Source organism: Pelobates fuscus, chromosome 8 (genome assembly GCF_036172605.1).
Source record: "Pelobates fuscus isolate aPelFus1 chromosome 8, aPelFus1.pri, whole genome shotgun sequence".
NCBI classification, from domain to species: Eukaryota; Metazoa; Chordata; class Amphibia; order Anura; family Pelobatidae; genus Pelobates; species Pelobates fuscus.
Window position 1 is genome coordinate 148,773,802 of NC_086324.1, and position 144,179 is coordinate 148,917,980.

General features: G+C 41.6%; 3 protein-coding genes across 5 annotated transcripts; all 3 read right to left on the reverse strand.

Annotated features, from left to right (window-relative positions):
* Positions 1-10,634: 10,634 nt before the first annotated feature.
* Positions 10,635-73,285, reverse strand: TMEM184A (transmembrane protein 184A). 2 transcript variants are annotated; one of them, XM_063428919.1, is made up of 9 exons: positions 73,094-73,285; positions 35,544-35,798; positions 29,789-29,954; positions 28,474-28,564; positions 27,026-27,101; positions 23,537-23,628; positions 22,519-22,688; positions 17,178-17,375; positions 10,635-11,619 (listed from the first exon to the last, which is right to left on the reverse strand). In XM_063428919.1, exons 2-9 carry the CDS (start codon positions 35,796-35,798, stop codon positions 11,366-11,368), a joined length of 1,302 nt encoding a protein of 433 aa, XP_063284989.1. In that variant the 5' UTR covers positions 73,094-73,285; the 3' UTR covers positions 10,635-11,365. The 2 variants fall into 2 exon arrangements, with proteins under 2 accessions (XP_063284989.1, XP_063284988.1); XM_063428918.1 differs by having other exon boundaries at positions 10,635-11,622.
* A 4,487-nt stretch (positions 73,286-77,772) lies between these two features.
* Positions 77,773-80,628, reverse strand: LOC134571320 (small ribosomal subunit protein eS6-like). Its single transcript, XM_063429494.1, has 2 exons — positions 80,553-80,628; positions 77,773-78,275 (listed from the first exon to the last, which is right to left on the reverse strand). Exons 1-2 carry the CDS (start codon positions 80,626-80,628, stop codon positions 77,815-77,817), a joined length of 537 nt encoding a protein of 178 aa, XP_063285564.1. The 3' UTR covers positions 77,773-77,814.
* PSMG3 (proteasome assembly chaperone 3) lies at positions 80,363-87,486 on the reverse strand. 2 transcript variants are annotated; one of them, XM_063428921.1, is made up of 3 exons: positions 87,404-87,486; positions 82,204-82,435; positions 80,363-81,271 (listed from the first exon to the last, which is right to left on the reverse strand). In XM_063428921.1, exons 2-3 carry the CDS (start codon positions 82,417-82,419, stop codon positions 81,119-81,121), a joined length of 369 nt encoding a protein of 122 aa, XP_063284991.1. In that variant the 5' UTR covers positions 82,420-82,435; positions 87,404-87,486; the 3' UTR covers positions 80,363-81,118. The 2 variants fall into 2 exon arrangements, with proteins under 2 accessions (XP_063284991.1, XP_063284992.1); XM_063428922.1 differs by lacking the exon at positions 87,404-87,486 and adding an exon at positions 87,308-87,396.
* Between the last annotated feature and the right edge of the window lie 56,693 nt (positions 87,487-144,179).

Genomic DNA, 144,179 nt, shown 5'->3' on the forward strand with positions numbered 1-144,179 from the left:
TTTTCTAGAATATTGTGTCCAGTTCTGACAATGTTATTCTTAGAAAAGAAAATGTACAACATTGAAAATTCAAAGAAAAAAAAAATGTATAGCTCGGAGCAGAGATGGGATAGAAATGACAAGACGGAAACCCATCTCAAGGGACTTGCAAAAAACAAGAAGGTGAAATTTTCTGAAGAAATTTGCTTAAATAAACTCCCACCTTCCAGTGCTGGTAGAGGCTTCAAACCTCTCTTATGCCCAGATCCCCCATGCTGGAGCACCAGTATATCTATTAATTACTGAGCAACCATCTCTAACTTTAGTGACTGGTCATCTATTGTTGCCCAGTCGTTCAGAAAGAGGATGTTGTCTGCAAAATATCAAGGAATGGGAGATCTGGTCAGGGCAGAAATCCAATAATGAGGGCATATTCATTAACAGGGGGCAATAAGGAAGGATTGAAACTTGACCTCATGTGATTTTAATTTATTTTCTTTCTTTTATAACCTTTAAATGTGGTGGCTGCCTAACAAGCGGTGGCCAGTTGCCACATGGTTGCAATGGGTAAATTACATTGTTTGCACGTGAACAATAAATTGGGAATGTGCGTCCTCCGCGACGCAATCGGCTCTGGTTTTGTTTATAATCCGTTGTTTATACTTATTCTGTATCCTGTACTTTGCATACGGGTTGGAAGTGAAAAGCCCTGATTTTTTAAACCAGACACTGAATGCATCCTCCTTACTGTTGCAGAGTCGGTCGGGTTGACTGAATTCTGACTGGAATTGGCTATAATATGAACATTGCCATTTTGGTTGTTTCATGCCAGACAAAATCTAGTGTTTAGTGAAGAACTATGTTGGCCATTCAATGTGAAGCTGCCCATTGAATGTATAGTTTTTCTGCTTCTGCAGTGCTGTGTTCCAGGGCAACAAGATTAGAGCCCACTGGTACACCCAGGCAGCATGAGGATATCTGGAGCTTAGTGAGTTCCTCTTTCTAGAACACAGAATGTAACGGCAGATAAGAACCATTCGGCCCATCTAGTCTGCCCAATTTTGTAAATTCTCTCATTAGTCCCTGGCCTTATCTTATAGTTAGGATAGCCTTATGCCTATCCCACGCATGCTTAAACTCCTTTACTGTGTTAACCTCTACCACTTCAGCTGGAAGGCTATTCCATGCATCCACTACCCTCTCAGTAAAGTAATACTTCCTGATATTATTTTTAAACCTTTGTACCTAATTTAAGACTAGGTCCTCTTGTTGTGGTAGTTTTTCTTAAATATAGTCTCCTCCTTTACTGTGTTGATTTCCTTTATGTATTTAAATGTTTCTATCATATCCCCCCTGTCTCGTCTTTTCTCCAAGCCATACATGTTAAGATTCTTTAACCTTTCCTTGTAAGTTTTATCCTGCAATTCATGAACCAGTTTAGTAGCCATTCTCTTAACTCTCTCTTAACTCTCTCTAAAGTATCAATATCCTTCTGGAGATACGGTCTGCAGTACTGCGTACAATACTCCAAGTGAGGTCTCACCAGTGATCTGTACAATGACATGAGCACTTCCCTCTTTTTACTGCTAATACCGCTCACATTTTGGATCACAGCCTGTGATTTGGTTTAAAATAGTGCTCGATTGCTAAGACTGACTGCAGAAAAGTGGGCTGAAGTTGGAATGTGATTCCTGTTTGTAGTAATTTGCATATCCAGCATGGGATTCTGGGTAAACTGTATGTAACGGCACCCCAGGCATAAAAGGGGTTAAAAAACATTTAGAGGATATTCCCTTCCAGATATACAGGCAGCTACTGCAGAATACCAATCTCCCGAACTGGAAACACACGAATGCTTCAAACTCCCCAACCGAAACCATACGAATGCTTTAAACTCCCGAATTGGAACCATACGAATACTGCAAACAGGCAAACAGGAAAAACCATACGGACAGTTTACACTCCTGGCAATCAGTCTGAAGCAGCATACAGTAAATCCCCCCCCCCCCCCCAAGAACAAGACAAGGCTCCGTGTTGTGGGTCAAGCAGTAGTCTGGTTTACTTGGGGCTACCTGCCTGGTATTTATGCAGGTCTTCCACCTGGTGGACACTCCCCTAGGGGACCAGATGGAATACTGGGACACAAATAGTAAAATGACCAATCAAGGGCATACTGGGTTAAAACACTCCCACAGTACATTACAATCCCACCCCTCTATCCTGGAGATAATTGGGAAGTAATCCAATTATCTCCAAGAACACAGGCAGAACGCCATTAACTACATTAAAAGTAAAAAGACATAAAAATATATAACTGTGCAGCCATTGCATAAAACAGGTACATTCTAGGCATGTGCATGGGGAAAATTTTCGGTTCGGTTCGGCATTCCGTAATTCGGGACTTTCGCAATTCGGCTTTTTGGAAATTCTGCAACTTCGACACTTTGGAATTTAGGAACTTTGGTATTTCGGGACTTCTATTGCAGCCGCTTAGTAGATAACTCCCTAATTTCCACGGTATTAGGGAGTTATTTACCAAAAGGCTGAAAGACCTGAATTGGTCTTTCAGCCAAATTTACTAATACTAAGTAAAAATTACTGTCTAGTAAACAGTGTGGCCTGTGGCTGCTCACTGTTTTTTTTTTTTTTAAATAGGACCTATTGCCCACCCGGCCCCCACCCCTCAGCGGCGAGTGGGTGCCCTAAAGTAAAATGATGGGGGGGGGACCTAATGTCCTCCCACCTGGCCCCCACTTCTGAGCGGCGGGTGGGGGCCCTACAGTAAAATAAAGGAGGTAAATCACTGGCACACTCCTTACCCAGGTGGTCCGTTCATTCGTGAGTTGGTTCGGTAGATTCAATCTACTGAACACCCAGGCAGAAAGGCACGAACAAGCCTTTCTGCAGGGGAAAATACAAGCTTTTAACATGGGCAGAAGTCCACAGGTTTGGAGCTGAACACCGCTGGCCATTTGGGAGTTTAAGATGGCCGCTGCCACGTGTTCGGCTGTACGAACAGCGGCCACCCAGCGTTCATCCATTAAGCTGCGGTTAACCGCAGCTTCTGGGAGGTAAATCACTGGCACACTCCTTACCCAGGTGGTCTGTTCATTCGTGAGATTGAATCTACCGAACACCCAGGCAGAAAGGCATGAACAAGCCTTTCTGCAGGGGAAAATACAAGCTTTTAACATGGGCAGCAGTCCAGAGGCAGCAGGCGAGCAACCAGGCTTCTCCAGAACATAGTGGCGAGGTTGGTTCCGCCACACTGTACAAACATGGTTTCTCTGAAATGCTGTGCCCAAGTGAGTCTCCTGTCACCGCCTTGTCTAGCTTTCATAGCATTTAATTCTCTTATTCTGGTAAATCTGGTATATCTACCTTCCTTCAAAAAAATACATTACCACCACCTCATATTCATAGTCGTTTGGTCCGTTCTGCATTGAAGAGTCCACTCATCACCACTCATTATTCCTGCGCAGTGTCTAGATATTCCCTCTATCTCATTACCCCCTCATTTACCCCTACTGCTGTTCAGTAAATAATAATCTCCTCTTTGTGTTGGCATTTGTTGCTACGTGTTGCCATCTGCCCCAGTATCTTACATTCCACCAGACAAATTGCTAACACAGCAATGCCACAGTAACAGAGTGGCATTTTCCAATAAACTCTTGTTGATTTTATATGTCAAAAACAATATTTCTAAACCAAGTTCAACATACATGGATTGCACTTTCCTGTCTTTTGACCTCACCCTGTCTATTTACAGGGAACATGTCACTTCCAAATATTTTTTAATACTATGTTTACTTATGCTTTATACGTAACCTATATATGAGGTGCAAATATTTAATAAAATGTTGAGATTCAGATCGGGGCAGACCTACCAGCTGAGCACTCTGCTTTCCTGACACCTGGAGAGGGACTGGGAGCTTGCCCTGTGTGCCACTGGTTGCCAGGCCTCTGTAAGCAGTCTGTCCACACTTGGGCAGAGTTTGTACCTGCACCCCGCAAGGAACGTGCATACTCAGCCCAAATTTGCAGGACGGGGGGGAGACAGGCAGCTGTGTGCTAAGTATGCTCTGCCTGCACACCTCCTTGGCATGCCCTGTACAGGTGCTGAATCAGGGAAGTTCACTAGCAAATAACAAGGGTTATTGTCCCTTGAGAAAGGCACTAGTAACTGTGCCGAAACATTGGGGAATGTTTTGTACACGTTTCCACCAGCCCCTTGGGGTAATATGCTAGTGAGCTCATATACCTTTGTGATTTATGTGTATGCTTGATAGCCTCTATCACTGTTTCATAATTCCACTATATTGTTAAACCTGACATTAACCTTATTTTCACTAAAAAATATATTACAAATCATATAAACATACTGGTCTGTATACTCACAGCAGTGTAAGGGCTTTAATCTGTATACTGAATAGCAAATCCTCCGTTAAAGTCTATAGGAAAATTGATATTCTATAAAAGACGAATGTAAACTCTTGCTCTGCTCAGATAATCCAATCATTGTATCTACAGCAAATATTTAAAATGTGTTCAGTGAACACACTGCTTATATTTCTATTCGTTCTCATATACAGTTACAGATGTCCTATGTTAAAAAAGGAAAAATGAACATACATTTTATTCCAATATAACTTTATTTATTAAATATTAAAAAAATAATACATCACAATAGGTTGCGAAGAATAAATTAATTAATTCTTTATTTTTCGTGTGCAATGAAGAGTACATGTGCAAGGCCACAATAGCCTCCATACGTCCATACATTATCATAAGCATGTTGCAAGATTTTAGTCACACATTTTTTCTAAGTACATTTGGTCTCAATGTCATAACGAGTGAATTAAGGTGTAGAACTGTTTGGGTGAAAGGCACCCATCTAAAGAGATCACCCAGAGTACTGCGGGGACGTAGGTGGAGGGGGATGGGCGGTATCGGCTGTTCCTGAGAGCTGTTCTGTTCCCCAGTCGTGGCTCACTAGCTTATGGGTGCAGGGCCGTCTTTAACGCGGGGCAAACGGGGCAGTTGCCCCGGGCCCTGTCCCTGCTGGGGGGCCCAAGACAGCTGCTCCGTTTGCCCTCTGCCCGCAAACTATGGGGGCCCATCGGGTGGCCCATGCACTTAGGGCCACCCAGTGGGCCTGTGTCAGTAGGGGCCTGGTCGGGCGCTGTGGCGCTTTAACAGCGCGACCATGCCCTTGCTTTCCGGCAGCCGACTGGGAGGAAGTGACAGCCGCGCGTCATTTCCTCCCACAGAAACAGGAGCCGCGCGGGAGGAAGAAGCTGTTCCGGAGGGGGCCAGGCCAGGAGAGCTTAACTCCCAGCCACCCCAGCCAGCCCACTGGACCCCAGGGAAGCCACCCTCCAGGAAAAGGTAGGAAACTGGAGGGTGGTTCTGAAACTTTGCATGAGTGCCTGAGTGTGCCAGTATGTCTGTCAGTGTATCTGTATGTCTGTGTGTGTGTGAGTCTCAGTGTCTGTGTGCTTCAGTATGTATGTATGTATGTGTGCATGTCTGTCAGTGTATGTGTGTATGTCTGTCAGTGTGTCAGTATGTCTGTGTGTCTGTCAGTATGTGTGTGTGTGTGTGAGAGTCTGTCAGTGTGTCAGTATGCCTGTGTGTGTGTGTGAGAGAGTCTGTCAGTGTGTCAGTATGCCTGTGTGTGTGAGAGAGTCTGTCAGTGTGTCAGTATGTCTGTGTGTGTGTGTGTGAGAGAGTCTGTCAGTGTGTCAGTATGTCTGTCTGTGTGTGTGTCTGTCAGTGTGTCAGTATGTCTCTGTGTGTGTGTGTGTGTGTGTGTCAGTATGTCTGTATGTGTGCCAGAATGTCTGTATGTCTATGTGTGTTTCAGTATGTCCATCTGTCTGTGTGTATATGTGCCAGTATGTCTGTCAGTGTATCTGTATGTCTGTGTGTGTGTGTGTGTGTCAGTCAGTGTCTGTGTGTTTCAGTATGGCTGTATGTGTCAGTACGTCTGTCAGAATGTGTCTCTGTATCTGTATGTTGTCCATTTGTGTTTGTGTGTGTATCTGTATGTCAGTGTTTGTATCTGTATATCTGCATGTGTGTCAGGTTGTGTATCTGTGTGTCTATATGTGTGTCAGTGTATCTATATGAGGTCAGTGTGTGTACCTTTGTATCTGCATGTATGCCAGTGTTTGTATCTGTGTGTGTCTATGTGTGTGTTAGTGTACCTATATGTAGTCTGTGTGTATCTGTATGTTCTTGTGTGTATCTATATGCGGTCAGTGTGTATCTGCGTGTGTGTGTCAGGTAGTGTATTTGTGCGTATCTATATGTAGTCAGGGGGGCCCAAGTAAATGCTTGCCCAGGGTCCAATCAAAATTAAAGACGGCCCTGTATGGGTGTGCGATGTATCTCGTGGACGGAGATTGTGTGGTGGTAGTTGCGGGATAACTTTGTGTTGCCCCCTATCGTGCCTAGGTCTCGTCTCCTGTCGCTTCTGATTGTGGTTGTTGGTGTACTCCAGTGTGAGTGGTGGTAAGTATTTTTTTAGCTACACTGACAAAGACGCATATTTCTTTGAAATTGTATTACTTTGAAGCTCTGGGTTATTATCATTTACATTGTTTGAAACTACAGGATGAGCCTCAACCTTGGAATTCGAACTCAAAGTATTGTGCAGTTTGTATTAGTCTTAGAACTCTACACCAAAAAGAAAAAAAAAACAGACTCACAGTAAGGTGTGGTGTGTACCAATTAATCAAAGAACTTTACAACAATTAAAACTTGCAGTAATATGCAGTGTGTATGAGTGTATCACAGAGCTTCTCCACAACATACCTCACAGTAATGTCATGGCTGATCCTACGGTCATTGACGCCTGGGTGCAATAATATTTTTGGCGCCCCACAGGCGGGTGTGGCTATATAGCTAACTCCTCCCCTTCGCAAACATAACACTTCTAACCACACCCATTTTCTATGGAAACCACTCCAACTCTTTGTCCCCCCTCACTTCACCAGGTAACATGTTCCTATAGTGCCTGCTTTGCCCCCCAAAATACTTATCAGTGCCATCTCTGTTCCCATACAGTTTCCCAGTGCCACTTTTGTCCTAAAATAGCTAATCAGTGCCATCTTTGTGCCCACATAGCTTATCAGTGCCAAGGGCAGATCCAGAAACTAATCTTGGGATTAGTGGGCTGTAGTAAGGTCAGTAAAGGCTGCTTAAAAAGGTTTAAAAAAAAAAATTCATGAAAATTAAATCTTCCAAAAAACTAATTAATCAAAACAGGGTGTGGGTGGAAAATTAAGATGAGCTGAATAAAATATCTTAAGTGAGGTAATGTAAAACACTTCTGATAATGCTGAGCAGTGTAGGGGTTGCTTACTTAACTAATCTATTTAATCCAATTTCATACACCTGTACATCTACCATTGGAGTGAAAACATTTTACTAAATATGTGCTCTTTGAATTCTATATGGATGGAATTCGGTAGGGCATGTATGTGCACACAGAGGGCTAGGGGGAAGAGGCATGCAGAGGGCTGAGGAGGGAGGGGGGAAGAGACAAATAGAGGACTGGGGAGTGGGGGGAGGCACACAGAGGGCTGAAGGGAAAGCCACACAGTGGACTGGGGTACACACACACACACACACACACAGAGGGATGAGATGACACACAGATGACTGAGGGTGGAGAATAGCCACACAAAGGGCTGGGTGAGGCAAACAGATGAACAGAAGGGTTGGGGGACAAAGCTGTATAGGGGGGCAAAGGAGGACAAAGACACAGAGGGGCTGAGGAGAAATGAGACACACAAAGGAACGGGGGGGAGAAAGACAAAGGGGCTTGGGGAAGAGACACACAGAGGGGCTGGAGAAAGGGAAAAAGTGACCCAGAAAGGGGTTAGGGAAAAAAAGAGACACACACAGAGGTGATGAGGGGACAAATAGACACAGAGAGGGGAAGACACACCAAATGATTTGAGTAGGAAAAAGACACACAAAGGGGGTGGGGATAAAAAAGACACACATAGGGTTTGGGGGAACAAAGAGACACACAGAGGGACTGATAGGAGAAGAGAGGCACACAAGGGGCTGGGATGGGATGCAAGAGAAACACAGAGGTGCTAGGGTGAAAAAGAGACCCAAAGCCCACAGAGGGGCTGAGGAAGAGGAAAAAGACACACAAAGAAGTTGGGGGAGAAAGAGAGACACACAACACAAAGGGACTGGGAGAGGAAAGAGACACAGAGTTGGCAATTATAGTTTTTATAGTGATGGTGGGATGCAAGCATCTGGTCTTACGTAGGGCGCAAAATTGTTTTGCAACAGCCCTGCCTCTGCCTCCCCAAATTAGTCTTGTGTGTGCATATGAGAGTATGTGTATGAAAATATGTATGCATGTGTGGGAGTGCTGTACAATCAATAGGGAGATGTTGTTTGTGAGGTGGAGTATGGCAGAGGGAGAGCAAAAGGCATCCGGTTTGTATGTGGGTTGTGTTTGTATGTGGGCGAGGCACGGGGGCTTTTGATATCCTTTTTCTTGGGGCCCACTGAGTCGTCAGTCTGCCCGTCCTAGGCTGTGCCGGGAATGAACTGGATTGTGATATAATTTGCTTAATATTAACAGCATTATTTGCCAAATTGAGTGAACTCAAATTAATAGAGAAAATAACCAAACTAGAAAAATTCTCTGTACTCTCACTTCAGCTACTCTGGACATAAGTTTGAATTCTCTCTTTAACCCCTTAAGGACCAAACTTCTGGAATAAAAGGGAATCATGACATGTTACGTGTCCTTAAGGGGTTAATAGATAATTCCGTAATATAAATGTAAAAGATATCCAAGCATCATCAGGAAAATGTGAAGTTCTAGGTGATTTTCAGCGTCTTCTTTAAAATATCCCCTTTAACTCCACACCTGTTTGCTTTTTACTTGCAAGCTGCAAATTGGACAATTAGTCAAGGCTCAGGAATTTACATCCACTGGGCGGTTTAAATGCATTTGCCTCCACTATACCACCAGCCATATAACTAGCAAATATTTAGACATATCAATTCTGGATTAGAACAAAATCTGTTTTGTTTTTATTGTGTTTAAAACAATTATTCTCCTAATTCAGTCATTTAAAAAAAAAAATCTTGTTTTTTTCTCACTATATTGTCTTTCAGTTATTGTTTTATATTTGTAGTGATTTGTTCTAATTTTATCAATATGTCTTCCTGGCAACACATTCAGAATTAGAATTTGCCATAAATTCCCACAAAACTCCCTAAATTTACACAATATCTTAAAGATGATACACACATTCAGATGATTTACTGTAAATTTACTTAAGCTTTACAAATGAATAAGCCAACTACAATAAGCTTATTGCTTCTAAAACTGGTGCCACAAGGTCTGGAATCCTTAGTGGAAGAGATGTCCACTCTGGTCAAGTGGAGACCACATACATTTTTCTTTCCCCTTCCTACATGGTCACTGAAGGCAGGGGAAAGAAAAATCTATGTGGTCTCCACTTGACCTGAGTGGACATCTCTTCCACCAAGGATCCCAAGGACTAAAGTGACCCAGCATAAACCCAACAGTCACATTTCTATCTTTCTTCACTATACAGAGAGAACTTAGTCGAGGACATATTAACCGTTCAACAGGTTCCCTCTCCTTTACTCAATTTCACAATGTGCAGCAATAATAAAGTGCTCTATTTTCCTTCCTGTCCCCTTACTGGACCTTCAGTGGTGGTCAAGTCTCTTGATTGGAAATATAAACGACTCTTTATTCAGGTTTTAGTCATTAACACGTGCAACCTGATAAAAAGTTACCATTTGACAATGGATTGTCATGTAGATGGACATGGCTGTAAATATTGTACATTAGAAATTTGAAAAACAAATTGTAGACAGAATTAGGAGAATTTTATTATGCAAAATGGAATAGACTACAAGAATGCCGCGTTGCCTACTCTGGTTGGCTGCACGGTCGGCATTGTACTATGCTAAGCTTAGCTTTGTGTACGAATAAGATTTTAAAAACTAACCTGAAAAATATATCTACTCATTTAGTTTTGGGGTGCACTTTAAAAGGAAATCGGTCATAAAAATTCACTTTAACCTGCAACAACTCCTAAAGAAAAATTCTAATATTTTATAGGGATAGATTGTATATTTCTGTACTTTGGTAACATTATATTCATATTTAAAGGTTTCCCCTCACGTCAGCCAATGTCACATTTTCAAAAGTTCTATGGGTGGTTACGGGCAATCTTGACGCCGACAGGTTCCCTTCACTGGCAGCCAATTGGCATCAGCGCATCCTATATTCACTTGCCCTCCCAATCTTTCAGTCCTCTTCTTAGACTTACAGCTTATGCAGCCAGCATACAGTTCTAATGGCTAGAACTGAGTTACAGGTGGGGATGGGCCAGAATTTCAAAAAACATCAAAAACACATTTAAAAAAACTATAATATTCATTAGCCCTTGTGGAATGTATGTACCATGACTGGTACACGTTAAAGCAATGATATTACATACTATGTTGTTAAATTAGATGATATGGACTATCTTTTAGTCATGATCTGATATTCAATTGAAAGACAACCATTTTTACTGTATTTCTGTATTGGAGAGATCAGAGCAACTCCAATATAAAATAAAAAAAATAAAAAAATAAATCACATTCCTTTTATTTCTCATTAAGACATCCTTTGAGAAGTCCACAGGACCAATTTTTTTTAAACATTCCTTGTAAATAGATTTGTGAGTTCAGCATGAAATCTTCCTTTCAATCCTCCATTTAATAAGAAGATGCATAATCCACGGTAATGTAGAGGAGATGAAATGACTTTGACACGGATACATTATTACGCAACTTGTGCTACTGAAGAATGTGAGACAAATCACTGTAAACGGTCAATGACAAAGATCTCAGGAACCATATTGACCTTGGATGCAAATTGGTTGGTGATCCCAAATATCATCATTTTGGAAATTGAGAATTACCATTATTATAAAAAAAAAAAAAAAAAAAGGAGCGAGGAATATTTTTTAAAAGATCTTTGGCATAAAAGTAAAAAAGAAAACAAATTACATATAATATATAGCAGATGCAATTAAGACGAACATGAAAATGAAAACAAAAAGTCATGGTGACGATTATGTATAACGTTCCACGAAGTTGCCTTAAACATAATTGGATCGCCAATCTTTGAAAGTTCACTGATAAATTATTCAATAGTTTCTCAAAAACTATCGACCACCGGATTTGGAGAGAAGTTTTGTGTCACATATGCCGGTCTTGTTCAGAATCCATGTGTCACTCTCCATTGTTGGTAAACTTTTCCAGTTTAAAATGAAACTATCCATACACGGTCCATATTCCATGTGTGTCTCTTTATCTTCTAGAGCTCATCATCTGAAATAATCAGCATCATTTTCTCATTCTGTTTCCGTTTCTTGCCGGAATGACCGTTGGTCGAGCTGGCACTACTGTGTCCATTTTGGTCTTGTGCTTTTCGCTCAGACTCCTGCATAGATTGTTGAGTGTACTGTTGGTAAGCTGGTGAGAAGTTGTGAATAGCATCCTGGACAATGTCATGAGGACTGATGGTCTCCTTTAAGCCACTGGAGATGCTTTGCATTGGAGGCACACTCGCTGCTGATGAAAGAAGGCAAATACAATCAATTTAACAGCCAAAACCAAGACCATACATCTAATTATTTTCACAATACTACTAGTAACCCCTAGTAACAGATTTGTCAAGCCAGGTAACCCTGGTAAACTTGACATCTGACAATCATCACTAGTATTACCAGTTCTCATTAGATATCTTTAGCATCTCAAATTTAGTCATGGACTTCCACCAAGTAACTCTTGGGTCACTGTTTGATTAAGAATAAAACAAAAAAAGCATCAGGGTTTAGTGCATTCTTGGAAAAATGACAAGTGGATTCACAATCCCCTTCAGACTGGATATCTATTTACATGCAATATTAGCAGATATCTAAATATACATAAATACATACACACACACACACACAATGATGGCTATTTGCTAGTGCCCAAGGCGATTTTGTCTGGTGAATGTATACCCACACTTTTGTAGGGTGGTTGTACGCCTTTGCCTTTGTGTGTACATATAGTACCCATTTGGCTTTTTATGTAAATGTATACACGATTGTTTGCATAAACTCTTTGTCTATTAGGGTAAGGAGCAAGATCATGGTTGCATAAAACAACCGAGAAGCCCAACAAAGCATGCGTAATAAAGTACAAAGTAACTTTAGTGCCACGGCAGACAACAGGATTCCCCATCTCCCTTTGCATCCAGTAGATAACGCTTTCCAAATTTCTAGACACCAACCTATCTCAATGCTCCTCTCCTCCTCTAAGAGCAATATACCCTATCTACCTCTCTTCATCTGGTAAGTAAAATATGTTATTCAGAGTGAATTAAAGTTCTTGAAGTGAAGTTTCACAAACTTACCTTAACCCAGCGCCCGCCCCGCTCCTCTCCTCCAGCCACGCGGGCAGAACACTCCACGTGGCTGCGCGGCCTGAATATAATATTTACCCCAGGTCCCGCGAACGGCTCCTTAAAGGGAGCACGTCATCTAGGCGAGACAATGCTGTTTGGGCTTGCAGAGATGACGTGGACCAATGGGAACTCTTTTGAGCCTATTTAAGGCTTGTTCTAGCTTCCATTCTCTGCCCTATCGTGGTTTCTGTTTGGATCCTCGTTTAGTGCTCCTGGTGATTTTCTTGTTATTTCTGATGTTTGACCTCGGCTTCGTATTTGACTCGTGATTTCTGGTATCCTGATCCCGGCTTTGTCTTGACTCTTGAGTATTTTGTCTTTAGTATTTCTGTTATTCTTGTCCTTGATTTATCTTGACCCAGTTTCTTGTTGTATTTATACGTTAAGTCTGGCAATTCTAAGGCTCGGTAATACGCCTTTTGGATCCACCTTTTGTGGGTTTCCTATTTCCTGTGTGTTGGGGTACGACTCCCGTGAAACAGAGAGGCTTTTATATTGTACATGTATTTAGCACTTTTAAACCAGAGCACTGGACACACAATGTCCTATTCAGAGAGGTTTGTGGGGATATCATTAGGGACACACTGATTAGGCACTCTTTATAATTTGTATATACCGTATATACTCGAGTATAATCAGAGTTTTTCAGCACATTTTTTGTGCTGAAAAAACGGAACTCGGCTTATACTCGAGTCAATAGTCTGTATTATGGCAATTTGCATTGCCATAATACAGACTGAGGGAGAGGGGGCTGGCAGAAATCTTACTTACCAGTCCTGCAGCTCCTGTCAGCCCTCTCCTCCTCCGCGCCGTCCGTTCAGCACCTCGGTCAGCTCCCAGTGTAAATCTCGCGAGAGCCGCGGCTCTCGCGAGACTTACAGTGTGAGCTGACAGAGGGAGCTGCACAGACCGCGCGGAGGAGGAGAGAGCTGACAGGAGCTGCAGGAAAGGTAAGTAACATCTCTGCAGCCCCCACAGCCCCCCCACTGAACTACCAACCCCACTGGACCACCAGGGAAGGAGCCCCCCTCCCTGGCCAGCTAGCAAGCAGGGAGGGGGGACGAAACAAAAATAAATTAATAATAAAATAATAATTAAAAAAAAAAAAAATAACATTACAAATAATAAATAATAATAAAAAAATATGAAAATAATTACAAAAAAATATTAAGTAAATAAAAAAAAATTACTGAAAAAAAATATTAAAATAATGTAAAAATTATAATAAAATTGCCCCCCCCCCCCCCAAGGCTCGCAAACACACACACACTGCACTCATACACACACACACACACACTGCACTCATATATACACACACACACACACACACACACACTGCACTTATATACAGGGAGTGCAGAATTATTAGGCAAGTTGTATTTTTGAGGATTAATTTTATTATTGAACAACCATGTTCTCAATGAACCCAAAAAACTCATTAATATCAAAGCTGAATATTTTTGGAAGTAGTTTTTAGTTTGTTTTTAGTTATAGCTATTTTAGGGGGATATCTGTGTGTGCAGGTGACTATTACTGTGCATAATTATTAGGCAACTTAACAAAAAACAAATATATACCCATTTCAATTATTTATTTTTACCAGTGAAACCAATATAACATCTCAACATTCACAAATATACATTTCTGACATTCAAAAACATAACAAAAACAAATCAGTGACCAATATAGCCACCTTTCTTTGCAAAGACACTCAAAAGCTGCCATCCATGGATTCTGTCAGTGTTTTGATCTGTTCACCATCAACATTGCGTGCAGCAGCAACCACAGCCTCCCAGACACTGTTCAGAGAGGTGTACTGTTTTCCCTCCTTGTAAATCTCACATTTGATGATGGACCACAGGTTCTCAATGGGGTTCAGATCAGGTGAACAAGGAGGCCATGTCATTAGATTTTCTTCTTTTATACCCTTTCTTGCCAGCCACGCTGTGGAGTACTTGGACACGTGTGATGGAGCATTGTCCTGCATGAAAATCATGTTTTTCTTGAAGGATGCAGACTTCTTCCTGTACCACTGCTTGAAGAAGGTGTCTTCCAGAAACTGGGAGTTGAGCTTGACTCCATCCTCAACCCGAAAAGGCCCCACAAGCTCATCTTTGATGATACCAGCCCAAACCAGTACTCCACCTCCACCTTGCTGGCGTCTGAGTCGGACTGGAGCTCTCTGCCCTTTACCAATCCATCCATCTGGCCCATCAAGACTCACTCTCATTTCATCAGTCCATAAAACCTTAGAAAAATCAGTCTTGAGATATTTCTTGGCCCAGTCTTGACGTTTCAGCTTGTGTGTCTTGTTCAGTGGTGGTCGTCTTTCAGCCTTTCTTACCTTGGCCATGTCTCTGAGTATTGCACACCTTGTGCTTTTGGGCACTCCAGTGATGTTGCAGCTCTGAAATATGGCCAAACTGGTGGCAAGTGGCATCTTGGCAGCTGCACGCTTGACTTTTCTCAGTTCATGGGCAGTTATTTTGCGCCTTGGTTTCTCCACACGCTTCTTGCGACCCTGTTGACTATTTTGAATGAAACGCTTGATTGTTCGATGATCACGCTTCAGAAGCTTTGCAATTTTAAGAGTGCTGCATCCCTCTGCAAGATATCTCACTATTTTTGACTTTTCTGAGCCTGTCAAGTCCTTCTTTTGACCCATTTTGCCAAAGGAAAGGAAGTTGCCTAATAATTATGCACACCTGAAATAGGGTGTTGATGTCATTAGACCACACCCCTTCTCATTACAGAGATGCACATCACCTAATATGCTTAATTGGTAGTAGGCTTTCGAGCCTATACAGCTTGGAGTAAGACAACATGCATAAAGAGGATGATGTGGTCAAAATACTCATTTGCCTAATAATTCTGCACACAGTGTACACACACACACACTGCACTCATATACACACACACTGCACTCATATACACACACACTGCACTCATATACACACACGCTGCACTCATACACACACGCTGCACTCATACACACACGCTGCACTCATACACACACGCTGCACTCATACACACACGCTGCACTCATACACACACGCTGCACTCATACACACACGCTGCACTCATACACACGCTGCATTCATTATACACATGCTGCATTCATTATACACACACTGCATTCATTATACACACACTGTAAATAAATATTCAATTAATATATTTTTTTTAGGATCTAATTTTATTTAGAAATTTACCAGTAGCTGCTGCATTTCCCACCCTAGTCTTATACTCGAGTCAATAAGTTTTCCCAGTTTTTTGGGGTAAAATTAGGGGCCTCGGCTTATATTCGGGTCGGCTTCTACTCGAGTATATACGGTAATCCACAGGGGATCGGCACCCTCTTTATATTATGTATATAATCCACAGGGATTAAGCACCCTTTTTCTATTATGTATATAATCCACAGGGGTTCGGCACCCTCTTTATATTATGTTTATAATCTACAGAGGTTAATCTGCTATTTTTGAAAAATTATGATTGATGTCTACTGCAAAATGTGACTCCTTTTTATAAACTATTTCCCCTAGCTCACCATTGCAGAGACTTGAGATTTACCTACCTAGTATAATTATACTGCTGAGCAATAGAAGGATGATGTGACCATTATGAAAGAAAAATAGTAAGTCTTAAAATAATAAAATTCATCCATCTTTGGATGTGATATTTGCATTTACGGTAAGTTTTTTTAGGCTAGTAACAGCACCCTCTGCTGGCAAGTATAATGTATTGACCTCCAGAAAGACGTTTTACAATGAAGCTATACAGTTGGCATGTGCATGAGGAATATACGTATGCTTTTGCCTACTGCAGTGCCAGTGATCACAAGCAAATCTTGTAATTTTTTCACAAGTCTTTGAATCCTGATGAAACCGTTTCATAGTTTGGGATGTGTCGAGAGTGTCGCTCGGCGCTGGAATGAAGATAAGTAAAAGCTTCATTTAAAATGCTTTTCAAGCATTCGTAGGGGGGACCCTGATGAATGATGACAGGAGGGCATTTTTCACAGGTTAAAAAAAAAAAAAAAAAAAAAAAAAATTTGGAGAAACCCTTTAAGGCAAATGTTAATCCACTGAAGAAAAACGACACATGTTAAAACTTAAAAGTGTGAAATGTTGAGAATTCAAAGTAAAATTCAGATTATAGGCCAACGTAGTTGAAGACTTCTTCAAATTCAGCTATTTGTCTAAATGTTGAAACCGAGTTTGTATTCCAAACAATTCACACTCATTTATTGTGATTAATCCTGGCAATATTCCAATTTCTATAATCTACTAGAAGGGTGCCCACTATTTATTTATATACACAGTCTTAGTCTAGGTGTCACACATGGCGTCTCCATTTTGGCTTTATTTTTGTTGAAGAAATCATGACACATAATCTGTTGTATTTACCTAATTTTAAGACCTGCTAAGGATCAGATGATGGTTATTACGTCTGGATACCATATAGTTCAAACCATAGAACCATAGAGTTCAAAGAGGGTGTACTCTTTCCCCCCTCGCCCATTAATGTATATACATATTTTTGGTGTATTTACCAAATCATTGTTACAAAAAATAAAAATACAAATAAAATCATTTTGCTAAATAAAAAAATAGAAAAACAAATAAGCATTCTGTTCCTATTGCATTTTTCCTTTCTATATATTTGCAGTTACCTGTTGAATTTTCCTTCTTTTCCCGGTAAACCTGGCACGTGAAGGCGTAACGCAAAGCAATGGCAGCAAATAGCATTTCAATACAGATGATAAAGTTCTGGCAGCCGGCTGCCACCGTGCCCGCGCCAACTGTTTTGTTGTTAATGATTTGGACTTCTGGGATGACGCCACACCGTTCCAAAATAGCCAGGAGCATTCCTGTAGAAGATGGGAAGGTTAGGAGCACTGTCATATGACCATGTATGGTGGTTGTCTTCTTCATTCTACGTAAGAGGTCGCCCAAATGTAGCTTGCAAAGCATCATGAAAGTTAATATTCTATGAACACTTTTTGGACACTCCCTGATGCACAAAAAGGTATATGGCAGGCCCCAAAGAGTAACTTTATAGCAACTTTAACGTTAAGCTTATTAAAATGTTTAAAACACTATTATTATATTACTAGACCAAAAGAGGACATGATCGATAGAAGATTAAAAGGGCCTCTGCATTGTATTGGCTTTTTTTAAAAACAAAAAGGTCTAAATTATGTTACTTCTTTAACTTCTCTATATGCAATTTGTAATAATGTGTGCAAATTAGTGTTTTTCATTTGAGAAAATCCTACTTTGCAGAAAGGGTAGTATATATATCCAAGAAACTCCTACCGGTGGACCGGTGGACACAGTGGGGGTTATCACCAAGTTTAATTAATTGAAACTAACTTGCTAAATTTAGTCTCCAACAGTCAAGCCATGACGATAGCTCAACTGGGGATCTTTCCCAAATCAGCATGTTTTTTGCAATTCACCGCAATTTGGTAGATGGTGCGTAAATATCACTAAAATAATTGAATAATACTCAGGATGTGCATAAAGCTATCCTGAAGACTAAACATTAAACTATGTTTCATAATGGGCAGATTAGATAAGCCAAGCACTTGTTACCTGGCTGTGCAATCTCTGTTTTGAGAATTTTATTTATACTTGGCTGTTAATGGTGCCTCTCTACATTATATTAAAATAAAATAAAAATTTTTTTTTAAAAAATCTAAAATAAATTTTAGTTTGACCTCTTTCACTACTCTCTGACTTGTGATAATGTATGCAAATTATTTTTTCGTCCTTTGTAGTACTTAATTTGCATATGGTGAACATGTTGATGTCACAGGTGGGAAAGGAACCAATTCAACAAAAAATAAAACACCTTTCTCTTAAACTATGTATTTAATAAATAAAGATAATAGGAGATGAAGATAATTTATCAAGGCACTTTGCATTTTGGGAGCAAAGGGCTAAATATTGAGACAGGGGCGGACTGACCAATCGGGCAGATCGGTCATGGACCGAGGGCCCGAGGCAGTCAGGGGCCCGGCAGGCTGCACTAACATGCTCTGGCTGGGGAGATCAGATCACAGATCTCCCCAGCCAGAAACAAACAGAATTACACATATTCTAGGGATAGGTTTCCCCCCTCCACTCCCACCTTCTGAGAGCTGGCAGTGATCCTGCTGCTCCTGCCAGGTCTCCTCCATTCAATGACTGCGGAGCTCGTGTGAGGGGGAAGAGGCGGGGCCGAAAGAGGGGAAGTTACATCACTTCCTGTCCTGCAGAATCTGCTGAACCCAGGCAGACAGCAGGTAAGTAAATATTACTTTTTTTAAAGCTAATATCCCCCTTCACCCATCCCAGCCCTGTGCCCCCCTTCACCCATCCCAGCCCTGTGCCCCCCTTCACCCATCCCAGCCCTGTGCCCCCCTTCACCCATCCCAGCCCTGTGCCCCCTTCACCCATCCCAGCCCTGTGCCCCCTTCACCCATCCCAGCCCCTGTGCCCCCTTCACCCATCTCAGCCCCAGTGCCCCCTTTTTACAATCCCAGCCCTGTGCCCCCCTTTATCCATCTCAGCCCCTGTACCCACCTTTTCCTATCCCAGCCCCTGTGCCCCCTTCACCCATCCCAGGCCTGTGCCCCCCTTCACCCATCCCAGCCCTGTGACCCCCTTCACCCATCCCAGCCCTGTGCCCCCCTTCACCCATCCCAGCCCTGTGCCCCCTTCACCCATCCCAGCCCTGTGCCCCCTTCACCCATCCCAGCCCCTGTGCCCCCTTCACCCATCCCAGCCCCTGTGCCCCCTTCACCCATCTCAGCCCCAGTGCCCCCTTTTTACAATCCCAGCCCTGTGCCCCCCTTTATCCATCTCAGCCCCTGTACCCACCTTTTCCTATCCCAGCCCCTGTGCCCCCTTTACCCATCCCAGGCCCTGTGCCCCCTTCACCCATAACACCACCTGTGCCCCCTTCACCCATTCCAGTCACTATGCCCCTTTATCCATCTGAGCCCCCTTTCACAGCCCCTCTGCCCTCTTTATCCATCTGAGCCCATATCCCCCTTCACCCATCCCAGCCCTGTGCCCCCCTTCACCCATCCCAGCCCCTGTGCCCCCCTTCACCCATCCCAGCCCCTGTGCCCCCCTTCACCCATCCCAGCCCCTTTGCCCCCTTCACCCATCCCAGCCCTGTGCCCCCCTTCACTCATCCCAGCCCTGTGCCCCCTTCACCCATCCCAGCCCCTGTGCCCCCTTCACCCATCTCAGCCCCTGTGCCCCCTTCACCCATCTCAGCCCCAGTGCCCCCTTTTTACAATCCCAGCCCTGTGCCCCCTTTTTACAATCCCAGCCCTGTGCCCCCTTTATCCATCCCAGCCCCTGTACTCCTTTATCCATCCCAGTCCCTGTACCCACCTTTTCCTATCCCAGCCCCTGTGCCCCCTTTACCCATCCCAGGCCCTGTGCCCCCTTTATCCATCCCAGGCCCTGTGCCCCCTTCACCCATCCCAGGCCCTGTGCCCCCTTCACCCATAACACCACCTGTGCCCCCTTCACCCATTCCAGTCACTATGCCCCTTTATCCATCTGAGCCCCCTTTCACAGCCCCTCTGCCCTCTTTATCCATCTGAGCCCCTATGCCCCTTCACCCACCACAGCCCCTATGCCCCTTTACCATCCCAGATCCCACTCCCCCTTCACCCACTACAGCCCTATCACTCTCATTCCTATCCTTTCCTGTACCCACCACAGCCTCTTTGCCTTCTTGTACTCTCCTCAGCCTCTCTCTCTCCCTGTGCCCAGCTCACCCCTATGCCTTCCTGCACCCACTACAGTCGTCATCACTCTCATCCCTATCCCTCCCTGCACTTACTACAGCCCCTATCCCTCACTGCTCCCACTGCAGCCGCTATCCCCCCACCGTCCGTATGCCCCCTGCACCTACTATAGCCCATATCCCCCTTCATGCACTGCAGTCACTATCCACACACATACTGCAGCCTCTGTATCTCCCCCACACAGTAGAGCCTCTAGTATCATACAAACATACACTACAGTCCCAGTATCCGCTAGCTGCCTACTAAACCCCCTATCCCACACACACACACACAACAGCCCCTATCCAGACACTCTCTGCAACACAACCAGCCCTCTCCACTAACATACGACACTGCAAACAGCTCCATACACACACACAAACCCACAAGGAACCTCACTGTATGCACGTAATCCCACAAACAGCATTCCCACACATTCAATACCACATGCAGCCTCCCTACACAAACATTACAACAGGCATCCTCAGCATGGCAATACTGCATACAGCCTCCTTATACACACACACACACACACACACACATATCACAAGAGGCATCCCTAGCATGGCAATACTGCATACAGCCTCCTTATACATACAAACGCAATTATTACAATTACTTATATAGCACCAATATATTCTGCAGCGCAGTACAATAGGTAAAACAAGTCAAACAATTAATTCTAATTCAACATGTTGACATACAGGAACACAAGCAGCATCCCACACATGCAACCACACAAGTAGCCTCCAAACACATGTGTTTGGAGGCTGCTTGTATAGTTGAACATGTGGGGGATGCTGCTTGTGATGTCACCAACAAACACAGAGGAAGTGTTTAATTAAATTTGCTTTATGTCTTTATTTTAATGGGGGGGGGGGGGGGGGAGCGTAAGGCAAGCTATTAAGGGGTACTCCACTCAAAAACAATGTTTTATGAAAACACTGTTTTTGGTTGGATTAACCCTTTAAAGTATATCTGACCCTGTTTGGGGGACGCCATGACTCACACAGCCATGCTGGGTAGCGCGCACATATCTGTATGACAGCTGCACAAAGACCTTGCACCGGGAGGGGGGCCCCTTGATCTCCTATTGACCGAGGGCCCTATAAGTTGTCAGTCCGCCCCTGTATTGAGACATGTTCTATTGGTTTCCATGGTAATTGTTCCTTTTTTAGTATTTTGTGGATCCTTTATCATAGAGTTGTGTTTTAAAACTGGTCTATGTTCTAAAAGTGGTCAGTCACCATGGAAACCAATGGAACCAGCACACACATTCCATTTAGGACACCGCCCCTTTTTCCATTTTTGCACCACTATTTAGAATAGAACACTTTTGTACATATCCCTCGCTGTCTTGATAATCTTCTCAATGGCTTCTGTAGTTTCACTTTTAAGCCAACGCACATCTTGTGGAATATGGAGTCACACATATTAATGAGAATTAAAAAAAGAAACAAACAAAAAAATCACATACAGTCATATATGTGTGAACCCCCTTTCTGATGAAAAAGACATGGCATAAAAAAATAAAAAATAAAAATCTAAAAGATCCTACAAGAAGTTATTTAAGTCCATGGATATTGAAACAATTCCTGTCTATGCTCATTAGCATGTCAAACTGGAAAAACTAATAGCTTAGCTGTGGAGTTTCTATGCTGAAATATCTTTTTTTTTTGTATTTGCACTAAAAGGCGTTGTATCATGCCTGGTCTCCTTACAATCTTTTTGGTACCTAGCAAACCTAGCTATATGCTCTTAGTGATACTTTAACTTCCAAAACAGGACACATGCCATGCTGACGGGTCCCACAAGGTTGAAACTGCAGTCCATGGATGGTTTGTGGTCACTGATACTTTTGCTTTGACTTAAATGTAAACTGTGCTTAAAACTGTGTTTATTATTAAGGATATCTAAAAAAAACGTATTATGAAGTCCGAGACACAATGTCTGCTCATTTGCATGTCAAGCTGGGAACTCTGCTATAGTTGTGGATACATAATTTCTATAAAGTTTTTATACCCAAGAAAGGCTTTACAATTAAGTCCATCTTAAAATATGCAGGTGATGTAAAACAGTATTGTTTCGCATCATGGTAGTCAGATGTTAAAACTTCCTTTTCCTCTACAGATTTTCCTCCATGAACACCCTAGAACCATATCTAAAAAAAAAAAGGACCTGCTTAACATAAATTATCTATCCACAGACCGCTTTTACCAACCTTGCCAAAATGATAGGAAGATGACTGCTTTGATGGTGAGAAACTTGAGAACCGGCTCAAAGGGACGCAGTAGGTCTTTAGTGGCAAAATAGAAGAGAAATAGGGCATAAAGTGCCAAGCTAACCGAGAAATTGTAGATGATGGTAATGTAGAGATAACCAGTCTGAACACTGCAATAAAGAGGGAGATGATGTCACATACGAACTAAAATTTGATGCAAAAAAAATTATATTTTTTACTTTCCTTGCTGTCTAATCACTCAAGCAGTTGACCCAAATGCACCACTGGTGATAATGATCAGGTAATAACAGAAGATCTGTCACCTAGAATATGTGGAACTCAATGTCTACTGCAATAAAACCTCATCTTATATCCGAGGTACTCCAAGAGGTGAATACCGATTTCCCCTAAATATTCCTTTATTCAGGAATTCAGAGTGAATTTAAATATTTTGCTAACAAATATCAAAACAGCCGAAATGCGTAGAGATATAGAATAGCTGAATAACCCCCTGTTATCAGAATATTGGATACGGTATTATAGTATTGGATATCTTGGCATGAAATTAGAAATTAACTTTGAATTTAATAAAAAAAAAAAAAAGTGAATAACCATGCATCATTTTTATTTTTAGAGAAACAAAAATGAGATCAAAGAACAAAGGTGAGGGAAATGTTATAGGAGATCAGAGTAGGGTTGCGTTTATTCAATAAATGCTAAATGCTAATTTGAGCTAACATTTATTATCATTTATGATACACCTCTCAAGGTGCTGAGGCCATTAACTATTGAACAAAAAGGGCAAACTAGAAAAGGTGCACAGTAAGATTGTTTCATTTGTTCTGTTTTTGGCCTAAAAATGTGCCATCTGCAATTTAGTGAACAAGTCAATTGGGATCGAGAGACAATTAATATTTACAGCAACTAATTATATTCATATCCCTCCAAAAAAAACAAAAAACCCACAAAACCATCCCTCAAATCCAAATCCTATAAAACTGAAAGCACCGTTACTTACTTAAAGTCCCCATCTCTGTATTTCCCGAACGCTTGCAGGATAATTGTTACAACCGCCATGATGGGTTTCACTATACAGAACTGCAAAGTGGCCTGTAAAAAAGAAATAAATGAGATGGATGTGTTGGGTCCTTTTAGAGACATATAGTAGTTAGTGCATGCATGCACACATGTTTACTATAGATAGGGTGGGTTCACAATTCAGTAAAATAGCACAGTTTGAAAAGATGTATCCTGCTTAGGAAGGGTTCTAAACTTAATGACTTAAACGGTCCCCATACCAGCTGCATTATACATGGTCTTTTGGTTTTAAACCTAGATGGAATTATTAGAAGATGTGGACAGGTGTTGATGCGATATTCTGTTCCATAAATGTTGCTATTATTTTTTATTTACCAAGTACATACAATACAAGGCTCATTGAAGAGAGATTGATGGTGATTTTGTTTTAAGAGCAGTTCTTACAGCAACATTCTATAGTGGAGCAATCAAGAGTGCTCTTCCTAAAGGGTAATCTAGACGTGGACCCTTTGCTCACACTGTCTAGAGGAATATTCGCTATACCTCAATGACAAGACTAACAGGGAAGGGAAGGGAAGGGAAAGAAAAAGAGTCTGCCTGAATTTCATATCTCGACCGCCATTTTGTGTGGAATAAGACCGATATACAAATGGTCCTGGTTCTTTTTGTAATGTCACAAGATGAGCTAAAACTAGCTTGAGATCTGAGAGGGGACCCACCGAAGGGCAAACTACTTGAGCCATCGTCTGTTCTCAGTGGCGGCTCTAGACTTTATGCATAGGCGTGCGCACGGGGTGTGCCGGGTGTGCCTGGGCACACCCTAATCCCCGCGGCACGCGCTATGTATTGAGACCGGCAGGGGAGATCTCAGGATCTCCCCTGCCGGCTCATGCAGAGCCGGCGCTCGGATAGCGCCGGCTCTGCTCTCAGCCTCCCCTCCCCGGCTCACATGCAGGGAGGGAGGCAGGAGAGGACCGGCGGAGCTCTTGCCAGCAGCTCCGCCGGGTTCCTCTCGCGAGATCTGAGCGTTGCCGCGGCAACGCTCAGATCTCGCGTGAGTGAACTCTAGCCCTGCGGGGCTAGAGTTCACTCTCCACTGGACCACCAGGGATGGATGGCAGCAGCAGGATCCCCCCTCCAAGGCATAAGGTAAGAAGGGAGGGGGGATAACTGATCTGCCCCCACCTCCACTGGACCACCAGGGAAAGCAGCAAGGAAAGATCCCCCCTCCCTACATAAAGTAAGAAGGGAGGGGGGATATTAAGTAATGTACCCCCATCTCCACCCCCCACAATCACCCACACACACATATACACAGCACCCACAGACATACACAGCACCCACAGACATACACAGCACCCACAGACATACACAGCACCCACACAGCACCCACACACATACAGCACCCACACACATACAGCACCCACACACATACAGCACCCACACACATACAGCACCCACACACATACAGCACCCACACACATACACAGCACCTACACACATACAGCACCTACACACATACAGCACCTACACACATACAGCACCCACACACATAAAGCACCCACACACATACACAGCACCAACACACACAGCAGCCTCACAAACACAAAGCACTCTCACACTCATTACACAAACAGCACCCTCACAAACAAAAACAGGACCCTAACAAACACACACAGCACACTACCAGTACCCTCACACACAAACAGCACCCTCACACACAGTACATTTACAGCACCCTCACAAGTGCACACACACACACACAAACAGCACCCTGACACAAAGTACATTCACAGCACCCTCACAAGCACGCACACACAAACACCCTCACCCACATAGTACACTACCAGCACCCTCACACACACATCGCACTAACAGCACCCTCACACAGCTTTGTGTGTGTATATATATATATATATATATATATATATATACACACACACGCCGCGTGTGCTTGTGCTTTAGGGTGCACACCCTAATGCAATGGGCTGCGCACGCCTATGACTTTATGAGGCTTTAGGCGAAACTCAAACAACAGGCCCTCACTAACACTCATAGTAAAAAAAAAAAAGATATAGGGGTTGCATCGTGTGTATAATGAGCTGTAGTTATATTGTATGACAGGCTTGCAGCGCTGGATAGAGAGAGCTAGTCTCTGTATTCACTGTTGGGGTGAGTGTGGCACGGTTGAAGGAGAAAGTGTGACAGGGCGAGGGGAGGTGAGAGTGACAGGAGAGTGGGGGGTGGCTGTATGTGTGTGGAATTGTGACGGTGGCTAGGTGAGAGTGTGGGAGGCAGTGTTGGAAAAGGTGACAGAGTGTGCAGGGGCAGTGTGTGGGAGAGGTAACTGTATGTATTGGTGACATAGTGTTGGGGGCTGACAATATGCGGTGCAAGTGTGTGAAAGGGTAACAGTGTGGAGGAATGTGACAGTTTAGGGGACAGGGTGTGAGTGGATGACAGTGAAGAGAAAGATGACAATGTGGGTGCACTGTATGTGGTGGGCAGGGCAGTGTGGGGGCAGGGCATGTGGGAGGCTGGGCAGTGTGGGTGGCAGGGTATGTGGGAAGCAGGGCAGTGTTGGGGCAGTGCAGTGTGGGTGGGAGGGTATGTGGGAAGCAGGGCAGTGTTGGGGCAGTGCAGTGTGGGTGGGAGGGTATGTGGGAGGCAGGGCAGTGTATGTGGGTGGCAGGGCAGTATTGGTGGGCATGGTATGTGAGTGGCAAGTCAGTGTGTGGGACAGGGTATGTGGGTAGCAGGGTATGTAGGTGGCATGGCAGTGTGGGGGGCAGGGCAATGTGGGTGGGAGGGCAGTGTGGGTGGCAGGGCAGTGTTGGGGGCAGGGCATGTGGTGGACAGTGTGTGTGGAGGCTGTGACAAGCCTCCACACACGGAAATACCTTATTTTTAAATACAATTCCTGGTGGTCCGGTGGGATGACTTCCGTCTGCAGCTCCGCGAGAGCTGCAGACCTCGTTCTCGCGAGCGCCTGTCAGAGCGTTGCCATGGTAACCCGCGGCAACACTCTGTGAGCTTGCGAGAACCACATTACGTGATCTGCAGCTCTGCATCAGTGGAGCTGCAGATCAGAGGCTGGCTCTCTCTGTGGGCAGACCATGTGGAGGGGCCACCCGGCAGCATACTGGGCAAGCCGCCGGGCCGCCTTTCACTGTAGGGTCCTCGGTCATGGACCGAAGATCTGACAGTTCAGTCTGCCCTAAGGCGATTTAGGCTGCCGCGAGGCCTTAGGTGGCCGCCTAAATTGCTTAATTAGAGAACCGCCTCTGTCTGTTATCAATATTATCTTGCACCTTCTTTTTGCCATCAATCAGAAGGAGCATTCCATTGGTTTTCATGGTGATTACTTTACTTATCAATCTTTGTTCCACAATTGCGTGCTACATAAAGCCATCAAGGTTTCTTGTGGTTCTGGTTAAGTTTCTGCAATTACCACCCATGTGTGACCCACCTGTTTGCAGAACCGTAGAAAGCCTATGGAGTAGGACATTCCTTGCAGACAACAAGTACCATAATAACAGCTGGACCTGGGTGGAAGAAACAGACCAGAATTATGAACTGTACATAAGAAACCATTTCTTTCTAGTTGTTAATTTGCAGTAACCCAACTTGCCTTCTGTACAGGACAATGCAGACCAAATGATACAAGTGAGTGGGTCAATGACAAACCTCATACATAAGGTTCATAAATCACACAGTTTAATTGTGATAGATCAGATCATTGAAGCTAATGGTGAAATCCAGAATGGTACTTATTTGGTGATCATTTCTGGATTTCCAACAGGATTATTTACTAAAGTGAGTTTTCAAAATTTAGGCTAAAAGGACTAAATTTGGGGGGGGAAAAAAATCTACAAATCACTGGTTTTCAGTTTGGCAATTTTAGCCTTAAATTTGAAATGCACCTTGAATTCTCACTTTAGTGAATAATCACAGGTGTATTGAGGTTTGTTAAACGGGACCCAGTCACTTCTAGGTTACTAAATAACCCTATAGCTGCCAACATTGCAGGCTCTCCAGTGGTCAAGGAGATGCCAATATCCAGCAGTCCATAAAATGTGTGAAAATGTGAGAGGTACTTGTGCTACTGCAGCCTGGCTTAGCTACACAGGGCAATGTAAAAGCACACACAGATACTGTATGGAACAAGACGTAGGGTCTGCAAGCATCAGATATATTTACTCATTGCTTCCTATTGTCCTGGCTACATTTGATGGTCATTCCTATTATCCTGGCTACATTTAAATGGTCAGCCTTCCGTTTCCTATAAAAACTGGGCACATTAAATGCCAGGCACTGCTTAAACAACACTGAAACTATAATTTTATTCAAAAGAGCGCTGCATTAAAAAATATATTACTAGGCTACATCTTTACTCAGAAACTCCACCTAACCCTAAAAAAATGTCAAACATCTCAAGTTTACTATAGCAACGTTACAAACATCATTAAAAAGTGCTGGTAAGAATAACGAATGCTATTAAAGTGTTGGGTACACAGCTATCCGTGCGGTAGGATTTTGGGGTTCAAGGTCACGGGGTACCGGTCTTCAAAATGGGCAGCACTCAAAAGTTCTATTTAACCCCAAGCCCACCCTAACCGTAAATCCGTTCTAATACAAAATCCTTTTAAAAAGCAGTATTTCATATATGACATTTTTACGGTTTATCAGAACCTCCTACTTCATAGGGTAAACTCCTTTAACCTGCGTCATTACAGCACTGGGTGAAGCAGTGAGTCCTGCATTACAAAGGACATTCCCGAAATATACATAATTTTCAATGCAGTGACAACATGGTGCCGTTCTAATGAGACTGCCCTTTGAATGGGAATCTGGCCCTGCTGACAGCAAATATGAATAAATACTCTATACATAAAGTAACGAGGAGGAGAACCTCACCTTACTGGCTTCCCCCGAATCTCTGTCATGATGGCACTTTCTCCTCCCAGATATTCGAAGCAGAGGCTGAGGAAGCTGTAGATGACAAACGCTGTGAAAATAAGAGAGTGAGACATCAGACAACTTGAAACATTTTACAACAAGTAACATTTTCTGCTAGTTTCCGATACTACCTTACAAAATCAGATAAGACAACATGTTTTACCCAAAACAAATGCTGTGTTAGTAAATTAACGGTTACCATAAACACATTTGTGAATTGACACGGCCCTTCCATTGTTCCATTTGAGAACATTGCAGAAATAGATCTCGTTTAACATGTGTTGCCAAGTGACAAAGAAACGTGTGCATTTCACTCCACGTTGGGGCCTATAGGTTATTAAAATATCTTTAATACATTTGTGGATAAACAAATGTTAGCACAGTATTCCGATAGTCTTTCTGCTTAAGTGCTTCAGCTATACTTACCATTGGCATGTCACATGTGATGTGAACTACACGTCCAACAATGCATAGAATGACGTTTGCACAGTGACAGAGTTAGCCATAAAAGGATTGTTCTGGTCACCAGTAAGCTGTAACACACGTGGAACTAGAATTATCATCAGGTCCGGCACAACCACTAGGCGAACTTGGCAGCCGCCAAGGATGCACGGGCATGAGGGGAGCAGTCTTCGGGTGTCCGTCAGAAGGAGAGCGTGCTACACAGGGCTCCCCTCCTGCCGGTCACTGCATGTAGTGTGGCCCAGTCTTGGATCGCGTTAGAGGGGCTTCTATATCCCCTACCTGGTCTGACAGGAAATAGGAGCAGGGAACGCCGCATGCTTCCTATCAGACCGGGTAGAGGTTACAGGTGTTCCTCTACTGTGGCCTGCATCTTGGCCTCGCTACACAGGAGGCAACAGACTTGGGAGGGTGGGGGTGGGGGACCACAAAGTGACAGGGGGGCAAAAAGACACACAGAGGAGCTGGGGTAGACAAAGAAACACACAGAGGGCTGAGAGGGACAAAAGAGACACACAGAGGGACTAAGGATGAAGAGACACAGAATGGTCCAGGGGGAAGAAAGAAAAAAAAAAAAGAGACAGACACACAAAGGAGTTGGGGGAGAAAAAGACACACAAAGTAGGCAATTTCTTCAAAAAATTTTGAGGTGGGAAGGGGTGCAAGTTGCTGGTCTTTCCTAGCGTGCAAAATAGTCTTGCACCCACCCTGATAATCATGTAGTGGTGGATCTGAAGCAGAGGAAGGAATAATGTCATGATAAATCAATTCCACATTGCATACAGATGTCAAATGTGCACCACGACTTTACCTTCATAGCAATCTCTGACTGAATCAAAATATACATAGTATTGATCATTGCCAATGAACAACAGGCTGAGCCAAGAATCAAACGAGTAAATTGGAACAATGAACAAGATCCGGATGATGTAGCGTTGCTCGTTGGGGATGGTGTAATTCCTTAGATGAACATAGATCTGCCAAGAGAATGAGAAACATTTTTAATTTGTTTTGATAACCATTAACCATGTCGCAGTGATCTACATATTATCATGTTATTAATGTATATTAAGTTGTTTTATATATTATGTCCCAATATGTTTTTATTATTGACCATATGGTTGTTGTTTTTTATTGTTTTATTACATTACATTAAGCATATGCACTTATTTTGTGATTACAATGTAATGAGTTGTTTTTTTAATTAGAAGAAAGTTTACAATGCAATGAGTTGCTTTTTAATTAGAAGAACGTTCTCTTGCCCTTCTGCAAAATGGGACTTTCTCCTTCACTTCCTGATTATGTCACGGACACATGAGGAATGATGCAATGACGGTCCGTGCGTCATGGCGTAATGACGGAACGTGCGTCATGACGTCATACCGGAAGTGAAACTCGGCGGGAGATTCGATTTCCGGAAATATGGATTTAAAAGAACGCCGAAAGGAGAAGATTTTATACACTTGAAAAAGACGAACTGTCGAAACGCGTTGTGTTTTTTATGGTATTACCTTTTATTTATGTTATTTTAAGCAAGTAAATACTTTTTTAAAGTTCTATTTCTGGTCTACCATTCATCTTTCCTGCATCTGGAACCAACTACCAGTATCCATAGGAAGATCGTGGGCACAGTCTGAAAAGCTTGGAAAAGCTGATTTTCCACAGGCAATCAAGCTAGAGCTTGCTATTTTAGGCTCTATATATTGTGAGTGACCCGTTACCTTTTTTTACATCTCTTATATTATCCACAGTTTTACACTATGTATGGACTTTTATATTTTGCAGATTAAGCCTAAGGAACAGCTACTACTAAGTATATATTCTGCATTTCTTATCTTTATGTTGCACCCCCCACGTTGTTATACATTAGAGAATGTGATCTGTTATAATGATCTAGCAAATACTTTTCCATTATCAGTGTTTGGAGCAATCAATACGCGTAGCTGGACTGAGCAGAGAGAGAGACATAAGGCGGTTAGAACAGAGGACAAGGGTCATTTCCCTGATCAAACATAATTTGGGTATGTGACAGATGGAGATATCTCTTGGAACATGACAACGCTGATCACTCATGAGTAATGGACAATAAATCCCGTGCTCTCAGCCTTTTCCGCCCAATCGCATAAGCCCTGGAACGATAACCATCTAATCTACCTGTAGCATAAGGTTTTTCTTCGTTTAGATAACAAAGCAACCTTGTTACAGCAACATTATTATGGGAAAAAAATAAAAATAAAAATCACACAGGAATATTAGGCAAATTGCAATACTTAACCAGCATTGGATGATGACTTCTAAGCAAACGGCTTAAGTTATTTCTGTTCGGTGTTTCATTCACTAAACCAGGAATTACCGATAATCGACGAGGGAATTATGCATTATAAGCAAGATAGGCAACCTGGTAATGTAGCGGGGCAAGATAACTTTTCATAAGTTGTAATTCACAAAAAATATATACGGTATATATATTTTTTTAACCATAAGATTGCAGAGCCAACATTGCACTGTAGATGGTAGTCTGGTATTTTTAAACGATTTGAAGTACCTTCCTCTAACATAAAGTGCTCAGGTGCACGGATATGAAAAGACCCACATAAACTGCTGTCACAGGCTCGCAAGGTACAATAAGGTGGGTTTCCTTGCAGTCACAGTAGGACATCCACACTTAGAATTTGAAGAAAAGAAGCAAAGGAAAATCACTGGTAGTGTTATTGCAAATCTACATAAAACATAGTTTAAAGGAACCTTTAGTTAAAACAGAACTGTTGGACAATCCCAAAAAACACTTCAGCTTAACTAAAGGTCTAATTTTTCTAATATTATATAAAGTTCTTATTTCAAGAGAAGTTGACACTTTCATGAAAAATCGTCTATTACACTCTCCGTCTGTCAGATAATTGAGAGGGTTTCCTGCCTCATTCTTTAAATATCTTTTCATAGAAGGAAATATAGATAAGAATTATAATCAAGGCTTCTCTGTATATTTAATTGGTAGAACCAATTGCAATGAACAAACCCTAGTTGCCGAATGCTTCTTTATGGGAATGATTGGATTGAACTGGAGATCACTCAATCATGATGATCTCAGTAGAGGAAAATGAAGCTGCATCGAGCAGCCCGTCTCCGTAATGGTTTAAAAAAAAAAAAAAAAGGTGGTAAGAGTGTAGCACTATTTAAATACAATACCACTACATAATTTAACTTGTGTTATATTATTAGGATAATTGAACTTCAGGTCTGTATTTTAAACATTCCGATTGGCTAATTCTGGACATGTCCAGACTCTTTACTTACTCCAATGAGGACATCTCTCTTCTAAAGCGTTACTACAGGCACCATGGCCACTTCACAATGAAACGTTGCACGTAGAGATCTAAAGTTGTAACTCCACATCCGTCAGCGTCAACGGCCTGGAATGAAAGCTCTGGGCCAGCTAATGTTATTTCTGTTCATATTGGACATCTGTCATCAGCACACATAGCATGCCGTTTCAGATGACCAATGGTGGCATAGCCCCCAATGTTATCCACATCTTCTCCTCAGCTCATCCCCCAGGACGCCTCTCCCTCTGCAGCAAAAGTAAGAGGCATCATTGGAGGAGTATGGATCTGCAGGGAGAAATTGGCCCCAACGTGGAATACAAGTTTATCTTTAAGTTAAATGTTTTAAAAGAAATTTCTTTTAAATGGAGTTGGGGGTGGGAAACCACACAACAAGGATTACTACAACCAAAAACTGTGTTTTAATAAGACATTGTTTTAATTGTAATAACTCTTTAAAGTAATATAGAATTTGCCAAGACTCATTTTTGTCAAGCACAATAAAATTATTTTACAGGACAAAAGAGTAATAATAAGATGAATTGATTCATGCTATTGTCAGTTGTTATCTTTGTTCCCGTTTCAAAACTTCGATTTAAAAAAATAAATAAAAAAATACACCTTGTGGGAGCAGTAGGAACATGAGATCAGGTTATAGAGGGACAAATAGGCATGGTTATGACAGAGTTGCATATTGGGGTTTCCATTACTCACACACATTTAAAACATCACCACAGAATTTCCTTAACATTTATAAAAATGTAGTTTCTGCAATTTAAAGGGCCACTAAAGACACCCAGGCCACGTCATCTCAATGCACTGGTCTGGGTGCAGTGGCCCCGTCATTTTAACCCTGTAATGTGTAATACTGCAGATTTTTTTTTGGGGGGGGGGGTTTACTGCAATGTTTACATTGTAGGGTTAAGTCCACCTTTAGTGGCTGTCAGTATGAGGGCGCTTCCGTGGCATAGCCCGTTTAAGCTTGGAAAGCTTGGACACAGTCACGGCTTTCGCAACGCATACGCATCAGATCCCTGATGCTCCTTTATGAGAATTGATGTAGTGAACTATCGTAGAGAAGGTGATGCCTCCTCCATGTACTTTCAGGAGGTGGAGAGGTCGGCAATGCCGAGGAAGTCTTGGCGCTGGAAAAGGGGTAAGGAAAATCTATTTTTAATTTTTTTTATCCCAAACTGGGGATAATAATAAGAATATAATACTAGAGTATAGTATTATAATGAGTAAAACTGCACTTTATTAGTTTTAAGTATGTCAGTTTACTTTTCTCCATGATCCTTTGCTAAAATTAAATTGCATCCATATTTTGCTATCAAGATCCTTTGACATGAGTGAAGACTTAACTTGTCAGCAAAACTCACAAAATGTTGTGAGAAAAAGGGGAGGCAGGAAAGGGACTCCCCAGACTGGAATCAATTCATCGTTGCCCTTATCCACTAAGAAGGTGTCCGGTGTGTTATTTGGGGTCAACGGTGGGGACACGGATGATGGGTCAGCAGTCATGAATTCTTCTTTTTTTTTTTTTTTTTTTTTTTTTTAAAGAGGAACGATCACTTTCCTGAGGTGAACAGAACAGTGGAGGGAAGATAGAAAGATCAATTCTGTAGGTGAACATACACACTCAGAATTGTCTCTTGCAGTGCCCTATGTGCCGCTGTCGGAGTTAAAATGTTACTCAAAGCACCATAACCACTACAGCCTGCTGTCGTGTTTTTGATACTAGTAGGATCTTGTCCCATTTCCCTTTAATGGGGGCAAACGGTCCCCACCGGGCGCCAAAGGTCCTCTATTTCATGTGACACGCAGAGCTGCAGAAGCCTCATGCCCATCTTGTCAGCCATTCACTGGCTGAGAGTGTCAGCTGACCGCTCTCAGCCAATGAATGCAACTCAGGGCATAGACATACAGCTAATAATGCCCCAGTGATGCTGCTGAAGGTGGAGATACAACTTCACCAGCAAATGATTTAAATTCCATATGTGCAGCATTTCATATCGAAATGCTGCCCAACAAACTTCAGGCACCATCATCACTTGGTTTTCAGTGCCTAAATTTGCGGTAAAACACAATTCATTGCAGCTTTTGTATTGAGCTCTCTACAAACCAGGAAGTGACTCAGACAATCATGATACTCACTTAGTATAGCATGGCTAAGTTTATCCCATAAGCAATTTTTTATGGGCGCAGTATGGATTTTTGGGAGTTATAACTCTTGTCAGTTTTATGCCGACAAAGTTTACACTTTTAACAAAGTAACCTCTTTTGCAACATGTGTAAGGGCTAATAAAGTACAAGATACATTGATTTTATCTTTGCAGTGGTGTGCTGTGTGTGGGTAACACCATGCTGCCTTCAAAATAAAATGCTCAGCAATGTGCATTGCGTCTGAGTTTATCACAGAGCTCCAGTAATAAAACCGTGTAATACTTGGTGTTTATGAATGAATCACAGAGCTCCCTAGCAATAGAACCTACAGGAATAACTGTAGTGTATGAATGTTACATAGTTACATAGCTGAAACGAGACTTGCGTCTATAAAGTTCAGCCTTCCTCACATTTGTTTTTTGCGATTAATTCAAAAAGGAGGCAAAAAAAAACAAAAAAACCCCAGATTGAATCACTCCCAATTTTGCAACAAACTAGGGTGGGGGGAGGGGGGGGAGGGGAATCCTTCTTGACCCCAGAATGGCAGTCAGATTAATCCTTGGATCAAGCAGTTATTACCCTACATTGAAAAATTAGATCCTTGAATATTCTGTTTTTGCAAATATAACGTAACAGAGCTCACTGGTGTCTGAGGTGTATCAATTTATCACAGAGTTCCACAGCAATAAAAGTCACAGTAAAAAAGGATTGAACTTTTTTCTTTGGATTCACTGAAAAAAGAACCACAAGCATATCATTTTTATTTTTCTGTTTGCGCATGTCTGACTCAAATTCTTAAAACCAAATTCTATCTTTTAATGAGATTACACAGTTTTGGAGGTTTAGTGATGCCTGGAAGACAATATAAGACACTGTAATGGAGATTTAACAAGGCAAAACAGGAAACGTTCTGGGGCATCACATTTAGAACAAAACATTGATAAATCTCTCCCAATGTCGGTCTACTTTTAGCATTTTGCACCCCAAATTACACTTGCTTTGCCTTAATAAATCTGCCCCCCACATATTTAGTTATCTTACATATTACATAGATCCCCGTAGTCCAGATAAAGATGATCTTACCTGGTGACATGTCAGGAGCAGAGCGGTCCAAACGAACACTCCCGAAATCCCTTTAGCAGCGGCTGTAGTCAGGAATAATTGGTCACCAGATACCGTGTTGTTAGCAGAATCCCTGAGCTGGGAGGAACCGTCTGTCTCTAGACTGTACACGTTTATAAGGGTGGGTAGAGTGGACAGTGTCAATGTTTCGTTCATCGTAGGGAACGTTCCGTTTGTGACTGGGGATGAAGACATGCTTCCTGTGATATTATTCATCTGTGTAAAGTCAGAGGGCAAAGGTAAGTTCCAGGTATCATGAGACACAGGACAAGCCCAGAAAGGATAAGAAAGAAAAAAAATGTGCAACCAAGAAGTGGGAAGAGCTTACTGAAATATACAGAAGAACAGCATAAAAAAACGAAAAAAAACTAAACACTAGTTCTACTCCAGAAAAACAAAATATTATTTTAAATGCTAAAGACTAAAAGCTAGTTTTACTAAAGAAAGAAGATGAATTTCCGAAGGAATGCAATAAAAAAAAGGATGATTTGTTTGTTTAAAAAGTATTTTTAGAATTAAAAGGAGTTTTCTAAAATAATTTATATGCAAGAACCTAATTTAATATCTTAATATTAAAGTTAGATTCTGAATTGTATCCCCCCCCCCCCCATTTGCATTTTTAAGGAATAATAAAAAAAGGTAAAAAAATCCCACAAAATTATTGGATGACCGTGTCAGCTTCATATAAGTAGCCGAGGATAAAAATATATTCTTGACGAACACTCTTTCACCTCCGAGATGGCCAGGCCTATAGATACAAGTTCAACCACCAACTACTGTTAAACATCATGCAAGTCTGTATTTAATTTTTAAATCATTCTACATATGTAGATTTGCTAGCCAAATGGCTGGCACACTCCATTGGTAAAATGATTGACAATAAAGTGGGCAATATTTTCCACGACAAAATCACTAACTGTTGGTGCATAAGTAACATTTCCTAATAAAAAATATTTTTTTGTGCGAGATGTAGTGGTTATGGTGCTTTAAGTGTTCACTGCTGAAATCTTCCTTTTAGACCTCTAAATATCATCTCATGCCAACTGTGTGTAGTTTAGCCAAATACGTAAACACAATGGTAAGAATTATTGAAATGGTTCTTATTTTTAGATTATTTAAGTTCCGTGTGTTTTGGGGTGTGTGTCTGTGTGTGTGTCTGCGTCTGCGTCTGTGTCTGCATAGCTGCCCCTTTTATTACAAAAACCCCTGCTGGCTCGCCAGACACTGCCAATCCCTGTTTGTGAGTGCTAAACTAAAACAGGTGCCAGAAGGTATCTCAAAATCATGTCCAAAGGCTGTAAATATTTAACTTGCATTAAGAAACCTGCCCTGGTGTTAACTTGTTTTATGCCTCTGGCATCCCATTAGATACTAACCAGGAAATCACAAAGAAATTAAAGGTCACAAGTAAAAAGTAAATATCCAAAGCAAGTTCAAGACTAAATAAATAAAAACACCATACACAAAGAATTTGGGGATTCAGATACCTCTCAAGTGTCCCGATTTAGTAGGGACAGTCCCTATTTTGCACTAAATCCCTCTGTCCCTCTCCCAATGTCCCTCGTTTCTAGGAACTCCATATTGTTGGTGTGCCCGAGTGTATAACAGAGCTGCACAGTAATAATATGCACAGTAATGGGTCTTTTAACTACAATAAATGTGTTTAGAACTCAGTCTGTGTAAATAAGATACATTGTTCTTGTTCTAAATAGTTCCAATAAATTGTTATTAGTAAGTCACCTATAATTTCTCAGAAACAGCCCTGGTCACAACCCGTCTTGCACTCCTAAAATTAAAGTGCCCCCCTTTGTCCATATGGAACGTTGGGAGATATTAGAACAGAGGAAAAGAGTGTATCTGGTGACGAGCCCATGGACAGCTCTGAAGCACACTCGTCTTCCTTGAAAACTGCATGCCAAGCCGAGAGCCTGTCAAATCCCATAATCTTCATGTACTTTTGAGAATGGTCCCTGAGATGCAGATGATGACAGCACTATAACCTGGAATGGATGGCAGGACACGTGTAGTGCTGTGTGTTACTTACCTTCAGTCACTGTTCAAACTGTAAGCATTATCAATGTTGTAGTTCAGTTGGAAGCCAGAGCTCGGATTGCCTAAGGCATATAACATAAAATAAAAAAATAAAATACCATTTATAAATTGCACACAGAGTTCCATAAATGGAGCAGTTGCCTTGGAGACCACCCATGGTGTTCTCATCCTAATAAACTCCCCCTACTACCAATAAAGTAACCTTTATAGTTTATCTGGAGCCATAAGGTTTCAAATTTCTAGAAGCCCTCTCTAATTTTATTGAAGACAAATAAGCATAAAGAAGATTGGAAAACCTACGCTAAAGTTACTCTTCGAGGGATGTAGGTATCTGCTGCTTACAGGTATTGCAAAATGAAAGGGGAGAGACAAGGCACTCAGACCACTTCTGCCCATTGGAGTGGTCTGGGTGACAACTCCCATTATCCTTAACCCTGCAAGTGTAATTATTGCTGTTTTATAAACTGCAATATTTACATTGCAAGATTAAGTCCTCCTCTAGTGGCTGTCTCAGACAGTCTCAGACAGCCACTAGAGGGAATTCTGGGTTCTTAAAACTCGAAAAGGGTTTTAAATGACACTGGATGTCCTCAAACTATGCATGAGGACCTCCAGCATCACCAGAATCCCCATAGGAAAGCATTGAGTAATGCTTTCCTATATGGAGGTCTAATGCCCATGCACCACAATGGCCGTGCGCACACGCATTAGGTCTCCCCCGCCTGCAGGGGAGGAGCGTGGGTGGGCCTACCCAGTGCCGAGGGACATTGCCGCTGGATTCAGGTAAGTGTCTGAAGGGGTTTTAACCCCTTCAGCAAAATGGGATAGGGGCACTGCAGGATTATGCAGTACCAGGAAAATGGATATGTTTTCCTGGCACTGGAGAGTCCCTTTAATTTAAATACAGGATCCAATAAAATGCTCCTACTTCCTACCTGTAGCACAGCCTGAATAAAAAAAATAAGAGGACCAACAGGTCTTGGCTCTATCTACATGATACTTAACCCTTGAATTCCATTTGATAAGGATAAACGGTCTAAATGCTCTATGTTTGGGTAAAGTTGGGCATTGACTGCCCAGGGTCATACTTGGGCATCTGAGGTGGAATATGGAATGCTAGATACATGAGGTGTATAAGCACGGTCATCATGAACTCCCGAATTATAAAGCTGGATTGTTGTGAGCTTCTCAAAGCTCCATGTACGAGTCCCGCCCGTGTTCGACAGCATTTTAGGGAGTTCATACCCATGAGGAACATATGTTCTTGGGGTAGTGGCATTATCTTATCTCCGAACAAACCTATCCCATCTGTCCCATGCCAATCTCCATAATTTTCAATGTGAGTGATATGTTATGGTTGCCCTCTCCATATTACCAGTTTGTGTTATTAAGCTAAGCAGCTCTGTTTGGGAAGATTCGGATATGGAGTGTGGACTAAAAAGATATATATCTGTTTTTTTTCCTTTTTGTTTTTTACAGTTTTGTGTAAGACACCGACATGGCACCACTCTATGTATATATTTATATATTTGTTTTAACAGTCTTAAAACATGAAGCACTGGTCATTGAGCTGCATTTGGAAGTCTGTGATTGGACAGCCACAAAAAGTCTGGGCGGGGTTAGAAGGGGAGGACTTGCAGAGGCTGCAGACAAGAAATCTGCAGGTTTTGCAAGCGGATTCTAGATATACCCCCAATAAAAAAAAAATGCATAATTAAATGGATGCATCTATGCTTTCGAGGTACGTCTACTAAACAGTGATTTTTTTTTATTTGAACGGTGGAGTTCACCTTTAAAAGTAATTTTAAGAATGCTGCTAGTCTGGGGACAGTGGGATTCCAATCATGTCATTTTAATGCATTTTTCCTGAGTAAACACTGGACCCATCCAGTCCAGGGAACCGTGTTTTGTGTGGAGGAAATTTTTCAGGTACGAATATATTTTTATCCACATACTTGCTGGTAACTTTCACCAAGAAATTGTACCTACGTCATTGTGAGCTTATCATCTACATGTGTCTGCGTCATATTATAGAATGGAAAAATATTCCACAATATAAAACTGATCTCTATGGTACCGGGTTGGAAATGTCTTTGTTGATCACACTGATTAACACAGGTTTCCTTCAAGAGGTTTACTCTTTCTCTGGATTTGGAAAAACATAAATAAAATGAAATAAAAGTTTAGTTAACGAAAACTGAGCTCTAGATTTTTTATGTACGGACTTGAATATGAGCAATGGAGGGTCCGAAGCAAACAGAATATACATTATACAGCTCTGAGCTATGCTATAGTGATGTGATAACCATTTCCGTTTAAAGAAAATGCAGCATTTTGACGGCCAAGCTTTTCAGGTTTGGCATGTAATTGGATACTCCTGAAAACCCTTTAATGAACTCTTAATTATTGTAAATCCTGTAATTTGCCTCTCCTAAAACCTCTGGAAACACATTCGCTATATAAACAGCCTTAAAGGAATACGCTCTAAAGAGTTACACATTAATTGACAAACACTGTCGCTTACTTAATGATACGTTTATTGAAATATTCTAAATAAAAATGTGAAGATTTTTTTTCAGTAATAGATGAGGAGCCTGACACTGATACAGAATGGCAGACAGGAGTGGGAGCACTAGGTCCGAAAACACAGGCAGAAAAATAGCAAAAGGTAAAAAGGGCAATAGGGGATAGGGAAATGATCAGGGCTGGAAGCAGGTGTCAAACAAGAAGCACACAGTGAGATAACCAAGCCATTGCGAAAGAGAAAAAACAGGAGACTGGGGTCTAGAGCCGGACAATACAGGACAATCGGGTGTGATAGAATGAAAGAAGTCGGGAACAAAGCTTCAAAGCAAGCAACGTCTAATACTTAGTACTTCTGCTTCAGGTTATCTAATGTGCAAATCAATGTGTCCACCATCAGTGTTCCAAGGCTCTCATTGATGCCTAAATGTGTATGTCTAATGCTTTTCCTTTATCCAAGGGGCACAGCCAGGCTAGTCACCAGGAGGGACACTCATTTTAGGGGAGTGAGTGCAGAGTAGCCATGGATGGGATGTTCTGAGATATTTTAGGTGACATTCTAATAATTTATGCAACTAAAATGTAATTTAAAACAAGTACAATGTATTTTATTTACACAGGCGGATTTATTAAACACACTGTAGTTTAAAGACACATTAGTGGGAGTATTATTGCTGTGGAGCTCTGTTATACACTCAGACACACCAACAGAGCTCCTAGAAGAAGAGGGACAGAGGGATTTGGGCCCAAAATAGGGACTGTCCTTCCTAAACAGGGACACTTGGAAGGTATGGCAGGTATTGACACAAGACCCAAAGATTCTTAGCAATAAGCTAATTTTAGAGCGAAGAGTGACCTATGAAATAAATATTATAGTCTAGAAAAAGGGACACTTTATAAAGAAATTTAGGATGTAAAACAAAAACAAAAACAAAAACAAAACACTTAAGGAGATATGCAGGTTAGGACATGTGTAATATATTATTATACATTTGGCACAGACATTTAAAGTATGACTCAGCTAAGCATTGGAGTCAGGTAGCCATGGCTCTTAAAATGTATGAAGGCAACAGGAACAAAAGATGGGATCAGTATTCTCCATTTCACTATACATAATTAAATAAAAATAACCGGATGGCATTGGCAGTCACTGGGAAAACAGGCCAACTGATTATCAGCCCCTGATTTAACCCTTGAGCTATACAGTTCCAGCAATACTGATAAGTTTATGCAAAGATAGCTAGCCGCTTTTAAAAAATGGAAACCCTCAAATATTTGCATATCAGGAGAACATGTAGACAATCTGTCACCATGAACTTGTTTGAAAGAGTATAAAAAAAATAAAATTAAAAAAAAAGGTACTCTCTCTCTCTCTCTCTCTCTCTCTCTGTCACAATTTCAGATCAATATATGGCAGACAGCCGGACAGAGAGTGTATATTTCTCAACTTTTCCGACTACAATGTTTAAATCAGGTTTTTTTTTTGTTTTTTTTTACTTAAGTGAGAGTTGTCAGAGATTTCACAGTGAAGTTCAAATTTTAAGACAAAAATAGATTTGCTAGAAAAACATAGCGGACTTTGAGAATTATTACCAGTTCCACTATTGCAGTCGAGAATATAAATTTCATTTACAGGGTTATTTAAATACCAATGGCAAAACTAAGCCATAAAACGGGCAAGTTGTGACTATAGCTAAACTGTAGAATTTTTTTTTCCCATTCGGATTTAATTAGCAAAACTTCAGAGATTTAATCCAAAATCCCGGTTTAGTTTTTTCATATTCACTACGAGTGAAGTGTTAGTGAATTCACCCCACTGAAGGTTATAAAAAACAAAAATACAAGACATGCGCACATCTTTGGCAGGTGAATGGTTAAGTGAAGACTAAAGAAGTTCAGAATTGTCTGTGTGCTTTTTTTAGTTTCGCCTCCACCCCAAAGCTCTCTTACCACACTCAGTTCTGCGTAACTACGACCTGATGCGCTCGCTTTCCAATAAAACACCTGAATAGCCATAACAATGGGCAACAGTGTCACCTTTCAACACTAGCCAACACCTGTCAGTAAAGCAGTCTGTCAGAGGGGATTCTGGGTAATTTAAATATAGTGGATTAACTCGTGTGTCCCTGAATAAACACAATACATTATTTTGTCATTTTAGGCTACTACAGGAGGTAGAAACATGCAATGTTGAACTAAATATTAACAGAGTTAGAGCTTGAAGCGTAAAGGTTCAACGCTTATGCTAAAACAAATATCACAGTCACAGTACCAACATATTCGGCAGCGCAGTTGAAAAAAACAAACAAGTATACAGTGACAAAGTTTAGCAGAACACGAAAACCAATCCATGTATGATATTACTTTTATATATCTTTTCAGTATTCAGCAATATTAATTTTTACTTTCTTTAAGGCATATGCAGAACAAATCCAAATTAACTACTTATTTAAATATTTGAATGTATTATACACGAAAGTGAGATTTGTAAAAAAAAATTGTAACGTGTAAGGCCATGGTAGTTAAGCTGGAGTTCTAAAAGTTAAGCACGAGAATTTTTCCAATTTTTCTCATATACAGGGCCAGATTAAGAGCCCAGTGGGCCTGGTGCTGATAATTATGATGGGCCTAATTACAAAATCGTATTGACCAAAAACACTAAAACAGTCCTACCTCCTAAGCGTCATGTATCTGATGGAGATGATGCTGTAGGGAAACTCATAGGATGCAACTATGAGAAAACACATACCCTTTGCTAATCTCATGCTTTCATCTTTCAAGTAAACCCATACCCCCTAACAGCAGTGTCCAGTAAAGCAGGTTTAATGCAAGTCTATGTATGCGGTAAAAGGGTGGGCTACTGACACAAATCACATAACCAGAATGGCCGAAAGGGGAACATACACTAAAAGGGGGAATGTCTGTGTCCCTATGTCTCCCAGTCCCTTAGTGTTTGTGTCCTCATGTCTCCCAGTGTCCCCATGTCCCTAGGGGACATTGAGAGACATTGGGACACTGGGAGACATGGGACACAGATGCTAGGGAACACTGGGAGACCTGGGAAATCTGAGACTCTTGGGGACACTGGGTGACAGACACGAGGGCACATGGGGAAACATGGGGCACTGAGACACTGTGATATATAGGGGACACTGGAGACTTGATAAAAACCTGGGTACAGGTCAAAATGTTGCGGTGTCCAATAAACCTGCTTAAAGCTATCACAGTGAGTGCCTGAGATTTTTTTCTTTTATACTAGGGGACACTGAGACACTACGGGCACAAAGACACTATGGGCACTGAGAGACATAGGGCACTGAGACACTGATACATAGGGGACACTGATACATAGGGGACACTGATACATAGGGGACACTGATACACAGGGGACATTGGAGACTTGATAAAGACCTGGGTACAGGTCGAAACGTTGCGGTGTCCAATAAACCTGCCTAAATCTATCACAGTGAGTGCCTGAGATTTTTTCTTTCATACTAGGGGACACTGAGACACTAGGAGACATGGGGACACAGAGACATTGGGAGACTAGGGGACTTTGGGAGTCTAGGGAACACTGAGACACTAGGGACACTGGCACACTACAGACACTGAGAGACACCAGGGACACATGGGGATACTGAGATACTAGGGACACTGGCTGGGAGACATGGGGACACTGCCATGTCTCCTATGTCTCAAAGTCGCCCAGTGTCCCCATGTCTCCCTGTGTCTCCATGCCTCTCAGTGTCCCCATGTCGCCCAGTGTCCCCTAGTGTTTGTATCCCCATGTCTCCCAGTGTCCCTTAGAGTCTGTGCCCTCATGTCTCCCAGTGTCCTGATGTCACTAGGACACTAGGGGACACTAAGAGACATGGGGACACTGAGACACTAGGGACAGTGGCTGGGAGACATGGGGACACAGACTAGGGGCCACTGGGAGACATGGGGCTACTGTGTCCCTAGTGTCTCAGTGTCATGGGCGTCCGAATGGGGGGGTAAAGGGGGGTACTTGGCCCCCCTCCCCCCGGATTTTTCAGCTTGTGCTGCTATTTTTCGTTTTAGTGTGAGAATACAGTGCAATACCAGTGCTGGCCAGTAGTTGGCGCTGTGAATGGAGAAAGGCAGGAAGCTACAGCTTATCCCTGCCTCTCTCTCATGACTGAAACCGCAGGGGAGCAGCACAGAGGCAGCCTACAGAGCAGGTAAGTGAGGGATTGGGGGTGGGGGAGACCGCATAGAGGAAGGTAAAGTAGAAGGAGCAGAAAGGTTCTGCAAGGGGCAGGAGGGGTCAGCAAGGAATAGAAAGGGGCAGCAAGAAGCAGGAAGGGGTCGAAAGGTTTTCAAGGAGCAGGAGGGTAAAGTAGAAGGAGCAGCAAGGAGCAGGAGGGGTCAGCAAGGAGTAGAAAGGGTCTGCAAGAGGCAGGAGGGGTCAGGAAGGAATAGGAAGGGGCAGCAGGAAGGGGTAGGGATGGTCTGCAAGGAGCAGGAGGGGTCACCAAGGAGTAGGAAGGGTCTGCAAGGAGCAAGAGGGGCCAGCAAGGAGTAGGAAGAGGCAGCAAGGAGTAGGAAGAGGCAGCAAGGAGCAGGAAGGGGCAGCAAGGAGCAGGAAGGGGCAGCAAGGAGCAGGAAGGGGCAGCAAGGAGCAGGAAGGGGCAGCAAGGAGCAGGAAGGGGCAGCAAGGAGCAGGAAGGGGCAGCAAGGAGCAGGAAGAGGCAGCAAGGAGTAGGAAGAGGGAGCAGGAAGGGTCTGCAAGGAGCAGGAAGGGACTGCAAGGAGCAGGAAGGGGCAGCATGGAGAAGGAAGGGGCAGCATGGAGTAGGAAGAGGCAGCAAGGAGCAGGAGGGGTCAGCAAGGAGCAGGAGGGGTCAGCAAGGAGCAGGAGGGGTCAGCAAGGAGCAGGAGGGGTCAGCAAGGCGTAGAAAGGGTCTGCAAGGGGCAGGAGGGGTCAGCAAGGAGTAGTAAGGGTCTGCTAGGAGTAGGAAGGGGCAGCAAGGAGAAAGAAGGGGCAGAACGGAGTAGGAAGGGTCTGCAAGGAGCAGGAAGGGTCTGCAAGGAGCAGGAAGGGTCTGCAAGGAGCAGGAAGAATCAGAAGGAACAGAAAGGATCAGCAAGGGGCTGCAAGAAGCTGGAAGGGGCAGAAAGAAGCAGGAAGAGCTATCAAGGAGCAGAAAGGGATCAGAAAGAGAAAGGAGCAGAAGGGCGCAAAATAAGCAGAAAGTAGCAGAAAGGTAAAGGAGCAGAAGGAGCCTCAGAAGACAAAGAAGACTGTGTCAAATGAAGGAGAAGAAAATGAGATTGGAGCACTTCATTCTGGACACCACATCATAAGGCGTTGGTGCCTGGCAGGGAAACTTTGGACCTTCTCATCTCCCCAGGTAAAAACAAACAATAGCAGTGTTAATGTGTTCACTTTTATTTACTGAGTGTCAGGAAGCACAGAGGGCCGCTGGGTAGGGGTGCCGCTGATTGGCTAGATGGGTCAGCTAGCACTCTAAGCCAATCAGTAGCTCCCCATTCATAAAAACGTAAAACATTTTTATGAATTGGGAACTAGCGATTGGCTTAGAGTGTCAGCTGACCACTCTAGCCAATCAGCGGCACCCAATGCGCAACGTCAATCTGCACTTCCTGACACTCTGTTTCAGAAGTCGAATACCACTGAGCGACCTGGAGATCTGGAGCTAAAGGAAGCCTTTGGGGGTAAACCATTTGAGAGCGGTTTCACCCCTTCAAAGAAAGAGCACCCAGGGGCCTCCTTGCATCAAAGCATTTTCATTTAGATAAAAGTGTTATGGTGACCAGAATGTTCCTGTAATTTGATGAAAGGAACACTATAGTGTCAGGAATACAAACATATAATAATAATTATGCCCCCCTGGAAAAATTCCTGCGGATGTCCATGCTCAGGGTCCCCATGTTCCCCAGTGTCGCAATGTCTCAGCGTCCCCATGTCTCGGAGCTGCTGTCTGGACTCTCTGTGTAGAGCTGCTCCCCCTGCGGATCAGTGAGTAGAGAGAGGCAGGGAGGGAGATGCCGTAACTTCTTATCACTGCCTCTCTCCACACAAACAGCGACCCCTACTGGCCGGCGCTGGTATTGCAGAATAATCTATGTTTATACTGAGACAGACATTTGTATTGCCGGTATTACTGCAATACCGGCACCGGCTAGGCAGCTTCAAATACCTGAGAAATACTTCTGAGAAATACCTGGCAACCCTAAGAAATACATGAGAAATACCTGGCAACCCTAAGAGTAGTGTGTAAAAAAAAAAAAAAGTAATTTTTTTTTTTTTTTTTTAAACCAATGGGCCTATTCCATGGGCCTGGAGCTGCAGCTCCATCAGCCCCTATGTTAATCCGGCCCTGCTCATATAGGCAAAAATTTGTCTTTTCAACAGTCCCTGGACATTTAGCAACAAGTTCTATGTGTCGAACAGGTGGCTTACAACAGCCACCAACACGTTACATGCATAATGATTCGATTATATAAAATAGTTTTTTCTCCTTCAACAGAGCCCTTGGTTATATGATCACCTGCAATGTACTTCTCTCTTAAATACTTTTATATTGGAGAATCGCATCTAGAGGAGTTGGAATTATAACCTTTCTGTAGCCATTTTTTATTCACAAAAACAAACATTGCGGATACAACAGAACAACAGCTGGAGAGTTTTTGATACCGGAGAAACTGACGGAAGCGAAGCACAGAGAGATGGACACAGGTTTCTTCAGGAAGGAAGAGATTCTTTATTGGATCACCGATCGGGACTCAGAGGGACTAGCGTCACCAAAATACCACAAGTTCTGAGCCCCGGACAATAGTGCAGGCTCCTTATATAGGCACATAACTCCTCCCATATTAAGCTCCACCCGCACATTCTCTTGACCAATCAATACAAATAAGAATTAACTTCCTGCTTGACCGCATGGCCTGTCCAGCACAATGGAGGAGGGGGAATACTACATCCTGTATTCTTGCACATGCTCCGTACACTACTGATCGTATCTTGCCTCGTGCAACCAACTGATCGATACGTCAGCATATGCACGTACACATGCCACGTGGTAATCTCGGCCTACTAAATTTATTTTTACCGAGATTCCACCACATTCCCCCCTTTGATGCCTCTTGATATTTTACAATTACTTGAGGCATCACTTAACCTTGGTTTGCATACACCGCAAGTTACCTTGAACCAGACCAGACCTATCTATGATGTGAATCTTCAACACTCCTCTTCCTGCATTGGTTCTCCCTGATTCTAGAGCCTTATACTTATAAATCGCCATTATCTGTGCAGCAGCCTTCCTCTCTGCTATATTTTCTATCAGGCTTTGCACAGACCTAACTACTAAGGGTATAAGACACGGCAGGAGTAGACACAACATTAAAATCAGTAGGACTCCACCTACCACTGCCTTAAGCCCTCCAAACCACTCATACCAGCTACCAAACCAACTACTTGGATTATACCCTTTCCATACCTGAGTAGGCACATGCGCTAGTTTAACCATATGGCTAGTAAGCTCAGCTATTGCTTGCCCTTCGTCATCTATTTGAAGACAGCAATTGCTCAGGTTAAACTTCCCACATACACCTCCCTCTACTGCCAAAAGGTAATCCAGGGCTAATCTATTTTGGTAGACTGCCGTCCTCATCCTAGTGTTATGCTTCGCTAGAAGATTGAGCGCTTGTGATGTTTCGTTAGTAATAATCTCAACCACCGCCTGTAATCTTATAATACGGTTGAGCATATAAATAGGGGTTCTGTAACCAAAGGTACCATCCTCTGCCCACGTGGCTGGTCCATAATAATCTATGATACGCTGGGGAGGCCATTCATCATCTTCCCAGGCGCCTATCTCTATGGGTCCCCTTTTCTTCCTATGATTCACATCATACACTTTAACACCTAAAGTCTCACCTGTTTCAATCGGTAACAAGAAGAAGGATGGTTTGAGCATACCCAACACACATGCCCCTTCCCAGTCCTGTGGCAACTCCGAATAGGCTTTCTTACCACAGATCCAGTACAAATTTGCTGGGGCTCTCCAGGTAGATGTGATGGATAAATCAAACCACACATCCTTTAAATTGGCGTATCTAGCAAACGGGTTAGGTGGTTCTGAGACATGTGAAGCCGACCACCAAGTTGTATTCTTTGTATCATCATCATAAGCTTTTTGCCCTAGACAAGTTAATTCTCCTACAGAAGTATTATACATTATTCCTTTCCTTGCTATGCAAACATAACCTATGATGGAGGTCTTTAATCTCCACTCAGATTTACCTCTAACACTCATATGATAATCGGCTTGTGTAGATATTAATTGGTCAACTGCCTCAGAACCGGACATTACCTCCTTTGCTTCCCAAGGCCATTGGTCTCCCATGTTAGTACCTCCACACACATAGCAGTTGGTAACATTAAGACTACCGGCAATACTTTCGGCTAAATCAATAAACAGGTTTTTAGCATTATGGGGGATCTTATTATCTATACTCATCTCTTCATAAAAGGAATGGTATACTTGATGAGTTTGGGAGGATACCGTATCAGTCTCTATTCCTATAAACAATACTGTCCCAGGATCTAAACCCGTCCCGTATATCTGAAACCCAAATAAATTGCCATATTTGTCTAAGAACTTATCGGGGTTATTTATAAGTATATGGATGGGATTACATTCCATAGACTTACAATATGGGCTGGTAGGCAACTTAGTCACTATCATGTCTTTGTCTACTGTCTGTCCCCAAGTCGCCCACCCCACACAAGACCAATATGGGCAAAAGTTATAGTCTTTATTTGGGCATCTAGGACTCACATATTTATTTTTACTACTGGGACAAATATATTTATCATTAGACCCATACGTCCTCTCCCATCTAAGATCCCCACATACATTCCACGGCTTTCTACCACTCGATATCGCTTTACACGCATCAAATAGCAGAACACCCGAAGAATGTACGGATTCTAACACCGTCTTATTAATTAGGGTCCCCTGAGGATCTCCATTCCTGAGAGTCAACCAAATTGTACGGGGTTGGTACTCTGGACTGAAGCACTTAGGTTCTCCTACTCCTAAATGGCACACACTATAGTCTATATTTAGGTATCTACATCTCGATACATCTCCTTTACACTCGTATTGTGAATGCCAAATTAGGGTTTGGGAAATATGGTTACCTGTTCTCGTAGTCTTAATGCATACCTCACAGCTAGGAGTGTCGGTACCTCTACCTTCCTGAATATAAAAACCACACATAAATAAACATTATCAAAAACACATCTTTCGCCGTCATCCTCAGTCTTCGTCCGTGCGAAGGCACCTCAGCTTCCAGGATGTAAGGGCTGCAAGGAATGGAGTTCTGCTCGTCTTCACAGGAGTCCCTTCGAGACTTTCCCTGGCTTATAAACTATATGTCGGTAAGCGGACAGGCTTTATTATGGCCGTCTAAAAACACTCACTTCACCAAATCCCTGTAACAATAAAATTTGTAATCCACAATAGTTCCTCGTTACTCCGACTGAGTAGTGCGTTTTAACCGGATCTTGCAGGGATTCTCTGGATCTGCTGTAACTTGCCAAGAATCGACTGCTGCTGGTTTAACCCTGGAGTGATGTATCCACGGAGTCACTTCGGCTACTTTTATCGCAGAACTCTGGGGTCTATATGCTGTATGAAGCCTCCACTTTATACCAAGCATATGAGTCAGTTGTTGTAGGCACTGATGAACAAAAGCTGGACCATTGTCCGATCCTATAGAACAGGGTAGTCCATATCGGGGTATTATTTCTCGTAGCAGGAATCTCACAACTTCTCCTGCCTTCTCTGTACGAGTAGGACATGCTTCTACCCAGCCTGAATAGGTGCACACAATTACCAGCAGGTAACGATGTCCACCCGATTTAGGCATCACTGTAAAGTCAATTTGTAAATCGGACATGGGGAGTCCCCCCATAAACTGGACTCCTGGTGGCTTTACTGGTCCTTGTCTTGCATTATTTTTAGCACACGTTACACATCTTCGTGCAATGGCCTGAGTCAAGTTGGACAATCTTGGTATGTAGAAATGTTTTCTGAGAGATTCTTCAGTACTGTCTCTCCCAGAATGTGTCCCGTTATGATAATTTTGGACAATTTCTACCGCTAGTGATGCTGGTATGACTATTCTTCCATCTTCTAGCTGATACCACTTGTTCTCCAAATACTTTCCTGGTTCAGTCTTTAACCACTCCTCTTCTTGAGCTGTATAAACTGGAGTCCATTGAGACAGTGGAGTTGGTATAAGAGCAGCTATATGCCCCACATACTCCTGTCTTCCTGATTCAGCAGCACTATCTGCCATCCGATTTCCCTTGGTTACATCACCATCTCCTCTCAGATGCGCTCGACAATGTATGATACCGACTTCTTTCGGCTCCCACACTGCTTCCAATAGTTGTAGGATTTCAGCTGCGTATTTGATTTCTTTGCCTTCTGAATTCAATAGTCCTCTTTCTTTATACAAAGCTCCGTGGGCATGAGTGGTTAAAAACGCATATTTGGAGTCCGTGTAGATGTTCACTCTTAAACCTTCAGCCAATTGTAACGCTTGTGTCAGTGCTATCAATTCTGCCTTTTGTGCTGATGTTCCTTTCGCCAGTGGCCGAGCTTCTATCACCTTGTCTATTGTTGTTACTGCATATCCTGCATAGCGGATCCCTTCTTTCACATAACTACTGCCGTCGGTATAATATTGAACATCGGGGTTCTGGATGGGAAAATCACGAAGATCTGGTCTACTTGAGAATACTTCATCCATTACTTCCAAACAATCATGTTGACTTTCAGTAGGTTGTGGCAAAAGGGTAGCTGGATTTAAGGTGTTTACAGTCTCTAAATGCACTCTTGGGTTTTGGCTAGTCAACGCTGTATAAAGTCGCCACTCTTCTTCCTTTGGTACGGATAATGTCATGATACCTGAAGGTCCATTAAACTTTAAGGATGTTGTTCCATTTGGTAGGAACGTAATCTGCGCTTGTAATTTTGATAGCATATCACGTCCCAGCAATTGGACTGGACATTCAGGCATATAAAGGAATTGATGTTTTACTACGTGGCCTCCCAATGTACAGAGTCGACTTTTAAGAACCGGTTTTTCAGCACTTCTTCCAGTTGCTCCTATCACAGTAATAGTCCTTCCAGATGGAGGAGCAACTAGATTAGTCACCACTGAATGTTCAGCACCAGTGTCGATCATGAACGCACTCCTTTTTCCCCCTATTGATACATCGACCATAGGCTCCGCTCGACCAAGGGGGATGGAGCCCGGTCGGTATCAATAGTCCTCCATGACCGTGTCAGCCAATCCTACAAAGTCCCTACCTTCTCTATCGCGGGACCTTTGCGCTGCTGGAAAATACCTGTCTTCCCTAACACTTCCTCTGTTCCCATTACTCCCTCTATTACCATTACTCCCTCCGGGGCCTCCTCTACCTCTCGCTCTGCCTCTAAAGTTTCCATAACCTATCCTAGGTCTGTCTTTCTCACACTGTTCTCTTCGAGGACACTCATTTCTCCATTGCCCTTCTTCCCTACAGTATGCGCACTGATTTCTACTTAGAGGTTCCTCATTCCATCTACTATCGCCTCTATCTGGGCCCCGTCTATCTACGCCTGCGATCGCTACCGCTAGCATGTCTGCCTTTCTACGCATCTTGCGCTCTTCCTCTTTCTTACTTTCTGTTTCCCTATTCATGTATACCTTATTCGCTACCTCCATTAGTTGGGTGATGGACATACCTGCAAACCCGTCTAACTTTTGTAGCTTGCGCTTAATATCTCCATAAGCTTGGCTGACAAAGGCGGAGTTCACCATTCGGGAATTGTCTGCGTCTTCCTGATTAAAGGGGGTATACAAGCGGTATGCCTCCAATAATCGGTCATAAAAGACACTGGGCGCTTCATCACTTTTCTGAATCACCTCAACTGTCTTCGACATGTTAATGGCTTTCTTTCCTCCGGCTTTCATGCCAGCAATTATAGCGTCTCTATAGGCTCTGAGTTGAACCATATCAGCACCATTTACATTCCAATCGGGATCGGTGTTGGGATAATGTGTTGCGGCCCATGCTGATGGATTGGCTTGGTTTAAAGTACGGGCTTTATCCTCTAGTGCTTTAATGGCCGCTTGATTAATTCTTGTCCTTTCCTCATTGTTGAATAAAGTCATTAATAACTGCTGGCAATCAGCCCATGTCGGGTTATGTGTCTGTACTATTGAGGTGAACAGATCAGTCATAGCTTGTGGTTTCTCAGTATACGAGGAATTGTGGGTCTTCCAATTTAAGAGATCGGTTGTCGTGAATGGGACATATACAAAGACTGGGTCAGCATGTGCCATTTGGCCTGCGGCATCGATATAGGCTGGCCCAGGATTCAGACGAAGAGGCATCTGATAGTGTTTTAATTGTTGGGCACCGGTCAACTGTCGGGTCTGTATGGGGCGTCAGTCATAGGTTCCAGTCGGGGAGAAATAGGGTATGGGGATGTGGGAGCTTGGTTTTGGGAAAAGGTTGTAAATAAAACACTTCGAGCCGAGCTAGATGAAGCTTGACCGGAAGTCTGAAGTGGCGCCAAATCAGGATATTCGTTTTTAATGGGGGTAGGTTCTGATTCCGGAAGGGGAGATTTAGTACGAGGGGGGGTGGATCCTGTACTGGAGGAGGAAGCGGAAGTGGATGAGGGCAATGAGGGGAGGGGTGCAGGACTTCCTGCATTTGCGTCACTTCCTCTTAACGGAAAGTAAGGGGGCGGCAAAGGGATCTCGGACTCAGGGGGCGTGTCCAAAATGGGCCTAACACCAGTCCTAGTGGACAAACAAGTCCTAGCTACCATGAGGCGACACTGCTCCTCGTGGCATGTCTGGAGCCATTTTGGCGAGTCATTTACAGCCTGTCTCCAACAATCAATATAAGGAAACTGGCCGTAAAGTTCAGGCCTACCCGATACAGCCACGTGTAAGCGCTGTACCAGAGTTGGATCCAAACTGCCACGTGGCGGCCATGCCGCAACCAAAGTAGGCCACTCCCTAGTACACAAAGTGACCAAACGTACAGGAGACATTTTAACCCCAAAATCACAAGTTTTGAATCCCTTTTTAAAATTCTTCACCATACAACCTAAGGGATCCGGAATCGTTGACTGCGACGCACCCATACTTAACAATGGAACGTCGTCGACAACGAATACTATACACTCGTACTATTCAACAGTCACACCCGTTTCCTCTGGCAACAGCACCACGTGGTACGGTTACCAAGTGAAACGTACACAATAACAATAAACACTCAGGGAATTCCCGTACACACACAGCTGTTACACCAGTCACTAAATAATCAATATTATGCCCTTTGGCGTAACTATACAGTCACCCACGCTATAATTCTTTATATACGAATTACCCGTCTATAACACACCCCAGTAACATCGTCTTTTACAAATAGCGGTTACAGTACGGTTAGCATAGGTCAAAGCACAAGTTAAGGTCACAATACAATTATTAGTGGTTATGGTGTTAAACATGCAATGGACGACAATGATTAGTACTTATATACAGTGTCAGTAAATATACAGGGTTATGGTACCGTGCACTATGATACAGCAACACACTATTAACACTCTCGCTAGACGGCTGAGCTCGCGCTATCTAACAAGATATACACTTTACTAAACAATCTTTATCACATTTACAATTCCCAACTAAACTATTGGCCAGTACCTTGAATGGACTACCTAAAAACAATCTACATACGTTTTGGTTAGCCACACTGCCCAATCACCATATATAGCGAGCTAGAGGACCGAATTTACACAGACGCCTCTTAGTCGCACTATCAAAAGTCTAGTGGGTTCCAAATTTACACGCCTTCCCACTTAGCCCAGATAGGTTGAGAGCTAGCGAACCGAATTTACACAGACGCCGCTTAGTCTCCCGGTCCCTCCGACCTAGCGAACAAAATATACACCCTAGAACGCTAGTCTAGACAAGACACCGGTGTCCGGCTAGGGCTATTTACACCAGAGCCCCGCCTGACTAACAGAATCAAACGGTCTGACTAAAGAGCGTTCGATCGAGCGGTGCGCCTTCGCTCCTTCCCTCCGACAGAGGGGGCAGATACACAGATTCAAACCCCTTTGGGCCTACCGCACAATCGCTATACCCCTAGTGGGTTCTGCCGTCTAAAACAGCAGTTGTCTTACCTCCTCGTTCCTGAACCTGAGTTCACACTCATCGACGGGGACACCCCAGCACTTCTCACGTAGAGGCCGATGATCTCCTGGACAACAGACCAGTGGCGCCGAGACGAAGGGAGGTCCACGCAGAAGTTCAGGGGTGCAGCCGTAGAGAACGTGGGCAAAGATAGACCGTCTCACGCCTCTGCCTCTCAGCTACCGTTGAACGATGAGCTTCCCGGCCAATGCACCAAATGATACCGGAGAAACTGACGGAAGCGAAGCACAGAGAGATGGACACAGGTTTCTTCAGGAAGGAAGAGATTCTTTATTGGATCACCGATCGGGACTCAGAGGGACTAGCGTCACCAAAATACCACAAGTTCTGAGCCCCGGACAATAGTGCAGGCTCCTTATATAGGCACATAACTCCTCCCATATTAAGCTCCACCCGCACATTCTCTTGACCAATCAATACAAATAAGAATTAACTTCCTGCTTGACCGCATGGCCTGTCCAGCACAATGGAGGAGGGGGAATACTACATCCTGTATTCTTGCACATGCTCCGTACACTACTGATCGTATCTTGCCTCGTGCAACCAACTGATCGATACGTCAGCATATGCACATACACATGCCACGTGGTAATCTCGGCCTACTAAATTTATTTTTACCGAGATTCCACCACATTTTCAGAAATATTAGCTTAAAATTTGCCAATTCTCTATAGATTATAATTTTTGTAAATTGCTCGTCTATTTTTCTTACTTAACGCTGATGTATGTCTAACACAGACCAGTATGCAACAAGAAACGACAGACATTGATTCTGACATTCCTACATTTGAAATTACAGTCTTGCTTTGCCACTTCTTCAGTCCAATTGTCCTGTGTTTTTTTTTTTTTAAACTTCTTTGAGACAATGTAGAAAATGACAGAGAACAGTAAGGAAGGGATTTATGAACCTCTCTTAGATTTAGATCATGTGCTCAATGGGTTATAGAGAGCCTGTGCTTATGCAAGAATTAAGTTACGCCACTCACCACTAAGTGGCATGGTCCCTTTAAAGCTGATGGAGGCCCACCGCCATGTTGGAGAGAGATGTTGTTTATTGCCCTGTTGAGTGGCAGAAAAACAGAAGTTGATGGACAGGCAAACCAATTAATCTGGATTCCAAGCTTAAAATAAATTGAAAGGCAAGTGGTTGCCTTAATTAGTAAAAGCGGAATTGGTCAAAAACCATAGGTCATTTATAAATTGTAGATATGCCATTACTAAAACAAGAAATCATGACTCAAAATGCCCTCCTATTCAGAGTCCAGACTCTAGAGTATAAACAGGTTGACTGTTAGTCTCTGTAAGATAAGCTTCATTAATGTTTGAAAGAGAGGTCCCTTTAAGTCAGACTCCTAAATATTTTAATACCCACCGTCTGCAACTCACCAGCTATTATTGTGCAAGAAGTTAAGTAATTGCTTTATTCTTCCTCTATTATTGCTGGGTTGAAGATTTAGTCCGCCAGGTAAATTTAAACATCCACAAACATTAACAACCTTCCCCCCCCCAAAAAAAAAACCAAAAAAAAACAAACAGTTTGTTATGCCTTTCACAGAAGGAATCACTTTGTTTGGTTTGTTATTTTCCCAGTGGTCTTAGAATATTGAGATAGCAGTGTCGTATTTTGTGTAGAGCTCCTGACCCCTTTATTGAATGTCCGTCACTATTCCTTAAGGGAGGCACCTATGCTTTCCTTCTTAACCCACAGAAGAAGTAACTAAAGTTCTTATATTAGGTTTTTGTGTAAAAACATGTTTCATACAAATCGGTGCATTGGGCAAAGCTGCTCACTAAAGCACTACCTGATTAGCCTAAATCTCTGTACACTACTAACTCGCACTGCTCCGGAGACTCTCAGGGTTACATACTAAATTGAGAATTTAAAGCGAATTTCAGATTTCAAGCCAAAATAGTGGAACTGAAAGGATAGCTGACGTACAGGGTTATTCAATAAACTAGGAAGTGAATTTCAAAATTTAGGTCAAAATATCCAAATTGGAAACAAATTCTCCAAGTCACTTCTGTTGCCATTTTGACCATTTTGGTTTTAGCTTGTAGAGAATTTCTCCAGATCTCAGTAGAATTAAGCTTACATCCCTGCAGCACCAAAAAAATCCACAGGGGCATTGTTGTCCCAAATTTCAGGAAATACTACTTTGCTACTAATGTTGCATTGGTTGTAAGCTTTAATAGCCAAAAAAAAAAACAGGCAGAGATGGATGGAGATGGAGGAATCCAGCATTCTCCCCTATCAACTCGGGGAACTACCCTGGCTAAGCCCTGTAAGGAGACCTGGCGTATCAAAAATGTTTCTGACTACTAAGACCACACTCAAAGCCTGGGATATAGTATTCAAAAACAATTGTCACTAGATAAAACTATATAGAGCCATGCCAATTGAATCTTTAAAATATAACATCCCAACCTTAGACTTAGCACTGCTTAAAGGACACCAACTGCATCATATAGACAACTTTTTCCATGGAAACTCTATTCTGTCTTATGAAAGACTAAAATTTAAGCATAGTCTGCCGATCGAATGCGAGTTAGTGATTGAGAAATTGAAAGAAATATACAAAATTCCAGAATTCGATAAAAGTTACGAAGCACTGGCTATATCTCCATTAGAAAAGTTATTTTTAAATTACCCAAATAGGAAAGGCATTATATCTGTCTGCTATTTGTTACACAACGATAAACCAACAACCAAACTGAAACATATGTTATCTTGGGAGACGGAGCTGGGTACCCAATATAAGTTGGAAGTATGGTTCATTTTTTTTTTCAGCACTGAAGGGTTTATCTTTCTGCTCCAATCATCACGAAAATCATTTTAAAATTCTGTATAGATGGTATCTAGCTTTGTCCAGACTGCACAATATAAATAATAATAGGTATAGCGATAGGTGTTGGAGAGACTGCGGAGGATTGGGCAATATGGCCCACATATGGTGGTATTGCCCAAGACTGACTAAATACACGACTTAATTGTTAAAGTTAACAGGAACATAGACAATTTCACATCTGAACTAGCTCCATTTAAAAAATTCCCTGAAACCATCAGCAGAATCGATAGGATTATCGCAGGCCACATTCTGATAGCCGCCACCACATGGCTACCTAGATATTGGAAGTCTAAACATACACCCTCTATCAAGGAAGTACTAACACCAACACTAGAAAACAAAGCATACGAACTATCACATAGAAATAACACACACATATTTGCACAATTAAAAATACCACTGGGATCCATCCATTTTGGTCTATATTCAAACAGCCTTGTCCATGTCTAAACACACCCTCTACACCAGGTGGGGTAGTATCTACCCCTCCCACATTTCACTTTTGACCCATGTCCCAATTCCCTCCCCCCCAGGATATCCCACTTCTTTTCCTTGGACATTTCTGTGGAACTCGAAATTTGGCAGCAAATCCCATCTCTTCTAAATAATACACAGAGTTTTCTAAAAATCCCATGTTTTGTTTGACAGTAAAGTACTGCTCTGGACTGAAAGGAAGGGCAGACATGACTGCTGCCCAGTAGTAAGGGGGATGGCACAAAAGTACAAACATTGCTGCAACTTGGAGGGCAATAAAAAGGAGAACCAGGGGAGGGGACTCACCAGTCACCTAGAAGGAGTGTAGGGCACCCTGACTCTTTCTCGACCACCCTTCCTGTGTTTCTTGGTACAGTGTTGCTGGTTTCTAGTGTCTGTTCGTGGTTCTGGTTTTGTTTTCTCGTTGTCTCAGCTCGGCGGTGCTCCTGGCCAGCGAAATGGAAAGTAATGGGAAACAATGAGTCGGCTTGGTAAGTCGCAGCCTGCCAAGGGCTGATGGCGGTAGGCAGGCAAATACGAACTCTGGACAAGGAAGTGGGATCTGTCTGTTGGGGGAAGTTACCCAACAGCTGACAGTTGGATAGAATGCTGGTCCGTTAAAAAGCTGTAATATTTATAATGCTGTGGCCGTTGCCCTTACTCATATTTCTGGTCTCATGTGTTTTTGTTGGGGGAACGGGGGGAGAAGATTGGTCAGCAGTCAAGTAGGTAAACTGTGTTTCCAGGACATAGACAGGGTTTTTCCACTAAAGATTTATAGTGAATTCAACGAAAATGTCAAATTTAAGGCCAGAGTTACTGAACCGAACAGGGTGCATGACTTACTTAGAGAATGTTTCCAGTTTAGCTATTTTGACCTTAAATTTTGTGCTACCCTGATGCCTTAACCCCTTAAGGACCAAACTTCTGGAATAAAAGGGAATCATGACATGTCACACGTGTCATGTGTCCTTAAGGGGTTAAAGGGACACTAGGCATGTAAACACTTCATCTCACTGAAGTGGTTACAGTGTCTGGAGTCCTCTGTCATTGTCTTTCCATTCAGTACTAAATTATTTTTAATAGCTTAATGCTAAACAAGCATCTGCTACAGTGGGCTAATGAGGAAGCATTAGCCCGAGCACCAATGGCTGTGATTGGCTGAGAGTGTCAGCCATTAATTGCACTCTTCCTTATCCATACTAAATGATATTAGCAATCTCTGCTTTAGCCATACCTCCAGTTGGGGCTATGCAGTGGTTAGTGTTAAACTGATCAACAATGTTTAACATTTAATGGTGTGACAGAGCTAGGGGGCACTAGGCAATGCGATACTTGTTATAGTGCCTACCTAGAGTATCTCTTTAAGATGCAGGAATGCTGCCTATCATATAGCTTTCAATCAGAGAGGACCAGGAACACTTTCAGAAGTCATTACAACCTGGTTTCCATGGTTTCACAGGGCTTGATTTAAAGGACAAACGGTACAATGCAATATAAACACTACTACAGATAGTGATTGTAGTGAAATATATATACAATACTTAGCTTGATTGCTACAATACAGCCTCCCAAGATCGTTACCCAGAGAAGACGACCTTTTCATATAATCACAAACACTACAACAGAACTGCGGGATACGGCTGAGAGTAATTCTAAAAGGAACATACAAAATACATAGACATAGTGAAGTACAATTTAACACATATCATGCGCTGTATAAGAATGCACTCACAAGATAACGGAGAGTAAATCGCTCATAGGGTGCCTCCCCCGGTAGATAGGGGGGGCTGGTGATCCCTTGATTCCTCGTTGGATTCATTAATAATACTCAGGACTTCAAATGGGTAGTAGTAGAAAAAAATATGTTTTATTGATAAAAGGTGAATAATCACCATCAATAAAATATTAAAATAAATAAATATAACAACGGTATGGTCCTACGCGTTTCGTTCTATAAAGAACTTCCTCAGGGACCGTGTATAAAAATAAAACAATATACAATTATGACAGGTCAGAAATACATCCTATTCCCACCCTACCCAAGTCCTCTTTAAATAGGGCTACTCCCTAAGTCCATTGGTGGTTCCCGAGGTCCATCGCTTGATTGGTCCTGTAGATGGATAGTGCAGCTGTTTACCATTCTCCTTCTGTTGCTGGCAATCAAATTTGGCGCGTTCGGCTGACCAGAACCGGAAGTATAGATCGCATTGCACTTCCGCGTTCCGTATGCGTTCCACGTGCGTTCCACCTACGGTTAGTGTGCGTTCCACCTTTATTCTGTTGATTTCTCATAGTATGATCAAAGAAATCAACAGACAACAACATATTCTATCTACTGAAAGGAAAAAAGATGTTAATAACTTAATTTACAGTATATTTATTTTCTAATTCGGATCATAATAAATTTCCATCCTTGGACTGTCTATAAACAGTGAAATAGAATATTTAAAAAATGAAATGTGTATAACAGACACATTAATGTATATAATACATTCTTACAAAGATATGTATCATATTAGTTCAATGTGTGATGTGCACAGTGTAATAAATATTATCACTAATACCTATAAATTTAAACTCCTTAAAAGAAAAAAATGGACAATTAGAACAGTGGGCTGGAACTGAATGGGTTATTAGTTTTTTCTTAATGTTATTTAGGTGTTCTAATATTCTAACCTACAGAATCCTTTTTGTGCGTCCCACATACTGTTTTCCACACGGACATTGCAGCAGATAAACTACAAAGTCCGTGTGGCAACTAATTTCAGATTTCACCTTAAAGACCTCCCCCGAGACATTACTATGGAAGACCTTAGTTTTGAACAATGATGTGGTAAAGCAAGCCTTACAGATTCCACATCCCTTAAAAAAAACAGAACTTGAAGAAGAATTGATATTCCTGTGTTTAATGGCATAACTAGGGGCCAGTAGATTCTTGAGATTGTTATTCTTTTTATAGATCACCAGTGGGCGGTCAGATATAGAACCTCCCAAAACTGGGTCCTGCAGCAAAATGGGCCAGAATTCTTGTAGGCTCTTTTTAATTTTATGGTGGTCAGTATTGTACTGGGTTATAAATGACGATTTAAAATTTGCATTCTTATTTTTGGTCGAATTATATCGGTCCTCTAACAGGGAGTTACGTTGTAATGAGCCAATGGAACTAATTTCTTTTTAATTTCTTTATTGTAACCCCTATCAATGAGTTTTTTCTTTATATGTAGTGATTGGGCCTTAAAATCCCCAAAATTAGAGCAATTTCGTCTCACCCGTGTGAACTGACTTCTAGCTATGCCCCGTAGCCATGGTTTATGGTGGCAGCTTTGTTGATGTACAAAGCCATTACCATCCGTCGGTTTGAAAAAACACCTTGTTTGTATTTGATCTTGGTCACAAAAGAGGACAAGGTCCAAAAAATGAATTTCGTATTTGTTCCATTCTGGGGTGAAAACCAGATTGTACTGGTTCTCATTAAGGTAACAAACAAAATTCTGAAAATCAACCGAAGACCCCTTCCACATAATAATAACATCATTGATGTATCGCCGCCATAGGACCAGGCTCTCCCTCCAGCCATGCCCAGACCACACGAAGAGCTCCTCCCATCTTCTCATGTAGGTGTTGGCATAGCTGGGGGCGAACCTGGTACCCATGGCGGTCCCCGTGATCTGTAAATGATAACATCATTAAAGAAAAAATAATTGTGATCCAAAATAAATTGTACTGAAGAAAAAATAAACTCCCTGTGGTCTACCGATAGTGTGCTATCTTGGGACATGTAATAATCAACTGATTCCAGGCCCAAGGAATGGCTAATTACGGTATACAGAGAGGTCAGATCTAGTGTGGCCCAACTGTATTCCGACTTCCATTCAATACTTTCGAGTTCCTGTAAGAAAGATTTTGTATCGCGCATGGCGCATAAACCATGGCTACGGGGCATAGCTAGAAGTCAGTTCACACGGGTGAGACGAAATTGCTCTAATTTTGGGGATTTTAAGGCCCAATCACTACATATAAAGAAAAAACTAATTGATAGGGGTTACAATAAAAATTCATTGGATAAAGAAATTCGTTCCATTGGCTCATTACAACGTAACTCCCTGTTAGAGGACCGATATAATTCGACCAAAAATAAGAATGCAAATTTTAAATCGTCATTTATAACCCAGTACAATACTGACCACCATAAAATTAAAAAGAGCCTACAAGAATTCTGGCCCATTTTGCTGCAGGACCCAGTTTTGGGAGGTTCTATATCTGACCGCCCACTGGTGATCCATAAAAAGAATAACAATCTCAAGAATCTACTGGCCCCTAGTTATGCCATTAAACACAGGAATATCAATTCTTCTTCAAGTTCTGTTTTTTTTAAGGGATGTGGAATCTGTAAGGCTTGCTTTACCACATAATTGTTCAAAACTAAGGTCTTCCATAGTAATGTCTCAGGGGAGGTCTTTAAGGTGAAATCTTAAATTAGTTGCCACACGGACTTTGTAGTTTATCTGCTGCAATGTCCGTGTGGAAAACAGTATGTGGGACGCACAAAAAGGATTCTGAAGGTTAGAATATTAGAACACCTAAATAACATGAAGAAAAAACTAATAACCCATTCAGTTCCAGCCCACTGTTCTAATTGTCCATTTTTTTCTTTTAAGGAGTTTAAATTTATAGGTATTGAAAGAGTGTCTCCATTCTGGCGAGGAGGTGATAGGGTTCAAAAATTATCACAGAGGGAAACCTTCTGGATACATAAGTTGAATACCCTAGAGCCACAAGGCCTTAATATAGGGATTGATTTAGTATGTTTTCTGGATTAGGATTTATATGGTTTATATAATTTTTTGTTTTCACATTATTATGCTCATTTATATATATATTTCTTGTATCAGTGTGATTTTATGTAATCATATATAGTTGACATATTCATTATATCGAGTAAGTACAACTGTCGGACCTCCCTGGACCTTGGAGGCTCAACTGTATATATACACACACATTTGGGAATATTTTGATTCCCTCTTAATATCTAGTAACCACTAATGAAAAAAGGTTTAATATGTTTATATCATAATCAATTAAAATAATAGGTATATGTGTTATTACATTTAATATTGGAAATCACTTATAGGAACATTGCATATTTATTTATGTTCATTTTTTCAATACACATCACATTAGTGATAATATTTATTACACTGTGCACATCACACATTGAACTAATATGATACATATCTTTGTAAGAATGTATTATATACATTAATGTGTCTGTTATACACATTTCATTTTTTAAATATTCTATTTCACTGTTTATAGACAGTCCAAGGATGGAAATTTATTATGATCCGAATTAGAAAATAAATATACTGTAAATTAAGTTATTAACATCTTTTTTCCTTTCAGTAGATAGAATATGTTGTTGTCTGTTGATTTCTTTGATCATACTATGAGAAATCAACAGAATAAAGGTGGAACGCACACTAACCGTAGGTGGAACGCACGTGGAACGCATACGGAACGCGGAAGTGCAATGCGATCTATACTTCCGGTTCCGGTCAGCCGAACGCGCCAAATTTGATTGCCAGCAACAGAAGGAGAATGGTAAACAGCTGCACTATCCATCTACAGGACCAATCAAGCGATGGACCTCGGGAACCACCCCTGGAACCACCAATGGACTTAGGGAGTAGCCCTATTTAACCTCTTAAGGACACATGACGTGTGTGACACGTCATGATTCCATTTTATTCCAGAAGTTTGGTCCTTAAGGGGTTAAAGAGGACTTGGGTAGGGTGGGAATAGGATGTATTTCTGACCTGTCATAATTGTATATTGTTTTATTTTTATACACGGTCCCTGAGGAAGTTCTTTATAGAACGAAACGCGTAGGACCATACCGTTGTTATATTTATTTATTTTAATATTTTATTGATGGTGATTATTCACCTTTTATCAATAAAACATATTTTTTTCTACTACTACCCATTTGAAGTCCTGAGTATTATTAAAGAATCCAACGAGGAATCAAGGGATCACCAGCCCCCCCTATCTACCGGGGGAGGCACCCTATGAGCGATTTACTCTCCGTTATCTTGTGAGTGCATTCTTATACAGCGCATGATATGTGTTAAATTGTACTTCACTATGTCTATGTATTTTGTATGTTCCTTTTAGAATTACTCTCAGCCGTATCCCGCAGTTCTGTTGTAGTGTTTGTTGATTTAAAGGAACACTAAGTAGCAAGCAGTTTTGGTGTATTGATCAATCTCACTGCTTAACTCTCTGTCATTTAAGAGTTAAATTACTTTTGTTTCTGTAGCCCTAACAATACCTCTCCTGTCTGTAACTCACACAGCCTATTAAAAAAAAGTTTATTTTCATCAGATCTTACAGGACAGAGGGTTTAATTTGGATGTTTTAATGCTTACAGTGTCCCTTTAACATACCTCCAAGTGCCCCTATTTAAGAAGGACAGTCCATATTTTAGACCCAAATCCATCTATCCCTCTTTTCAAGGAGCTACATATTGTTGCTGTGTCTGAGTGTATAACAGAGCTCCACGTCAATAATACTCACAGTAATGTGTCTTTAAACTACAATAAATGTGTGTAGACATCAGTCTGTTTAAATAAGATACATCGCTCTTGTTGTAAATTACATTTAAATTGCAAAAACTTTTATTAGTAAGTCACCTAAGAGTTCTTCAACTGGTCTCACCCCCACTCACACCCCTAAAATAAAAAATAAAGTGTTACTCTTTGTCCATTTGAGATCTTGGAAAGTATGCTTTAAGATAACACGAATTTAAATGCAATGTTGAAAATCCATTTTTACTCCATGATCATAGCAGACCTGTTTAGGCAGTTACATAACCATATTGGCCCCGTGGGCTCATCATGTGATGTGGCATAATGTGTTTATTTGTATATTAATGACTTCAAAGTACACAGACGTTTGTCGCTGTTAAAGAGGCCATATAATAGATTTTTGAGTAAGTGTGCCAAACAATGCGGACAGCACGGAGAGGATTTTCTATTCTGTAAAGATTAAACATCAACTGGTATTAGAATTAAAGGGTTCTCCAGTAGAAACTCATGCAAATCTACATGTTATGATAAGTCAGCCACTACATTTTGCAATACAACATTTCACAGAGCAAAGACTGCTTTTGTCAAATTATGAATGTAAGTTTGGACTACAGAAATCTTAATGCAGGGAAAAAAAATAAATTTTTTTGGCTTGTTTCCCTCCCCCCTCCCCCCACACATAAAAGGTTATATATATTTATGGTCGGAAACACGATAGTAGTATGTATCAATTAGTGGTGGTGATAAGACGGTAGGCCTGTAAAGGGGCGAGGTGGGTGGGATGACCTGAAATAGAATGGCCAAAGTAAGAGGGGGGAAATTTTTATAGGACAAACCCCTCCCACTAATATAGGCCTTTGGCCTTGAGCAGCATTCTGCTTATATTACGGTATATTATTATATATATGGTTATGTAAAATGCCCCTTGGTTGAATGTTCTTAGTATACACAATGCCAATGAAAATTATTTAAAACTATACAAATACTTAAATGTTACATTAAAAATACGAAGGAGAGAGAGAGAGAGAGAGAGAGAGAGAGAGAGAGAGAGAGAGAGAGAGAGAGAGAGAGAGAGAGAGATTCAGTCAGAGGGTAAGACATGAACAACAATGACAGAGAAATCAAAGAAATCAAGAAGGAATGAAAAAAGAAAATTTAGAGCCCTAAATACTTACAACCCTTGGCTGCCATTTGAAAATGTAAGCTAATTTATAAACCCTTACGCACTTTGCATTCAGGGAATGCAATTTATATTCCAAACAGCCTTATTTTGTAATGCCAGCAGATATGCTTCCAATTGTATTAGTAGATCGGTTCTTTTGAATATTGATGATAACCAAAAAAATAAAAAGAAATAAAGAAATAACTGCACCCGTGGTAAACCTATAATCTACAGATTTATCATCTCACTTTGTTGTCTCAGACACACAATCAACCTAACATGCATTGAACAAAATGTATTAACTGCACTTACACGTCCTTTTAATTGTTAACTATTGTATTTTGTATCCTTGAAGGCATTTAAAGATTGGTTTGGGTTCGACATTAAATTAGAACATATCGGACCTTTAATAAGAGCGGATGGCATTTTACACTGTCTATAGCTAGAGGCCGAAACTATAGATTTTACCTTCATCGATAAGTTTGTCGACTCACAGCATGACTCCTCTTCTCCAACACCTCCACCTGAGTCACAGGAATTCCTCTGTTTCTAGAATTTTACCCTTTCGCACCCAGCGTTAAATGCATGAATCAAACAGCCAAGAATACAACTGTGAGGTTCTTAGCCATGAATCGAGAACAAGCAGAAAACAAAAGATTGTTGACATTGCACCGCTCCAACAAGCATGGCAAACACACACTTACATAGATCCTTCTCCAACAAAATGTGTTAAAAGGAGAGCGTGACTTGTAAACAGAAATGTTACATTAGTAGGGGATCAAACTATATGGTCATGGACTGACCTGGGAACTTGTGTTAACCGACTGAGTGCTGATTAAAGAATTAATTACACCCTGGCATTTAAATAAGTGAACACAAGAAGATATATATCACTCACTATCTATCAACAAAGCAAGAATATTTACCACTTCTTAATGCAAGCCCTCCCCCGCCCCAACATTCTCAATTTCAGCAGGACAGTCCAGATTTCAGTGTCCTGTCCCACCATCCCGATTTTGTACCCTGGTGTCCTGCACTCAGTGACACCAGATTATTGTCATCAGGGCAGCACATAATTAGACATGCTCGCACTGTAAATAGCACTAGGATCCTGCAGAGAACCCTTCAGCAGCACACTCTGTGTGGTCATGTAGGTTGGGGGCCAGACAGACCCCTCCAGTAAGCGGCCTGCCCCTTTATGTAGGTGGGCCCATCCATTATGGGCGTCACCAGTAAAGTCCCGATCTCATACCCCCTTAATGTTATAAGACATGCCTAAATACATGATTATTGATATTATTCACTAAATAAAAAAGTTTTGGGAAAATTGTAGGACAAAATACACAAATTATATATGATTACCGTGTGGTAAATACCATCAATCATGCTCAACGGAAGATAATCAACACTTACATTTAGTCTGCAAAAGTGTGAACTGGTGAAATTTTTAAGTGAATTTTAAATGTTAGGCCAGAACAGAAAAACGAAAAACAGCTGATTTGGAAGTTTGGCCTAAAAGTCAAATTCCTGAAAACTCTTATCTAAGTGAATATGCCTCAAAGTAGCTTTCTATCCAAATATCCATCCATTTTCTGAAGAAAAACAAACAGTCATTGTGATCTCGCTTGTGCTTTTCAGAGTATTAATATTGTATACAACAGACCATCCTGTCTGCAATGACAACCTCGGTTCATAGTTTTATGAAATTCTACTCTTAACTAAAGACACAGTAAATCCCAGATGAGCAGTTCAGCCTCTGTGGGCCTCGTCAGCAAGAGGTATCTGACAGGTCTCCAAACACGGTGAGCTCAAGCTCATCACCTGGAATTCTGCTTTGGCCCTTAGGGAGGCAACACTAAGGTCATTTCAATGCAGCTAAAAAAATGTAAACACACTCAAATAAAAGTATCCAACAATCAATTGTCTGCTCTACGGGTTACGAGGCATTTAGGGTGCCATTTCAATTTAGCACTTTTGTGGCCTACACCGACCTTATTCTTAAAATCTCCTTTATTTTCATCCCATGGGACTGGCATGGCAGACTAACTGTATTTATTGAACGTATAACATCGAAGCCCGCGGAAACCAATTTGATTTATGTCTTGTTTGTGGCAGTTTTGTTCTCTGTCTACAAGAACGCGCCTGAAGAAGACAAATTGTCAGGAGCAAGGTGTGCAAGTGTGTATCTAATTGAGAGTACTGGGGATTCATTATCTCACTGTATTCCCTGCGATTTACTGTAGCTTATTTATCCTCGTGTATGATTGGCAGGAACCTGTCAGAACATCGTTGCTTGGAAGCTAGAGACAGGTGAATGTGACCCAGGTTACACGTTCTAACAATATCATTATAGTTTGTTCCCGTTCACAGGACAAGTAACGGCAGACATATAGACAGTTCTCAGAATAGAATGGAGCTAGATAAAACAGAAACTCTACATGGTAGTCGTGTTATCGGCTCACCAGATGTTTGTTAACTGCATGTGCCGTGATCCTCAGTCAGCCTTTTACCAGTTTCTTAAATAAACTGGAAATGTAACCATCCTAGGCAGCTGCCCAATGAGGTATCAACCCTGCCACATATACTGTAACTTATAGTACATTAAAAAATACATTAAAAAAAGTATTTATAAAAAAAAAAAAAAAAAAAAAAAAAAAAATTATTTTATTTAGCTATTGGGTTCTTTGAAAACATCGCAAGTAACATTATTTTTAATGCTGTTGAAGTGTTTGGCCTCAGGACCCACATGAAGAACTGCAAATATGTTACTAGCAACAGTTGCCTTTTAGTGTGCTTACAAAAGAACACAGAAAAATAAAATAAAAATCAATAACTGAATGGAAAACATGATAATAATATGAAGGTACAGGATGGATACAATGACATTTTCCTTTTGTCTTCATGTCCTGGGGTATTACCCAACTCAATATTATGCAATGTATTGATCTTTTTTCATAACCATAAAATTTAAAGTGATCCTGTCATATCAGGTTCACGGTCATTAAGTGATACATTTCTATGCTTTGAGAGCTCTTGCAGTCGTACTTACATGTTACCCTTGCCCCAGCACCACCGTTTGTCTGTAGTGGTTAAATTATTTTAACACTCATCCTACCTGTCGCCAGCTCTCTGAAACAGTTAGCGATGCTTGAGGATACTTCCCGAAGCATGGCAACCCTCTCTGATCATGCCAAATTATTGACTTCACTGCCAATACACTGGCATTAGAACGTCATATACTCTGGTTCCCCTACAAAATAAATACTTGGCTGAGAGTAACCTAGCGCCACGGTCAGAGCACCGCCTTTAGGGGGCTCTATTGTTCGCCCTGTCACTCAGCCCTGTAGAATGCCAGAAAGCAACAGAAAAGTCACAAAAATAATATATAATGGAAGAGACTTTCACAAATGATACTCCACAGGAGGAAAAAAAAAAAAATATACAAAAAAGGATGGGAAGCTCAAAATGAAACAAATAATAATAATAATAATAATAATAGTAAAAAAATATATATATAGATCACTTTAATTGATAAACTTTTTGATAGCCCCCAATAGCCATGCACACCATAATAAAGGGCCAAACTGTTCTCCCTATCTCCTCTTTCGGTCTCTTTGGGCAATTGTCTGTGTTTGAATTAGTTTGTTTTTTTAATGAGTATAATAAACAAAAGCCCCCCGACTCCCCCCCCCCCAAAAAAACGCTAATATATATATATATATATATATATATATATATATATATATATATATACACACACACACACACACACACACACACACACACACATATATATATATTCTCAGATTAAGTATTCTTAGTAGAACTTAGATGATATATATGTTAGGGTGTCTGGGAGAGTAATATTTCCTTGTATGTGGTTACAGTTGGCCAAGCATCATGGCAGTTATAAGTTTATGAGAGCAGGGGGTCTATATTCTAATCTAAATGGTTCAACAGCCATCCTTAGGAATCCCAATCAGTGAAGGTTCTCTTGATCTGCCCAGACACACGGGAGTATTTTAAAATTAAATGAGACGGACAGCACTAGCCACACCTTCCTTGCAAATAATCCTAAAATTATCGCACACAGTGCAAAGAAAATCTTCTAAATCTGTCTGAACAATACACACGCCAACTTCAAAGCTGAACTGCTCCTCCAAAAACATCAACATGCAATACATGCCAACTGCTTCATATTTCCAAAAGACAGTTCCTAATTTTCATTCCTTATCCAAAATTACCCATCCTGTCCAGCACTGGCACCAGGTTTTAACGTTGTGGATGTCTTTACAGCATTGTAGTCGAGTAATTTTTCAGTAGCATTTAACCAAGCCTATTTTTAATGGGGGTATATCCAAGAACGTCAGGTCTCTTGTCTCCAGCCTTTGCAAGCCCTTCCTATTCTATCCCATACCAGATGTTCTGTCGCTGTCCAATCACAGACTTCCCAATGTAGCTAAATAAGACGTCTTTCTAAGGCAGGTGGAAATTGAGTAATGACCTGCCTCTTCACTGAGCTAACCAAACTAGGAAGTAACAGGACGGTCGTCTGATTGACAGCCAGGAGGGTGTAACCAGGTTAATATATAAAAGTGCCAATTTCTATTGCAATCTGCACTTTTTTTTCCCCTTCTTCATTTTACAAAGAGGACACACTCTTCACACATAAAGCACTTCAGCAAGCTAACATGCTTTAGGGGTCTGGAGTGTTCCTTTAATTGTTAATGGTGCCATACATGTATGGGTGCCATCCCATTTTGGAGCGGTTTAATGTAAAGCGAGGCTCTCCCTGACACTTGGAGACCGCCCCTTCTGCAGGCGTACCAACTATGAGGATATTACACATGTGTGAAATTGTCCATCCTTTGACTGTAACACTAGACTGGGAGTGCAATGAGCCGATTTGTCCAGCACCTTCAGCCAATCAAACACATCCAAGTTGACACAGATAATGCAAAAGTAAATTTAACATTATCAGTGTGTCAGTGTGACAAATTGTGGTGAGCAGACAGTGGGATTACAAACATTTACCTAAACAGAGTTTGTTTTATAAACCAGGAAATGTGTAGAATCGACAACACAGCCAAATTGAAAAAAATAAAATAAAATAAATCAGAGCTGGAAAAGGTTTCTGATTAAGCTATATTCACCTAAAATGTGCAAAAATCAGTTTTGAGGAAAAGAAACAAAACAAAGCTGCAACAAAATTTCAACAAGGCTATTCATCAACTTAACTTTTTCAGGAATTGATGGATGGATTTTACATTTTAATCATAAGAACGAGCTGACCATATTTTTATATGTTAGCAAGTTTAGTTTTTTTTTTTTTTTAATTGTAGAGAAGAGTCACCTGCAGGCCTTAGGACATTTTATTATTATTATTATTGCGATTTATATAGCGCCAACAGATTCCGTAGCGCTTTACAATATTATAAGAGGGGGGATTTAACTATAAATAGGACAATTACAAGAAAACTTACAGGAACGATAGGTTGAAGAGGACCCTGCTCAAACGAGCTTACAGTCTATAGGAGGTGGGGTGTAAAACACATAAGGACAGGGAATAGAAGTCAAATAAGGTGGGAGTGAAGCAGAGCTGGAGGAGAGAGTAGAGTGCTGCCCTATAGGAGAGAGCAAGAGACAGGTATGTGAGGTAGAGGTTAGTCTGGGAGGCCATAAGCTTTCCTAAAGGGATGGGTTTTAAGGCACTTAAAGGGACACTCCAGGCACCCAGACCACTTCTGCTCATTGGAGTGGTCTAAGTGCCAACTCCCACTACTCCTAACCCTGCAAGTGTAATTATTGCAGTTTTTGTATAAACTGCAATAATTACCTTGCAGGGTTAACTCCACCTATAGTGGCTGTCTACTAGACAGCCACTAGAGGTCACTTCCTGATTTGTAGCAAGGATTTTCCTTGCTAGAGCGTCGCTGGACGTCCTCACGCTGTGTGAGGACCTCCAGCGTCGCTCATTTCCCCATAGGAAAGCATTGAAAATCTTTTTCAATGCTTTCCTATGGGGAGCGCTAATGCGCATGTGCATTAGGTCTCCTCGGCCGGTGGGCGGGATCAGTCTCGCCCACCGGAATCACAGGGAGGAGCGGCGCGGAGGAGGAGGCAGCGACAAGGGACATCGACGCTGCCTCAGGTAAGTGACTGAAGGGGTTTTCACCCCTTCAGTAACTGGGGATTGGTGGGTGGGAGGGAGAGGGACCCTCCAGTGCGAGGAAAACCGATTGTTTTCCTGGCACTGGAGTTTCCCTTTTAATGATTGAAGACTAGGGGAGAGTCTGATGGCAGTAGGCAGGCTACTCCATAGGAAGGGAGCCGCCCGTGCGAAGTCCTGCACGCATGAGTTGGCTGTACGGGTGCGAGCAGCGGACAGGAGGTGGTCACGGGCAGAGCGGAGAGACCGAGAAGGGGCATACCTATGGATCTTTGAAGAGATATTAGAGGGGCTAGAATTGTTTAGTGCTTTATAGGTATGGGTTAGCACTTTGAATTGACTCCTATAGGATACAGGAAGCCAATGTAAGGACTGACAGAGGGGTGAGGTGTGAGAGGACCGACTAGAGAGGAAAATCAGTCTGGTGGCAGCATTCATTACAGACTGTAGCGGGGCAATACGGCTATTGGAAAGACCAATTAGGAGAGAGTTACAATAGTCCATGCGAGAGATTACTAGAGCATGGACAAGCTCTTTAGTAGCATCTTATGTAAGAGAAGGGCGGATGCGGGCAACATTCTATATATATTACATTCTATTAGATTAAAGAGAGTTCTCTCTTGTGATTTATAGCATTTTCCCCACTGACTTCTCTGATGAAGTGTGAAAATACAATAGATAAGCAATGTAATAGAATCCAGCCCAAAATCATTAACAGATCATAAAATGAATATCCAATTCAATAAAAGCAATCTTCACTCCTGCATAATGTGTTCTCTTTGGGCTTTCAAACCTACCATGTTTAATACAACACATCACTTCATGCTGAAGGCAAACACATGAAAAGTTCTGCCCTGCTGTATGTAGCATTCATAAACTGCAGGAGAGAACTCTGTTAACTAAAGCAGAGCCTCTATGGGATTCCTCCTTTATTAAACATTAATCTATTTATCTCCAGCAGTATTTAATTCCTAGATACTAAAGGGCAGGACTTTTCATGTGCTGTCCAACCCCATTAGTCACATGAGTCCAGGAAAAATAACCATGGTTGATTTAGCACTCCTACTTCCACCTGTCCAAACCACACACTGAAGGCTACAAAGTATCTTATTAGAATGCTCATCAAACACAGTACAATCATGGTATTTGAACAGCTTTTAATTCAAAGTGAAACTTTATCATCAAGTTAATATGCTGTCACACTGTTACCATGTTTACCAAAAACAAAGTTCTCTGAGAAATAAGGGGGAGGGGGTGATGTGTGATAAACATGATTCTAACATGCAGTAACACCGTGAACACAGGGTACAGTGACCCAGTTAGGCAGAGGAGCTTATTTAAGGTAAGGGGGGGATGGTGTGGGTAAGGTGGGATCTCTATGAGATATAGAAGGATAAAGTTTGTCTTACCTGGTGATGTCACTTTGTGGCCCCTTGTCCCGCTGCAGGTGCTCTGTCATAGGTTTCAGTTCAGTTACAATTAAACGAATACAATTGTATCTCTCGCTCTGATCTGTGATTGGATCTAGGGACAGACGGCCACATCTCCCATGATATTCATTTAGGGAAGTCAACACCTGTCTTTCTTCCTGAATGTGTGTTCCCCGCCCTCTTGGCTGATTCCCTCCCATGTTTTCTGCATTACCTGCTCCACAGGACTTTAAACCTTTATTAAGTCAGATATTCCTCTCCCCCTCTCTCCCCCTCTCTCCCCCTCTCTCCCCCTCTCTCCCCCTCTCTCCCCCCTCTCTCCCCCCTCTCTCCCCCCTCTCTCCCCCCTCTCTCTCCCCTCTCTCTCCCCTCTCTCTCCCCTCTCTCTCCCCTCTCTCCCCTTCTAGGCAGCACTCACCCCAGTATCTAGCTATAACGTATTCATTCACAGAGGGGGGAAGGGTCTAGCACACTCACTAAAACAAGCACATGATGTTTCATTATTGTTTGCTGAATTGCAATCATTCTACTTTAATTCTCACATGGAAAAAAAAACAAAACTTAAAAACTATTAAAAATAATTCATTTGAAAAACATAAAAAAATTCCAAAACATTAAAGGGCCACTATAGGCACCCAGACCACTTCAGCTTATTGAGGAGGTCTGGGTGCACTGTTCAAGATCCCTGCAATTGTAATTATAGCAGTTTTTGATCAACTGTAATATTACCTTTGAGGGTTAACTCCAGCTCCAGTGACTGTCTACCAGACAACCACTAGAGGCGATTCTGATTGTTAGGTGACTTTTTGTCGCCTAACACACGCTGGATGTCCTCACACTATGCATGAGGACAGTCAGCATCACCCAAAGCCCCTCATAAAAGCAATATGCAATGCTTTTTTACTATGGGGGAAGTCCTAATGCGAGCGTGGTGCTATTAGGCACCACCCACTGGCTCATGTCGGTGGCTCCTGAACTTGTTATAAGGTGACAGAAGGGGTTTTTAAGTTCACCCACTGTTTTACCTCCTTTTACGGACAACTAAGAGAGCACTATTTGGAGGGGAGGTATAGGGGGACGTTTCCAACAATCGCTACCTAAGTGCCAAGTTGGGCCTCTCTTTTCCAGCCCACAAGGATACCCATTTAAAGACCGGCACTTGGCCGCGAACAGCCCGGATCTCCACGCCAGATCGAGATGTGAACAGTGCCCAGTGAAAACTTTATTTAATGATCTCTCAGGCTTGGCACTTCCATTCTGGCTAATCTTTGGACAATATCCTCGGGGGGAATCAAGATCTGCCGGGGGATGTGTGATTCATGTTGTGAATGGGCATATTTGACAGTTTTAGATGAATCACCCTGTAAGCGCCCTGACCAGCGCTACTTCCACATGGAACTCTTTTTCTTTTTCAATTCTTTATTTTCTGTGCAAAATGTATTGATTTTACAACTGTTTGCCGCAATGGCCATATAAAAAAATCAACGGTATAACATGTTACAGGTGAAGCATATTGAAGGTACATTTTGGCACATGTTTTTTGTTATAGCAGGGCTATTGGGTTTTAACGGTGTGTAGTCGCTACCTAAAAGTAGTGTGTGAGACACTCAGTAGACGTTGTCACCACTATCTTGGCCTGGTCGTATTGGTGTGCCTCAAGCACCGAGTCTATTGAGACTGGTGTTCGTCGGTGCCCTCTACCAGGCGATATTCCTGGGGTATTTCCCCGTGTGCGGAACAGGGCTTATTGTGTGTACCTATGAGATAGTCGAGTAGGCTTCCGTCATGTAGTGACTCGCTTGGTTAGGTCTATACGTGGGTGGTCTAGTTGTGTATGTTAGGTCCGAGCTAATAAGGGTTTCCACATGGAACTCTTATCAGCGTTTCTTCTACAAACCAGGGATCAAGGCGCTATATTCCCAGATTGGGCGCTCAACCATGGACTATCCAGGGGTATATAATGTGTGGGGGTTTGTTTATGATTGTGTTCTGTGGTTCCTTTACATCATGACATGACAAATCCCAGATGTTTGTCCTGGTGCCTGGGTGTTTGTCAGCCTGTTCAGTGGCTGCGTACTCATTCCCCCCCCCCCCCCCACGTATCACTGCGATGTCCGTAGGAGGTGACGAGGGAGCTACAATCTTGCTGCCCTGCTTCCTCGTGCGCGCTGCGTAAATCTGGCGCTGGCATCACTAAACAGTGCATGAGGGAGCAGAGCAGGAAGATCACAGCAGCCACACTGAACCCCAGCTCTCCCAAAAGTAGGGAGTGTGGGTGGACTTAAATAAAAAAAAAATTATAATATTTTCTGAGTATGTGAAAGAATGTGTGTCTGTATGTCAGTGTGTTAAATCAGTTTGTGTGTGTATGTCTGTCACTGAGTGTCATGTGCTGCGGCCCTTTAACAACATTCCCATCAGATGGCCGTAAGTGTACGAGCCACCAGCTGGCCACACCGGCTGTAGTTTTGTCAGTGTCATACAGGGTCAATTTTATTCTCATTTATAGAGATAAGGATTTAGAGGGACAAATCCACTTGTACCAAGAAATTTCCATTTTAATTGCCCAGGAGTGCCGCTAAAATGCATTTCTAAGTATTGGTACTGCCGTAAAGACCAAAATATATACAAAATGCAGATTAAGGAACAACACACTCCAAAAAATAGAACTTTTAATTTTACAAGGCTACTTAACATAACCTGCCTTGTCAAACAAATATGGGGATTCCATTGCACCATATGGCCATATTGTGTCCCCAATTCCCCTTTTTTTCTGTGTAGATTTGGAATCCAGACCAGATTCCTAGTGGGCTAAGCACAACACCCATCCACTATAGTCTGTGGTCCCAAATCCAGTGGTTTCGAAAACAAAGATTAGAATGTAAGCTTATAAGGATTAGAAAAAGGCTAGGCCAAAAATACTGGCCAGATTAAGCGTTAAAATTAAATTATTTGTTTTTTCTTCAAACTTTTTTTTCCTCTGGAACAAAAATTGCTTTGCAAACAATTGCTCATAAAATGTGCCTTGGTGCTAGATTAGCTCACTCATCATCTGCTGGTGTTGATGCAATTTAGTCCTGAAAAGCCATATCATGTTATTTATAGAAGAAATTTGCCTTCACCGTATTTTCATTTTTCCTACTGATATCATTCCAATTGATTATTTAGGATGTTTATTATCTTCACTCTGTAAAAGAAAGTAAGCTTTTCTCTTCCCTCGGGGACATACGTTGAGATATATTTATAGTCCCTCACAGTACTTTACAGTATTATTTGAAAAGAAAAACATTCTAATAGGATTAACGTAACGAAAAGAAAGGGGAAAAACCTTGGAGAGAGAGAGAATGAAAAGACAGCGAGAAATTAGAGAGAGAGAGACATATAATTAGGATCGGACGGAATTCCTGATTAGAACGCTTTATGATGCCCTGGTGCCAAAACTGAGAAGGCTGGATATGTAATAATGATTTATTTAAAGTGGTTACAAAAGTATTTTTTGGGAAAAATTTGAATTTCATTACAAAAAAAATGAAATTTTTTAAAATCTTAGTAATTTTTCAGAAAATAAGGAAAGGGAACAGAAAAGATAAAAAGATAGTAAATCACAAGTCCACACAGTGGCACACGTTACAAATTGACAGTCTTTGTTTACGAGGATTTATTACATTTCCTTGCTAAACAATATGATAAGATCACTTATTGACAATACAATGTTGTAACAATTAAAGGCTTGTAGTCCCACCTATTCCAAAGCCCCACACACGGTCTTCATGTGAAAATACAACCAGTAAGGAAATCGATTGTTGTGAAGTTTCGTTCGTAAATACTTTGACGATCAATAGATGTAATTATCATTGGTATTGTAGTAATGGGAGATTTCTACGCACTAGCTATACATTGCTATACTGGGAAACCTGGAGTAAAATTTTCAGCATTCTCAAAGGTGATCAGTGGTAAAACAAAGTAGAAAATAAGTGCGGGGCAAGAGAAAGGGTGGTTCCAATTACTTTGCAATTCCAGAACCATTGGATTCATGACTAGATCCACCATATGATTATCACAGTTCCCTCCGACAGCAAAGCAAAGATGCATTGGGGAAAATTTGTGTAGCCTAGTTGGAACCATAAACCATTCATATAACATTTTTCTGTGTTGTTTGAAATGCTTAATCGGATTAAACCATTGTGGAAGAGATTCTCCCAATTTAATACATTATCTGCTTGATAATTCGGACACCTGCGATCAACAAGAATTACTGGTTCCTCTTTACGGCAAGTTTTATGATCTGTTCATGTACACATCATATTATATACATGTACATCCATGGTAACGCTACTCCCATAGTCTTTCAGAAAATCTTTACAAGACTTCTGAAAATCTGTCAATATTGGTTTTATTCTTGGTTTGCATAAGCTGAGAAACTGTTTGTTTTACACTGACCCAAACAGAACTGTTACAATCATTATTTGCTATATTCGACGCAATGTTTGGCAAGTGTCTTTCAGAAAGAGCCCATTTCATACGTTTAATCAGTATATTTTTCCCCACTTACACTGTATCCTGAAAGATGTTGATAAATGTGTGTGTTCTGTATTAGAATGCAGCACGTCCAATAGAAAACAAGACAAGCAAAGTAACCTTGTCCTATTGGATGAAAGTTTTAATAGTTTACAAGATTTATCTTTTTACACCATGTGGCTTTACTTCTGGCTGGATTCAGATTTGGATGTGGAGGCTCTAAGTGAAGACAGTCTACGTCTCTTGGCAATCTGCTCCTGGCGTTTCTCCTTAGCTTCCTTTGTTCTTTTAGCCAAGAGTTTGGCATAGTCAGATGCTTCCTCCTTGTTCTTCTGTGTACGCTGCTTCTTCAGAGCAATGCGTCTGCGCTTGTGCTGCAGCACTCTAGGGGTTACAAGACGCTGGATCTTGGGGGCCTTGGTCCTGGGCTTCTTCCCATCCTTTTTCAGTGGTTTTCTAACCACATACTGACGAACATCATCTTCTTTTGAGAGATTGAAGAGCTTGCGGATCCTGCTGGCCCTTTTGGGACCTAGACGACGGGGAACTGTTTTGTCTGTAAGGCCAGGGATGTCTTTCTCACCTTTTCTGACAATAACCAAGTTCAACACACTCAAGTTTGCATCAACAATGCAGCCATGCACTGGATGAAAGTTTTATCATTATATCTAACTCACCTAACATGAGCTAGGTATCAAAAAGACTGTAGTGAGGCCTAACACGAAACAACTCTCCACAGTGCAAATACAAGGACTTTAACTCCCAGAGCAGAAAAGGTGCCATGCTGATGAGACTCACAAGGTTGAAACTGCAGTTACGGCTGGCTTCTGGCCACTGATGCTTTTTTGTGTATTCACCTAACAGGAGATATAGAAAACTGGCAAGACATTCTGTTACATAGTGTAAAACATAGGGATGGAATGGGGGGCACAATTATACGTGCCAAAATATGTCTTAATGTATAATTTAATTTTCCTGTTCTTTTGTTTGGTTTACAAATGTGTGGCTTCCAATAAGAAAAAAGTGCAGAATTTCGTTCTAAACAAAATTTCTATTACTCGATCATCAGACTGACAGGTTTTCTATGACAGGTTAGCAGCTTTCTTGTTCTTTTTGTTTAGTTTATTGCGGTATGGTCGCCTTGTGGGGACTTTGCATGATTTGCAAAGACCCCCAGCAGGACATAGCCGATGGGGGGTTTGGTGGCATCTTCTTTCGCCCAGTCCTCTTCTGTGCGCCAGGAGCCGACGTCACAGCTGTACTCTCACTCATTCCCAAGAGTTCAGCAATGAGGTTTATGGAGAATCCCGTGAGAACCCCCTTAGAGAGAACCAATTCCATTCAGCCATCACTGGTGACTGCTGGGGTATTGACACTTCTAGAAGGCGGTAACTCTGCCCAGTGTCTATAACGGTCAGGTGTAGGAAAAATACTTGTGGATACAGACATGGAGACACTGGGAGACATGGGGACACTGAGACATTTGGGGACACTAGGAGAAATAGGGTCACAGACACTAGGGACACAGACATGGGGACACAAACATTTGGGGAAACTAAGCTACAAGGGACACAGAGACGTGGGAACACAGACACAGGGAGACTAGGGGACACAGACCCTAGCTGGGAAGCATGGGGACACAGACACTTGGGGACACTGGGAGACATGGGGGCACTTGTGGACATACATGGGGACACAGACATGAGGACACTGGCTGGGAGACATGGGGACACGGACATTTGGGGACACTGGGCGCCATGGGGACACTGAGAAACATGGGGACACGGACACAGAGACTAGTGGACACAGACACTAGGGACACTGGCTGGGAGGCATGGGGATACTGGGGGACATGGAGAGACTGTGTCCCTGGTGTCTTCGTGTCCCCATGTTTCCAAGTGTCCCTACGTCTTCCTGCTGCCTTTCCCCCCCACCCTTCACATACCTGAGCTGTAGGCGGTCTCTACAGGCTGGGTGCTGCTGTGTGGACTCTCTGTGCTGTGTAGTTGCTACCCAACGGAGCAGTGAGTAGAGAGAGGCAGGGAGATGCTGTAATTTCTTATCCATGCCTCTCTCCATACACAGTGACCTCTACTGGCCGGTGCTGGTATTGCAGAGTAATCTCCATTTATACAGAGAAAAAATATTTGTATTGCAGGTATTACTGCAATACCGTCACGGCCAGGCAGCCTCAAATACCAGCTGTGCCTCAAAATACCAATCAGGTGGCAAACCTAAGAGTAGTGTGTAAAAAGAAAAATGGGCCTATTCCATGGGCTTGGGCCTGGAGCTGCAGCTCCATCAGCCCCAATATTAATCCTGCCCTGACCCTTGTAGTATCTGACAGCATGCTGTTTAAATAAAACTTTATTCTGTGCGGTGGCATTAGATTTTTTTAAATATGGAACCCACGTGCTGTCTGATGCCCTACGTTATATATGGAGTAACCTGATGTCTCTGTTTTAAAGACAGAGGATATCCCTGTTGTTGGGCACTGCCTCTAATCTGGAGGGAAAAATAAAAATGTATTAATAACATACCTGTAACTGGTTTTGCGCATGTTTGAGCAGTTTTCTGGATAAATTAACATTATTATTGTTATTATTCAGTGTGAGGACTGAAAAATGTAGCATTCAAACCTCTGCATTCCACAGGCAGGTACTTTAAAATAAAGTCACTAAAACATAAAGCAGAATTTTCCAGTGTCCAATAATGAAACAATGCAAAATATCCTTTTACATACATTTTATAAATTTTTTCAGATGTGTTTATATCACTGAATGAAAACAACAGCATAAGATAGGGGATACAAATGCTAAAACAGTGCACAATTTTACAGGTAATCTATTATCTAAATGGTGTTTAAAGGAACACTCCAAGAACCATAACCACCACTGCCCTGGCACTGTCCCAGTAAAACCTGTCTGTTTTAGAGGTTCTGATGCTTCAGGTCCTGCTTCCAGATTCTTCTTAAAGGAGAATCCTTTTCGCTCCATTGACCTTAGCAGGGCCATTCACATTAGCTGTGAGCGCTCTTGGCCACAAAGTGCGGCCCGATACCAGCTGTGCTTGGGCTGCAAAGAGACATCTGACTTCTCTTGCAGGAGAGGACAGTAAATGTTGTGTCCCTCCTGGTAAGCTGTGAGACATTGCCAGGGCACTCATAGTACCATAAACACTACAGCGAGCATCTTGCTTGGAGTGTTCATTTAATGGCTGAATTACTGAAAACTAATAAAACATGGTGTTTACAGTATTCTACCAGAATTCCAACTGACGCCCCTTTTAAGATCTCATTATGCAGCATCAAATGATATGTTTTGAGGAAAATTCACTTTAACAAAACGACCAGAGGTTATAATAGGAACCAGTTATTTCTTCATTCTATACATCTTCTATCAACTCATCAAGTATAATCCTTTGATGTGCACTGTGTCAAACCGTCAGTTAGATGGTAGATTCCCTTAAATGCAATCTCACTCTCCATTACCAGACCTGGCAACTTCTGATAACATCTCTCAGTGCTTTAATACTGTCCACGCTTTTATCCTTTAATGCCATGGATAGAAGGACTGGTTTGTTCTTTGATTCTTGCGACACAAAAGTTACCAAGTTTTTTGCAAAAACGTGGATTAGAGGCTGTGGAGGAAAACAAAACCTTGATTAATCTGGAGGTAAATGGAAACATTTTCTTTGATATTCCGTAAACTTGTGGCTGGGCAATTTCTTCCATCAAAACAACTTGGGCTGCCAACTACCAAATACCCAGGCAATACCTATGACAAATATACATAGATCCAGAACAAGCAGTAATCAATAAAAAAAAAAAAAAAAAATACCCCTTATTTTTTATAAATTATAAAGAGTTTGGTATTTAAGAAAAAAATAATGGACTCCAGAAATGGGAATAAATAGGTAAAAGGGATACATACCGTACTTTTAACGTGTCCTTTAATGCACAGTTTAGTGGAACTACCCCTAACTCATGCTCTCAGCCAATGTGCTAAGCTTTGCTTGCAGGGCTTAGTGCAAAGGAGCTAACGAAAGTTATATCTATATTGAGGTACTTTGACAAAGTGGGTGGCTTAACACTGTACAGTGTTATGAAACCTTTTTAATTGATGACTTAAAGGAACAATACAGCCCCCATTGTCCCAATTAATAAATGTGCTGATTTCAGGAGAAATCAGCACGTTTACGAATTAATTTGACAACACCCTCTTAGCAGTTGAGCTGACAACCAAGACAGCTACCTGATTCACACTGCTTGAATGAACGTTTACAAGGAGGTGGGAGCTTCCATAGGTGGGCATTAGTCTAATACAGGGATAGGCAACCTTCAACCCTCCAGATGCTGATGCTTTGCCAGCATTATGGCGGTAAGAGCATTATGGGAAATGTAGTCCATAATGTCTGGGGTGCAGAAGGTTGCGTACCCCAATTTAATTCTTCACTATGAGAAACAAACATTCTATTGCGAGTCTGCAGCATTTAAGGCAATGGTAGCCCAATGTATATGTGAAATAAAATGCCTTGTGATGTAACACCATAGAATTTTAGAAAATACTGACCTCATCTTTTCCTAAAAGCACTTTTGTAGTTAGTGATGGTGTACCGAGATCACCTGACATGGCATTAGGCGAGACAGACACCAGAGTTCCCATTTTTCCATACTGTGTCACCACAACTAAAATGTGATCACTGAATGCAGAGCAAACAACTTGAGTGGCAACACCGTTAACCATTTCCTCCGCTTTTTTGGAAACCACTGCAGGCTTCCCATCCATTTCTGATGTACGTACCCTGATTTGTAGAAAAATAAATATAAAATAAAATGATTATTTTTAAAACAAAAATTACAATTAAAACAAAAATATAAGCAGCTATGAACACACTGGCATGTATGCAAATTTACTTAATTATAAGTTGCCATTTATTTGCACCACAGGGGTTACTGTATGGCAGGTGATAGATATCAGAGACAAGGCTGCCAGTCACCATATTTTCCACCCCAAAATAAGGAAATAAACCACACATATTTATCAGTGGTATGACACAAAAACTCACCTAATGTATCTACCCGTGTAAGTCATATAACAACATTTCATAACCTGCAGCATCGGGGTGTTTAGGAGAACGGACTTTAAAAACTTTAACCCCCCCGGGGGCGGGGCCGGACCGCCGAGCTGGACGGTCGCAGGCAGACGGAGCTCCTGCTGACTTATGATCAAAATGCCGAAATACCTCAAATTTAAGCCCAGAACTGACCGACCACTATAGTGCCCTAGGCAGAGGGCCTGCTGGAGCCAGGGAGAGGCTGGCTTCCCAAGCTACAGTCCCCTGGAGGAGAGGTCTGCGATACCCGGCCTTCTCCCGCGGTGAGTGGAGCGGACGGCCGACGCACCACTATCCTGCCACACAGCACCCAGCCTGGGGCTCGAATCTGAGTGGACCCGGCCCTGTTCCCCCCCCTATGGACCGGGGGGGGTGATCCCGGTCCCCGCCCGGGGGCATAGCAGCTCAAGCACACGGGTGCCAGAAATGCACTTGAGGGCCCGACCGCATCGCTCAAGATGGCGACTGCCACGTGCACGGCAGGTAACGCACAAGCATGGGCTCAAGAAACCTGAGCAGACGGCAGCCCCACTCTCTCGCAGCTCGCCAAGCGACCTCCCACCTGCCAGAGCAACACACTAACGGAAAAACAGACGGCAGCGGAGGATTACCGGACATGGAGCGGCAGAGACACCAACCTGCAGAGACTCAGCTGTGTGCTTGCGACGCTGCCGCCAACCGAAGGGAGCCACGCATCGGAACAGGCAACCCACAATGCCGACCTCGGAGATTGCTCCTCTCGACGTCTAACAGAGGCAAGATTCCGCGTCACATCTGAAGAGGTACCGCAGCCTACAGGGATACTACTACCACGACGGGCTGAAGTCCGCATGGGCTAACCATAGATCTACTGCCACCCTGGAAGCACCGGACCCATTATGCCAGCGATCCCTGAAGCACTTGTTGCTATACGAACTTTTGAACGGACTGGGTGATTTTCTGTTATACTATGTCTATACACAATAACACACACCATGACCATTGCAGAACCATCACTCAGCCTGCACTCATGCCTAGCTTACAACAAACATGATTTAGGCCATAATGTCTGTAATTAAACGCTGCCTGTAATTAAAACATGTACCCTGCCTCCCCGGGTGCGACATTTAGAAGCAATCCTGAACAAGCAATATTTGTCTTAGCAAACTAACTAAATAACGAGGTATATCTTTTTGTCAGCACGCAACCTTAACATAAAATTGTGCAAGTCAAACGTATACCCCAATGTAATTATTGTATGATTAACGCGAGGAATGCCTTTGGGGTACCCCGGGTTACGCTGTAACGTTTTATGCACTGCAAAAATAAAAATTTACAAAAAAAAAAAAAAAAAAAACTTTAACCCCTTAAGGACCGGCCTGTTTTTGCGATGTTTGTACGGGACCAGAGCAGTTTTAACACTTTTGTGGTGTTTGTGTTTAGCTGTAATTTTCCGCTCTCTCATTTACGGTTCCCATACAAGTTATATATTGTTTTTTTCACGACGAGAAGGGCTTTCTTTACATACCATTATTTGTATTATGTCATATATTGTATTCAAAAAAAATAAAAAAATATGGTGAAAAATGTAAAAAAAAAACATGTTTTTGGACTTTTACTTGAAAAATCTTTTACTTATCTACAAAAGCTAATGAAAAAAACTACTAAATTGATTCAAAATTTTGTCCCGAGTTTAAAAACACCCAGTGTTTACATGCTTTATTGCTTTTTTTTGCAAGTTATAGGCCTATAAATACAAGTAGGAAATTGCTGTTTCAATATATATATATTTTAAATGTATCAATAGTGACATTGTAACACCGTTATCTGTCATAAATGCCCGAAACACACCTAACATGTACATATTTTTTTAAAGTAGACAACCCAGGGTATTCAAAATGGGGTATGTCCAGTCTTTTTTAGTAGCCACCTAGTCACAAACACTGGCCAAAGTTAGCATTTATATTTGTTTGTGTGTTAAAAATGCAAAAAACGCTAACTTTGGCCAGTGTTTGTGACTAGGTGGCTACTAAAAAAGGCTGAACATACCCCATTTGCAATACCTTGGGTTGTCTTCTTTTGCAAATGGTATGCCATCATGGGGCTAATTCTCATTCCTTGGCTACCATACGCTCTCAAAGGCAACCTAACCAATCTGACAAATTTCAATAAAAAAAAAAAAAGTAAAATCAAGCCTTATATTTGACCCTGTAACTTTCACAAACACTATAAAACATCTACATGTGGGGTACTGTTATACTCAGGAGACTTCGCTGAACACAAATATGAGTGTATCAGAACAGTAAAATATATCACAGCAATAATATCCTCAGTGAAAGAGCTGTTTGTGTGTGAAAAATGCAAAAAACTTCACTTTCACTGACAATATCATCGCTGTGATATGTTTTACTGTTTTGAAACACTAATATTTGTGTTCAGCGAAGTCTCCCGAGTAAAACAGTACCCCCATGTACAGGATTTAGGGTGTCATAGAAAGTTACAGGGTTAAACACAGTGCTAGCAAATTAAATTATCTGGACTTTCGGCCTGGGTTGGCAGGCAGGTCCCTCGAATTGCAATCATTAAAATTACTTAATTAGGTAAAAATATTACATAAATATGCACGTATAATTTTAATATATATGCATATTTATATATTTGACGTCTACGTGTATATTTATGAAATTATTTATGTAATTATGTATGTGGACATATGTATATTTCGTATTATTTTTATTTATTTATTTATACATAGATATATATATCATTACATTCTAAGTGTATTTTGATATAAATATATATATATCAATATATAAAATTGCATATATATATATAATTTTTTTTAATTATTAAAAATTATTTTTATTTTTTGTTATTTATTTTTATTAACATATTATTTGTATTTTATAATAATATATATATACCATATATAGTTATTATATATATTGTATATATTCGTGTGTAATTTAAATATAAGTGTATTTTTATATTAATATACGTATATATAAATAAAAAAATACACTTAGTATGACATTATATATATGATATATATACATATATTATATATAGGTATATATAGATATAATACATGTATATATATATATATATATATATATATATATATATATATATATACACATATTATATTTTTTTTACACTGATTGTTTTTTTTTTTAACTTTATTTTATGATTTTACACTTGCAGGGAGACTGCCTGTCAGCACAGACAGTCCCCCTGCAGGCAGATACACAGACACCTATTGCGGTCATGTGATCGAGTGATCACATGGCCGTGGGGTCCTGATCTGCCGAGGGGGCACTGCCCGGGCAGACAGGCAGTCCCCCTGGACCGGGAGGAGAGCTGATCGCCGCCGTGGGACCGACGGCGATCAGGTAAGTTGCCCAAAACCGTTATGACGGTTCAGGACCGTCAGCGGTCCAAGCGCACGTTTTACAGCTGACGGTCCTGAACCGTCAGCGGTCCTTAAAGGGTTAAAGGACCACTATAGTGCCAGGAAAAACATACTCGTTTTCCAGGCACTATAGTGCCCTGAGGGTGCCCCCACTCTCAGGGTCCCACTCCCGTGGCGCTGAAGTTGGAGGAAGGGGTTAATCCCTTACCTTTTTTCCAGCGCCGTGCTCCCTAGGCGTTGGGACTCTCCTCCCTTTTCTGACGACCCTGGCTAAATGCACATGCGCGGCAAGAGCTGCGCGCGCAGCCAGTCCATAGGAAAGCATTATCAATGCTTTCCTATGGACGCTGGCGTCATCTCACTGTGAAAATCACAGTGAGAAGCGCCTCTAGTGTCTGTCATTAACCCTAAAGTGAACATAGCAGTTTACAGCAAAAAGGGTTAAACCTAGCTGGACCTGGCGCCCAGACCACTTCATTAAGCTGAAGTGGTCTGGGTGCCTATAGTGGTCCTTTAACCCCTTAAGGACACATGACATGTGTGACATGTCATGATTCCCTTTTATTCCAGAAGTTTGGTCCTTAAGGGGTTAATTGACAGAGACACAATCAGCAACATAATCTGCAAGCCATTATGAAATAATAAAATAACCCATTGTACAGCGCTACGGAATTTTGCTGGCGCTATATAAATTGCTAGAAACACCCTCACAGTTCATGTACAGGGCAGGGGTGCTGAATCAAATCACTGTTGCCACAGAGTTAAATGTCCCTAAATCATTGGTACCCAAAAAGATAAATCCCTAGACATTTTAAAACTACAACTTCCATGATGCTTTGGCATTTTAAAGGAATACACAGCCTAATGGGAGTTGCAGTTCTACAAAACATCTGGAGATCTACCTTTTGGGCACCTCTGCTTTAAATGATACAGCACTGTGACTATTCCATCATTATTTACCAATGTGCTGCAGGGGCTTTAATTTAGGGAAAATAGCACATTTTTAAAAAATGTAAATAATATATTGAGTAGGTGTAAATCCTAACCCCAGTGAGTGACCAGTGACCCACCTTCCCTGGCACTCAGGTAGTTAATTCAATAACAGGCAGCCCTTTACAGTAAACACAGCCACGTGGGTGTGACTAGGCCCAAAGCCTGCCCTATCGTACCCAGAGCTGGCCAAGCACTAGGGAAGTGCAGGGGTAGACTAGACGGGGCTCGGTGACCCGGCGGCCATATCAATGAAAGGTTAGCTCCCTCCTGACCTGTCAGCTCGCACTGAGAGCACTGGTAAGGCACAAACTAGCAGGCTCCACGGCAATGGCGGAAGAAAGCACAGAACTACAATTCCCGGGAACACTTGCGAGACGTTTTGCGCTCAACTTTATTGACAACTTTCAAAGACAACAACAAAACTAAAAAAACTTCAGCTGAGCTTGTGGGAGATAGATAAACTATGGATATAAATGTGTTGCTCTCCAGCTGAATATTCATGGTGTTTTGAACATTCTTTAGTCTTTTTTTATAACTGCAGGTTCAGGCATAAAGAGGAAGCAGTGGCTATATATCTGCTTTTTGCTCTGAGTGTGATGGGAGTAATGGGGGTTCAATTGCTTCACTGCATATAATGGCTTCTTGGTTTTATATCATCTTGGCTATGCAGCAAGAAACACAACACCAGCACCATAAGGCAGCAATACCACTGTTGTTTTGATTGTTATTAAGACTGACCTGTTATAATTGTTAATTATTTCTGCTGTATCTCCTATAGCTGTATCTCCTATAGCTATATCAGCTGGCCATTAGAACTTATTATGTCAATCTAGTGCTTTCACCATCATTTTCTTTGCTGGCTAAGTAATATGGGAGTCACAATCCGTAGCTGCGTGGATAATGCACCGGTTTCCTATCCTTGCTTCTATTCTGCAGTCTTCAGTCCACACACAGGGCCAGTGGATTTCTTTTTTTGGCTACACAGTTGAAGATGTATTTTGCCCCCCACTGACACTTTTTTCCCCTTAACTGGGCATCTCTAACACAGACATCATGAGTGCAGACCTCCCAATAGTCCAAATTTCAGGACAGTCCCTATTTAAGGAGGGCATTGCCGTCCCAGACTTTGTTAACTGGTGTCCTGGTTTTGGGGACACCAGGGAACTGTTTTCAGAAAGCGGAGCCCAAGTGCATCGTTGGACACGCTCACGCTATGCTCATGGCACTAGGACAAAGCAGAGAGCTGAAACACACACACAATATTTTATTGTTTTGGGGCTTTTTGAAGAGATCCACCCAACCTCCCTTCCTTTGCATGGGAGAGCCGGAGTGGACCACCTCCCAGGGGTTAGTGGAGCTGCTAGGATCAGCTTGCAGAGCTTCCTTGCGCTCCCATTATTGATGCCAGGACCGGAGTGGCATTACATCTCATCAGATGTAGCTCTCTAAATGCAAATACAGATTACTCCTATAGGAACACTATAGCATTAGGAATACAAAGCTGTATTCTTAACACTATAGTGTCCCGCTGCCCCTGTGCCTCCCCCCGCCTCCTGGTACCCAAAGGGTTAGAAACTACTGATACCGGAGAAACTGACGGAAGCCAAGCACAGAGAGATGGACACAGGTTTCTTCAGGAAGGAAGAGATTCTTTATTGGATCACCGATCGGGACTCAGAGGGACTAGCGTCACCAAAATACAGCAAAGTCTGAGTACTGAATACATAGAGTACATTCCTTATATAGCACTGTAGCTCCTCCCACAATTAACTACACCCACACATACCCTTAACCTATTTAATAAATAGAGTCTAAACTCATCCATCCGGTCTAACCACGTGGCTCATCTGATACAAAGGAGAGGGACGCGTAATTCCAGTTCTTACATTCCTGCACCTGGTCAGTACAGTGATAACAGTATCTTAGCTACGTGTACTACAAACACATATACATACATATGCCTTGTGGCAATCTTAGCCTGCTAAACTTGTATTTTACTGGAATTACATCACATTCCCCCCTTTGATGCCTCTGATATTTCACAATTACTTGAGGCATCACTTAACCTTGGTTTGCATATACCTCAGGTTACCATGAACCAGACCAGACTTATCTTATGATGTGAATCTTTTAACACTCATCTTCCTGCATTGGTTCTCCTTGATCTAGAGCCTTATACTTATATATCGCCATTATCTGTGCAGCAGCCTTCCTCTCTGCTATACTTCCTATCAGGCTTTGCACAGACCTAACTACTAAGGGTATAAGACACGGTAGGAGTAGACACAACAGTAAAATCAGTAGGACTCCACCTACCACTGCCTTAAGCCCTCCAAACCACTCATACCAGCTACCAAACCAACTACTTGGATTGTACCCTTTCCATACCTGAGTAGGCACATGCACTAGTTTAACCATATGGCTAGTAAGCTCAGCTATTGCTTGCCCTTCGTCATCTATTTGAAGACAGCAATTGCTCAGGTTAAACTTCCCACATACACCTCCCTCTACTGCCAAAAGGTAATCCAAGGCTAATCTATTTTGGTACACTGCTGTCCTCATCCTGGTATTATGCTTCGCTAGAAGATTGAGTGCTTGTGAGGTCTCATTAGTAATAATCTCAACCACCGCCTGTAATCTTATAATACGGTTGAGCATATAAATAGGGGTTCTATAACCAAAAGTACCATCCTCAGCCCACGTGGCTGGCCCATAATAATCTATGATACGCTGGGGAGGCCATTCATTATCTTCCCAGGTGCCTATCTCTAAGGGTCCCCTTTTCTTCCTATGATTCACATCATACACTTTAACACCTAAAGTCTCACCTGTTTCAATCGGTAACAAGAAGAAGGATGGTTTGAGCATACCCAACACACATGCCCCTTCCCAGTCCTGTGGCAACTCCGAATAGGCTTTCTTACCACAGATCCAGTACAAATTTGCTGGGGCTCTCCAGGTAGATGTGATGGATAAATCAAACCACACATCCTTTAAACTGGCATATCTAGCAAACGGGTTAGATGGTTCTGAGACATTTGAAGCCGACCACCAAGTTGTATTTTTAGTATCATCATCATAAGCTTTTTGCCCTAGACAAGTTAATTCTCCTACAGAAGTATTATACATTATTCCTTTCCTTGCTATGCAAACATAACCTATGATGGAGGTCTTTAATCTCCACTCAGATTTACCTCTAACACTCAAATGATAATCGGCTTGTGTAGATATTAGTTGGTCAACTGCCTCAGAACCGGACATTACCTCCTTTGCTTCCCAAGGCCATTGGTCTCCCATGTTAGTACCTCCACACACATAGCAGTTGGTAACATTAAGACTACCGGCAATACTTTCAGCTAGGTCAATGAACAGGTTTTTAGCGTTATGGGGGATCTTATTATCTATACTCATCTCTTCATAAAAGGAATGGTATACTTGATGAGTCTGGGAGGATACCGTATCAGTCTCTATTCCTATAAACAATAATGTCCCAGGATCTAAACCCGTCCCGTATATCTGAAACCCAAATAAATTTCCATACTTATCTAGGAACTTGTCTGGGTTATTAATAAGTATATGGACTGGGTTGCATTCCATAGACTTACAATATGGGCTAGTCGGCAACTTAGTCACTATCATGTCTTTATCTACTGTCTGTCCCCAAGTCGCCCACCCCACACAAGACCAATATGGACAGAAGTTATAGTCTTTATTTGGGCATCTAGGACTCACATATTTATTTTTGCTACTGGGACAAATGTATTTATCGTTAGACCCATACGTCCTCTCCCATCTAAGATCCCCACATACATTCCACGGCTTTCTACCACTCGATATCGCTTTACACGCATCAAATAGCAGAACACCCGAAGAATGTACGGATTCTAACACCGTCTTATTAATTAGGGTCCCCTGAGGATCTCCATTCCTGAGAGTCAACCAAATTGTACGAGGCTGATACTCCGGACTGAAGCACCTAGGTTCTCCTACTCCTAAATGGCACACACTATAATCTATATTTAAGTATCTACATCTCGATACATCTCCTTTACACTCGTATTGTGAATGCCAGATTAGGGTTTGGGAAATATGGTTACCTGTTCTCGTAGTCTTAATGCATACCTCACAGCTAGGAGTGTCGGTACCTCTACCTTCCTGAATATAAAAACACATGTAAATAAACACAATCAAAAGCACATCTTTCGCCGTCATCCTCAGTCTTCGTCCGTGCGATGGAACCTCAGCTTCCAGGATGTGAGGGCTGCAGGGAATGGAGTTCTGCTCGTCTTCACAGGTGTCCCTTCGAGACTTTCCTGGCTTATACACTATGTGATGGTAAGCGGACAGGCTTTATTATGGCCTTCTCACTCACACCTGTAACAATAAAATTTGTAATCCACAATAATTCCTCGTTACTCCGACTGAGTAGTGCGTTTCAACCGGATCTTGCAGGGATTCTCTGGATCTGCTGTAACTTGCCAAGAATCGACTGCTGCTGGTTTAACCCTGGAGTGATGTATCCACGGAGTTACTTCGGCTACTTTTATCGCTGTAGGGGTAGACAAAAGAACAACATAAGGACCTCTCCACTTGGGCCCTAACGGTACATTATTCCACTCTTTAATCCACACTTGGTCTCCTGGATGATAACTATGAACAGGGGGATAAATATTCACAGGTAATCTATCTTGTACCCATTTCTGTACCTCCTCCATAGTCTTACCCAACTCTACAACCTGCTGCCGGGTAATTCCTTCTCCCAACTGACTCAAGTCCCCCCTTAAGTTACCAAGTACGGGAGGTGGTCGCCCATACATGATTTCAAAAGGAGAGAGGCCCATCCTTCTGGTAGGGGTACTGCGGATTCGCAATAAAGCTATGGGTAAGAGAACGTTCCACTTAAGTTGGGTTTCCTGACACATTTTAGCCAACTGGTTCTTTATAGTTCTATTCATTCTCTCTACCTTACCAGAACTCTGGGGTCTATATGCAGTATGAAGCCTCCACTTTATACCAAGCATATGAGTCAGTTGTTGTAGGCACTGATGAACAAAAGCTGGACCATTGTCCGATCCTATAGAACAGGGTAGTCCATATCGGGGTATTATTTCTCGTAGCAGGAATCTCACAACTTCTCCTGCTTTCTCTGTACGAGTAGGACATGCTTCTACCCAGCCTGAATAGGTGCACACAATTACCAGCAGGTAACGATGTCCACCCGATTTAGGCATTACTGTAAAGTCTATTTGTAGATCGGACATGGGGAGTCCCCCCATAAACTGGACTCCTGGTGGCTTTACTGGTCCTTGTCTTGCATTATTCTTAGCACACGTTACACATCTGCGTACAATGGCCTGAGTCAAGTTGGACAATCTTGGTATGTAGAAATGTTTCCTGAGAGATTCTTCAGTACTGTCTCTCCCAGAATGTGTCCCGTTGTGATAATTTTGGACAATTTCTACCGCTAGCGATGCTGGTATAACTATTCTTCCATCTTCTAGCTGATACCACTTGTTCTCCAGATACTTTCCCGGTTCAGTCTTTAACCACTCCTCTTCTTGAGCTGTATAAACTGGAGTCCATTGAGACAGTGGGGTTGGTATTAGAGCAGCTATATGCCCCACATACTCCTGTCTTCCTGATTCAGCAGCACGCTTAGCTGCACTATCTGCCATTCGATTTCCCTTGGTTACATCACCATCTCCTCTCAGATGCGCTCGACAATGTATGATACCGACTTCTTTCGGCTCCCACACTGCTTCCAATAGTTGTAGGATTTCAGCTGCGTACTTGATTTCTTTGCCTTCTGAATTCAGTAGTCCTCTTTCTTTATACAAAGCTCCGTGGGCATGAGTGGTTAAGAACGCATACTTAGAGTCCGTATAGATATTCACTCTTAAACCTTCAGCCAATTGTAACGCTCGTGTTAGTGCTATTAATTCTGCCTTTTGTGCTGATGTTCCTTTCGCCAGTGGCCGAGCTTCTATCACCTTGTCTATTGTTGTCACTGCATATCCTGCATAGCGGATCCCTTCTTTCACATAACTACTGCCGTCGGTATAATATTGAACATCGGGGTTCTGGATGGGAAAATCACGAAGATCTGGTCTACTTGAGAATACTTCATCCATTACTTCCAAACAATCATGTTGACTTTCAGTAGGTTGTGGCAAAAGGGTAGCTGGATTTAAGGTGTTTACAGTCTCTAAATGCACTCTTGGGTTTTCACACAACATTGCTTGATACTTGGTCATACGGCTGTTACTAAACCAATGATTTCCTTTGTAATCAAACAACGTCTGTACTGCATGTGGGACTCGTACATAAAGTTCTTGACCCAGAGTGAGTTTATCGGCTTCAGCTACTAGCAGGGCGGCTGCAGCTACGGCTCTTAGACAAGGTGGAAGTCCGCTGGCCACTGCATCCAGTTGCTTAGACATGTAGGCAACAGGTCTTTGCCATGATCCCAAGTACTGTGTCAATACTCCCACAGCCATTCTTCTTTGCTCGTGTACATATAAGTAGAATGGTCGTGTGTGATCAGGTAGACCTAATGCTGGGGCACTCATCAAAGCCTTCTTCACATCTTCAAATGCCGTTTGCTGTTCTTGGGTCCATAAGAAGGGGTCGTGCTCTGTACCTTTGATGGCTGCGTACAGAGGTTTTGCCAGTATCGCATAGCTGGGAATCCATATCCTACAGAAGCCTGCTGCCCCCAAGAATTCTCGCACTTGTCTTCTATTCTTGGGTATTGGTATTTGGCAGACAGCTTCTTTTCTCTCTGGCCCCATAATCCTTTGACCTTCAGAGATATGGAATCCCAGATACTTGACAGTTGGCAAACACAACTGAGCCTTCTTCCTGGACACCTTGTATCCTGCCTTCCAGAGAATATGTAGTAGATCGTGCGTTGCTTGCTGACATTTTTCTTTTGTAACTGCTGCTATCAACAAGTCATCTACATATTGTAACAATACACATTCTCCTGGGATAGACTCGAAATCCAGTAGATCTTGACTTAGAGCTGAACCAAATAGGGTAGGTGAATTTTTAAACCCTTGGGGCAGTCTTGTCCAAGTCATTTGGCGTTTTGAGCCCGTTACAGCGTTCTCCCATTGGAAAGCGAAAATACATTGGCTTTCTGCGGCAATTCGGAGGCAAAAGAAGGCATCTTTGAGATCTAAGACTGTGAAGTAAGTAGCCCCGCCCGGAATTAAAGCAAGCAGGTTATATGGATTGGGTACGACTGGATGTATACTAACAACCGCATCATTGACTGCTCTTAAGTCCTGCACAGGTCGATACTCATCTGTACCGGGCTTTTGAACAGGCAGCAATGGGGTGTTCCAGGGGGAAGTACAGAATTTTAGGATACCATACCGTATGAACTTATCCAGATAGGATTGGATGTTCTTCTTAGCCTTCTGTGGGATGTGGTATTGTCTTAGGCTCACTGGATAAACCCCAAGTTTCAGTTCAATTTTTATTGGTGGAATATTGCGGGCCAGTCCTGGTGGGTTGTTCTCTGCCCAAACTCCTGGTATGTTAAACAATGTCTCATCACTCCTAGGGTTTTGGCTAGTCAACACTGTATAAAGTCGCCACTCTTCTTCCTTTGGTACGGATAAAGTCATAATACCTGAAGGTCCATTAAACTTTAAGGATGTTGTTCCATTTGGTAGGAACGTAATCTGCGCTTGTAGTTTTGATAGCATATCACGTCCCAGCAATTGGACTGGACATTCAGGCATATAAAGGAATTGGTGTTTTACTACGTGGCCTCCCAATGTACAGAGTCGACTTTTAAGAACCGGTCTTTCAGCACTTCTTCCAGTTTAAAAGATCGGTTGTGGTAAATGGGACATATACGAAGACTGGGTCAGCGTGTGCCATTTGACCTGCGGCATCGATATAAGCTGACCCGGGATTCAGACGAAGAGGCATCTGATAGTGCTTTAATTGTTGGGCATCAGTCAACTGTCGGGTTTGGATGGGGCTACGTAGAGAGGCGTCAGTCATGGGTTCCGGTCGGGGAGAGATAGGGTATGGGGATGTGGGAGGTCGGTTTTGGGAAAAGGTCGTAAATAAAACACTTCGAGCCGAGCTAGATGAAGCTTGACCGGAAGTCTGAAGTGGCGCCAAATCAGGATATTCGTTTCTAATGGGGGTGGATTCTGGTTCCGGAAGGGGAGATTTAGTACGAGGGGGGGTGGATCCTGTACTGGAGGAGGAAGCGGAAGTGGATGAGGGTAATGAGGGGAGGGGTGCAGGACTTCCTGCGTTTGCGTCACTTCTTCTTAACGGAAAGTAAGGGGGCGGCAAAGGGATCTCGGACTCAGGGGGCGTGTCCAAAATGGGCCTAACACCAGTCCTAGTGGACGAGCAAGTCCTAGCTACCATGAGGCGACACTGCTCCTCGTGGCATGTCTGGAGCCATTTTGGCGAGTCATTTACGGCCTGTCTCCAACAGTCAATATAAGGAAACTGGCCGTAAAGTTCAGGCCTACCTGATACAGCCACGTGTAAGCGCTGTACCAGAGTTGGATCCAAACTGCCACGTGGCGGCCATGCCGCAACCAAAGTAGGCCACTCCCTAGTACACAAAGTGACCAAACGTACAGGAGACATCTTTACCCCAAAATCACAAACTTTGAATCCCTTTTTAAAATTCTTAACCATACATCCTAAGGGATCCGGAATCGTTGACTGCGACGCACCCATACTTAACAATGGAACGTCGTCGACAACGAATACTATACACGCGTACTATTCAACAGTCACACCCGTTTCCTCTGGCAACAGCACCACGTGGTACGGTTACCAAGTGAAACGTACACAATAACAATAAACACTCAGGGAATTCCCGTACACACACAGCTGTTACACCAGTCACTATATAATCAATATTATGCCCTTTGGCGTAACTATACAGTCACCCACGCTATAATTCTCTATATACGAATTACCCGTCTATAACACACCCCAGTAACATCGTCTTTTACAAATAGCGGTTACAGTACGGTTAGCATAGGTCAAAGCACAAGTTAAGGTCACAATACAATTATTAGTGGTTATGGTGTTAAACATGCAATGGACGACAATGATTAGTACTTATTATATAATGTCAGTAAATATACAGGGTTATGGTACCGTGCACTATAATACAGCAACACACTATTAACACTCTCGCTAGACGGCTGAGCTCGCGCTATCTAACAAGATATACACTTTACTAAAACAATCGTTAACACATTTACAATTCCCAACTAAACTATTGGCCAGTACCTTGAATGGACTACCTAAAACTATATACACCCGTTTTGGTTAGCCACACTGCCCAATCACCACATATATAGCGAGCTAGAGAACCGAATTTACACAGGCGCCTCTTAGTCGCACTATCAAAAGTCTAGTGGGTTCCAAATTTACACGCCTTCCCACTTAGCCCAGATAGGATGAGAACTAGCGAACCGAATTTACACAGGCGCCGCTTAGTCTCCCGGTCCCTCCGACCTAGCGAACGTAATATACACCCTAGAACGCTAGTCTAGACAAGACACCGGTGTCCGGCTAGGGCTATTTACACCAGGACCCCGCCTGACTAACCAAATCAAACGGTCTGACTAAAGAGCGTTCGATCGAGCGGTGCGCCTTCGCTCCTTCCCTCCGACAGAGGGGGCAGATACACTGATTCAAAACCCCTTTGGGCCTACCGCACAATCGGTATACCCCTAGTGGGTCCTGCCGTCTAAAACAGCAGTTGTCTTACCTCCTCGTTCCTGAACCTGAGTTCACACTCATCGACGGGGACACCCCAGCACTTCTCACGTAGAGGCCGATGATCTCCTGGACAACAGACCAGTGGCGCCGAGACGAAGGGAGGTCCACGCAGAAGTTCAGGGGTGCAGCCGTAGAGAACGTGGGCAAAGATAGACCGTCTCACGCCTCTGCCTCTCAGCTACCGTTGAACGATGAGCTTCCCGGCCAATGCACCAAATGATACCGGAGAAACTGACGGAAGCCAAGCACAGAGAGATGGACACAGGTTTCTTCAGGAAGGAAGAGATTCTTTATTGGATCACCGATCGGGACTCAGAGGGACTAGCGTCACCAAAATACAGCAAAGTCTGAGTACTGAATACATAGAGTACATTCCTTATATAGCACTGTAGCTCCTCCCACAATTAACTACACCCACACATACCCTTAACCTATTTAATAAATAGAGTCTAAACTCATCCATCCGGTCTAACCACGTGGCTCATCTGATACAAAGGAGAGGGACGCGTAATTCCAGTTCTTACATTCCTGCACCTGGTCAGTACAGTGATAACAGTATCTTAGCTACGTGTACTACAAACACATATACATACATATGCCTTGTGGCAATCTTAGCCTGCTAAACTTGTATTTTACTGGAATTACATCACACTACTTACCTGATTCCAGCGATGAAGCCCCTCGGCGCAGGCTCAATCTCCTCCTCCTCCAACGTTCTCTCGGGGGGGACCTAATGCTTTCCTATGTGGATTTTCAACACCCCAGACATCCTCATGCAAAGCATGAGGATGTCCAACCTCGTTTCACAGAGTTAAACTCCATGAAACAGCAGGAAGCGTCTCTAGTGGCTGTGTTAACCCTGCAATATAAACATTGCAATTTCTCTAAAACTGCTATCAGCTGCAGGGTTAAGGGGACTTTGACTGTGCACCCAAACCACGTCAATGAGATGTAGTGATCTGGTAAAAGAAAAAAATAAGTAAAAGTATGGCGCTAAATATTCTTTGAATACAATTAGAAAATAATATAATAGCTGCACCTTATAATGTGTAAAAGCTAAAGAAGCACATCACTAGACAAAAAACATAAATAAAGTGCACTGTATCTTTAAAAATATTGCAAAGTGAATAGTGATATCACTTAATGATAAAGTGCATACATATATTCATATCATAGTGAATATGAAGTGAATCACAGAAAACTATGTGAAAGTGCACTGTGCAATCAAACACAATAAAGAGCGCTGTAGAAAAAAGCCACAATAAAGTGCATACATCGGTGAAAAACAGTTGCTAAAAAACTGTGTCTGTATAAGAACACTATATAGATACTCTTATCATCAGGGAGTAATCACTTTAGGAATATCACATGAAAAAAATTAAATAGAAAAACATAGGGCAATACTACTGTATTGCCCTATGTTTTTCTATTTTATTTTTTTCAACTGAGTATACAAAAAAGGGGGAAGGGGAACATATTCAACTCACAAGTGAAGAGCAGAGAAGTCTGCTCTAACTGTAAAGGCTCTTCAATACAACTAGAGTGACGGTGGTGTAGTAAACTACTTTATTCAGCTTCATATAAAAGAACACACAGGCCGGCAGGTAAGACCTCTTATTGCGTATAGCTAATCCTCACTGAGCTTGGCCGAGAGTATGGTCCATTGCCGGCTACTACGGAACTCCGAAAACCGGGTACTGTGTACTCTGTTCTTCCGGGAGTCGGGACTTCCAACCAGCGTGCAAACGCGATGACGTGAGGGTGCGTTGACGCGTTTCGCAGATGACTCTGCTTCCTCAGTGATCTGGTGCCTATAGTGTCCCTTTAAAGTTCCAATCTCCAATTCGCTATTTACAGTGTCCACATTGGCTAAACCTTTATGTGCACATAACTACTCCAGCTAGCGCTAATTTATATACTGATAACTGAATCTACAGTATATTAATTAATATGAATTAATTACTCGTTGATTCGGTTGCGTTTTCTGCCGGAACAAAGCCTTTTGACTTATATCCGTAATAGAACAAATGTCTATACATGACAGTTGATATAGTAATGTTACTGAGTAAACTAGCAGAAACCAAACACAGAGAAATGGAGGCAGGTCTTCAGGAAGTAAGAGGTCTTTATTTACATACCGATCGGGCCTCAGATGAACTCTGTTCCAAAAATATCTGAGAGACCAACACATGGTGTACATTCCTTATATAGCACTATAACTCCTCCCATTAATAGCTACACCCACATATACCTTTAACCAATCAATGAGCAGAATATAGACTTGTACATCTGGTCAAACCACATGGCTCATCCAAGACAAAGGAAATAAGTGCAATTTCAGTTCCAGCATTCCTGCACATGCTCAGTACATTGATGACAGTATCCTAGCTACGTGTAGCTAACTAACTGACACAACACACATATGCCACATGGAAATCTTGGCCTACTAAATTTTGACCATGCTGGATTCCCATCACATTCCCCCCTTTGATGCCTCTGATATAACATTATTCCAGATGCATCCCCAATCACAGTTTTACCTACATCTCTCAAGTAGCCACTGAACCAGAGTAGAGCTTGTAAGCATCTTAAAAACTCCTTCAACTGGGGCGGAGCCAAGCAACGAAGCAGAGTGGCCGCACAAGCGAAGAGCTCCGGGGGAAAAAGCAATAAAAACCCGGTAAAGAACGAAAACGGAGCCGCAAAACCAAAAAATTAAAGCCCGAAAAAACCCAAATCCGGCACGAATATCGGCGATCTGTTCCGCCAAGCATACGGAACACAAGGGCCCAAAATGGCCGCCGTCATGGGAGACTTTTATGATGACTCCGAGCTTTCTCTGGATGAAGAGGGAGAGGAGCACACGATACCAGCTCAACCCCTCCAGAAGCCTAAGGGGACCGACTCCAGGCCGATTACTGTGACTATGCTGGAAAACATGCTTGGGGCCCTGCAGAAAACAATCCAGGCGGATGTGGCCTTACTCCGGGCAGACATTACAGGCCTGGTGGGCCGCATAGGGGCAGTGGAGACCACCTCAGAGCACCTAACCCAGCAGGTAACCCAACTTCAACAAGAAGTACAAACCCTCACCAAGAAACAAGCAGCCTCAGACCTCCGATTTGCCGCGCTGGAGGATTCTAGACGCCGTAACAATCTGAAAATCCGGGGAATACCGGAGAGTACTCCCGCGTCTGAGCTCCCGCACCTTCTAAGGAGGCTTATAACCCACCTGCTAGAGCCCAATCAGGCCAAGAACCTCACTCTGGACAGCCATTTCAGAATCCCAAAACCTAATAGGGCACCGGAGCAGGCGTCCAGGGACCTGATAGTGCGGTTCCGGACAGGTGCCGACAAAGCGCTGGTGCAAGCAGCTTTAACGGGAATAACACTGCTTAGCTTCGAAGATATGACGCTTTCGTTTTAAGCCGACCTCACCGGCGACACACTACACTGGCGCAAAACGCTGCAGCCCCTCACAACTGTGCTCCGAAGCCATAACAAAGAATACAGCTGGAGATCTCCACGCATCCTAAGAGTGAAACACGGGGAAACATCGTACTCAATTTCAGAAATCGCGGAAGCTCCGGCGCTACTCACCAAGTTAGGAATACCAGAAGGCTTGCTGCAAACTTCCCACACCCACGATACGACGACACCTACCCACCGCTGGAACCCGAACGCTATAATACCGTTCTACCCGAAGGAGAAAGCACCCATAGCAACTACTACAGCAAAACCCTGAGGCAGCACGACGACGGGGAGAAATCCACGCACCACGATGTCATGGACTGATGCTAGACAGCTATAGCCCACCTCACACCAATAACCGCATTTAGGGTACAGTGAGTACTTTCACATAGGCCATGCCACCATGTCCCACAGACCCATAACGCGGCCCAGACATATATGGGCTCTAGTTAGGCACCGTAACGACAAACCTCCCTTCCCTTCCCTCCTCCTCCCCCCACCTGAACCACTATAGACCCACATGACCGGCAACCCCGAAGAGCAGGAGGTGCAAACCTGTATTATTAACGCATGTCTGGATGTTATAGTCCTTAGGCCTACATAAAGAGTGCAGATACGCCAGATAGAATAGCCGTATACCCTATCTATAGTAACTAACCGGAAAGACTAGAATGTACGTTAAATGTGGAATTTTATACTACATTCATACCGCAGACAGAAAGGACAAACCGTATCCTCTGACTATGTTTAGCCTCTCCACTGTTTTCCTTTTTTTGCTTCTTCGTCCTATTATAAAATACAAAACTTGTGCTGCATATCTATAAGCCGCCTTTTCACCATAATGTCTATACCTATTTTGTTTGTGAATGTTATTGTGGCTGAGCAAATATAATGTTATACCATGCACAACAAAAATAAAGAATTAAAAAAAAAAAACTCCTTCAACATTCCTCATTCTGAATATATTCTCTTTGAGCTAGGGGATCATATCTATAGACAGCCATTACATGAGCCGCTGTCTTTCTCTCTATAGTACTCTCTATAATACTACGTAAGGACCTCACCACTAATGGAATTAGACAGGGCAGAAAAAGACATAAGAATATGATAAACACTACTCCTCCTACTGGTGCCTTAATCCCTCCAAACTGCTCATACCAACTTCCAAACCAACTACTAGGCTTGTACCCATTACAGACCTGAGTCGGTACATACGCAAGTTTAACCATATGACTAGTAAGTTCAGCCACTGTCTGTAATCTTGTAATACGGTTGAGCATATATATTGGGGTTCTATATCCAAAGGTGCCATCTTCTGCCCAAGTAGCTGATCCATAACAATTATTAATAAGTTGAGGAGGCCACTCTTCTTCACAATTACCTATGTTCAAGGATGCTCTCTTCTTTTTATGATTTACATCGTAAACCTAAACTCTCAAGGTCTCTCCTGTTTCAATTGGCAACAAGAGGAAGGATGGTTTGAGCATACCTAATACACATGCCCCGTACCAATCTTGTGGTAACTCCGAATATGCTTTCTTACCACAGATCCAGTATAAATTTGCTGGGGCTTTCCAACTAGATGTAGCAGATAAGTCAAACCATACCGCCTTTAAACGAGTGTAATTGGCAAACGGATTAGTAGGCTCCGAGACATTTGAAGCTGACCATCAAGTAGTATTTTTAGTATTGTCATTATAGGCTTTCTGTCCCAAGCAAGTTAGCTCACCTACAGACGTGTTATACATTGTCCCTTTCCGGGCTATACAAACATGACCTATAATGGAGGTTTTTAACCGCCATTCCGATTTACTTCTAGTACTTACTTGATGATCAGACTGAAAAGATATCCGTTGTTCATATGTCTCAGAGCCAGGGTACCATATTTCCTTTGCCTCCCATGGCCACTGGTCTCCCATATTAGTACCTCCACATACAAAGCAATTAGTTACATTAAGACTACCCGCAATACTCTCAGCCAAATCAATAAATAGGTTCTTAACATTATGGGGAATTTTATCCTCAACACTCATCTCCTCATAAAAGGAATGAAAAACCTGATGAGTCTGAGTTGCTACTGTCTCCATTTCAAGACCTACATATATTATTGTTCCTGGATCTACTCCTGTACCATGTATTTTGAAACCCAAATAGATTCCAAAACTTATCAATGAAGTGCTGTGGATTAGAAATGGTAACATGCACAGGGTTACACTCCATAGTTTTACAATACGGTGTGGTAGGCTACCTTTGGATAATCATATCTTGATCCACTGTTTTTCCCCAGGTTGCCCACCCTACACAAGACCAATAGGGACAAAAATTATAATCTCTATTTGGGCAATCAGGATCAGTAGATCTTTTACTGGGACATAAGTATTTATCATTAAACCCATAAGTTCGTTACCATTTAAGATTACTACATACATTCCAAGGTTTTCTACTACCAGAAATCGCCTTACATGCATCAAATAGCAGAACACCCGTAGAATGTATGGTATTTATCACAGTACTATTTATCAAGGTTCCCTGGGAATTACTATTTCTAATTACCAACCAAATTGTACGGGGTTGGAATTGGGGATCGAAACATTTAGACTCTCCTGACCTTAGCTTGCACACACTATAATCAATATCCAAATATCTACATTTAGATACAGATCCCTTACATTCATACTGTGAGTGCCAGATGAGAGTTTGGGATATTTGGTTACCTGTTTTAGTAGTCTTAATGCAACTATCGCAATTCTGCATGTCTGTACTCTTACCTTCCTGAAAAATCATAAACATACTAAGACACATAATAAAACACATTATTCCTGAAATCCTCATTTTTCTTCGACCGTGCGATGGCACCTCAGCTTTACCGAATGTGAGGGCTGCAAGGATTGGCGTTCTTCTGATCCTCACTTTCCTTCACAGAGATCCCTTCGAGACACTCTGGCTATGAAACGTAGGCAGGTGGTCAGGCTTTATTATGGCCGTCAAAACACCTGTAGCGGACTGGACTCTGCACCAGAGTCTGCCCCAGTTTCCTGGAGGGGACTGCTTGCTAGCCTCCTGCCCTTCGACTATGGCCCTGGGATGGATTGCCCTTTAAGGCACCATATTTGGGCTTATGGACCTTTATTGTACAGTGCTGGTCCTTTTAAAAACAGTGTACGGACACATGGAAACTTTTTGGACACCTTTTCTTCCCCTTTGAATCCCTGGGAAGGTGAGGTTCTTCCCCTCCCCCAGCTCCATTGTTCTCCAGCAGGGCATTGTCCCAGGGACACTGCCAGACTAGTGGGAACTGGTTTTAGCAGGTAAAGCCATGCTGGCAAGTGATAATAAAGGGACCTCACCTAACTTTTAACCTCTGGACGGATTCATGTGATTTTTACATATGTTGCTCCCCAAGTTATGCTGATCACAGAAATATAAGTTTATTCGTATGTGATGTAAAATCAGGGAGTTATAAAAATGTAATAAAAGTGTAACTTTTCAGCTTGGAGATAATTGAGTAGATACAGTAATTGACTCAATTATCTCCTAAGCAGAGAGGAGGAATATGCTGGGTGTGTTTCTACTGTCCTATTGTGTCTGATTGGCTGTTGTACTTGCATTGTATGTCTGGTAATGTGTTTATTGGTTGTTCTGCAAAACCCTGTGGGCAGTATTATGTTTAGTGGATGGTAAATAAAAGAGGCTGTATGTGCCAGTACAGAGAGTTCCTGTTTAACCCTCAAAGTGAAGTGTCGTCTCATTCTTGGGGGAGGATTTATTGCATGCTGTTTCAGTTTGACTGCTAGGAGTGCAAACCTATTCGTATGGTTCCTATTCAACTGTCTACAGCATTCAGAGGCTTGAGAGGATTTATATGCTTCTCAGATTCGGTGATTGTGGTGTCTGCCAGAGTGCTTGGAGTCCTCAGGAAACGCTAGGAGCATCCTTTAACGGAGGTACCCAGTCGGGGTGCCAGGCGATCCGTTACACGTGTCCTTGGAGGGGGCTGCTTGCCCGCCTCTTGCCTGCTGACTATGGCCCCTGGGAGATTTGGCCCTTTAAATACAGTATTTGGGCATATTGTATTTTATTGTGCGGCTACTGGCCCTTTAAGCACAGTGAATGGACTTACTGAAACTTTTTGGACACTTCCTCTTCCCCTCCCCCGGATCCATTGTTCTCCAGCAGGGTGTTGTCCCAGGGACACTGCCAAACCAGTGGGAACACGTTTGGACAGGAAAAGCCATGCTTGCAAGTGAAAACAAAGGACTTCGACCTAACTGTTAAACCCCTGAACCTATTCAAGTGCATTTTGGATATGTTTGTCCCCAAGTTATACTGGCTAAAATAATATAAGTTTTATGTATGTACGATGTTAACTCAGAAAGTTATAAAAATGTATAAAAAGTGTAACTTTTCAGCTTGGAGATAATTGAGTAGATACAGTAATTGACTCAATTATCTCCTAAGTAGAAGGGAGGAATATGCTGGGTGTGTTTCTATTGTCCCATTGTGTCTGATTGGCTGCTGTACTTGCATTGTATGTGTTGTAATGTGTTTATTGGTTGTTCTGCAAAACCCTGTGGGCAGTACTATATTTTGTGGATTGTGAATAAAAGAGGCTGTATGGGCCAGTACAGGGAGTTCCTGTTTAACCCTCAAAGTGAAGTGTCGTCTCATTATTGGGGGAGGATTTATTGCATGCTGTTCCAGTTTGACTGCTAGGAGTGCAAACCTATTCGTATGGTTCCTATTCAACTGTCTACAGCATTCAGAGGCTTGAGAGGATTCATATGCTTCTCCGATACGGTGATTGTGGTGTCTTCCAGAGTGCTTGGAGTCCTCAGGAAACACTAGGAGCATCCTTTAACGGAGGTACCCAGTCGGGGTGCCAGGCGATCCATTACAACACCTACTTGTTGATATCTGTTATTCTAAATGTCCAAATATCTCCTCATCACTCCGACTGAGTTGCACGCTTCAACCTGATCTTGCAAGGATTTTCATGATCTGGAGTAGCTTGCCAGGAATCTGACGCTGGTTTAACCCTGGAGTGATGAATCCACGGAGTCACCTCTGCCACCTTTACAGCTGTTGGGGTAGATAAAAGAACAACATACAAAGGCTAACAGGATACACCCCGAGCTTTAACTCAGTATGTATCGGTGGGATATATAACGGGCAAGTCCTGGAGGATTATTTTCAGCCCATACTCCTGAAATGTCAAATAAGATTCATCACTCTTCGGGTTTTACACTTGTCACTATGGAATAGAAGCACCTGTGTCGATCATGAAAGAACTTCTCTTTCCCCCTATTTCTACATCGACCATAGGCTCCGCTTGACCAAGGGGGATGGAGCCCGGTCGGTATCAATAGTCTTCCATGATAGTGTCAGCCAGACCCACAAAATCTCTATCCTCTCTTTCTCTAGGTCTCTGCGTGGGTGGATAGTATCTGTCTCCTTGAACACTTCCTCTACTATTCCCACCATTCCTTCTAAAACTTCCTCTTCCTCTATAATTACCACTATAACCTCCTCGTACCCTTCTCTCTCCTTGTCTGTTGCCTTCAAAATGCTCTCTCTGTGGACACTCACTCTTCCAATGTCCCTCCTTTCTACAATACGCACATTGATTCCTACTTAAAGGTCCCTTGCTCAGCCTATTCTCGTCTCCTCTATTCACTTCCCTTCCCTGTCTTTCTACGCTTGTGATAGCTACCGCTAGCATATCTGCCTTTTTCCTCATCTTACGTTCTTCCTCCCGCTTTATCTCCGTCTCCCTATTCATATATACTTTATTTGCAATCTCCATTAGCTGTGATATGGACATCCCTACAAATCCCTCTAATTTCTGCAATTTCCTTTTAATATCACCTTGGGCCTGGCAGACAAATGCTGAATTAATCATCCTAGAATTCTCAGGAGCCTCTGGATTAAAAGGAGTATACAATCTATATGACTCCAATAATCTCTCATAAAAGGTACTAGGTGACTCATCAACCTTTTGCAACACCTCAGCCGTCTTTGACATATTAATTGCCTTCTTCCCTCCTGCCTCCATGCCAGCAATTATGGCTTCCCTATAAGCTCTTAGTTGGGGCATGTCAGCACCATTCACGTTCCAATTTGGATCAACATTTGGATAATGGGCTGCAGCTCACGCAACTGGATTGGCCTGATTTTTAGTATGGGCCATTTCCTCAAGCGCTTTAATAGCCGCTTGATTAATCCGGGTCCTTTCCTCACAATTAAATAAAGTTAATAATAATTGCTGGCAATCAGCCCAGGTGGGATTATGTGTTTGGATGATTGAAGTAACCAAATCTGTCATGACTTGAGGTTTGTCAGTTATGAGTCTTCCAGTTAAATAAATCAGTCGTAGTGAAGGGGACATATACAAACACTGGATCTGCCCGTTGTATTTGGCCGTTGTCATCCACGTGTGTTGGGCCTGGTGTAAGTCGGAGGGGCATTTGGTAATGTCGGGGTTGGAGGGCACCAGTCATCTGTCGGGTTAATATGGGACTTCGGCGAGACTGTTTTATAATAAGTTCCGATCTAGGAGTAGTAAGGTAGGTGGAAGGGGTGAGCTAATTCTACTAGTCATTTGGTGGATGGAAAAAATAAATAAATAAAAAAATGTTAAACAAAAACCTACCAGTAGGTGTCACCAAAGGGTAAGTAAATGTATCAAAATAATCTTTATGGGTCTAATAATAAAACTTAACTTTTAATATATTTATACATAAAATAAAACCTTATAGCAATCCTACTTCTGTCTATTGTATGTCAGTATAGAGTTAAACATGATTATACGTCATTAATATTTTAAAAAATGTAAATCAATGTACCTCCCGAAGATAGCCAGTAGGTGGCCCTAGAGTGCCTCCCTAAAGTCTAATGAAGCAGATAAACTTTAATTATGTGCTTATTTTATTATTGCTTATTTTAATCACTGTTCACACTGATATCTAGGCTTGAATAAAGCTTTAGTTCTATGGTAAATTAAACATCTCAATTTGTATTTTAGTTAAGGGGATATTTTGAACAAAGCTGGGAGGGGCCCATCCAGTAACTAAAAAAAGGATAAAAGTGTACTCTAGCATCTTATACCATTGATCATTTCTTCCAGTTGTATTTAACACTGTGTTCAATAGTTTTAGTGCTATTTCAATGATTATGGTACAATGTCATTGCTGAGAATGATCTAATCCAATAAACTCAGTTACTATTATTAAGAATTCTCCTCACAATTTAACTGTTAATTATATTCAATACTAAAATACACTCCTACCAAAAGGAAGTCAGTTTACATTTACAAAGAATCAGTGGGGGTTGGTACAGAAGAGTTTGAAACAAAAGAACAGATAGGTATGTGGGTAGGCGGGGACAATAGAGCAGGGGGAATGCAAAAACCAGTTACACTAGTATTAGCTTGGGAGGAAGAGTGGGGGAATGGCTACTCTGGCTCTGGAGGATAAATAGGGGGTTGGTAATAAAATGCAAGGGGGGAGGTAGGGTATCCAAACTAGGTGGAATTAAGGCCTTAGTTCTGACCACCATGTGGCTCCATTGTTCCTCATGACACAGTTTAATTCACCAAGGCAGTTTTTCAGCAATCGGTTTCCAACAGTCAATATATGGAAACTGATAATAGAATTCCGGCCTACTAGTTACAGCCACATGTACACCCTGCACTAAATTTAAGTCAAGACTGCCACATGGAGGCCATGCAGCCACCAGGACAGGCCACTCTCTACTACATAAGGTAGTCAAACGTTTTGGGGCCAATTTTACCCCCAAATCACAAGCCTTATATCCCTTAATAAAGTTCTTCAGCATACATGATAAGGGATCAACAATCTTTGAGTCAGGCGCACCCATACTGGCAACCGAGCGTCTAATACAAAGAAACACAATACCCTAAACACACTTCCAACAGTCACACTCGTTTCCCTGGCAACAGCACCATGTGGCACAGTTGCTAAGCCAAACATACACACGATAACACGCAGAGAATTCTCATACATACAGTGATATCACAACGTCTCACTCACAAAGATTTTACCAAACACTAGATACTTATCTCTGTAACTATAAATCGTCTCTACAATCGTCTCTACTATATCACATTTTAGTAATCTCATCTTTAGAGTCAGTGGTTATGGTACAGTTAGTAAGTGGTTATAATACAGTTTTAAAGTCACAGATCAGTTAGTAACAGTTATGGTATTATACATATAACATAAAACAGCAATTGTTAGTAATTTTTACACAATGTCAGTGGTTATGGTACATGTCAGTGGCTATGGTACCGTGCGCAATTTTACAGTTATACACACAATTTACACTCCCACTAGACGGCAGAGCTCAAGCTTTCTAGCAAGACATACAATTTAACCAATTCACCAACTACAGTATATTTAACAACATTTACAATAATCCCAACTACTCTAACTGGCCAGCACCTCAAGAGCTTTCGATCTATTTGTACACCAGAGATTCGATAAGTCTTCGCTGCCCAGACACCACAAATAGCGAACTAGAGGGCAGAATTTACACCAGTACCCTTTTAGTCTACATACACTATCAATAATCTAGTGGCTGGATTTACAAGCAAGCACACTTAGTCAAGATAGGGCGAGATCTAGCGGACGGAATATACACCAGTATCCGCTTAGTCTCCCGGTCTCCCCGACCTAGCAACCAAAATTTACACCTAGCATGCTAGTCAAGACAGGGCACCGGTGTCCGACCTGAGCTATTTACACCAGAATTTGGTCTGACTGTACCACCTATATTAGACGGGCTGACTACAGAGCGTCTAATGTCCAGATAAGTGTTGCGCCTTCACTTCTTCCTTCCAGAGGGAAGGGGCCAATTCCAATAACCGGTTCCAAATATAAAACCCCTTGTGGGTCTACCGCTCTAATGGTATCAGTCTTACCTGTTATTTCCTGGCCCTGGGTTCACATTCAAATGATGGGGCACCCTGGTACTCACTACGCAGAAGCCGATGATCTCCTGGACAAAAGGCCAGTGGCACCGAGACGAAAGGAGGTCCAAGCAGAGGTCCAGGGGTGCTGCCGTGGAGAACGTTGGTAAAAAGTTTTACCGTCTCAAATCTCTGCGCCAGCTTCCGTGCGATGAGAAGTTCCCGCCAATGCACCAATTATGTTACCGAGTAAACTAGCAGAAACCAAACACAGAGAAATGGATTCAGGTCTTCAGGAAGTAAGAGGTCTTTATTTACATACCGATCGGGCCTCAGATGAACTCCTGTTCCAAAAATATCTGAGAGACCAACACATGGTGTACATTCCTTATATAGCACTATAACTCCTCCCATTAATAGCTACACCCACATATACCTTTAACCAATCAATGAGCAGAATATAGACTTGTACATCTGGTCAAACCACATGGCTCATCCAAGACAAAGGAAATAAGTGCAATTTCAGTTCCAGCATTCCTGCACATGCTCAGTACATTGATGACAGTATCCTAGCTACGTGTAGCTAACTAACTGACACAACACACATATGCCACATGGAAATCTTGGCCTACTACATTTTGACCATGCTGGATTCCCATCACAGTAATTTATGTCAATGTAATTTTGTAAGTCTGGCCTAAAGAAGACATGCAGTAATTAAAGTGCAGGAGTGAGACATTGTATATAGTATATTTGTTTCGGAGTGTAGTCAGTAAATACATGTGGTTTCACTAAGTTCAGGAGAAAGGGTAAATTGTACATTTTATTACTTAACATTTTTTTAAGTAGAATAGACGAGAGGTTGTAGTTGTTAGGAATTAGAAATTTATAATAATGATTGGATGTTTCTCTTGTTTTTGCAAACAGCCACCTGCCAGATTTGAATATGGCTGAACATCATGAGAGTTGTAGTCCACAGCTGGAATCAAAGATTCCCTATTCCTACCTCGATCTTCTGAATTGACATTCTGTTTATCTTCAGGTTTACTGTTCTCTCTCAGTCGATATACTGATTTCTGTAGACATTTGCAGACTGTTGACAGACATTCTCACTATTGACTGCAACCTCTACCTCGTGAGATGTTTTTCGATCGATGCTGGAGTGCCATAGATGTCCAGATTCTGATTCCAATAACAGCTACTCATAGTAGTTTAAGTATAAATGTGTTTATGTGAGAAAATTAACACAGCCATGAAACAGTGAGTTAAGGTATCACCTAACTGTAAACGGATTGCTAACAGAAAGAGAGTTCAGACCACCAAAAGCTCGAAAATAGAAAAGCAATTTAATTATTGTACTGAAAATTTTGTCGCAGACAATGTATCTAAATCTGTGTAAGATTGTTTTACATTTTAGATCATTTCATTTCGATCTGTTGACACAAAAAAACGCCGTAGTCGTTTTTTTTTTTTGCCGCCCAGGATCGGGCAGCGTTCCTACCCCACTTGCGCCACTAACAGGGTTATTCCTCAAAGTGAGAATTCAAACTAAATCTTAAATTTAAGATCAAAATAGACAAACTGGAATAATTCTCTAAGTCACCTTGTCTTTTAGTGTGGCTACCCTGGCCTTAAATTTAAAAATTCATCTTGAAGTCTTACTCTAGTGAATGAAACTTAGATTACAAAAGATAAGTACTTACCTTTGAAATCCTTTTACCTAGTATTGTGCACAAATCTCACTCAGCTGCACTAAAAGAATCAATGGCTGTTAATCACTGCCCAAACAAATCGGTGCATTCGTGATTTTCAGATCAAATTGATTCGTTCGTGCAGCGATTACCAGGCATTTGATGAGCTCAGCACAGTTTAAAGATAAGTACTTCTTCATTATTTCTACTTTTTAATACATGTAATACATTAAAAATGGGGGTTACTTACAGTCTTTTGTATCCATTTGGCATGAACTTACTTTCTAAATATACCATTACATTTAATTGGCAGTAACCTGGTATTTTAGTTGCAAAACGTGTTGATTTTAGGGATTAACTGACTAGGTAAGAAAATGTGGAGAAGCAGGTTCAGTTCAGCCCATCTCATTAAACAAACATGCCGCCATCATTCTGTACTCCTGTAATTGATTTCTTTTTAAATAGTTTGGGTTTTACTCAACTAGTTTGGAATAGTGGAAAACCGAAAAAAAATTTTGCAAATTTTTAGACACAAAAATCCAGTTTAGCTAATTTGAACCAAAAGGTTGTATGTCTTTATTACTTTTCAGTTATTCCAAGTTTAATGACTTAAAGGGACACTTCACTGCTTAAAATAAAACATACAGCAAATACTGGTTAGTAGATATACTCTCAAATGACAACATGTGTGCATTTAATTATGCATTTTCATTGGTGTATATCTAAAAATTACTTGTAAAAGTTGCAGTTTTTTTGTTTGTAACTTAGAAAAGTGATAATTTTTTTACTGAAATATGCATATTTTTGCACACTGACAAAGAGAACACACTCTTCACACATAAAGCACTTCAGCAAGCTGAAGTGTCTTAGGGTTCTGGAATGACCCTTTAACTCATAGTAAACTATCCATAGTCAAAGATATTCCTGAGTTTGTTTCCTCCATTGAAGTCGTGGAGATCTCTAACATATAGATGAAGTAAAGAGCGATGATCAATGAATAGTTTTTTAAAAGTACTTTATTTTAAGGAAGATTCGCAATATTCAGTATTTTGCAGAAATGATCACACACCACTCCATTTATTTTTTTCAGCTATCTCTTTTCGCGAATTATTTTTAATCAGTGCCCATATATACAAAATTACAATTAATTATATAACGCCAACAAATTCTACAACACTGTACATTAGATAAAACAAGACAAGCAATTCTAACAACACATGTTTGACTTACAGGAACCATAGATGGAGACTTCCTAACCAACCAGGCCTACAATCTAAAAGGCCACTTTAAAAAAAATAAATAAAAAAATGTCATACCTAGCTACTTAGATACCGAGCTGTAAAAATAAAAGACAAAAACACACCATGCTATACTTAGTATTGGGTATTTGGCCTTGCAATATGATGTGAACATATAAAACCATTATGGATCATAGGACTTCGTCTGCAACACAGATTCTTAAAACTGTTTTTTTAGTTAGCCTCTGACTACCTCAAACATTTACTTCCTAGCCATTCCTTGAAAATACTTTAATTTATCCCACTAACCCAAGGCTATAATTTTTGCTACATTTCTTTATCTGTACTTTGTGTTTCACCAATCCCCATTAGGTTGGAAATCGTACGCTAGGCTCTAGTGCATGGTTCGTCAACCTGGTCCCTACCGCCCACTAGTGGGCGTTTCAGGATTCCAGGTGGGCGGTAGGGATTTCCAGGTTGATCGGGCGGGCGGGTGCGAGCCGGCGGTACCCGTGCGACTGGGTACCGCTGTGACCATTTGCGGCTCCGGCCCGCCCGGTAAACCGCCGGGGCCGCCTTCCAAAGTGTCCATCGGGTGGCCCATGCTGTCAGGGCCACCCGATGGATGCGGATTGTAAGGGGGCCCGGTCAGCGCTGGGCGCTTTAACAGCGCGACCGGGCCCCCTGTGATGACATCAGAGCTGGGAGGAAGTGATTCCCCGGTCACTCCTTCCAGTTAAAACTGAGAGCCGCGCGGGAGGAACACCAGGGAGTCAGAGTGGGAACTCTGACTCCCATCCACCTGAGCCACCACTGGACCCCAGGGAAAGTCACCCTCCTGCACCTTAAAGGTAGGAAACAGGAGGGTGACTTAAATATAATGTGTGTGTCTGTCTGTATGTGTCTTTGTATGTATGTCTTGTGTGTGTGTGTATGTGTCTGTCTGTGTATATATGTGTGTGTGTGTCTGTCTGTATGTATGTGTGTCTTGTCTTTGTATGTATGTGTCATTGTATGTGTGTCTTGTGTGTGTGTGTCTATGTATGTCTGCATGTCTGTGTGTGTCTGTTTGTATGTGTGCCTGTCTGTTTGTATGTATGTGTCTTGTGTGTATGTGTGCCTGTCTGTGTCTTTGTGTGTGTATGTATGTGTGCCTGTCTGTGTCTGTATGTATGTCTTGTGTGTGTCTTGTATGTCTGTGTGTGTGTCGTATGTGTGTCTTGTGTGTGTGTGTGTGTGTGTATGTGTCTGTATGTATATATATGTGTGTGTGTCTGTATGTATGTATGTCTTGTCTTTGTATGTATGTGTCATTGTATGTGTGTCTGCATGTCTGTGTGTCTATGTATGTCTTATGTGTGTGTCTGCATGTGTGTGTGCATGTCTGTGTGTATGTGTGCCTGTCTGTTATAGTGGACTATAGTAAGTGGGCTACCTAGCTCAGCCTTCCTACTGGGCATTGCTATAAGGACGGTTAAAAAATAGAAAAAAGGGGAAAAAAGGTGGGGAGGGGAATTGAGGAGGGAGAGGAGATGAGCTGACGCACAAATGAGAAATCATATTATGCGCAAACAGAGAAGTCGTCTGAATATCACTGAAAGAGACCTTCGTTTGTTCCTTACGAAAATCGAACCAGATATCAAATATTTAGTGTCGCAGCATCAACCTCAAGGATCTCATTAATCACTAGTAAAGGTAATTTCAATTTACTTTATTGTTTTCTCATTAAACGTTATAAAGTTAAAAACCTTATAAACCTGCATTAAGTAGAAATAAAAAGATAAATGTACGTACATTTATTTTTTTTAAAAAACACCCTCCTTTCTTAAAAATATTCCACATTTGCGCGAAAACTGGTGGGCGGTAAGGAAATTTTTTCAACCAAAAAGATGCATTAGTGGGCGGTAGGTAGAAAAAGGTTGACTACCACTGCTCTAGTGTATCAATTTCACAAAGTACCATTTGTAAAACCCGTTAGCACAGGTTAATTTATTGACACTAAATAAAAGAAATATATAATATAATAAATATGTTAATTTAATAATAAAGTGAAAGCATTCTGATAATATTAATTATTATTGTAGCATATCATCTGGGCTAATTTCTTAATCAAAACAGTTGTGAATGTATTTGCTCTATTAGCCACAAGATGGCAGTAAAACATCATGGAAGAAATAGCACTTTGCTAGCCTCGAGCATAATATAAGGAGAATCAATGTTCTCTGAGGATCCAATAGCTACAAGCAAACGGCTGTACTCATAATAGCACTGAGCAAGGAGCTTGTTCCAGCACAGAAATAAGAGACGGGGAAATGGTAGTATATTTAATGCAGCATCTCATGTCCCAAAACATTAAAGGCAATAAGGATATTTAAAAGTTTATTACAAAACTAATCTTCCTTCACCCAACAGGACTTCTGTAACCTGTGGCTGATTTAGTCGAGGCACGTCGGATAACGATGACAATTATACTTACATTATTTTCAGGACAAAGGTAGCGCTGCCTGCCAGAGGGAGTCAATCTGCTATTTATTTATATCTTAAATCTCTCCGGTGTAAAGGGCCAATGCAGAATTGTGAGTTAAAGACTGGGAAACAAATACCTGTTTGTGCTAATCTGCATATTAAGAAATGCATTCTGGGAGATTTATGGAAACACGATGTCTTAGAATTTGCCTAGATCAATGTAAACCTTGTACTGCATATAGTGAAGAGAGAATAACGCACACATGATCAGGGGAGACCTACTCTGTGGCAGAACCAGGACATACATGTCACTGTCTGCCTGCGATTAGTGTGAGTTACACTCACAAGAATTAATGTAAGGCATTACTGACAGGTATATCCCAGTATTACTCTTACTGGTATAGACTATCTTTAACCCGTTAAGGACACATGACATGTGTGACATGTCATGATTCCCTTTTATTCCAGAAGTTTGGTCCTTAAGGGGTTAAACGCTTCGCTATCACTAACCATCAGTGAGTCAAAATTATATAAAATAAGGTGCGCAAAACAAAACGTGATGTGTATACTTACACAAACGTATACACTCTTAAAGATATCTCCCATTCACAGAAACTGCAAAAAAAATGAAACAATACACATATAGTGCAAACCAATAAAACAGGTATGATAATTGCCATTTATATTCCTATACGAACACAACTCAGAAGATCAGGGTGGCTCACCGCCACTCAGTCTACTGCACTTCAGGAGGTTTAGGCTCTGGCTAGTGATAAATAAAATAAACAACACTGACTCTGCTACCCAAATTACCGTGAGTAAAGGATATAAAATGCAGTAAAAACAAAAAAGGAGGCGTAGGTAAGCCACAGAGATAGCTATACAGAGAGTTTCTAACTACAATGTAACACTCTCTCAGTCCTCATGGGAGTTAGGCATCTCACCTGTGCACTCATTCTTAGTTCCAATTAAGTGTAATAATACCCACAATGCATTGCACGCCACTCACTGGAGCTTTCTCAAGTATCAAACATTGACCCATACCTATGCTAAAACTAATCTGTAAGCCCTAAATTACCCTAACTCTAACCCTGACACTACCCTAACTCTTACACGAACGCCAGCCTATAACCCCTACAATAATCTAACCCTAGCTCTAAATCCTTACACTAACTCTAATATTAAAACTAACCCTAACTGCAACCCTAATAGGCTAATCCTTGCCTAAAATAATAAAATAAAAAATTAAAATGTAATATAAAATATACATGTTAATGAAAAGCGTGGAAGGAGAAAATAAGACATCAAGTGATTCTGGAGACATTCACAAACCATTCGCCCCTTTGATTTGATTATTTATGATAATGTCTCCAGAATCTTTCTATGGTTTGATTTACCTAATATAAACGATTCACTGTTATTTATCCCACATTCTCTCTGATTCTGATTCCAATATAGGTGCTCATCTATTTGAACATGTAGGTAGTTAAAACATAACCTCAGTCACCTGTATTCAAGCAGGATCTCTCTCTGTGCCACACTTGAAAGGAAACTATTGATTCGGTTGCCTAAATTATCATCCATCCAGTGTAATTTATTAACAGGTTATCTGCAGCCTTGTGTGACCATAAGAGCACCGTGGCTCAGTGACAAACTTTCTATTCACAGCTAAAAAAAAAAATACAACAGGGATTAAAAAAACAAAAACCATTTAACCTAAATGAAGCTCTGAATATGATCCAACACAGCAATTACCCCGTGTAGCAGATCTGCAGTCAAATGCAAAGGCATATATATATATATACGTATGTGTGTATGTGTGCTTAGTAAGACAGTTCAAGCAGAACCAGACTAAGGAGAGCTTCATCAAAGTCCGTGATTAAAGGGACACTCCAGGATACAAATGAATCCTTATTTGTAAAGCCTTATGGAGATAATGAATCAAACAAGCAAAAATATATTGCAACAATACATTTGAATGTCTCTCATTTGCTGAATATATTACTGAATATCATAATCATCTAAAACGGGGGTGGCAAAAAGGTAAATCCCCAGATGTTTTAAAACAACAGCTTCCATAATGCGTTGTCATTCTAAAGGCATGCAAAGCATCATGGGGGTTGTAGTTCTAAAACATCTGGGGATCTACCTTTTGGGCATCGCTGATATAATGCATCTACGGGGGGCGTGAGACCTTCCAGCCACCTCGGATGCTTTTATTGATTTCAAATAGAGTGTGGTGGCATCCCACAAACCCTTTCTATGCACAATTACAACATATAATAATAACCCTACCGTAAGATGGACAAATCCATATAGATCTGGACAAATTTTGAAAGTGTGTGCTCTGACCTTCTGACAATTTCACATTCGGGAAAAAAAATATAATTAAACGCTTGCAAGAATCAATTAAAGCCAAAAGGTGTTTCCATTAATGGAGTATAACGTTGCTTCCAATCATGTATGGATACATTTGTTTCATTTAGATTACTGAAGGGTCTTACAGGATTACGCTATGCAATTTTCTTTTTTTATATTATTAGATTTATATACATTTGTTGGATATATATTTTACTGGCTTACATCTGCTGGCTATGTTATCCAGATTATATCCCAGTGTAGGGATTATACCATGAATGTCTGGATTTTAAGAGAATTTTGAGAGTGAAATTATATCAACATTTCTGTTTTAATTACCAATAATAGTACACTGTGTGTATTTTCTAATTTTTTATTTTTATGTCTCATTACATATTACTGATTGATGTATGTATATATACCGTATATTTGTGCTTTGTACTGCAACGATTTTACCTATATGCAATAATCTCCCTTTCTTTTTCGCACAACTCTTGTCTATGTTCTGTTTTTGCTATCTACCTTTAAGCTTTGATTCATTAATGCCTTACTCTGAACTCTCAGATAAAGAGAGCATTACGATCTTTTTTTTTTTTTTTAATTTCTCAACATTTCTCTAAATTATTTTTTTTTGTTTCTCAAAGACCGAGCGAATAATTATTGGCTATTTTTAGCCTGGGTTAAGCAACCTATTTGTCTCCCGTGAAACGCTCTGCTTAACTGTCTGAAATTCAGAGATTTACAGGGTATTTCATTTTTAATTCTAGCTGTGTAGCGTGTGCCTACCAGCTTACTGAATAGATGTTCGGACAGACAGCTATGCTCTACTGAAGCGCTCTGTGTGTTGTAGGAGCAGTGCGCAGTGCGCAGTCTTACATCTCTATGTGCATCAATGTCTCTTAAAACATTTCCACGTAGTGCAGACAACCCTGTGAAGTTTTAAATAACAGCATGGCTCTTCTGAAAAGCCTATGTAGCTTTACAATAAAAGAAACTACTTTCTGAGCGGGGTACCCTTACACATCGCAGTGATGTTTTTTTTTTTTTGTTTTTTTTAATTCTTTATTTTTGATATGCAGGTGAGTACAACAGTGCCTGTATGGCCACAACAGCGTCAGCAGGCTCCAGTATCATAAGTATAACATAACAGTGTTGTGGCATGAGAGACTTGCATACATTTAAAAAAGAAAAAAAAGATTAACGAGTAACGATTCAAGAGATAAGCGTATGAGTATTAGTGTACATGCTTAGACTATATATCGCTAGGTCAGGCTTAATTGTAGAGCTTCACGTACGCTGGCTAACCAGCTAACCATGCGATGCATATTTGGGTTACCAGAACCCAAATACATATATGGAAGAGTAAAAATATAGACAATAGTAAATTGCGTCACATTTAGCCCTATAGTTATTGTAGGCTACAGGTAAGAGAAAATTATAATTTTCAAAGGCATTTTGTCGCTTAATTACTCAGGGGACAGGCCCGTTCTAATGGTAAAAAGTGAGTGCCTAGACATAAACAATGCAAAAGCATTGCATCTCGTGGTTCCATATACTGCACAACATGGAGCTCACGATTATTGTAGGTAAGTCCTGGATGTTCAACCGACGCAAGTATTGCAGTTTTAAAATGCTAGATACAACTCTTAACTAGTGCATACGTGCTCGATAAATGCTTAATAGTTTGCTTATATAGGATAAAAGTATAGTCGCTTATAGTAATGCTGTTGGCGCTTGAGGTTATGATTGTGTGACTTGCTAGTGACATAACATAAATGCATACAACATAAATATTTCCAACATTGTCTAATCATAAGCGCTTGCATCAACATCTGTTCGTGTCTCTAGAGATTTTTGAAATAAGAGATTTTAAACATGCGAAACTACGCTAAAAACGACAGCCCTGTTAGCCTTGATTATGCATGGGTGAGAGGACTGCGTTGTAGATACTAACAGTAGGTCTAAATTAATATAACACACAGAGCTTGAGCTAGAAAAAACATGTAAATTTCAACAGGTGGCAGAGATAAATGGGTAACACAGCCATGCAGCACTTGTAGTGAAGAGCGATCTGTCATGGCAGGTAGCCGGGTATGCCAGCACCGTTAAGCGATCCGTCAACCTATCCGCCTACTGGGAAGTAAGCCTCTATATGAGGAAAGTTCATGCAGTTGCTGGTGCGTGCTGGAGTCGCCTGCGCGGCATGGTATGTGCCTCCTCGGGGTTCCATCCCCGGCGCGTCGTGGCTGGGTTCCCCGCCGGTCCTGCCCACCGGTGTGCAGTCACTCTGTGTCTGGGTCAGCGTCATGGGAGGCTTTGTATGGTCCCATATGCGGGGTGGTTTCTTGACGGTCGAGGTTCTCAGGGGCCGTCGGGGTGTAAGCATGTTGGGTGTTTCGAGTCAGCTTACCCGTCTGCCCAAGCAGATGCTGGCGTTTAAATTGCCAGGCGTGTGCTCTTGGAGCACGTGGCAGGGCCCCATAGTGTCGGCGCCGGGTCGCAGGGCGGATCCAGGGGGCCACCGTTCTCACCGCTTGCCTGAGGGTGAGCCCCCCGCGACAGAGCAGAGTCCAGAAGCTCCTGCAGTGTTTGTCAAAAGCCTCCAGGGGCCTTGTCGTTGGTCTGGGCTTGTGTGAGATTCTTGGGTCGTGTTGCCGCCGAGCCGCCATCTCGGTAGGGTCCTGGCGGCGTGTTTTCCTCGCTGGCGGTGAGGCCTGTGAGATTGTCGTCTGCTGTGGTGTGCCTTTCCCGTGTGGACCGGGATAACCCCCACCGGTCCAAAGGGGGGGGGGGGTAGGGTGCTGGTTTGTGTGCCTGGTTTCGTCTGGGCCAGGGAGAGCGGCCTTCCCGCCTCAGCTTCGGCACTAGTAGGCCGCATATGGTGTCCAGTACCCCCTTGGCCGACGGGCCTCGGGATTGTGTCTGCCGCTTCGGTGGTGCCTCCCCAGTATGGGTAGTGCATCCAGTTGTGTCTGCCAATGTCGTTGCTGCCGTTTTGTCCCTGTTTAATGCCCGTCGAGCAGGAGCTCATGGCGCCCACGTCTGCTTCGCTTGGCGGTCAGACTCCGCCCCCCATCACAGTGATGGTTAACCCCTTAAGGACACATGACATGTGTGACATGTCGTGATTCCCTTTTATTCCAGAAGTTTGGTCCTTAAGGGGTTAACCTTAGAACTGCAGATGTTTAAGAACTATATTTTTCATAACTTTAAAGTGGCCCTGTCACCCAACCCCCCCCCCCACCCCCACCGACAAATGAGTATTTCATAAATATCGAATATGTGGAATATCTTGTGGGATCCCCCAATACTCTCATGCATGCTTGAGAGTACAGCAATGATGTTGGCTTCTGAAGATGACCCGTCAGACAGGTTAAGGAAAATAGAATTCTCCTTTTTTATTTTTTTTTATTTTATGAGCATTTGTATATACATTATACAGCTTTTTCATTATCTGAGAATTGTAAAGAATAATAGTAAAACATTTCACTGGGTATGGGTAAATAAGACAGGCAGCAAAACATACAGCATTGAATGTATTGTGACTTGCTGGGAACCTCTATGGGGATACTCATACACCTAATGTAGAGATCTAATATAGGACTGTAGGAGGAACGTAAGTCCCTTGGGAGTGTGCAGCCAGTTACGGCGTGGAGGATAGCCTGCGGATTACATGTGCTCATTCTGGTCTGTGGCTCTGGCTACTTTCTCCCGATTCTCCAGCCTCCGCCGTGCTGCTTGTTGCGCTATGGATACTGCTTGCTTTCCAGCTGGCAAACTGAGACTGCCAAAGAATGACTCTGCATCATCAGCTGATGTGAGAGTGTATGCTTCTGTGCCGGCAATCACCACCAGAGATCCCTCTGCTCCCCACTGATATTTTACTGCGTGGTCACGTAGCCACTTGGCTACTGGAGCCAGCTGTCTCTTTTCTGCCAAGGACGGAGAATATGCGACGTCGGCTGCTCGGTCGGCCACGTCCCCCCTGAAGATTTAAGATTGTACCTAGGTGTTCTTGGCAAAAATATATAAACTGTACTAATGGCAATGCATTGGAATGCTATTTGCATAGCATTCTGGGGTTGAGCAGTTTGCATTCTGGCAGTGCCTAGGTGAGTTAAAGGAACACTATTGTGCTAGGAGTGCAGATGTTATAGTGTCCTGGTAGTGGTTTAGGTCCCCAGCCTCCACCTGTAGGGAGTATAAAATATATACTTATTTTTTTCCCCTTACCCCACTTGTTCCTGCATTGATGTTCTGCCTAATTGGCTGAGATCACTGAGAACGATGATCTCAGCCAATCCCATGCTTTCCTTTAGAAAAAGCATTGGTAGGCTAGTGCGCTTGCTCGGCAAAACACTAAGCTGCACTAATCAGATGGTCTTTGTGAGTTTTACTCTGCTATTTCTGCGTTAGCACTAGAGGCATTTAAACCCTGCAATGAAAATACTGCCATTCTGCAGAACAGAAATGTTAAAAACAGGTGGACATGGCACCCAGACCACGTAATTTTGGATGAAGTGGTGCCTATAGTCTGGGTGCCTATAGTGTCTTTTTAAAAAACATTTGCCCATAGCTAATAATATGTATGTATTTTGTCTAGCACAATAAATAGAGAATCAATTATTGCAAGTGTATTTTCTACTCTGTATTACTGTATTCATTTTTTAAAGTTTCTTTTTATATATTAATATATATTTTTATAAATGATATATTGTTTGATATTTTAATCTGCTGAAAGAATCATTTGTAAAGTTTATCCAGCCATATTAAATCGAGGCCTGCATTAGATACCATCTTTCTTATTACCTTTGAATATTCATAACCTGAACAGATAACATCCCAAAATGTTGCTTCATTCAGATTTTATCCGGGGCTTATTATTTACATCATTGTCATGTGACACAAGATTGGACCAGTAATAAAATGCTTGTATTGACATAGCAACCTTTGATATCTTCCTTGCACATCTCTGTTATTTTTATGTGTTTAAAACTATCGAAGGGAGGGTTGGAGCCTAACCACCAAGCAAAGAAGTAGCATAAACCCAGAGCTCCGTGCAATCAACTGATTTCAAGCCAATTTACAGTTTATCTGCTGGTCTGATCGGGGTTCATACTCACCTCATTCAGTGGTGCTCTTGTGGAAACAGAATCGGGACATTGTGGACTTGGCTTTTGTGGTGGTGCTGGATGGACAGTCTTGCGGCCTAGGTGGTGGCGCGAGAGCACGGGAGAAGCGCAAAGCTCCCACAAATCCTGACACTACCACAGATAATCTACTGTCCTCCCCGCCCCCCCCCCCCTGACTGGAGAGGGATATCCCGGCACCAGCAGTATACCTTGTATGGATATAGACTCCCATGGAACATCTCTGTATCGGGACACCTGGTAACCCGACCGGTTACCTCCGCTGACTTGGCTCTATGCGCTCCCAGGAAGGGACGGCACTCAGTCCTGGAAGCTCTTAGTCCTTACAAGGACATTCCCCGCTGCATCCTCTGCAAGCTGGAACAGCAGACACAGGGGTTAAATTTTCCTTCCATCCAGTAACCAGATGAGACACAGTTCTGGAGGTTAAAACACTGACAATCTTTATTTGAAACACACAGCTTTTATGCACAGACCCTCTCCGGCGGTTACCTCCACTTAGGCAGCCCCGGAGAGACCACTCTCGGGCAGCCACAAGCCTGGCCTCGTAGCTCCCGGGTAGGGAAAATAGTGATCATAGCTCCATTAGGAGCAGGTAGGGCAGTCCCCGACTTGGGGACCTTCGGGAAACAAATGCTTTCCCTGGTTGGTGTTCGGTTATACGAACCGGCGACCATCCAGCGGAAGCACGCCACTTGTTTCCCTTGCAGTTTGGGGTTTTCACACCTCGTTATGAGGTGTGAACGTTCTATACTAACATTTTAACTGAGGTATCGGGGTGGTCCCCATTCAGAAGATGAACAGGTTCCATCTGTATGAGCTCCCCCGAACGGGGAGCAGGTAAAACACATGAATACATTACAATTACATGGGGAAACACAGAATACAAGGGCAAAACATATGAATATTCAATGGGCATGGTACTTAGTGGTGGTGTCCCACCACAATCTCGGCAACCTGCCTTGACAGAAGCCATCCTTCCTAACATTGCAGGCGCCATGCATATATCAGCAAGTCCCTTAACCTTCAGTGGCCTGGCAGCGCGCACTCTGACCAACCTGGAGGAAATATTCGCTGCCTTCTGGGCCAAACTCCAGGAACGAATGCTGACCTCAACTCCTGTTAAGCAGCTTTCTTCTTTGCCTCCACAGCCGGGTGCCTTGCGTTTCAGGAGTGGCAGCAGCATGGCAGTCGCTAGCGGTCCACAATGGCGGCTTCAATGGCTGAAACGGAGGGCTCATCTCTGGTTAAGAAGGCATGACTCCGAATCAAGCAAGTGAAAATCTGCACCTCTGTACTACCCCGACCCTCTAGATGCACTAACCCTTGTCGACAGAGGGAGCTGTAGTAACACCTCCATCACACTTCTGATGAAACCTTCAAGGTGAAACGCGTTACGATTTTGCCTTTCATTTGGACTGTTTTTTTATTTATATTTTTAAATACATATCTTGTTCATTATAATAAAATTAATCCTTTTAAATATACTGTATATACTCGAGTATAAGCCGACCCGAATATAAGCCGAGGCCCCTAATTTTACCCCAAAAAACTGGGAAAACTTATTGACTTGAGTATAAGACTAGGGTGGGAAATGCAGCAGCTACTGGTAAATTTCTAAATAAAATTAGATCCTAAAAAAATTATATTAATTGAATATTTATTTACAGTGTGTGTGTATGAATGCAGTGTGTGTATGAATGCAGTGTGTGTGTGTATGAGTGCAGCGTGTGTATATGAGTGCAGCGTGTGTGTGAGTGCAGTGTGTGTGTGTGTGTATATGAGTGCAGTGTGTGTGTATGAGTGCAGTGTGTGTGTGTGTGTTGCAGAGCCTTGGTGGGGGGTGGGCAATTTTATTATTATTTTTTTAAATTATTTTAATAATTTTTTTATTATTAGTTTTTATTTTTTTTTTATTTCATTTAATTGTTATTTATTATTATTATTTTTTATTATTTAATTTATTTGTCCCCCCTCCCTGCTTGATACATGGCAGGGAGGGGTCTCTCGCTCCCTGGTGGTCCAGTGGATGGGCACTGTGTAGGCGGGGGGCTGGCAGGGAGCTCTTACTTACCTCTCCTGCAGCTCCTGTCAGCTCCCTCCTCCTTCGCGCTGGTCCGTTTAGCACCTCTGTCAGCTCACAGTGTAAGTCTCGCGAGAGCCGCACTATGACCCCGCGGCTCTCGCGAGATTTACACTGGGAGCTGGCAGAGGTGCTGAACGGACCGGCGCGGAGGAGGAGGGAGCTGACAGGAGCTGCAGGAGAGGTAAGTAAATGCTCTGCAGCCCCCACAGCCCCCAGTCTGTATTATGGCAATGTAAGTTGCCATAATACAGACAATTGACTCGAGTATAAGCGGAGTTGGTTTTTTTCAGCACAAAAAATGTGCTGAAAAACTCGACTTATACTCGAGTATATACGGTACATTTAATTTATTTTGAATTTATTATTTTGGATTATTTTTTGGCTTTCTGATCTACATATATCCCAGGTGGGGATTATACCACCACAGCACTTCTATACTAGAGCAGGTCCATTCTCTAGTCCATGTGAGTAAGATACTACTATTACTCTTCTGCATACGCATAGTCACATTGATATACATATTGCACTACTTGATATTCCTATTCTTCTCTCCACATATCCGATATACTGGCAAATCCACCATCATTACAGCTGAATGTATATCCTGTGACGTGGATTGTACCGTCTACGCCTAACACAGCTGAACTCTTTATAGCTCTATAAATTGTGAGTGAGTTCTCCTTTCAGCACTTTATTTTATTTTGCTAAGGACATACTGCATTATTATTGTCTTTTTTTCCCCCTTCTCTTTGAGATATCATACACTGTATAACAGACAATGCCCCTAAAGACATAAAAAATATGTATATATGATTTATATGTGACTTCACTTATGGACTTTATTATATTTTAATTATTTTTGGTATTTGTCATTTGTCTGTATTCCTACAAGGTTTAGGGAATCCTTGTAAGATTGACTGCTGCCTTCAAGTATATAGTGAGCACCTAACTTTTGTGTTTTTCTAAGAGGGAGCTATAGTGCCAGAAATACAGCTTTGTATTCCTGCCACTATAATATCCCTTTAATTTCCTTAACTTAACAAGGTATAAGACTCCCTTAGTTCTCTTTTTGTTCTAGACGCAATAGCGCATTTTGTTGGACAATTTACTAATCACTTGAGAAGTGATGGATTGCAGCCCATGTATTAAACCTAAGCCGATACAATGTGTTCTTACAAGAAAAAAATAATATTAAACTTCAGCCAGTGTTTACGGATGCTGCAATAAATAAATTTATATCGAACATTCCCCGAACAAATGTTATACATTAGCTGAGCACACCTGGAGACGTGTTGCCATCTCTCCGTAATGAATTATGAAGCAATGAATGATTTACATTTTGTTGGATACTATACTCCATCTGGATGCCTTTCAGATCACTAACCCAAGTTCTTTTTTTCTCGCCTGTTCGGAAAATCCTCGTTCCTGTGTCTGTGTATATAATTATGCTCAATGCCTCCTTTCTGCAGGCGCTGCTTTTGTTTGTAATGCTATGTGATCTTTCTTATCCCCTGATCCAGTAGAGATTCTGGATAGAATTTTGGCCAGATACCACACGGAGTTAGGTTAGAACTTGTTACAAGAAATTAACCTTCCTGCCAAATGATCCTGGCCTGCTCTAGCCTCTTTCATCTAATTTAAGCCATAGCATAATTTGTTTAGTTGCGATGATCAGCTGGAGGTTAATTCAATTGGACGTCTCTTATGCAGTAATGTTAGACATTGCTAAGTGTCACTTTAAATGCTTGGTTCCAAATTACAGTTCATAAAAGAGACTTCATCACTTGCCTGTAACTCCATATGGAATGATAACCCGATCTCAGTAAGCTTCTGATGGAGAGAGATTTATCTAGGCAATTAGATCAAGTGACCTTTTTCTCTTTTAATTTTGAACAGGGTTCTTGATTGCAGCAAGATAAACACAGAATATTAACCGTTTCCAAACTAATGTGTACTAAGTCATCTGGGATGAATTAATCACACCGCGAGTAGTCATTATATGACGATGTAACATGGCACCTGTTAGCAGCGAAATTAGAATTTAATTTTCACTTTCGTCTTTTTAATTCAGAAATGTATTAAATTATTATTGATGTATTAAATGGATAAATACTAATTAATGGGACACAGATGTCAGCTATTTATTGTCACCATTTAGTACTTACGGTATCTATAAATACTATCTAGAAGCAGTAGAAGTGTCAGTGTGTGACCACTAGGTAGAATCCTCCCTAGAAAAATTGTCCACCAATCAACCTCTAATTCTGGTCTGTGAGGTCTGATCCTATTCCATAATCCTCTGTTTTGACGAAGTGGGTTATTTTTGAAGGAATAAAAAGCCTCATTTTTTTTTTTTTTTAGCATAGACATATTAGTCTTCTCTAACTGGATTTCTGAGGGTACCCATTGGCGGTGGGTTCTCAGATCCTGTACATACTAAAAGACAGGCCTGCACATTCTTATGTATTCTATGTTGTTATTGGGTAACAGCATCAAGGGGTGAAGTCAGATCGCTTTAAATTGGTTGTTGTTTTACAAATACATGTATCCATATGCTTATGTTGTCTATGAACGGGGCATGACCTCTTATTGGGTTGAACACATGCGGTTAAATGGGCAAAGCTCAACAATTAGGAGGGCAGAATTAAATTCCAGATGTAGAGCCAAGTGCCCCACCAACTTAACATCATCAACCACCACTGGGTTTAAAGGAGAAGTAGTTTATCCATGTAAGGAGTCCTCTACCTTGCTGGTCCACCAATCACATGGCACCCCGATCTGGCAGATCGCCATTTTTCAGAGCCCTACTGCTTTCTCCAGCGTCTCTGACGCCGGGCGCTGTGTCCACACCCCTTTTTACGCAAGCCGGCTTCATGACATAATGATCAACAGTTATACACATTTACACCAGCCCCTCATGTTTTGGGGATGGGGTTATCACAATAAAACCCCCAGTATTTAAAAACAGCAGTTTATCAAGTCCAATACTGTGTTTATACTATTTTGAATTACTGTTACTAACCCGGCTCTCCACTTGCCCATTCTGTATTCTGGTAGCCCTGACCTGGCTTTGTCTTTCCCTTTTATCTGATTTCTGGTGTCCCTTGATTCTACCTAGTCTTGATGTTTCTGTCTTCCTGTTTTACGTGAAGCCCAGCCACCTTTTAAGGACTGGTATCACGCCTAATTACTGAGGTTATACTCTGCATAGTTAAGGTTATATATACTGTACTTATCTGTGACGATCCCTCAACAACAGATTCATTCAACTTATAGAGCTAGAGGGGGTGGATTATAGATGCGTGATTGGTTATAAACCACTCTCTAATGCAATGACGCAAAGTTGTTAAGGTGTTTAGAGTAAACCTTTAAATTTACTTGAAAGAACATTGTGTAACATTCAGAGATGAACATATAAAAGTCAGTACATTATAACAGAATAAGAATTTTGAAAAAAATGTCTTGAGCATTGTTACTGCAATTTGAGCAAAGTCCTAGAGGGAAGTGTTTTTAGCAACATTTAGCTAAATAATAAATTACTTTCTTTTGCCTTTAAATTCCCAACCTGAAATAGAAAAATGCATTATTTTTAAAGTTTATCCAATATATGGAAATATTAACACATATGTTTGTATAGGAATGAAACTTTCCAGATATGGTATGTGCATCCTAGATTGTCTCAATTTCTCCATGAATAAAGAAAATAAACACTTACTTACGCTAACCCTAACCTAAAATATCATGTAATATAAAATATACAAAACAGTGAAGAGAAACTAATGATGAACTCTGCAGACATCCTAATAATTGTTAGAAATATCTGCAGAACTCTGAAATGGCATTATTTCCCCCCAAACACGTGCTTTGCCATGATGTATCTTTTATAATACATGATATTTTTAGTTTAGTAGTAGTGCAGGAATTAATGTTGTTATGCTATGGAGTTGCTACACGAGGGTGAGGGGGTAATTTTCTCCTAGGTTGTTTATTGCCACCCTACGTGCCCCCCGCCTCTCTGCCTACTCTAAACGGGGCAGAATAGGTGCCTGACTACCCACAATGCAGGTGCCTATTCTGCCAAAATTTCTTTGTGTCTGGACTGGAGGGCTGTAAGGGCAGCGAGGAAAGCCTTTATTTACTATGCTGTTTCTGCACAACTTCCTCCCGCACCTTGTGCCAACAGCCGGGATATGACATCATCTTGGCATCGGTGCTGTGGGAGCTGTGAAAGAAGACCACAGTTATCTTACCACCCCACTGGCCACCAGGGAGAGGATCCACTCCAGTGCTCACAGAGCAAGGTAGGGAGGCTGGGTGGACCTCTTAATGAATAAACAAAATTGTGTGTGTGTGTGTATAAATGATTTTGTGTGTATATCAGCGATTATGTGGGTCTGTGATTGTGTGTGTGTCTATGATTGTGTGTATGTCTGTGTTTATGTGTGTGTGTATGTCTGTTATTGTGTCTTAATAAATAAAATAATAAATTGTGTGTGCATAAATGATTATTGGTGTTTGTCCGTGATTACGTGGATTGTTGGTTGTGTGTATGTCTGCGGTTATGTTTGTGTGTATGTCAGTGATTGTGTGAATGTGTGTATGTCTGTGGTTTTGTGTGTATGTCTGTGGTTATGTGTGTATGTCTTTGACTGTATGTGCGTGTCTGTGATTGTATGTGCGTGTCTGTGATTGTGTGTATGTCTGTGGGTATGTCTGTATATGTGTGTGTATATATATATATATATATATATATGTGTGTATGTGTTTAGTAGATAGCTCCCTAGTTTGATATCCTTTAATATGGCCTTCCCACATGAGGATATAAAAAAAGAAAGTTATCTACTAAACAACTGAAAGATGAAAATAAAAAAGGGCTTTTCTTAAATTTGTTTTCCTTATTTGGGATTACCACATGTAAAGTTACCAAACTAGGGTGCTATTTAGTAAATAGCTCCCTTATTTTGTGTCCTTAAGTATGGAAATACCACAAAAGGATTAGAAATAAGAGAGTTATCTACTAAGCAGCTGATCAAAGATCAAATGCAGAACTTACATACGTTCATATCCCAATTTTGCCTTAGATTACTAGGAATCACAGTCCAGAGCGGCAGCTATATCACCTGCTATCATTTAAATGCTACTCGGAAGTACTATCCTGTTCTGGACACATACACACATACACGCACAAAGACACAATGCCCCCCCAGGACTGGAGAATAGATACCTGGATTGCTTATCATTGTATCCTTTACTATGTATCCTAGACTTTTTTTTTCCCGATAAACAACTCGGCTTGTTAAAGAAATGAATCTCCCTGGCAGCAGTTTCACTGTTGCTTTTAAGAGCGTGTGTTATGTAATTGCAATAAAGATACTCCAATTATAGGAGCTGTTTTTTTTATTTAGTTTGTAATCCTTAGCTGCCCCTGGCTGTTTTCCGTGACGAAAGCTTTGAGATAAAACTGTGCGGTTTTTACAGTGATTTTCCTTGTGATTAATGACAAAACAAAGCATTAATATCTTCTCCCGTTCTCAGATTTGGGATTAAATCATGCCTCTGTCTGGGAGACCAGTCATTAACTCCCAGATAGGAGGGATGATTTAACAGATTTTGACATGGGAAATATTGCTACATAACAATTTGTGAGTACACTTTACAATACAAAGGGAAACACTCTTAGAGGATTGATGCGGCTAAAATATGTTTAGTCTATTAAAATACATTCTTTTATACGATGATGAGCGCTATCATATGAGCATAGAAACACAAGATACTTTGCCGAGGTTCGTACCAGGTAAAGCAGTAGGGTAGTGACGCAGTTCAAAGTGAATATCCAATGTTAAGAAAAAAAAATAGCTGAACTGGGAAAATTCTGTAAGTTAGCCAGTTTTGGTTCAAAACGTGAAATTCGCTTTGAATTCACAACCATTCACACGTTAGTCAATAAATGCGCTCCTCCTACCATTCTAACATAAACAAAATAGCTTATACCATATCAGTTTGGTGGATAAGCAGACCTATGGCAAAAAAAAAGGATAATAAATAAGAAATTTCTTAATTGCTGCACAACCAAAATGTATTATTTTATTTTTTTTGTATATTTGTCCTGACCAGATTCCTTTGGTTGAGCCAGGGCGGTATTTAATGCGGGGCAAATGGGGCAGCTGCCCCGGGCCCAGTTACTCCTGAAGGGGCCCAAAGCAGCTGCTCCATTTTTCTTCTACTCTCAACAATTTATTTTAGGATTACTAATCCTAAAATAAATTGTTGCGGGCCCTCAAATTTAGGGACACCCGGTGGGTATTTGTCAACAGTGTGTATGTGTGTGTGTCAGTACGCCTGTCAGTGTATGTGTCTGTGTTTATGTCAGTATGTGTGTCTGTGTATGTGTCAGTATATCTGTCAGTGCATGTGTCTGTGTGTGTAAGTATGTCTGTCAGTCTATGTGTCTGTGTATCTGTATGTCGTCATTGTGTGTATCTGTATGTTGTCAGTGTGTGTATCTTTGTATTTGTATGTTTTCAATATGTGTATCTGTGTATCTGTATGTTGTCAGTATGTGTATGTATGTATCTGCGTTTTTATGTGTCAGTGTATCTGTGTCTGTGTATCTGCATGTGTGTCAGTGTGTGTATCAGTGTGTCTATGTATCTGCAGGCGTGTCAGTGTGTGTAACTGTGTGTCTGTATCATGTCAGTGTGTTTTTGATCAGTTTAACTTCCTACCTTTGGTTCACTGCCTGCCTCCCCTTGTACTGTTAGCTCCTAAGTAGTAATTTCAGTTAACTCTCCGGCAATGCAGGGCTTAGCTCCTTGGCCGAGGAATATCACCTGATTGCTCTTAGCCAGCTATACTGGTTATGGTGCTTGGAATATTCATTTAAACTGCTCATAAATGGCTTAACACTTCAAGATAGGATGGCTCTCAGGACCTTCAGGGGCCGTTATATCTTCATTGAGAAGAAGTGGCTATAGTACTCAAAATATTCCTTTAAATAAGATGAGTGGCTCTCAAAGACTTTTAAGCAGGAAACTTTGCAGCACGCATATATTTTCTTCCATGCTAAACATTTAAAATGACTCTCCAGGCACCAACATAACATTTATGGATTTTATAGCTTTTGGTATAAAAAATAGATATGCTCAATTTTGTAAAGTTTTTGCAAAAAAACGTTTTGCATCTTTCAGTATCTAAGTTCTGTCTCTTCTATCTTATTACAATACACCTGTGGCGGACCGCCTGGCACCCCAACTGGGTACCTTCGCCAATAAGCACCGCACCGGACACCATAAGCACTGTAGCCTCCCTTAGCTGCCGCAGCTTGGCTGGGGTCTCGCCGTCCCTTCCCACCCTGGACCAACATCTGGATCCAGCTCCCAGTGGGAAGACCTCCCCTCCAAGAGAGTATAGCAGGTATCGCAGTGACTATAGCAGTATAGCGGTTCCCCCCCACACATAAGCCGAGGCTTAATGCTGGGAATAGTCTGGGTATTCCAGCCAAATGGCCCAGTTATATACAGAATCTGAGCACAGTGACACGCCCCCAAACACACCCTTAAACACGCCCACAATGTGCCATAAAATACACTGTGTCACTGTGACTCAGCATAAAGTACAAAATATTAAAAACACATAAAAATACATATGTCCCACATAGGAACCCCCACAGTCTATACATCCCCGGATAGCCTGGATCGGAGCGTCCAACATATCCGAAGAGCGCTCAGATCCCACGAACACAGCCGAATCGCCACAGGGGTGAAGTTCTGACCGGTCGCACACATGGTTGTGCACAGTTCCACGAATTCAGGGGTTGCGGCCGGTCCCATTCGGGAGTACCATGCAACCAAAATACCAAACATAACCCATAAGTATAACGTGGAGCTAGTTCCCCTCATTTAGATGAACAATTCCATTGAACAGCACTCTTCCAGGATGTAAAGTGCCGAACGCAGGAGGGATGGAAGTTCAGCGGTGTTCGCGAGGTCGAGTATCCGATTTTAGTTCCATGCACTCGATGACCAAACATCGCTGCCTACGTTCGCGGGAACAAGATGGCCGCCACCACCTGTTCGGGCATACGAACGGTGGCCACCCAAATGAACACTTAAAACACTGCTGGCAGAATCGTTACAAGGTGTCAATAATGTTTAACAACCTCCAAGGTGGTCTTTAGGTCATGGATCTGTTCCGTTCCCGAACAGCACAGGGAATTCAAATGAACGGAGTCTTTTAAAATGTATTTTGAAGTTCTTTTTGCAGGGTCCATAGTCCTGGGCCAAGAGACTGGCAAGCAGGCTCCTCCAGGTACCCATGGCGAGGTTCCGTTCGCCACAACACCCATCTCCCTACTTTGTGAACTTCTGATACAGCTCCTTCTCTGCTGAAACGCAGTATTCAGTATCACAGTTTTACAAGGAATAAGCTTTTATAGGAAGGAGAACTTGAAATCTGCTAATCAGAACTTTCTTCTCCACTTCAACACCTTGCAATGCTATGGTAAAAAGGTCCAACAGTTCTAAGTCCATAGACCCCAATGAAAGGCTCCTGATTGTCCAAGCTAATTTCTGAACTGGGTAAAGTTTAAGGCCAATGATTAAATGTATGAGGTTATTTAGAAATCAGTATTTTTTTTAGTTTATTTTTTTATTATTCATTTTATTGATAATGATTTTTTAACATGTTAGCGATATATAGTCCATTAAAGGAAGAATAGGTCAATTGAGTTCCCATTTTGCCAAAACGAATTTCTAGAATAACCTTACATTTACATATACATTTACTGGTTAACAAAATGAAATTATATGAAACAATTTTTTTGTATATTTAAATTGTGCCTTTTACAATTTAATTCCTATTTCAGTTGAATTGGTATGTTTAGAACTTTAATGTTTTTGCTTCGCGGAAGAAAAGAAAAATATAATGCAAACAAATCATCTCTCGTTCCAGCAACTAATTTCAAACTCTTGGGTTTAAGGAATATAATGAAGTAGAAATTATAGCAGATGCTTTTATATTATATATTTTTTTTGTTTTTACAGTGAGAGTTTGCAATGATATTTCATAGTGGATCAAAGAGTAGTAACAGATACTATTTTGCAAAAATCAATGGTAGATGCATGAAATAGCATTCCTGTGCAAATTGAAACATATGTGGACACATTACTATAGACACCAAAGCAACTTTAGCTTAATTAAGTAGTTTTGGTGTATTGATCATGCCCCTACAGTCTCATTGCCCAATTCTCTGCCATTTAGGAGTTACATCACTTTGTTTATACAGTCCTAGACACCCCTCCCTGCATGTGACTTGCACAGCCTTCCATAAACACTTCCTGTAAAGTGAAATTTAATATTGACACTTTCTTTATTGCAAATTCTATTTAATTTAGAATTTATTTTCTCCTGCACTGTTAATAACTTGCTAGACCTCGCAGCAGACCCCTGTGTGTAATTAAAGTTCAATTCACAGAGCATGAGAAAAAAAAACTTCCAAAGCAAGTTAACTTTTGATTGAAAATTAAACAATTTTTTTCATGCAGGATGTGTGAGTCGTAGCCAGGGGAGGTGTGGTTAGGGCTGCATAAACAGAAACAAAGTGATTTAATTCCTAAATGGAAGAGAATTGAGCAGTGAGACTTCAGAGGTACCAGCTATGCTCAAAAACTGCTTCCTTGAGCTTAAATTGTTTTGGTGAGGACTATAGTGTCCTTCTAACAACCAATACGTAATATCTTTATGTAGTTAGGACTTGTTTACAACCTTTGCATGGATATAATATTCTTGAAAAAGCTTTGCAAATGTGTAGCGGAGCTCCCTGTACCCCTGACTGGGAACCTCCGCCAAGGACCGCTTCCTAGCTGGAACAGGGGACAAACCGCAGCACTTCTGCCCACAGTCGCCGTAGCTTGACTGGGGCCCTGGAACCGCTCCCTCCTGGAGCTGAATGGGGAACTTGCTCTAGCAACCCCCAATGCACTGGACAACACTCAGTCCTGGGAGCTCTAGTCCTGGAACCGCTCCCTCCTGGAGCCGAATGGTGAATTATCTCTAGACACCCTGAGGCACTGGACAACACTCAGCCCTGGGAGCTCTAGTCATGGAACCGCTCCCTCCTGGAGCCGAATGGTGAATTCTCTCTAGACACCCCCAGGCACTGGACAACACTCAGCCCTGGGAGCTCTAGACATGGAACCGCTCCCTCCTGGAGCCGAATGGTGAATTCTCTCTAGACACCCCCAGACACTGGACGACACTCAGTCCTGGGAGCTCTAGCCCTTACAAGGACTTTTCTTGTTGAATCCTCCACACTGGAACAGTGATTGAAGAGTAGCCATTTCCCCACCCAGTAACCGGACGACACATAGTTCTCGGAGTACAAGCTGGAATACTTTAATGGCAGCCACAACTTATTAGTACTAGGGCTTTCGCGGCTAAGTCCCCCTGAAGTCTATTTGTGGTTTTGGTCCATGCGAACAGCCGCCAGGAAGCTAGCGTTTGGTTCTATGCGCACGAATGGAAAGTGCCAAACCAGGGGATCCAGGGGGAATAAAATATGGGTCTTTACAGTCACTGACCTGGCCCATAGTCGGTGGGCAGGAGGCTGGCAAGTAGGCTCCTCCAGGAGCTCGTGGCAAACTCACGAGCAGAGGGGAGTTTGTCACAAAATGATTTAATATTTTTGGATAAACTTCTAAAACTATCTAATATATTAAAATATCAAAAATATTTCATATATAGCAATATATATTACTATATCATAAAATATCAACATATTAAAATATTATTCAAAATATTAAATTGTTTTTCGAATTTATTGAAAAAAATGTAATCATTTGAAAGGCTTATCAAACAATATTACAATGTGGAGCTTGTTGGTAAATAGCTGCCATAAGATGTTGATAGTAACAGCAACTGGTAGCTAGTAACGGCTACTGATTATCACCTGGTTTCCAACCGTACCGCTATTTTTTTACCGACTGACCACCAATAATATCTGATCACCAAGAATCTGATCACTTTCAGATTAGTCACTTGCTGGTAAAGCACAGAAACGCACATTGTGTAAGTTGTCGCCATCGCAACCACAACTTGCCAGTAAAAATGCTCATCCTGAGCATGCGCACCACCCTCTGTGATTGGTCTTAGCTGAAGATTCCGATAGTGTATACCAGGGCTGCCCAAAGGTTAGATCACCCAGATGTTGTAGAACTACATCTACCATGTTGCTTTGTGTGCCTTTAGAACGACTAAGCATCATGGCAGTTATAAATCTGAAACATTTGTGGATCTATCTTTTAGGCACCCCTGGAGTATACAATGTAGAAAACTGTTTTATAAAGTTTTGAAAATGTTTACTTTTTAAATTGTAATTCACTAATTGCCATATTCATCCTTTAACCTTACAAAAATGATTGAAATCTTAGATGTATTCGGAATCCTCACTATCAAGACTAATAAATTAATCTATTTGAGGCATTTATTTATGTTCCTCTAGAAGTGCAGAAATTATGTAAAACCGTTGAAATAGATTCTTTTTTTTCACATTTTAAAAAAATATTTTACTCACACCTAATATTGTGTTAAACAGGACACTTAAAAAAGTGCTTTATGTCCTTTAAAAAGAAATAGTGTTAAATATATATGGGTGCATTTAAGGAGAAATTAGGAAATCACATCTGACAAAACAAAGAGACAACATATCGAAAGAGTGCCAAAACAGCATTTTTAATCATAAATTCAGAATCTCAGGAAAACCAGAGTCTCTAAGGGGTTAAGAAATGATTAGGACTTAGGAACTAGATCTCAATGAATCTTTTTGCAGTTTTAAGATAGAAAGTTAAAGTTATAGGCAGCTTCCTTTATTAAATTTGAAGTCTAATACCAGTAACAATGATTGTGTTTCCAATAAAAAAGCCCATCTTCATACCTTTCAGGACAAGGGAACATGCCAATAGGACTGTCACAGTAACATTTAACCAACTCTGGTCCCCGGGGAGATAATTTAGTTGGTTACTAGTCCATGTAGCAAAGCTCGTAAATGAAATGTGTTTCTTTTCATAAGTCTTGTGTCCAGTATGGATCTCAAGTGTAATGCATTCAACTTTCTATAATAGAGTACACAAATCGAATTACTACATGTTTCTAGAAATTGGATAATTGTATAAAACATTAAAAGAAAAATGGAACACTTTTTTCTGTCTTCTTCAATTAACGCTCACATTATTTAAAGGGAAACTGTAATTTCTTAGGATTGTTTATATTCTGCTTACACATACTTATATGTAACAAACACGTATTTTAAGGTTTGAAAAATAAAATGAAATATAGAAATTCAGACCTTTTTATCCTGCGACTGGGTGCCTCTATCTTAGCTCCCTGTCAATCATCGCTATAAGCTCTGTCCTTCGAACCTTGCAGACAGCATGGAGAAAGCATAAAGAGGAGAAATTAAACAAGAAATTAAACAATGTTTATATTTCTTCTACTCAACTGTGATGCTTGACCCAGCAGTGCCTTGTCTGATTGGTATGGTAATGAGGGAGCAGAGCCTTGTAGGTAGTCTTGAACCCAGGAGATGGTCAGTGGATATGTGGAGAGAAAAGAACCAAGAGAAAACAATATAGTGTAGTCACCTTTGTAGATTTGTATGTGAAAAATAAAACAGAAAATAGTACTCACTGGCATAAAATCAAACTTTAAAATTAACAAAATAAGAGGTGCTCACAAAAGGGGAGCACCTCTTATTGTATTTATTTTTAAACCTGATTTTATACCAGTGAGCATTATTTGCTGTTTTATTTATTCAATACAAATCTACAACGGTGACCCACTGCTTTCATGCTTGGAGATACACACAATTTCTACTGCGATCAGTTCCAGATACAACACCTGCAAGGCCCTACAGGACCACCACATCCATAGGTGGGGGTTGTATCGCCGAGGCGCTACAATATTCAGCTGATCTATAGTTCCTGAAAATTGCAAGTGTGTTTTTATACTCCTTTCACCAACTGTCAGAAGATACTACACTATATTGTTTTCTCTTGGTTCTTTTGTTTCCACATATCCACTGACCATCTCCTGGATTCAAGACGGTCAACCTAATTTCCATACTGAACTGTACTTTTTACCAGGAGGAAGAGACTCTGGTTTGGGTTGTTTTAGCTGTCTACTAATACTCTCATTAGCGCTAGAAATCCATTATTTGTTTTATTGCCTTGTCTGAACTGGACTATGATGTAATTTAAAAATCATTTTATGTAGGTTTGACACTAAAAGGAACATCTCATAAAAATGGTTAACTTAGGTTGTAGATGAGTTTAGGTGATTTGATCTATGATGTAAATTCCAGAGATTTGACAGTTCCCCTTTAATGTGTATTTACATTTTCAGAACCCATTCCATTTTACGTTGCTAGATGTATTGAATTAGCATTATGTCTGATTAGTGCCAGCAATCATATGAATGCCTACTCTCTGATTTGTTTTTAATTTTAGGAATAGCACAATAATGTAGTAAAATGTAATTGCATGATTTGCACATCAGGATCCAAAACACATTCAAAGATAATTCAAGAATTAAGAAAATGTTACTTTTTACATCTGAGAATCCTACCCAGAAATAATAATTTAGTGAAGTCAATGAATCCACCATTCATATTTTATTTGGGGCAGATGGATTATTTTGTGTAAAATGACCAAAATATAATGAGCAGTCCAGCAGCATTCGCCATGGGTACACGGACATTTGGTATCACAGTATTTGTAATAAGAATCAGTTATATATACACTATGTAAACTCTGAGACAGAGATGAACAGACAGACGTCTTTGAATGATGTTGGGTTGCAAAGTTTTTAAATTACTACCTCACCAGGAATCTAATAATATAAAAAATGGTTAATACAAGATATATAGAGATTTATGACATCTATTAATGCCTTAAAAACCGAAAACGGCCTATGCCTTCATAAAATCTGTTCTACAATGATTTTTTTCAACAGTGGAATGTCTTATTCACTTATCAGAGTGTTTAATGTTGCCAATACTAAATTCATAGGAAATTCCCCTAATGCATAGGGTTTTTAGAAATCAGATTGCGATGACACAAACAATACAACTGTTCCCTTAAGGGTTAAATGATGAAAAGTTATACAAAGGTGACAGACCCATTTTAATCAATGGTACTTTGCAAACTCTGCTCTCTCCAAGGTACCTTCTGCATCATAAGCTTTTCTAGACTCCCTTTCTTCTTCTGTTGATAGAACCATCAATCATATCTTACTTGTTCACCCGACCTTATGTTTGTCTGATGGTTCTGCTTTCATTTTTTTTGCTGGATTTCGATTCCCTAAATTATTTCTCCCACTGAATGTTTCCAGCTCTCTCCCTATCCCCCTTTCTTGTATCTTCATCATTTTTCATTTAGGTCGTAGACTCCACCTGGAATTCGAAAGCTTCCTTGATGTTTTCTTCTATTTTTTTTTTCTTTGTAAGATTTCGTAAAAATTACATCTAATTTTCATTTACTTTTGTAACCGAAGGAATATGATCTAACGCGGGGGTTTTAACAGCTGCAAACATTAGCAGGCATTGTGCAAATGATCACACCTGCAGGACGAAATCCGACGGAGATGATAGATCTCCAATATGAAATGAGTTTATTCATAAACACAACGTTTCCAATAGATTTCAAACACAGATTGGTGATGAGTACATGTTTATGAATATTTAATGCCAATCATTGACTATGGGGATTTACTGCATGCATACGCACCTCAAAACCATCTGAGAATCCAACATTCTAATAGAAATCTTTATTGATATGTTCTGCAGTGTGATTACTCCACCCATTATGTGATATGAGCTAAAATGGCTAGCACTTCAATCCAAGAGTACCCTTCACTTATCATGCAACATGTTGGGCCCACACATTCCACAACCATTACAACCACTACTCGATCCACTACCACAAACTTGCTCTCCTTTCAGCATTACAGTGGAAAAGTAGATCTTGAAAGTAGACCTCTTATTCAGAGGTTCTCAGTTGTGGGGTAACCTTTAAAAAAATCCTTCACAAGCCTATCTATGAAAATAACTTTCTTTTTTTTATCTCTAGTTAAACAAAATCTGACAACTAAAGATGGTTATCTGTCTTTATGTTTTGGATATGTTAAATTGTAACAAGATTGTCCTGTTTGAGCATCCTAGGACATACTTGAGAATAGTTCTGGTAAAACGCTTTCTGAATAAATAAACTGTAAGACGAAGAGAGGTCCTTAAATAACACGAGGGGAACTTATTTGGGAAGCAGGTTTGTTATCTTTGCTCATTATTAAGCAAATAGGAAATACTATCATGGAAATGCACTAAAGTGTGAATTCATGGTGAATTTCAAATTGAAGTCCAGAGTAACTGAATGGAAAACATAGCTGACAGTTCAGCCCGATTTTGACCTTGAATTTGAAATTCACTTTGTTTTCAACTTGAATTTTCACTTTATTGAATAACCCTGTATGTAAAACTTACTATTAATAAGGAAATGTTGTCCATCTTAAGTAGGCTATATCAGATGGAAGGCATTACAACCTTAAAAATCATCAATGCTGTATTATTATAGAGTCAGTGGTGTTTTAATGTGTAATGGTCCTGCACCAAAACTGTTGAAGGCCATATCATGCCAGTGAAGAGATCAGCTGGATATCAGTGACCTAGATCATGCCCTTTCGATTTTCTGACCAGCCTTCTGTTGTGTTCACATCTCTCCGAACAACTTGTTCTTTGATGATGTTTACTATATATATATATATATATATATTGTTTCCTCTGCAAAAACTGCAACACAGCTAAGTCTGTCTTCTTCAACGTCATTAATAAACTCTGTAAAAACTCATCAAGGACAAATTAAAAAAGGGTGACATTTAACAAAACATTTGAACTGCGTCTGTTCTAGTGCTCTTTAAAATACACCACTTGTATTATTTTGAAAAACATTAATGTGGTGGTTGAGGGGTGGGGGAGTAGGAAAAAAATGTATTATTTGTTTCATGGCCAGGCTATGAAGGGGCTCATTATAATTTATGCTGTAGGTGGTCAGGAGATTGGTGATCCTGTAGCCAAAGACTATATTTGGAGGTTTGGCAGAACTAAAGGATAAATCTGTTTCCTCAGTCCGGTGAAAACATTATAATCAGACTAAGGAATCTGATTTTAGCAAAAAGCGTATTTGAGGAGTTTATATTGTTGATTTTATTGTTTTATGTGGAATTAAAGCTTATTAGGAGGTATCGATGACAGCCTGGCCACTTAATTTCCCTGGGAACAGGACTGATTAAGAGAGGTGGTGTGACAGCCATCCAAACAATAGCTGTTTATTACAAATCATTCTCTCTAAGTGAGTGTATTTCTATATATATATATATATATATATATATTTTTTTTTTATTCTTTATTTCTGTTGTGCAGAGGGATACAAACAGTCTAGTCATGCCACAACAGCCGATGACAAGAACAACAAAGTACATATCTGACATGTCATAAGGCAGTTGGAGAGAACATGCACATTTTTGGTTAGAACGACAGGCTAATAAAGATGCTAAGGAAACATATCTTGTAGTGCAGTCTAGTAATAATGTGAAATATCAAGACAGTAAATAGCTGCTGAGATTACCAGAAAAGCTAGATAGGGCATACTGTAGCAACAGACATGAGTGTGTGCTCAGTGGGTGTATTGCGGGTAAGTATGGGTATAAAAACATAGCTCTATGAGTGCGAGATTTCCTGGCTTGCCCAAGCTGCAACTTGTAATATGCGTGCAACAGAAAAGAACCAAGTAGGTGATATAGATGGGACAGAGGCTTATATAACGTCCTGCACAGAACGGAGTGGGCCGTGAGCTACGCTACACAAACGAGGGATGTGTCAGGGATATCTGTGTCTGTAGCATAGTCAACTAGCCTGATCAGCATGAGTGTCATTATGCCAATACCCCTGCTGGGCTCATGTCTTTCAGGCATGTGCAGCCCGGAATAGGCCCATGTGTGGGCAATGTGAGAGGGCCCTTGTGGGGAATCTCCTTGGCTCTCTGTCAATTGCAGAGCGGGCACCACATTGCCGCGAACTCGGTAGCCACCTGAGCCCTTCCCATCCGGAAAAAAGCAGAATATCCTGTAAGCCTTGCGTACTGATCGCTGAGTAGATTTCAGGCTTTTTCGCCGGCGTGGCTGGTGCCTTGGGGTCAAACCCCGGGTAATTCTAGGCCCAGGTAGGCGTAGCACAGATTTGGTTGTTATCTTGCATGTCAAGTCGCCTATGGGGTGTTCTGCAGGGCTTTCCTCACATAGCTTCCATTCCCTAGTCGGTGGTACACGACTAGCTGTCGCCTGCTTCATCCGTTCTGCCAAGGTAGCCCAGAATCGGTTAAATATCTCCTCCAGTTTGTCCACGTTACTGTGGGGCCGATCAGCTCCCTGGAGTGTTTTTTCTCTTGTTGCTGGCTTACATGCGTCCGCCATTTTGTTTGCCGCCGCACACCACTGTCTGTAGGTAGGCATCTGTGGCTCAGGGTGCCCTGATGTTTAGCTCAGCAGGGACCGGGATAACCCCCACCGGTCCAGAGGAGGGGGATAACGGGAACCCAACCACTTCTGCTTGATTGATAGGCGGGAGATCGGCCGCGTCTCCTACCATATATCTGGAAGTAGGGCGCATGGTGCTTGCAAATGTTGTGTTTTCTCTCCAAGAGTGATCCCTGCACTCTCTCTTCAGCGAGTGCCGATATAGGCTCAGATCAAGAGGAATATCACCCTATTTGAGGCAAGTAAAATTGATAAGATTGAGGAGCTCTCTCAACCTGCGTCTGGCTCGTTCAGCGGTCAGGCCCCGCCCCCCGTATTTTTGTATTGCATTTTTTATATCAGTATTATGCTATGTTTCTCCACTTTTCTTGAGATAATGTGGAGAAGAGCAGAAGATATTTCTGATTTATCATTGTGTTTAGGGGAGCGGTCACCTAAACAGGCCCAGAAGAAATAGCTAGAGCTTGCTTATAGCCTCCAGCACATGTGAGTGCTCCATTGGTGACACTATTTTTTTTTTTAACAACATAAAGGGTATTATACTATATTATACTTTTGATTTAAAGGCACGGACACTACATAAAAAAAATTAAAGTGTCCATTAACACGGTTCAATCACAGTTTGGGGAGATCACATACATAGCGCTCCACATCACTTGATAAATGTTCATTGTTATTGTTATATGGTATTGAGATAACATACAGAGTTTAGTAGCAGCTAGTTATTTATATTATATATTTTAGGGTGTAAGTCATTTTGATAAAGACCTCTTGTTAAACATATTTTTCAGTAGTCTATCCTTTTGCATACTATGTCGTTGCTGTATCACATATAAAAATAATATAATTTTTTTTAAGTTTCTTGGTTAAACGTAGTAACAAATAGAAGACTTTTAAATTCACGATTCCTTATTTTTATTTTTTTTAACAAGATTGTTTTTTCAAACATCTCAGCGATACTTCATGCATTGTACGGATGTACTTCTTCTATGGGGTACCAGCTTTTTTAGTTATTTGTGTACCTTCCTGCAGATATGCTGTATTCATCTCTCTATGTGTCTGGTTCAACATTTTTTTCGATAGTTCTTTATTTCCTCGCTTTTTAAAAAAATAATTATTTCTTTCCCACTGATACCAGATAACCCTACGCACATCGTACTCTTTCTCCCATACCGTGACTGTGTTCTTATAACTGCTTGATAACATGAATCATCTACAAGCCGTACTTCCACTACCAAGGGTATTATGTTTTAATTTTCAAATTTACTATCATTATTAAAATAACTGTTTGCCTTGCATTTCTTGCATAGCTTTTTTAATATCCTTGATTGTTATTAACGCTCCTTTGCTGGAGGGTCTTACCAATCATTGTTTTGTAACATGCTGACGGCCCTATGCTACCATGTAATCTTGTGAGATTATACGTGTAATGCTGAACTATCTTCGGTTTAAACCCGTCTCTGACACGTCGTATTACCCACAGGTATTTGTTGGGTTATGCAATGCCTTAATGATCTTGCTGATATTTATTTTCAATGCTGAGATTGTTAAAATGCTATTCATTCCCCCCGACGTGTTTTGTTGTTGTTGTTGTTTTTTAATATTAAAAATCCATCAAGTGGGATTATAAACTCACCTTTGAATTATTATTGTTTTAGCACCTGTAGTTTGTGTTACAAAAGGCACAAGTGAACATCGGTGCTTCAGACATATGGTTATTTATTTATGTGTGAATCGACAGTAATTCAAAGTGAGTTCAAAGTGAATTGAAACCCAAATAGCATTTAGGGAAAAAGTGCTGTTTTTAATAAAATTACCAGTTATAGTTGCACTTTGGCTATATTTTTCCAATTTAGTTATTTTAGCATAGCATTTTAAATCCTTTTCCAATTCACGTTGAGTTTCCATCAGTTCACAATTCAATGAATAACTTTGTTTTTGCTCAGCACGGGACCCCAGCAGGACTGTCCTAATTTATGATCCTTATTTTGACTTCCTGGAGTCCCTGTAACATTAGCATATCGCCCAACATTTGGACGTATTGGATCAGGAGGCTGGTGGTTTGGCGCTAGGGGACATTGCCAGTGACGCTGCTTGTGTCACTGGCAACACCCACAATGGGTGGGTCCATTAAAAAGGGGCGGGTCCACCCAGTGGCTGTGTCAGTCTGTCACCAAGTGCACCAGGCTGACAGACAGCCTTTTCTGTTCAGCCCCCAGTAAAAAAGACAGTGTAGAGAGCTCGCTGTATGGTTCAGTGCCTGTAGGAAAGCACATGCACATGTAATGATGCGTTTGTGCTATGC

Coding starts and splice junctions, on each gene's coding strand:
- PSMG3 (XM_063428921.1), bottom strand. CDS start 82,419: ATGGATGGGAAGCCTGCAGTGGTTTCCAAAAAAGCGGAGGAAATGGTT. Junction 81,272..82,203: donor TGCTTTTAGGAAAAGATGAG/GTCAGTATTTTC, acceptor TTTCCTCCACAG/CCTCTAATCCACGTTTTTGC.
- TMEM184A (XM_063428918.1), bottom strand. CDS start 35,798: ATGAATAATATCACAGGAAGCATGTCTTCATCCCCAGTCACAAACGGA. Junction 22,689..23,536: donor TACAGAGATGGGGACTTTAA/GTAAGTAACGGT, acceptor TCTTTATTGCAG/TGTTCAGACTGGTTATCTCT. Junction 17,376..22,518: donor CTTCCTATCATTTTGGCAAG/GTTGGTAAAAGC, acceptor CATCTTCTACAG/GAATGCTCCTGGCTATTTTG.
- LOC134571320 (XM_063429494.1), bottom strand. CDS start 80,628: ATGGAGCGAAAAGGATTCTCCTTTAAGAAGAATCTGGAAGCAGGACCT. Junction 78,276..80,552: donor AGAACCTCTAAAACAGACAG/GTTTTACTGGGA, acceptor ACTTTCATCCAG/TGCATGGCTGCATTGTTGAT.